At 42.9% G+C, this 112,552-nt stretch overlaps 1 protein-coding gene across 1 annotated transcript; it reads right to left on the reverse strand.

The window, feature by feature from the left end:
- Positions 1–34,571: 34,571 nt before the first annotated feature.
- Positions 34,572–86,231, reverse strand: LOC126204115 (odorant receptor 43a-like). The gene is made up of 5 exons (XM_049938530.1): positions 85,447–86,231; positions 65,002–65,101; positions 46,696–46,797; positions 36,504–36,659; positions 34,572–34,628 (listed from the first exon to the last, which is right to left on the reverse strand). The coding sequence occupies exons 1-5, from the start codon at positions 86,229–86,231 to the stop codon at positions 34,572–34,574; spliced, it is 1,200 nt and encodes a 399-aa protein (XP_049794487.1).
- Positions 86,232–112,552: the final 26,321 nt, after the last annotated feature.

A 112,552-nucleotide genomic window follows, 5' to 3' on the forward strand; every position in this document is an offset into this window, starting at 1 on the left:
AGACTGAAGTGCCTAGAACCGCTCAGCCACAACTGCCGGCTGTGTCCAAGTTCCTGAATGCACAATACAATGCGCCTTCTAAAGGATCTGTGTACGAGATGTTACATAGCCAGTGTCACGGAGTAACATGCGTCTTCGATGCGCCGTTTTAGATCATCTGAGGATGTGGGACCAGTGACGTAAACACGATCCTTTAAATATCCCCACAAAAAGAAATCTAATTTTGTTAAATCGGGCGACCTTGTGGGAAATAATGAGGACCATGGCGTCCCAACTACCATCCTGCAAACGTTGTTTAGTTCCTCGACAGCAGTACGCGAAGAATGGGATGGGTGATCATTGTGCTGCATCCACATATGGACCCTCGTGTATAGACACGCGTAGTCACAAATGTTCAAGGAGACCACCCAAACTGTCGACAATAAACGCGTGATATAACTCACCTGTCAGTGTACCTGGGAAGTAGTGTGGACCGATGATTTCATCCCCAAGGATTCTACACCATACATTAATAGACCACCTACGTCGACGGTAGACAGATCGTACCCACCGAGGATTGTCTGCGGCCCATTAGGGCACGTTATGTCGATTCACTGCACCATAATTTGTGAATGTGGACTCATCAGAGCACATAACACCTTATAAAGAGTCCAGCGCGAAATTACGCATGGGCCGTTCACAGAATGTAACTCTCGCACGGAAATCTTTCCCATGCAGCACCTGGGTCAGTGACAGGTGGTACGGGTGAAACCTGTGACCGTGTACTACACGCCACACAAATGTGAGACTGACACCAGTGACTGCAGCAACGTCTCTTAAGCTGACATGAGGATCGTGGTGTACTGCAGATAAAACAAACACCTCCGTCTCCTCACTTCTTGCAGTTCTTAGTCTTCACTGCGGTGCATTACCTTGTTCGGCACGTAAGAACGTAATGGCTGCCGGAGCTCTTCGCCTAGGATATCCCACCGCGTACCCCATGGCTACTTCAGTGGCATCGTGTCGGCACTCGCCGACCATCAGCAACATGTCAACGTACTCGTTGTTCGTGTATTCCATCTTCATCCTATGTCAGTAACTGTGGTATATTGAGCCCCGTTTGTTTGTGTGGCTGGAACTGTTGGGCATACGGCCGTGTGCAGCGACAGTCGGCAGTCTAACAGCGTATCGAGGAAGCTTCTCGCTCCGTGAAACCGGCGATGTTACTACTCAGCCGCAACACGTTTAGAAGGCGCATTGCGTTACGCGCAGCATGTGTGGTATCTGCCCCAGACACTTTGAAGGGTTGTAGCTCCCAAACTAAAAGTGACAGGAATGTAATGTAAATTGATGTATACACAGCTGGTGTTACTGATTCCAGTGCATGATCGAAACAACCATTGTTCCATTAAAAAATTGTATCTTTTTGCTGTACCTCTTTGGATAATAAAAAACACAATAAACTATGTTCATAGCTCCGCAGACAGTGTAACGTTTCTTATGGTGACCTACCGCAATAAATATTTCCGTCGCTATTACTTCGTAACTTACAGAGGCAAACACATTTCGTGAAACAACCTGTGTACATAGATACTCCGCAAGCCACTGTACGCTGCGCGGCCTTACTAGCCATTTCCTTTCCTGTTCCACTCGCAAATATGTTGTTGTTGTTGTGGTCTTCAACACTGAGACTGGTTTGATGCAGCTCTCCATGCTACTCTATCCTGTGCAAGCTTCTTCATCTCCCAGTACCTACTGCAACCTACATCCTTCCGAATATGCTTAGTGTATTCAACTCTTCGTCTCCTTCTACGATTTTTACCCTCCACGCTGCCCTCCAATACTAAATTGGTGATCCCTTGATGCCTCGACACATGTCCTACCAACCGATCCCTTCTTCTAGTCAAGTTGTGCCACAAACTTCTCTTCTCCCCAGTCCTATTCAATGCTTCCTCATTAGTTATGTGGTCTACCCATCTAATATTCAGCATTCTTCTGTAGCACCACATTTCGAAAGCTTCTATTCTCTTCTTGTCCAAACTATTTATCATCCATGTTTCACTTTCATACATGGCTACACTCCATACAAATACATTCAGAAATGACTTCCTGACACTTAAATCTATACTCGATGTTAACAAATTTCTCTTCTTCAGAAACGCTTTCCTTGCCATTGCCAGTCTACATTTTATATCCTCTCTACTTCGACCATCATCAGTTATTTTGCTCCCCAAATAGCAAAATTCCTTTACTACTTTAAGTGTCTCATTTCCTAATCTAATCCTCTCAGCATCACCCGACTTAATTCGACTACATTCCATTATCCTCGTTTTGCTTTTGTTGATGTTCATCTTATACCCTCCTTTCAAGACACTATCCATTTCATTCACCAGCTCTCTCAAGTCCTTTGCTGTCTCTGACAGAATTACAATGTCATCGGCGAACCTCAAAGTTTTTATTTCTTCTCCATGGATTTTAATACCTACTCCGAAATTTCCTTTTGTTTCCTTCACTGCTTGCTCAATATACAGATTGAATAACATCGGGGAGAGACTACAACCCTGTCTCACTCCCTTCCCAACCACTGCTTCCCTTTCATGTCCCTCGTCTCTTATAACTGCCATTTGGTTTCTGTACATATTGTAAATAGCCTTTCGCTCCCTGTATTTTACCCCTGCCACCTTCAGAATTTGAAAGAGCGTATTTCAGTCAACATTGTCAAAAGCTTTCTCTAAGTCTACGAATGCTAGAAACGTAGGTTTGCCTTCCCTTAATCTATTTTCTAAGATAAGTCGTAGGGTCAGTATTGCCTCACGTGTCCCAACATTTCTACGGAATCCAAACTGATCTTCCCGATGTCGGATTCTACTAGTTTTTCCATTCGTCTGTAAAGAATCCGCGTTAGTATTTTGCAGCCGTGACTCATTAAATTGATAGTTCGGTAATTTTCACATTTGTCAACACCTGCTTTCTTTGGGATTGGAATTATTATATTCTTCTTGAAGTCTGAGGGTATTTCGCCTGTTTCATACATCTTGCTCTCCAGATGGTAGAGTTTCGTCAGGACTGTCTCTTCCAAGACTGTCAGTAGTTCTAATGGATTGTTGTCTACTCCTGGGGCCTTGTATCGACTCAGGTCTTTCAGTGCTCTGTCAAACTCTTCACGCAGTATTATATCTCCCATTTCATCTTCATCTACATCCTCTTACATTTGCATAATATTGTCCTCAAGTACATCGCCCTTGTATAGACCCTGTATAAAATCCTTCCACCTTTCTGCTTTCCCTTCTTTGCTTAGAACTGGGTCTCCATCTGAGCTCTTGATATTCATACAAGTGGTTCTCTTTTCTCTAAAGGTCTCTTTAATTTTGCTGTAGGCTGTATCTATCTGACCCCTAATGAGATAAGCCTCTACATCCTTACATTTGTTCTCTAGCCATGCCTGCTTAGCCATTTTGCACTTCCTGTCGATCTCATTTTTGAAACGTTTGTATTCCTTTTTGCCTGCTTCATTTACTGCATTTTTATATTTTCTCCTTTCATCAATTAAATTCAGTATTTCTTCTGTCACCCAAGGATTTCTACTAGCCCTCGTCTTTTTACCTACTTGATCTTCTGCTGCCTTCACTACTTCATCCCTCAAAGCTACCCATTCTTCTTCTAGTGTATTTCTTTCCCCCATTTCTGTCCATTGTTCCCTTAAGCTTTCCCTGAAACTCTGTACAACTTCTGGCTAAGTCAGTTTATCCAGGTCCCATCTCCTTAAATTCCCACCTTTTTGCAGTTTCTTCAGTTTTAATCTACAGGTCATAACCAATTTATTGTGGTCAGAATCCACGTCTGCCCCTGGAAATGTCTTACAATTTAAAACCTGGTTCCTAAATCTCTGTCTTCCCATTATATGATCTATCTGAGACATGTCAGAATCTCCAGGCTTGTTCTATGTATACAACATTAATTTATGATTCTTGAACCAAGTGTTAGCTATGATTAAGTTGTGCTCTGTGCAAAATTCTACCAGGCGGCTTTCTCTTTCATTTCTTACCCCCAATCCATATTCACCTACTACGTTTCCTTCTCTCCCTTTCCCTACTGCCGAATTCCAGTCACCCATGACTATTAAATTTTCGTCTCACTTCACAATCTGAATTATTTCTTTTACTTCATCATGCATTTCTTCAATTTCTTCGTCATCTGCGGAGCTAGTTGGCATATAAACCAGTACTACTGCAGTAGGCGTGGGCTTCGTATCTATCTTGGCCACAATAATGCGTTCACTATGCTGTTTGTAGTAGCTTACCCGCATTCCTATTTCCCTATCAATTATTAAACCTACTCCTGCATTACCCCGATTTGATTTTGTGTTTATAATCCTGTAGTCTCATGACCAGAAGTCTCGTTCCTCCTTCCACCGAACTTCACTAATTCCCACTATATATAACTTTAACCTATCCATTTCCCTTTTTAAATTTTCTAACCTACCTGCCGATTAAGGGATCTGTCATTCCACGCTCTGATCCGTAGAACGCCAGTTTTCTTTTTCCTCATAACGACATCCTCTTGAGTAGTCCCCGCCCGGACATCCGAATGGGGGACTATTTTACCTCCGGAATATTTTACCAAAGAGGACGCCATCATCATTTAACCATACAGTAAAGCTGCATGCCCTCGGGAAAATTACGGCCGTAGTTTCCCCTTGCTTTCAGCCGTTTGCAGTACCAGCACAGCAAGCCGTTTTGGTTAGTGTTACAAGGCTAGATCAGTCAATCATCCAGACTGTTGCCCTTGCAACTACTGAAAAGGCTGCTGCCCCTCTTCAGGAACCACACGTTTGTCTGGCCTCTCAACAGATACCCCTCCGTTGTGGTTGCACCTACGGTACGGCTATCTGTATCGCTGAGGCACGCAAGCCTGCCCACCAACGTCAAGGTCCATGGTTCATGGGGGGGCTCACAAATATAGCGAGGGAAAATCGAGTCTGTATATGCCTCAGTATGAGCTCTAATTTCTCTTATATTATCTTTGTGACCCTTTCGTTCAATGTACGCTGGCGACAGTAGAATCGTTCGGGATTCATCTTCAAATGCGGGTTCTCTAAATTTTCTCAATAGAATTTCTCGAACAGAACGTCCACTTGCCTCCAGGGATACCCATTCGAGTTCCCGACGCATCTCCGCAACGCTTACATGTTATACGAATGTTCCCATATCAAATCTAGCAGCCAACCTCTGAATTGTTTCAGTGTCTTCCTTTAATCCTACATGGTACGGATCCCGAACACTCGAGCAGTATTCAAGAATAAGTCACACCAGCATCCTATATGCGGTCTTCTTTACAGATGAACCATACTTTCTTAAAACTCACCCAGTAAACCGAATATGACCATTCTCATTCCCTACAACAGTCCTCTTGTGCTCGTTCCATTTTATATTACTTTTCAATGCTACCTCCCAATATTTAAAAGACGCTAATGTGTCAAGCAATACACTACTAGTGCTGCATCCGAACATACAAGTCTGTTTTTCCTAGTCATCCACATTAACGTACTTTTTTTTCACATCGAGAGGTAGCTCCCATTCATCACATAAATTCTGCCTAAGTCATCTTGTATCTTCAGTCACTCAACTTCGACACCTTGCCGTTCACCACAGCATCAGCAGCAAACAGCGGCAGACTGCTCCTCACCCTGTTCGGGAGACCGTCAATGTGTACAGAGAGAAACAGCGGTCGTATAACACTTACCTGTGTCACTCCTGTCGATACCCTCGCCTCTGCTGAATACTAGACGTCAAGAACAGCACCTCAGTGGGATATATTACTTAAGTCTTCGAGCCACTCACATATATGTGAAATTATCCAATATGCTCGTACGTTCGTCAACAGCCAGCAATGCAATCAACAAATATGTAGTCTGCGTGTTGCATTTCATCCGTAGTTCGCAGTATATCACGTGAGAAAAGGTCAAGCTGGGTTTCGCATTAGCGATGCTGTCGAAAACCATGCTGATTCATGGACATCAGCTTCTCAGTGTCAAGAAAACTTATTACATTCAAAATGAGAATAGGTTCAATGGTTCTGTAGTGAACCCAAGTCAGGTGTTATTGTTCTGCAATTTTGCGGGGCCGTTCTTATACTATGTATGACTCCTTATGTAAAGGAATCATCTGCGCTTTTTTCCAATCGCTTAGGACTTTGTGCTGGGTAAGAGTCTCGCGATAATTGCAAGCCACGTAAGGGGCTAACGCCTTAGAGTACGCTTTGTAAACCCGAATTGGGATTCCATCCGAACTTTGTGACTTATTTGCTTTCAAATCTTTCAGTCGTTTCTCTGCGGCAGGAATGCTTATTATTATGTCGTCCATGCGGGATTCAGTCTGATGGTCAAATGGTGGTATGTTCTTGAGATTCTCCGGGGTGAACGATTTCTTTAAAGTGAAATATAAAACTTCGATTGAGCGAATTGAGATAGGACCAGAATTTTCTCGAGTTCTCTGCCAGATATTTTCCTAAAGTATGATGGTGGTAGTTGTTGTATGCTTCGCTCATAGATCTTCTCGGAATTGCACGAATCTCTACTAAACTTTGCTTGTGGTCATTTGTGTATTGTCTTGTGAACCGAGAGTGCAGAGCCTCTTCTTCTTCAGCAACTTCCCAATTTCGTTATTAAACCGCAGTGGGAATTTTCCATCATTACTCCACTTACAGGGCACATAAATCTCCGGACCACGATTTACAATCTGCTTGGATTTTGCCCACATTCAATTTACTGGAACCACGTGACGACATTTCACTCTAAGTGAGATGCTACCAACCGCTAAGCTGCTCTGTCTAGCAGAAAAACTATCCTAGTCTTCTTAAGTGATTTATTACCGTTCGCAACAATAGCTGCTATAATGACAACATAGTCACTAATTCCCGTTTCTATACTGGCATTGTCGATGTGATCTGGCCTATTAGTAGCTACGAGGTCTAACATATTTCCATTGTGTGTCGGCTGCCAAGCTAGCTACTCAAGACAGTTTTCAGAAAACTTATTCAAAAGAATTTCGCACGACTGTCTGTCTGTAGCTATTGCAGTGAATCAATAGACATCCCAGTCTGCACTCGGTAGGTTAGTGTCGCCTCCAATGTTATTGAAAGAAATGGGTATTTACGTGCTAATGACCGTAGACTTCCCTTGAATGACCCTAGAACTGTTACAGCAGAATCGGGTGGCCGGTAAAGTATCCAACAATTATTTTGGTTACACCTACAGAGAAGCGAACAGATAACTTCACTGTCACACACCACTTCGACCTCAATAGAGAAAATATTTTTGTCAACTGCAATGAACATTCCCACTCCTGTGCCCTTTGACCAGTCTTACCGGCATATGTTCCACGACTCTCTCAATATCTTAGAGGTTTAGACTTTGAGTTTCAGCCAGCTCTAGGTCCCAAGAAGAAATTGAGCATCAGAGCTTTCCTGCAAGGCAGTAATTTCGGGAACTTTGTACAGAATACTTCGACAGTTTACTGATAACATGTTGACAGTCGAAGCGTCTGCACTATCAACACGGTCAGACTTCCCTTGCTACCTACCGACTGACGAATGTTCATCAGAGTACTTCAAACTACTGTCTAGCCGAAAAAACGCTCACATCCACTCCACAAGTACTCTGCTACACGAGCAGCTGCTTCCTTTTGGCAGTGCACCTCTGACCTATCAAGGGGAGTCCTACAAAACCCCACCCGATAATTTGCTGTCTTTCTTGTTACTTCTGGTACTTTAACAGTATATTTTTCGGGGAAAGGGTCTTAAATCTTCTACAACCATACCCTGAAAGCTACTGGGAAGTGGATGGCAGACGATACGTGCCACTGTAACAGTTATTTGGGCCTACTCCTGTTCCATTCACGTGTAGAGCGTGGGAAGAATGACTGTTTAAACGGCTCTGTGAACGCTGTAAATAGCCTGATTTTGCACTTGCGAAGGGTAGGAGGTTGTAATATATTCCTGAACTATCTTAGCCTCCTGCTTCGCTCGCACAAACTGTATGGTCTGCATAGATTATTTGCTTTTTCTATCGAACTTTTACGCTGTTCACAAATATCTTGTAAATTTTACACCCTAATTAAGACCATAGGAGCATGTCCTTTCCTAATTTACTTCTGACCACAATGCGATTCTAGTAGCTAGAGTCGGAGGTCTTTGTTAATCCTGCCCTTTGACTTCTTGGGGTGGTATTTCCATAGATACTTTCATCCCCTAACTTAGAAGTCAAATACCAGTTTCCTTAGATGTAGTTTTAAAAGTGCTTTATTAGTATTTTAATAACCATTTATTTTCAAAAGAAACTTCACACAGCGTTTTAAGCCCTTAGTGGTTGAATTTACCAACACGCTGAAGCAAGTATTTTTTTACTCCCAACCAAGAAACCAAACACAGATTTTCGTAGTTATTGCTCCAAATTACCTTAATAACAACATATTTAAAAAAAAATCTTTCACCCCCTACTCACCCGCTTGAGAATGGAACTTCGAACCATCCCTTGCTAAACAAAATTTACAGCATAAGATTAATTCTCGTTACAAATTTCAAGTATTATTCCTAGCGGCTTAGGCCGGGTCAAAAATGCTTTCATAATGAAATATTTCCATAACACTTTAATCCTCTATTTTACTTCCTTAGATTTGAATTTTCCAAAAACTGTGAATCACGTATTCTTTTATTTCTAACCGAGAACACAAATACAATTTTTCATCGATGTCGCTTGGAATGATTTAGCTGTTCTTTAACAATGATTCGTTTAAAAACAGAATAACTTAAAAACTGTCACCTACTATTTCACCCCCACACATGTTAAATTTCCAAACATGCTGTAAGGTGTACACCTTTATTTTCGCAGTTCTAGTTTTAAAATTGCATAAATTGTGAGCTATTTTTAAAAATATTTCTTCCCTTATTTCATACCATGAGGGGCAGAATTTCGGACAAATGCCAATTTTTGTAGTTTTAGCTTCGAAATTGGGTAAATGGCGACCTATTTTCAAAAACGTTTCATCCCTTATTTCACACAGGTGTGTGGAGATGGAATTTAGGAAAATCAATGGAAAAAAGACGCCTATAGCATAAGGTCAACACCTTCGTGAACCTCAAGTTTCTATCCCTCAAGTTTCTATCCATAGGGGTTTGGTCTGGGCAATGATGAGTCAGTTATGCATTCAGGTCATTGCCTTTTATATACAAAGATTCATTATTTGAAGCTTTTTCTCGAAAGTTTGTACGTAGGCTTTCTCGTGGTAGTTTGCATCTGCCAGTTCAATATCATAAGCATTTGCGCTAACTCTCCCATGGTCAAACAACCCTGTTGCCATTTGTTCAGTGTTCCCCGTACCCGTTCAATATCCCCAATTATTCCTCTTTGGTATGGGTAACACGCACTTGAACAGTATTCCAAAAGGAGTAGCACCAGTGTTTTGCAACCAGTCTTCTTTGTAGACGGATCGCATTTTCTTAGTATTCTCCCACTTTGCCTACAACTAAGCCTATACGATCGTCACATTTCATATCACTGAAAAACTGTTGCACCCAGGTACGTGTGTCTTCTGACCGATTCTATTTGTGAATAGCTAACAATTCGTTCATAGGATACAAAGTGTTTTCGCTTTTGTGAGAGGCACACTTTAGCATTTTAGAACATTTAAAAGATGTTCCCAGTGTCTGCAGCACTTTGAAGTATTATCAACATCAGATGAATATTTGTGCAGTTTTTTCCTAACAGTACATCAATACACGAGTAGATATATGCAGCATAGGCGAAAAGTTTGAGATTATTATTTTCGCCAAGGTCATTAATGTACAACATGAACAGGAAGTGTGTAAACACACTTCGTTGGAGCACACCTGACGTTACTTCCATATCTGTTGATATGATAACACGCTGGAAATACATCTACCTGATTGCCCTGAGCCACAGTTTTCAAGATGTCACGCGACAAAAGTACAACTGAGTTTTACATGATGTTTCCTGAAAGCTTGTTGGCATGGAGATGGTTGTTCTGTCCGAATTGTCTCACTACGTTTGAGCTCAGAATACGTTATTAGATCTGCAGCAAATGGGTGTTAAGGATGTGTCATGGTGTTTTTTTGGGTCGCTTCACCAACGGACGTCAAGGACATGTGTCGTTGGTTTTGTAGATCACTTCTGATACCATTCTTGTAGATGGGTGTTATCTGTTTTTCCTTCCAACTACTGGGCACTGTTTTTTTCGAGGGTTCTACGTCAGTGTACCTTAAAATGAGGGGCTACCTGAGACGAAAAATCGGTATAGAACCCGATAGGGATTTCTCTGCGCCCTAAGGGTTTGTTCAGTTACAGCTGTTTCCCAACACTTTTCTTTTTTTGAGTAATCCCATGGGTGCTTTTGATGCGGCCAGCCACGAATGCCTCTCCTGTGTCGACCTTTACATCTTAGAGAAGAAACTGTATACTCCAGTTTCTGTCTTCCTCTACAGTTTTACACTCTACACCTCCCTCTAGCACCGAGGAAGTTATTCTCTGATCTCTTAACACTTGTCCTGTCATCCTGTCCCTTCGTCTTGTCTGTTTTCCATAAATTCCTTTCCTCGCCGATTCCGCGAAGAGTTTACTTATTTCTTACCTTCATCAGTTTATCTAATTTTCAACTTTCATTTATAGCACCACATCTCAAACGCTTCGATTCTCTTCTGCTCCGTTTTTCCCATATTTCCAAGTTTCACTAGCATACAATGCTGTACTCGAAACGTACATTCTAAGACATTTCTTTCTCATGTTAAAGGAATGCCCCTCCTGCTATTGCTATTCTGCTTCTGATGTCCTCCATGCTCCTTCCAACATGGTTTATTTTGCTGTAGGAGAATTTGTTAACTTCGTCTGCTCCATGATCCACAATTATGATGTTAAGTTTTTCAGTGTTCTCATTTCTGCTACTTCTCAATACTTTTGTATATTTTTCGATAAACTTTCAATACATATTCAGCACTCAGTAGGCTGCTCATTCCATTCAAGAGATCCTGTAATTCTTCTTCACTTTCACTGAGGACAGCAATTTCATTGATATTCTTTCACCGTGAATTGTAATCCTACTCTTGAACCCTTGTTTTATTTCCCTCATTTCTTTTTCGATGAACAGATTGAACAGTAGTTTCGAACTATTGTATCTCGGTCTTATAGCCTCTTTAATTTGAGCACTTCTTTCTTCCAGGTCGACGAAAACTTTGAAGGTGCCTTGATTTTTTTTAAGTTTTTCATAATCAAACACAACCTCACACACTGGACTCCCATTCGGGAGGACGACGGTTCAGTCCTGCGTCCGGCCATCCTGATTTATGTTTTCCGTGATTTCCCTAAATCGTTCCAGGTAAATGCCGGGATGGTTCCTTTGAAAGGGCATGGCCGACATCCTTTCCCGTCCTTCCCTAAACCGGTGAAACCGATGACCTCGCAGTTTGGTCTCTTCCCTCAGAACAATCCAATCCACAACCTCATTATTGCTTCTCTGCTGCCTTCACCCCTCCTAAAGCCAAATTAATCGTCACCTTAGCGACACTCAGTTTTCATTCCCATTCTTTTGTACATTATACCTGTCAGCATCTTGGATTCATAAGCTGTTAAGCTGATTTTGAGATAATGCGAGCGCTTGTCGGCTCTTGCTATCTTCGGAATGGTATGGATGATGTTTTCCCAAAGTCTGATGGTATATCGCCAGACTCATAGATTATAAACACACCAATCTGAATAGTCTTTGTCTCCACTTCCCTCTATGATTTTAGAAATTCTGATCATATGCCATTAATCTCTTCTGCTTTATTTTATCTCAAGTCATCCAAAGCTCTTTTAAAATGTGACCCCAATACTGTATCCATATCTCATTGCATTCGACTCCTTCCTCTATTACATCACCAGACCTCCCCTAACATAGGCCACCAACGTACTCTTTCCAACTATCAGTGGAATTACTTTACATTCGTATTGTTATCGTCTTTGCTTTTATTTTCACCGAAAGTTACTTCCCCTTTTCTATATGCTGAGCTAGTCTGTCCGAAAATCTTTTTCGATTTCTTCACTGTTTTTGCAGCCTTTTTGCCTGAGCTTCCCCATACTTCCTGTTTATTTCCTTCCAAGTAACTTGTGTTTGTGTATTCCTGAATTTCCGTGAACATTTTTGTCCTTCCTTCTTTCGTCAATCAACTGAAGTATTTCTTCCGTTGTCCTTGGCTTCTTCACAGTTACGTAACTTGTAACCACGTTTTTCTTTCCAACGTCTATGCTTGCCCTTTCTAGAGATGTCCTTTCTTCTTCTACAGAAGTTCCTACTGGGCTATTCGTTATCCAGTATCCATGGCCTCAGAGAATTTCAAGCGGATCTCTTCATTCCTTAGAATTTCCGTACCCCATTTCTTTCCGCATTGATTCTTCGTGCTTAGTCTCTTCAGTTTCTGTCTGCTCTTCTCTATGACTGTATTCTGATCTGAGTCTATGTCTGCAACTGGGTATGCTTTACAGTTCACTATCTGATTTCGGAATCCCTGCCTCACCATGACGTGTTCTAACTAGAGTCTTCCCGTATCTCCTGGCCTTTTCCGGAAATAACTTCCTCTTCTGGTTCTAGAGTAGAGAATTCATAATTACTAACTGATATTTAATACAGAACTCAAATAGTCTTTCACCTCCCTCATTCTTGTGACGAAGCCTGTATTCTCCTGTAACCTTTCTTACACTCTCTTTCACACAACCGCATTCCATTCTCCAGTGACTATCAGAATCTCCTCTTCCTTTACATACTAAATTACCTGTTCAGTTTCCTCATCTACTTTCCCTATACCTTCACCCTCTGCTAGCGACGTCATCATGTATAACTGAAATATTGTTTTCGATGTTGATTTCCTTTTGATTCTTATGAGAACAACCGTATCACTGTACTATTTACAGTAGCTAGCTCACTGTCTGTCCCAACTTCTTATTTATAACGAATAGCACTCCCGGTATACCATTTTCCCTGCCTTTGTTATTACCATATACTCGTCTGTTCAGAAATTAGGAATGTTTGTCTTCTGCGCATTTCACTTCACTGACCACCACTATACCTAGATTGAGCCTTTGCACCTCCTTTTTTAGATTTTCTCGTTTCCCTATCACGTTCAAACTTCTGACATTCCACGCCTCAACTCGTATAACGTTAACCTGTCATTGATTAATCAATCTTTTTGCCATGATCAACTCCCCCTTGGGAGTCCCCTCCTGGTGATCCGTATGGAGGACAATTCCGGAATGGAGAGATGGGCATGACACTTTTTAAATTTCGGCCTTTGTGTAATGTTGATACTCATTACGTGTCTTTAATTGCAGTGGTTTGCGTTGCCCTCCGCATCCTCATATCGTTGACCATTGAAGACTCTTCCGCCTGTTAGGGGCGGCTTACCACTTCGAGGGCAAAAAAGTGCCCTGGACCTCTGTTCGCTCCTCCACCCCCTTTGACAAGGCGGTTGGAAGAACGAGGGTGACCTGCTGTTGTTGTGGTCTTCAGTCCCGAGACAGGTTTGATGCAGCTCTCCATGCTACTCTATCCTGTGCAAGCTGCTTCATCTCCCAGTACCTACTGCAACCTACATCCCTATGAATCTGCTTAGTGTATTCATCTCTTGGTCTCCCTCTACGATTTTTACCCTCCACGCTGCCCTCCAATGCTAAATTTGTGATCCCTTGATGCCTCAAAACATGTCCTACCAACCGATCCCTTCTTCTAGTCAAGTTGTGCCACAAACTTCTCTTCTCCCCAATCCTATTCAATACCTCCTCATTAGTTACGTGATCTACCCACCTTATCTTCAGCATTCTTCTGTAGCACCACATTTCGAAAGCTTCTATTCTCTTCTTCTCCAAACTGGTTATCGTCCATGTTTCACTTCCATACATGGCTACACTCCATACAAATACTTTCAGAAACGACTTCCTGACACTTAAATCTATACTCGATGTTAACAAATTTCTCTTCTTCAGAAACGCTTTCCTTGCCATTGCCAGTCTACATTTTATATCCTCTCTACTTCGACCATCATCAGTTATTTTACTCCCTAAATAGCAAAACTCCTTTACTACTTTAAGTATCTCAATTCCTAATCTAATCCCCTCAGCATCACCCGATTTCATTTGACTACTTTCCATTATCCTCGTTTTGCTTTTGTTGATGTTCATCTTATATCCTCCCTTCAAGACACTATCCATTCCGTTCAACTGCTCTTCCAATTCCTTTGCTGTCTCTGACAGAATTACAATGTCATCGGCGAACCTCAAAGTTTTTACTTCTTCTCCATGAATTTTAATACCTACTCCGAATGTTTATTTTGTTTCCTTTACTGCTTGCTCAATACACAGATTGAATAACATCGGGGAGAGGCTACAACCCTGTCTCACTCCTTTCCCAACCACTGCTTCCCTTTCATGCCCCTCGACTCTTATAACTGCCATCTGGTTTCTGTACAAATTGTAAATAGCCTTTCGCTCCCTGTATTTTACCCCTGCCACCTTCAGAATTTGAAAGAGAGTATTCCAGTTAACGTTGTCATAAGCTTTCTCTAAGTCTACAAATGCTAGAAACGTAGGTTTGCCTTTTCTTAATCTTTCTTCTAAGATAAGTCGTAAGGTTAGTATTGCCTCACGTGTTCCAACATTTCTACGGAATCCAAACTGATCTTCCCCGAGGTCCGCTTCTACCAGTTTTTCCATTCGTCTGTAAAGAATTCGCGTTAGTATTTTGCAGCTGTGACTTATTAAACTGATAGTTCGGTAATTTTCACATCTGTCAACACCTGCTTTCTTTGGTATTGGAATTATTATATTCTTCTTGAAGTCTGAGGGTATTTCGCCTGTCTCATACATCTTGCTCACCAGATGGTAGAGTTTTGTCATGACTGGCTCTCCCAAGGCCATCAGTAGTTCTAATGGAATGTTGTCTACTCCCGGGGCTATGCGGGAAGTATTCGGCAACCATTGCTCGTGACTTTCATTCGAATTTTAAGCAGTGGGGAGTTCCGGACAGGGACTGACGACGTTTCATTTATAAGTCAAAGACACTACCCCTGGACCATTGGCATTGTCCCTGAAAAGTTCTGACGAGCTGTAGAGGGTTGACGTCAGAATCAAATCAAGGATAGGGACCGCTGTCCGGATACGTTGTCCAACAACGCTACAGAGCGTCGAAATCACAAGCGCCGGCTGCTTCTTCTGGGAGATGCCTTCGGCAGTAAAAGTGACTTACCACGCCGACGACGAGAGTAAATCGGAGAAAGACGAAGGTAATGAGAAGCAGTAGAAATGAGAACAGCGAGAAACTTAACATCAGGATTGATGGTCATGAAGTCAATGAAGTTAAGGAATTCTGCTACCTAGGCAGTAAAATAACCAATGACGGACGGAGGAAGGAGGACATCAAAAGCAGACTCGCTATGGCAAAAAAGGCATTTCTGGCCAAGAGAAATCTACTAATATCAAATACCGGCCTTAATTTGAGGAAGAAATTTCTGAGGATGTACGTCTGGAGTACAGCATTGTATGGCAGTGAAACATGGACTGTGGGAAAACCGGAACAGAAGAGAATCGAAGAATTTGAGATGTGGTGCTATAGACGAATGTTGAAAATTAGGTGGACTGATAAGGTAAGGAATGAGGAGGTTCTAGGCAGAATCGGAGAGGAAAGGAATATGTGGAAAACACTGATAAGGAGAAGGGACAGGATGATAGGACATCTGCTAAGACATGAGGGAACGACTTCCATGGAACTAGAGGGAGTTGTAGAGGGCAAAAATTGTAGAGGAAGACAGAGATTGGAATACGTCAAGCAAATAATTGAGGACGTAGGTTGCAAGTGCTCCTCTGAGATGAAGAGGTTAGCACAGGATAGGAATTTGTGGCGGGCCGCATCAAACCAGTCAGTAGACTGATGACCAAAATTAAAAAAAGGACAACAGAGTGCCCTGAACCTCTATCCGCTCCTCCGCCCTCTTTGGCAAGGCCGTTGGCAGAATGAGGCTGACTTCTTATGCCGCAGGTCTTCGGCCGCCAATGCTGATTATTTATCAAAATTTTGGCAGTGATGGGGATCGAACCCGGGACCCCAGACGTTTATATTATGAATCAAAGACGCTACCCCTTTTTTTTTTAATCTCATTTTGTTCGATATTGATCGTTCTATTTGTTCGGGGCGGACGTCCAATGACACTTATTGAAGTTCGTCGTTGATATACTAACTCAGTTTTTTTTATTACAGAGGGCAGTTTAACCCTCTGACCGAACACGCTGAGCTACCGTGCCGGCATTCCTAGACCACGGGTGCCATAGTGTTAAAGTATTGAACATGTTCTAAAATTCTACAACAGACGACATCAGACATGTACATCTTTCGGTTTTTAGGTAAGTTCGATAATCACTTTAGAAGATTATAATGGCTTCTATTTTTGTCCACTCATTAGCTTAGCTTCGCTCCTCTTGTGACCTACGATACAATGCTGCCAAAAGAAGAGGCAGCACTTTCGAAAACACTGTGTAGAATGGTACGTGTATCCCGTCAGATCCAGTGGCCTTCCGTCTGTTGAGAAATTTCGTTTGCTTTTCTGTCCCGTTGTCACTTATTTCGATGGGTGTCTTTTTACACTAGTGCGACGATACAAAGGAGCAAGTGCGATCTTCCTCAATGAAACAGTTTTAGAAACAGTTTCGATGCCGTTGTGGTCATAGAGTGTCCGGTTGGATGGCTTCCGTCCTTTTACTGATTTAGCAGAAGATCAGAGTTTCCATCGAGGCGAGAGATAGAAGTTTACCTTCGAATTCACCGAGCACTTCACGCCTGGCTCTGTCACTGAGGCGTTGCAGTGAAGCCTCCTTTGCCTTGGTACAAGCATTCTAGCACGGCTGTCGAACCATGGCTGGTCTTTGCCATTTCTCGCAATTTTGCAAGGCACAAACATGTCTAAAGCGTATCGTGTAACACAGTTCAGCTTCGGCTATTGCTGTTCCTCTTTGTCAGTGCTCGGAATGACATTTTCTGCTTGACCAGTCAGGAAATCTGTTTTACGTCGCTCTTGCTAAGCAAAAATGTCTTCCTGCCTTTCTTTACAGGCGTATTCAATGATACGGTAAGGACTTTATGATTACTGAGTCCCTCCTCTACGCCAGCTCGATCGAAATTTTGTGGCTTTTGGTGATCAGGTGATCAAGTACCTTATTTCACGAATCGATTCTCTGATTAACTTCTGAAGGTAATATTCGGATAAGACATTTAGAACTATTTCTCGTGATTCCCTTCCCTTACTACCAATCTTAATCAGATGAGTCTCCCAGTCTCGAACTGGTAAGTAAAAATCTCCACCTGATGCTATAACACGACCAGGTAAAGAACGGAAATATTCTCAAATTTCCGCTGGAATGTTCCACCACTACTGCTCCAGCATCTGATGACCATTTTTGACACATCTTTAACACTTATCTTCAACCAAATTATTTCAGATCCAGAATCTTTACTAAACCTACTATATATTGTCGTATTTTTACGCCTGTAAAAAGGCCACCACCGCAGGCATTCAATCAAATTTTGCCAATTAGATTCCAATCTAAATGTAGAGTTCTGTTGCTATTAATATCTCGTTTCTCTCCCTAGTGCAATGTGGGCGTTATTATCATTGATAATCGACACTACTTCCGTGAGACAGTACTACAGTAACATCCTCTTTCTCCGATCTGTCATAACTATTGCTACTGTCTTTACTTCATAAGGACAGTATTCTTACACATTTGAAATCTAAACGTATTTTATCTGGTCTATGGAGATATTTCTCTGCCCTAAAAAGCCCACATGCGCACGTTCCACATACTCCGCTACCATAGTTGTCCGTGCCAGCTTGCTGTGCTTGGCTGACCTACAAGAAGGGGAGGTGAGTGCGACAATTCGCGCAGAGAAATTCGCATCCAAGATCGTCAGAGAATCGTCTCAGCTCCAAAACAGAAGAGCGAGATTGGTTATCGAAATAAATCTGCATCCACCCTCTGAGCATCAGAAGTGTTTTCAGCAAAGCTGCCACAGATCTTCAAGAACCGACTGTGGCCTCTGTACGAAAGTGGCAAGCGTCATTCATGTCAACAAGAACCACGATTTGCAGATGGATGCATCCAGTGCAGTGGCCTCAGTTGCTGCCGACAGAACCTCCTCCATATCTTGGACGAGATCTCTCATCAAGCAAACATAGTGGAAACTGGCCTTTCCTTCAGTCGCCTAACGCTGAAGGTTCCAGTGACACTCAATTCCACCCTCCTAGGTTGCTCACGTCTTTCGGGAGAACAGAGAAGTTGTCGCGTGCTGGCTCGGAGATACTTTCAGCAGTGAGCGACATTTCAAACGTTTTCAAAGCGTGGGGAGACAGCTATGCGTGCGCTTCACGCTTTCGCCTTCCGTCCAGAGATTCACGATCCCGTTACCGTTCCCCATTTACTGTCAGGGAGGCACTGGCAGACCGAGACATGCGAAACGGAAGGCGCTCCGACGTAAGAGATCCCAGGTATTACTATAGCCTCCAGAGCAGCCAAAGCATCTGTTTCAGGTACCACAACGTCACCTCAACCCAGGGCAGTTGACTGGTCGACTGTGGCTGACAGAGCTTCCAGTTTTTTACCGACAGTGGCTAGTATGTTCTGCATCTGTACGTAACAGACGCAGATCATATACGTCTTAAATCATGTTCCCTCAATACACAAGACAAAGGCATTAAACTTTACCCAAAAACTTTGTTAGTTATAAACTAAAAGTAAACTAAACGCCATCCGAACAGATTGCGGAACGCCTAGCGTACCAACCGACCGCCGTGCCATCCCAAAAAGTTATTCGTCATAGGTTGCGGTTATGGAGGGACTCGTGGTCAGCGCACTGCTCTCCCGTCAGTTGTTTGATTTCGTTAACGGAGCCGCTACTTCTCAGTCAAGTAGCTGCTCAAATGGCCTCACACGGGCTGAGTGCACCCCACTTACCAGCAGTGGTTGGGATACTCGGACGCTTACCCATCCAAGTGCTAGCCAAGCGCGACGATAGTTAGCTTAGATGAGCTGATGGAAACCAATGTTACCACTGAGGCAAGGCCGTTGGCTGTTAGATGTAAGAAAGTTCATACTAATCGACTCACTAAGATATTCAAGAACAATTGACTTGTTCTCAGAAGCCCGTGAGACAAATATTAAACTAAAGCCAGCGTAGCAACCTGAAACGTCTGCTGCTGGAGCTGCCAGCACATTTGCAGCTGCCATTACATGATGAACTATCCTTCTAAAACTGAACCATTGTTCGGCCGGTGAGGCCGAGCGGTTCTAGGCGCTTCAGTTTGGAGCCGCGTGACAGCTACGGTCGCAGGTTCGAATCCTGCCTCGGGCATGGATGTATGGTATGTCCTTAGGTTAGTTAGGCTTAAGTAGTTCTAAGTTCTAGGGGACTGATGACCTCAGATGTTAGGTCCCATAGAACTCAGAGCCATTGGAACCATTTGAACCATTGTTCTTTTGTGAGCTCTTGTCCATAACTAAATACTGGTGTTCCTTATTGGGAACTGCCTCTTTACATAGTTTGCTGAACAAGTAAATCCCTCTACGTCTTTTAGTTGCGTTTTGTATTTTCGTAGTCATTCTTGGAGCAGCTGCCTCATGGTTGCGGACACTGCTTTCAAAGTGGTCAGGCGTCTTCGTTGCTATTAGATCCTACACATTGCCATCACGACTAGGCTTCCGAACAATCTACTCTTTGAAACTTCCTGGCAGATTAAAACTGTGAGTCGAACTGGGACGTGACACTGGGACCGTTTGCCATACGCTGGCATGTGCTCTACCAACTAAGCTACCCAAGCACAACTGAGGATCTGTTGTCACTGATATACTTCCGCCTGTTTCCTGTATCTCACATGTCAAGTCCTCCTACGGAACTTGCAAGACTAGCATTTCTGGAAGACATGCCTTCGTCACAGCCTAGAGGATGTTATCAGAACGAATTTTGCACTCTGCGTAGTAGAGTGCACTGATATGATACTTCTCGGCAGACTGAAACACGTGAATCGGGTGTAGGTAGTTCAGTGAAAGGACGGAGGAAAAAGTCCTGGGACCAAGTCCTAGTCTGGCATACTCTTTAAATCTGCCAGGAAGTTTCATATTAGTGTACACTCCACTGAAGACTGAGAACACAATTGTGGTATGTGTTCCAGGTAGTTGTCAGAGAAGTAATGCGGTAATGTTTCACAGGATGTCTTGACACGCACAAATTTGGTAAAAGTTTAGTTTTTCCAATCAGTGTTGGAAGATAAAAGTCTCCTCTGATGACTTCAGTATGACTGAACAATTTAAGCCGGTGTGTATTTGGGATTTCTGTACAGTTTCAGGTAACATCTGGTGGTCAGTAGAAGGAACTAATATAAGTTTATGCCCATTCTTGATACTGGATCTTGTCCAGACAGTCTTGCATACAGTTTCTGTTTCTATCGTCTTCGATTTGAGTTTCCTTTCTACTGCGACAAAAACAGCACCTCCATTTACTATTAGTCTATCCTTTTGATAGATTTTAGGCAAAATATCTCGCAGAACCTTAGAAGACGCAGTTTCAATCCTTCGACTCAGAGGAGAACCAGTGGTGCCACATTCAGTTCTCGGGACAGTGCTGCAAATCGAGAACTTTGCTTTAACTCCGTGAGCAAGACTGGCATTCTCAAACTTCTCTGCCAGTCACTGGAATTATCCAATTATTACTTCTGGAGCCAGATGATATCGTCGCTTGCTCCAGTGTCCTGCAAAGTCTCCACTTGGTTTCACTCTATTCCCTCAATGGCTGATCAAATGTATCTTCAACAAGCTGAATGAGGAGCCTGGCTTACACATTGAGTGTACCTCTTCACATAGGACACTGTCCGTCTCACGACAGGAGAAGTGAGTCACTGATGGCATTTCGCTTTCAGTGGTAGCTGCACCTCGAACTTGTTGGTTAGATGGATCGGTAAACCACAATGAGTTTTCATAGGTCCCTGGATCTTCTATACAGGACGTCTAAATTAAATCCAACATCTTCATAAAATCCTTAAAATAATTATAAAATCAAGTTTTAAAATAGTGAACTGAGCATTAGCAGTGAAGTGCTCCAGTAGTCACTGAACTCACTCTTACTCTAGAAGATACAGAGCCCACAGGACTGGAAAGTAATTGAAGTAGATTTGATATCTTTGGTACATGACTCTCGAAGCCCTCTCAACACAATGACAGCAGGTTCCGAATGCCTCACAGTAGCCGTGGTGAATTCAGGCTGCATATGGACGTCAACTAATTCATACCGTATATGAGGACAGAATTCACAGTAGATTTGCATTATAGCTGGTGGAATGTTCTACAGAACTCTAAACAAATTACTTTTAAATAAGCTCCGTCAAATGAAAACTCTTACTAATTTGTTTAAGAACACAAGAATGTACTATTCAAAACGAGATTTCTATTAAGACCACAATAAATCTGGGATAAAAGTTAATGATATTCGGCAAGTTGACGTTACAGCCGCTAAAAAACAAGAAAATAGTGTTAATTTACGATTAATGCTGGTAATATGCACACCTGCTGAAAGAAAAAACTGAATGTACCACGATATATTAATTATAGTTAATCTAAATCACAGAGGCCAAGTTACTATAAAATTGTTATACACACCAGTTTTCCTTCAAAAAAGCTTGCAAAATGTACGTTTATTTGCGATTATGTACACTGAAATCCACAATGAACACTATTGCTGAAATTGTATAAAACACGAATGTTGATCACAGTTGATTCTCTAGTAGAAATTAGTTTTTACTGCCCTTTAAGCACTGTTTATATGACGACACATGTGAGACCTTTCATATAATCAACACGGAAAGCGCGTTTAAATCCTTTATTTTATGTTGTAGGACCTAGGTTTTCGGGACGAATTTACCTGACACACTTTATTTTAAAAAATGGTTCAAATGGCTCTGACCACTAGAGATGGGCAAAACTGTTCTTTTCAGAGATTGGATCAGAACTGTTCACTCCCTGAAATGAATTAGCTGTTTTTCATGACTCACCACTCATTTACAAAAGAAAATAAATGAAAGGCACATTGCCCTTTAAACTTGGTTTATTCCAGTACTATACCTGTATTTTGATCTTATTTGATCCTATTTTGAAGTAACATAGATAATGAGTAAGAATTTTGTATTGTTTATTGAAATTTCCACGCTATGACAAAGTTTTTGATTATTGATTTATTTTGCACTAGCGTGGTTTTTTGGGTGATCGGAAAATGTTGTAACTTGAGATTTACATTAACAATATATTTGGCTATAATGTATTAAAATTTCATTAACCTCATACAAATACATCGCAAGCCATATATTTTTCCTTTCGAAGACGCCTAAAATCGCAAAATCTGTACCAGAATAAGAAAAAAAAATATAAATTTGACTGTAAAACGAAAGTGCTGCATATAGCCTTACGCAGAATAAAACAAGGAAAATATTGGTGTATCACATTTTGCGATACGTTTATCGGTTCGCTCGTAATTAAAGCGTAAATTCGAGTGTCCATAATAAAAATCCTATAGTAAGAGTAGTCATCAGGAACCTAATCTAATCAGTTTAAACAAAAAAAATAAAATAAAAACAATTGATGGAAACATAACATAATAATGTAATATACATAGCGGTATTACTATGAAGAACAATATCCAGTGGGGACAAACTCCGATGCAGAGGCGCTGAGTCGAGCAGGTCGAGCCGCGAGCTGTATTACTGCGTGAGCTGAGACCGCAGAGACCAGAGTGACACCAGAGTCGCTTTGCTCGACGCTCTGGCTAGAGTCGAGACGGTGGGGTGAGCGTTGAGCGGGCGAGTTCCGAGGGTGGGGGGAGCTCACCCGCTCCGAGACAAATCGTCCGCTCCCTTGCGAGCAGGTTTTTGCAAGTAGTTCCTGTGTTATCCGCTAGGTGGCTCTCTGTCATGTTGCTGGCATCAACTGCCCAGAGGGCAGGACGTGCGACTGAAACGATCGCCGACAGAGTGCGATGCGAAGTTAAGCTGCGCCAGACACTGCACAGTGCACACGGCAGACGACGCACAGAGACGGCCCGGCATATGTGAAACACAAAATCCAATGGGGCACTGCACAATGCAGGCAGCCAAGGTAGAAGCAGGGCAGAGGCCGGCGCTGGCTGTGTTGTGTGGCGTGCACTGTGCTCTGACCAGCAGAGGCGCTGCTGATATGCTCCGTCTCTCACTCTCTCTCTCTCTCTCTCTCTCTCTCTCTGCCTGGGAAACGTTTGGAGCTACCGTTCTTTTTTTCTGAATCACTGATTGTTCACTCCTTTGAAAGATTGAACTCTATGAATTAGTTCAAGACCGGATCCCCCATCTCTACTGACCACTATGTGACTTATCACTTGAGGCCAACAGTCGCCTAGAACTTAGAACTACTTAAACGTAACTAACCTAAGGGCGTCACACACATCCATGTCCGAGGCAGAATTCGAACCTGCGATAGTAGCAGTCGCGCGGTTCCCGGTTGAAGTGCCTAGAACCGCTCGTCCACAGCGGCAGGCCACTATATTTTACTCGGACACAAATGGAATACCTGAAGTCACATTTTTTAGGTAAATACAAGTAAAACAACTTGCTAATTCCATGGGTTGTGCACTTAACTTGTTTCTTGGGACCTTTCACACTGGAATGACAAAGATGAACGCTGCAGCTTCCGGAAACTTCACAAAAACGAGGTACGATCTGGAGAAAGCATGTCTTCCGCTGTGGGCGGCTATCAACGGCCAGTAGGTGCTCCTTCGATAACCTCTGTCTTTCAGAACAGCACTGAACACCTGACGCCCTCAGTTCTCGATTCGACACACTTCCGTCTCCGTTCTCCCCTTAATTTTTGCTCTGCATGACTCCCACATTACCAGTGAACCCATTCCCTGATATATTGAAACATGCGTTATCTTGTCCCTTTTTCTACTTGGACTTGTTGATATATTCCTTTCTTCCTTGACTTTGATAAGGAGCACCCAATTTCACACCAAATCGGTCCAACTCATTTGCAGCTTTGTTTCGTTGCAGATGTCAAATACTTCGCTCATTCGTGTTTTTTTTTTTTTTTTTTTGCAGTGTATATAATGCACTGTATATCTATTACCTGAGTGTGTCTGTCATGATTTTATCAAGACTAATAGGGTTGCCAACGTTCCCTGTGCCGAAATATATGCCATTCAGGTACTGTTTGTTCTATGGGTGTATAAGTAAGTGTGTAGACAAGAGATGTCGATATAAGAGCGTCAAAGGAGCAGATTAGGATGCTATTAGTTTTCATCTTAATTCCGTTGTGCTTTGTGTATATCGTAGCATGTCAAGGGATCACGTCTAATTACGACGTGTGAAAGAATGTGCGCGCCATCTGTGGCCGGAAAAATGTAGGCAGATCTTCAGGTATGTGTGAGAGCGAGTGACAGACGCACTAATAACAGAATGGAAACTATACAATTGAGAATTTGTATGCTTGTAGCCGTGGCTAAGAGACAGTATGCATCACGAGTAATAACACGAAACATTCCATTCGAAAGAAATATATATATATACTCCTGGAAATTGAAATAAGAACACCGTGAATTCATTGTCCCAGGAAGGGGAAACTTTATTCACACATTCCTGGGGTCAGATACATCACATGATCACACTGACAGAACCACAGGCACATAGACACAGGCAACAGAGCATGCACAATGTCGGCACTATTACAGTGTATATCCACCTTTCGCAGAAATGCAGGCTGCTATTCTCCCATGGAGACGATCGTAGAGATGCTGGATGTAGTCCTGTGTAACGGCTTGCCATGCCATTTCCACCTGGCGCCTCAGTTGGACCAGCGTTCGTGCTGGACGTGCAGACCGCGTGAGACGACGCTTCATCCAGTCCCAAACATGCTCAATGGGGGACAGATCCGGAGATCTTGCTGGCCAGGGTAGTTGACTTACACCTTCTAGAGCACGTTGGGTGGCACGGGATACATGCGGACGTGCATTGTCCTGTTGGAACAGCAAGTTCCCTTGCCGGTCTAGGAATGGTAGAACGATGGGTTCGATGACGGTTTGGATGTACCGTGCACTATTCAGTGTCCCCTCGACGATCACCAGTGGTGTACGGCCAGTGTAGGAGATCGCTCCCCACACCATGATGCCGGGTGTTGGCCCTGTGTGCCTCGGTCGTATGCAGTCCTGATTGTGGCGCTCACCTGCACGGCGCCAAACACGCATACGACCATCATTGGCACCAAGGCAGAAGCGACTCTCATCGCTGAAGACGACACGTCTCCATTCGTCCTTCCATTCACGCCTGTCGCGACACCACTGGAGGCGGGCTGCACGATGTTGGGGCGTGAGTGGAAGACGGCCTAACGGTGTGCGGGACCGTAGCCCAGCTTCATGGAGACGGTTGCGAATGGTCCTCGCCGATACCCCAGGAGCAACAGTGTCCCTAATTTGCTGGGAAGTGGCGGTGCGGTCCCCTACGGCACTGCGTAGGATCCTACGGTCTTGGCGTGCATCCGTGCGTCGCTGCGGTCCGGTCCCAGGTCGATGGGCACGTGCACCTTCCGCCGACCACTGGCGACAACATCGATGTACTGTGGAGACCTCACGCCCCACGTGTTGAGCAATTCGGCGGTACGTCCACCCGGCCTCCCGCATGCCCACTATACGCCCTCGCTCAAAGTCCGTCAACTGCACATACGGTTCACGTCCACGCTGTCGCGGCATGCTATCAGTGTTAAAGACTGCGATGGAGCTCCGTATGCCACGGCAAACTGGCTGACACTGACGGCGGCGGTGCACAAATGCTGCGCAGCTAGCGCCATTCGACGGCCAACACCGCGGTTCCTGGTGTGTCCGCTGTGCCGTGCGTGTGATCATTGCTTGTACAGCCCTCTCGCAGTGTCCGGAGCAAGTATGGTGGGTCTGACACACCGGTGTCAATGTGTTCTTTTTTCCATTTCCAGGAGTGTATATATATATATATATATATATATATATATATATATATATATATATATATATATATATAACATTTTGTTAACTTGGTGTTCTGTAAACCCGTATTTGGGAAAATCATACTATTTATTATCCAAGTATTGGTATAATCTATTTGTAGTACGAGGGAGAGTTTTCGTTAAGAGATTAATTTACGTAAACTTTTTAGTGGTTCAGACATACACAGCTGGCAAGAAAACGGAGTGTAACTGGGCAAATTAACGAAGAACTCACAAGAACAATGTGGAGCGATGCAATACAGCACTCTCTCTGAAGAAAATGTATCTAGAAGATGAGACTGAAATTCTTGTTGTAAAGAACTCTGTTTTGTTTTGTCTGGGAAGACGATGTGATGTAAACAGAAAGTGCATTGTGTTTTATTTGTTGTATAGTACTGTTGTTGAAGACTATTCTGCGTGAATTAAAACTGAAAAGCACACTATGTTACGACGTGTGGTCAAATTGAAGCAAGCCAGATGATATTCTTGAAATAGCATTAGGCCACACATCAAGCTATTGGCCATAATAAGCCTTGGGAATGGAGTATTTTGCCACCTGAGGAAAGATACATGTATGTGGTACGCAAATCTCTACTGTAAGGCCGGCCGAAGTGGCCGTGCGGTTAAAGGCGCTGCAGTCTGGAAACGCAAGACCGCTACGGTCGCAGGTTCGAATCCTGCATCGGGCATGGATGTTTGTGATGTCCTTAGGTTAGTTAGGTTTAACTAGTTCTAAGTTCTAGGAGACTAATGACCTCAGCAGTTGAGTCCCATAGTGCTCAGAGCCATTTGAACCATTTTCTACTGTAAGTGAAATATTTCTCAGTTATTCACGAGTTATTCACGAGTGGAACACTGTTAGCTGGTTGTACATGAATTTATATAGCTCTACTTTCTCAATACTCTAACGCAAAACTGTGTAATTAATGGAATTCGTGAAAAAATTGATATCAGTCATTGTAGTGAAAATCTGTTTGTAGCACTAGAAAGAACTTTTGTGAGGAGATTAATTTATGTAAATTTTTTAGCGGTTCATACGTATACAGTAGGCCAAGCAGCCGAGTGTAACTGGATAAATTAAGACTTCCAAGTTAGGTTTTCAGCAATATAACATAGAACTCACGATGACAACGTTGTGCGATATACCATAGCACACACTGAGAGGAAAATACATCGCGAAGGCGAGACTGATATTTTTGTTGTAATAAGTACTGTTTTGTTTTGTCTGTGGAGATGATGTGATGTAAACTTAAAGTGCACTGTGTCTTTTGTTCTGGGGTACTGCTGTGTGGAGACTATGCATCGTGAATTAAAACTGAAAAGCACACTTTGCTACGACGTGCGGCAAATTGAAGCAATCTGGATGATATTCCTGAAGTAGCGTTATGACAAACATCAAGGTATTAGCCTTAAAAAGCCTTGGGAATGGAGTATTTGGCCACCTGAGGAAAGATACATATATGTGTTGCGCAAATCTGTACTATAAGTGAAATAATTCTCACTTATTCACGATTCGATAAACGTTAGCTGGTTGTATAACAGTTTATGTACTTCTGCTCTCTCAAGACTCAACTGCAAAACTGTGTCAAAAAATGGAGTTCATAAAAAAGTAGATGTAGGTCATTGTAGTGGAAATGCAGTAATACAAACCTTTTTCAGCTTTCCTGTGTAATAAAAAGAGAGCATATCACAATGTTCCCAGAAAGGCAAGATATTCGGAACACTCGATGTAAAGCTTCTGATTATTTAATGAGTTTAGGCCAGAAACGATGTTCAGAAAGCATAGTTATTATTACCGTAAATCGAAGCAACCACAAAACATTAGGTTATAAGTGGTTTAATGTCGCTGTACTGGTTTCAGGAATCAAATACTGGGTAAAGTGAATGTAATGGTGAAACTCAAGCACCTGTACCAAAATTTCTGATATTAATGCTGCTTGTTACATTCATAGAGTTAACACTTGTATCCCATTTGAATTGAACTGCATTCCTATGATGTGTTTATAGCGATAGGTGGAACGTTGCTATTTTTAATTTTGTGAACTGTGACTGGACTGGAGAGGATTGCTATTATTTATACTTATGTACGTCTGTGATGTAATCCTGAACACTAAAAGTGGTGTAATTATAGAAACACTATTTGATAAAACGAGCTGACACAGCAGAAACTGTTTAACTGTGTTTCATTTAACCTCAACAAATCAATTAAAAAGTACCCCTGTAAATTAAAGCTATCGTGTGGAATTTTACGTTGTGTAATGCAGTGTCACAATATGTGGCATCACAATATGTGCCTTTCAGTTCCACCAGAACAGAATAAAAATGCTACATAAAATTAATAATCAAATTTGAAAGTATAAATCATCGTAATGTTTTTATAAAAATGTCCTGTATACTTATGTATCCATTCTGTCTAAACAAAGTTCCAAACGCTGAATAATGTACACGTAATTGTAATACTGCACTGTGAAAGTAAAGCTGTCTGCATAAGAAATTAAATCTGACCTGAACTTTGCTTAGACTGACCTGATAATGAATTTTGAATAACAACACATAATTAAGAATGCTAATGTTATAGTCTGACTGTACTATAACTGGCCCTAACGAATTCGGGTGGCTTACCTGTGGCAACAAGCATCTCATACTGGTCATAGTGACGAACATTAAATATGAAACTTACCAGCAAGCATGCTAAATAAAAGTCTTCTGCAAGTGAAACGCAAGGACATGCTTGTTATAAGGAAATCATGTCTCAGCTATAGTGACTTTGTTCCGCAGGGTGCAATGCGGCGACACATATAATCTGATTCGAACTTGTGAAACGAATGGAGAAAAAATTGCTCCTAAAAACCGTACTGCAAAAACCAAAACTCACTATCCGATTGTTGCTATCATCTTTAAAAATTTGTGTTTTGTAACTAATTTTACTGTGTCAAGGGATTAATTACTGAAACACATTACTAAAACTATAGCCCCTGATTGTAAGCCATGTGAACAGGAAACATCAGCTATTCTCGTCTGAACAATGAAATCAACTAACCCAAGCCAATAAAGAAAAAAAATATTGTACAAATTATAAAGAGCCTATCATTTTGTCGAAAATGGAAGGTTTATTTAAAACCCTTAACATGGTTTCAACGTTTACGAAAAGTTGTTCAAAAGGCAACAGTGACAACTTAATTACATGCTGTGACATAGTGACATTAAAATATAGCAGGTGCATCAGCTGTAAATTGATGATGTAATATCTACTGACAACAACCATGCTTTGCATGTTTTAATTATTATGGAGGTGAAATTTTATATGTGACTGACGCTTTTCGGTTGTATGTTAACATACCTCTGCACAACATGTAACCCAGTTGTCCTTGTTATCCTTCGATGAAAACTTTTTTTAAATTTTGAATCCATGGCAAGAAGCTTTAAATAAACCTTCCAACATGTATCTGACTGGAAGTTTATAATTTCCACAAAAAGATTTCATCGTACATTTTCTGCTTCCCCCATCTACACAATTCTAAAAAAGAAAAAAATCCACTAAAACTTCGCATTTTTTTAACTTATCACAATTACACGCCAGCAATCAATGCAGCAACACTTTACCTCAAGAAAATATTGACTTGTCCAATTAATATTTACAAAATAAGAATTCACTATTCATCATCTTCTGCAATTTCCTCTCTCTGCCTTCAAAACAGTTTCCATCTGTTGATAACATAGCCAACAAGCAACTCTCTCACTAACTTCTTTTAGAATGCCCACTACAATGACAGTACTCTTGCCAACCTTGGATGACACTGCTTGTATTTAGTACCTCTGTGGCATATCAACTATAGAAAGCATCTGGCTGTTAAATATTCAATATAAACATGTGAAATATGATGCATAAAATGAAAAAAATAGGTTGCATCACTTTCCCTGAATATCAAAAACAAACTGGAAACTTACTATAGGATATGTGTAAAATGCTAGAATTAAACGAACACTGTTATCTGTTGTTTATGATCAGCCATTCTAATTGATAATGTAATTTTTTCCTGTCTTGTTACATCACTCACTGTGGGTTACTGTGGAAGGCTATTGGATTTCTATGGTTATTTGAGTGTGATTATGTTGGTGATTAGAATATAACTTACTTTGCTTAGTCATGTATTGCTTCTCTTTTAGATCCATGGGCTCTTTCGATGAAGTAGTTCTGTCATAACGGCATGAACATTCTCACGTCCTTCTTGATCCTCATGATCCTCATATCTTCTTTAGATTTAGCTGAATCGAATGTTATTTTGTGGAATAACTTACAAAGATTGAATTAAGGAACTTCGTATGAATTCATTGTATTCTATTTCCAAATGCCTTGCAGTCTTCATTAGAGGCAGTGTTATCAGTCTACATGATGTATGATTCCTCCTTCATTCCTCTGAGTTTTATGTTTATTTGTGAATGCATGTTATGATTTGTGTATGCTATGTGTATATATTGTACCTCAGTACATTTGTCATCTGCTCGTTCCTGTCGCTATTAGTGTTGCTTTTGCTTCTTTTGTTTAGAGTTTATCTTATCTGCATAAGCTTTTTATGTTGGTTTTTAGTACTGGAGATTTATTTCCACTGCTCTGTAGTGATGTCTTGGTGCTAATACGATATCTCTGCAAAACCTGCAGTGTCCTTCAATGATCGTTAGAAATATTATTTTCTCTCATTTTAGAAATAACCTTAATATATAAATATGTAAATAAATTAATCATATCAGTCTCGAGATCTGGAAGACAAGAATCACCGAAAAAAGTCGTTTATTTTAGTAGCCAATCAAAATTGAATCTAAAAGTGTCTCTATATAATAATGTTGAATGTATTTGGAAGAGGTTAATAAATAATACAGTTACTTTAGTTGGAGTTTATAAAAGAGCTGGTTTGGTAAAATGCACTCTTATGTGTTCTAAATACAAGTGATGTCAGTGTGGATATGAGAAAGTCTATATTTGTAATTATATTACTGTTTCTGAAGAATTAGGAGATCACATATTTAGGAATAAATAGCAACAAATGAAATCAAGATATCAATGAAACAACCGAATTTTGTACCTCTTAGGAAATAATAAACTGTTTGAAAACTGTCAGGCACATTGCAGTGGGTAATAAACTTGAACATGGTCTGTAGTAGGTTGTTATGTGATTTTTATTTAATCGTGTGATTAACTAATGTCGATTACTTGTCATTTTCAAGCACATGCAGAAACCAACATGGAAAAGCACTACATTATCTGCATACATCGCTATGTATAACGAACATTTTACACACCTCACATTATGATAAAATATTACTGCACAGATTCCTTACAACCGCATTACGTGGGACCACAACTATGGCAGCAGGTTTGTCAATGCTTGGAAACTGAACAGCTATAATACATCAAAATAAGGATGTATGATTGTACTGAAGTCAATTATGAATATGGTTGCCTGAAATTCCGCACATTAAATGTGAACAGTGAAGCAGCAAATTATAATACTTCGAGTATTTCAGTTTACTCTCACTGAACTGAAATAAAAGTATCAGTCTACCTCCTCATATGTAGTGATTATATTTGAAAATGTAACACGTTTCAGTAATTTTATATTGCCTAATAAAATAAGTATAGTAAAATTCAGTCCCATAGCATCAAAAAAAGCTCTGGCTCTGTTGAAATAACAAAAATTTAGCCAGTGTGTCTGTATCTTTCCATCATAAAAGAAATTTAAAAAAAGTTTGAAATTAGGGCATTTCTTTGTAAACATATCTCATTAAGCATTACTTTAGGGATGAATAAGTGAAGCATTTCCATAAATTTAAGAAGTGCTGCACCTTGAAAATAAAAGTAAGTTTTGTAACAACTTTATGTTTCCTGACACTGTTATAGAGGATTGCTAAGGATGTGAAAAATAGAAGATGATACAAATACAAAGAAACAATTTTTTGAGCAGTATTTTGATATTCAGAAATTTATTCAGGGTGTACTAGAAGGAATATATAGCAGAATTACACAAGATTTTTACGAAAAGTTACTATATTTATTTTAGCAGTCCACACATTTTACTGATGGTACCTGGTACTGTGTGTTTTGTAACAACAGAATAAGCATTAACTGTCTCCCACCCAAAAATTCACATGTTATGCTATTGTGTATGATACTTTTCTAGGAATAATGTTTTATTCAAGAGGCAAAAATAAATACTGGGTATTATTTTAATATAATATAAACAGCAGCACCCTTATTTCTTTCAGATGATATTTGTATTGTGGTTTTGTTCCTCTCTCCAAACTACAAAACAATTTTTATATGGTTTTAGAATTTTATTGCACTAATTTCATATCGTACTCTACTCTCTTGCTATCTGTACCGAATGGTTCAAAAGTGAACTTATCTTTGTACAATATAGATTGTATGACAGTAACTAATATATCACTGCTGCAAATGGCAATATAATTTGCATTTTACATTTTAACATTAAATTCTGAGGAAACTTTTTAGTCACTTAAACTTTCAAATGAAGAACATTACTCATGCACATTTTTATCTTAGTAGGTTAAAACTCTCTACAGAAATCATAACTTTACTAATGCTGTAGACGGCAACAACTTATAATAAGAAACAGAAAGGAAAATCTAACTGTATCTCTAACCCTTGACTGTCTGTATTTCAACATTTCCTTGCGTATTGGCAAGATAAAATTAATTAACATGAGTGATAAAAGATGATACATATCTTCTTTGCTAAGGATCCTGAAAGTCGACCTTATTCTGTTTTAAGTACTTCTACTTTTTAAACGCAGTTGTAGTACAGGGCTATTACAAATGATTGTAGCTCCATTTATTGACATATGTTCACGACACACTACAGATACGTAGAAAATCTCATAAAGTTTTGTCCGGCTGAAGCCGCACTTGAGGTTTCTGCCGCCAGAGCGCTCGAGAGCGCAGCGAGACAAAATGGCGACAGGAGCCGAGAAAGCGTATGTCGTGCTTGAAATGCACTCACATCAGTCAGTCATAACAGTGCAACGACACTTCAGGACGAAGTTCAACAAAGATCCACCAACTGCTAACTCCATTCGGCGATGGTATGCGCAGTTTAAAGCTTCTGGATGCCTCTGTAAGAGAAAATCAACGGGTCGGCCTGCAGTGAGCGAAGAAACGGTTGAACGCGTGCGGGCAAGTTTCACGCGTAGCCCGCGGAAGTCGACGAATAAAGCAAGCAGGGAGATAAACGTACCACAGCCGACGGTTTAGAAAATCTTACGGAAAAGGCTAAAGCAGAAGCCTTACCGTTTACAATTGCTATAAGCCCTGACACCCGATGACGATGTCAAGCACTTAGAATTTTCGGCGCGGTTGCAACAGCTCATGGAAGAGGATGCGTTCAGTGCGAAACTTGTTTTCAGTGATGAAGCAACATTTTTTCTTAATGGTGAAGTGAACAGACACAATGTGCGAATCTGGGCGGTAGAGAATCCTCACGAATTCGTGCAGCAAATTCGCAATTCACCAAAAGTTACGTGTTTTGTGCAATCTCACGGTTTAAAGTTTACGGGCCCTTTTTCTTATGCGAAAAAAAACGTTACAGGATACGTGTATCTGGACATGCTGGAAAATTGGCTCTTGCCACAACTGGAGACCGACAGCGCCGACTTCATCTTTCAACAGGATGGTGCTCCACCGCACTTCCATCATGATGTTCGGCATTTCTTAAACAGGAGATTGGAAAACCGATGGATCGGTCGTGGTGGGGATCATGATCAGCAACTCATGTCATGGCCTCCACGCTCTCCCGACTTAACCTTAGGCTTAGGCTCAGAGCACTATGGGACTCAACTGCTGAGGTCATTAGTCCCCTAGAACTTAGAACTAGTTAAACCTAACTAACCTAAGGACATCACAAACATCCATGCCCGAGGCAGGATTCGAACCTGCGACCGTAGCGGTCTTGCGGTTCCAGACTGCAGCGCCTTTAACCGCACGGCCACTTCGGCCGGCGCCCCGACTTAACCCCATGCGATTCCTTTCTGTGGGGTTATGTGAAAGATTCAGTGTTTAAACCTCCTCTACCAAGAAACGTGCCAGAACTGCGAGCTCGCATCAACGATGCTTTCGAACTCATTGATGGGGACATGCTGCGCCGAGTGTGGGAGGAACTTGATTATCGGCTCGATGTCTGCCGAATCACTAAAGGGGCACATATCGAACATTTGTGAATGCCTAAAAAAACTTTTTCAGTTTTTGTATGTGTGTGCAAAGCATTGCGAAAATATCTCAAATAATAAAGTTATTGTAGAGCTGTGAAATCGCTTCAATCATTTGTAATAACCATGTACCTGTTGGAAAAAAAGTCCTTCACCAGAAGAAGCAATATACGCACTGGAACCCAATGCAGTTGTAAAATTATAGTGAAAAGGCAGATGTAAAATAGTTGTAGGAGTTCCCTGCAGATTGTAGACAGTGAAGAGTTCAGGCACTAGCGTCCATTCATTTGGCCCAGGAGAGCATAGTAGGAGTATGATGCATTAACCAACTGAAATCAAATGGAACAATGGCAATATAAAAGGAATGTTTTATATGAAGAGCAAATTCTGTTTGTATTTCACTTTCCAACTTGACTCGTTATTAGTTGAAACTAATCACCACTATGGATTGTATTTCTATATGGAATAAGGATATTTTTGGAAATCCATATTCCTGTTCAAGTTTCTAAACTCACCGAATTTTTTGCTGTTTTGAAGCACAACAAAACTCATACGAAAAGGCTATCAGGTCCTGAATGTTACCTCATATCCTAATTATAACTATCTTGGAACTTTGTAAGAAAGCTTAACAATATATCTAGAAACAATAATAAAATGGTGAAGAAGGTATATTACCACAGAGAAAAATCATGTCAAATATAGTACTGGTTCTTACACTGTGTGGTGGGTGTCAAACAAATACTCTTTACAAGGGTATTTATTATAAAACTGCATTACATAGTGTAAGTTTATGGGCCAGAAATATTCTGAGTATGATACCAACCTTTTAGTGACAGACTTTGCTATCTATAAATGCTGCAGAAGTACTACACAACAAAGAATAACCTCAGATGTAACAAGAAGTTAATGACATTTTTCTAATCAGCCTATCACTCCTGTGTTTAATTACTTCCAAACTTCATCCACTTTGCACTGAACCATAAATTGATTACTCAGAAGCATTGTTGTGTGGGAGTGGATAATATTATGTATTAGTTTTCCCAATATATCTGTCTTTCTCCATGATTTTTTAGAATGTCATTGTCTTTACAAATATCAGTACCATATCTAAAGCAGTTTGTGAGTAGTACAGACAGTACCTGTCGAGATTTTATATGCAAGTTGAGACAGGACGTGAGTCACGTGCTTTGAGTGGTTATAGTGTTGGTAATGCTGGACAAAAAAACTTCAAATGAATGCATGCCCTTTTCGTAACTGTATCCGACTTACAACTGCTTCAAAATCATGGGCGTTAGTCACATGTCCTCCTTCACCAGCACTCACATGCAAATACAACAAATGTGACCTTAAGCAACACAGTGCTCTCTTTACTGACCATTTAAATGTACATTTAACTTGTGATCTGGTATTATTGATGACGAACTCATTGGTCTAGTTTGTTTTGGATAACCGTCTTAATGGAGCAGGTTATCGTGATTTCCTTCAGAATGTGTTACCAGATTACTTGAGAGATATTCCTTTGCCAAAACGGTGCCTTGTGTACTTTCAGCACAGCGGTACTCCTGCACTTCCCATATGGCAGCTGACACAGTACCCAACTGTAATATATCTTGGGCGTTGGATCGCACGCCTTGAGTCGTTTCTTGGCCATCGAGATCACCCAATCATACTCCATTACATTGCTGTTTGTGGGGTTGGTTTAAGAGCAAAGTCTATTTGAACAGAATGGATACAAAGGAGGAATTTTTAACACGTATTTGACATGTGAAACCTGAAGGACAGTAGGAAATAGTTCAGATCAGCAACACAGCAGCTGTCTACGAGAGCTGCAAAATGCATTGAAGTTGAAGGTGGACTTTTTGAACATTTTTTGTGAAGAAATATACGAGGTTAAACAAAACGTTTATCCTGGTCTCCCTTTTTTGAAATGATGCAGGTGAACTATTTTGGATTTTTTCACTAGTTTTGAAATAGCTCATTTGTTCTTCCCTGCAAATGCGGAAAGTACAGTCTAGCGGACTCACATGGTCGGAGCATCAGAGGGGATTCTCCTTTGTATTGCAGTCACTCTTTGTGGCAGTCATACTGCAGCTAGGCAATAAATGTTCTATGGATATCCTTTGCTGGTACGCACAGATCCCAGCAGTTCGACATCGCATATAGGTAGGGATCACTGGTTAAACAGTAGCTGAGCTGAGACTGACCGAGAGGAACGCGGCCCTGTCGATGGGGTAGCAGTAGCCGGCAGTGAGGACGAGGCGCTTCTGGGCGCGGCACAGCAGCAGGCGGAGGGCGCGCTTGAAGGCCGCGCTCGACCCCACCCAGGAGCAGCTGTACCCTGCCGTCGATACCGCTTCTGCCTGTTGACACCCATACGTGACGTCTCACTCCCTCTGTGGATCGTACTGCGTTGATTAACTTAGAAAGAGCTATAGATTAGTTGTTAGATTCATACTGGTCTAACTGAAAACCATGGAAAAGCTTGTAAACCCCATTACAAAGGAGCTGTAGGAGAGTGCATATTGCACCTGTATTAAGTGATCTTCGTAATCGTCATATTGGGATTACATTAAGACTCAGACGTTAGCCATTGTTCATCTTGGGACTTGGAGATGAAATGTAACCTCGTGGAGGCCACAGGCTATTTGTGGATGATATGGTTGTGTCAGGTAACACTGGAGACATGTAGGCTAGCGAATTAAACCATGGTGAGACAATGAACTTCTATGGAATTAAGATGAGAAGACAAGTAGTGTGGAACATAACAGCCGGCCACGGTGGCCGAGCAGTTCTGGGCCCTTCCGTCCAGAAACACGCGACTGCTACAGTCGCAGGTTCGAATCCTGCCTCGGGTAGGATTCTAATGTGTAATGTCCTTAGGTTTAATAAGTTCGGCTTATAGGGGGACTGATGACCTCAGATGTTAAGTCCCACAGTGCTCAGAGCCATTTGATCCATTCTTGAACATAAGAGAAGGGAACGACCTCTTGTATCGGCCGTGGAATCGCTACCGGACCATCTGAGACAGATGCTCGCACACGGATGGTCAGCATAATGACAGGAGGAAGGACTCACACACGGCCAGCCCATTCCGCTTGTATTTGGCGGGTCGCTTGTGTACAACCTAATGTGAAAGACTATGAGATAATTTGGTTCAACAACCCACCGTCTGTGCATAATCTAATGTGAAAGACTGAGATAATTTGACTCAACAACCCAAGGTTTTGCGAAAACTACCCTAAAGTTAATGACGTGCAGTCGACTGAGAATTGATGAGCTCGATAAATAAATGAAAACTGAGGATTTAGCATCAACGTATGCAGTTCACAAATTTTATTAGAAATTGATAAATGAAACTTCCAATTATGTGCCCATAAGTTAAGGGCTGGTCATCAAAATCACCGATGGCGTAACGATCAAGCTACCTGTCTGCGCGCTGAAGAAACTGTCTCTGATTCCCAGTTGAATTCTGCAGGGTGTTCAAACTATTTTCCGTTTTGATACTAGTGTGTATGGGAGGAGTCATAAGATAAGTAAATCAATAAGGAAAATAAGAAGTTGAAAATTTGTTTTTTCAAATGTCTGTGATCAACACTGCTGGAAATAAAGTAGTCCACCCTTTCAGAGATTTCCTGTTGACTCAAGATTTATTATTTCAACAGTGCATTTGGAGTACATAAAATGTTCACAGATCAATAGCACAAGAGGTTCTGAAGTTCTAAAGATGGAAATTATTCGGAAATGTATCATGCGTAATTTGTGATAAATAAAGTCCTTCTTCACCTGCTGTATGACTTTCTATGTTACCTAGCCGTGTTAACTACAAATAGCCCATTTACTAAAATGGTCGCTATTCTCCTGCATGACGTAATGTCACACCTTTATTATCTTAATATGGGTTTTGTGTGATTAACATGTCACTGCAGCTTAGTTCTGCTACGTCCTGTATTTGTATGTTCCCAAACTCGCTTTGAGTCGAGCTCAAGCTCACTGTCCATTAAGTGTGATAAGCTGATCTTCCACAAGCTCGTGCCTCTAAAATTCCTTTGCCTTGGGATGTTAATAACAGCAACAGTGGCCTAATGGTCGGAAAAACTGATTGGACATGTTTCAGCACCGAGTAATGCTTTGGTCGCAGGGCCAGCGGCAATTTCCTTGAGCAACTCTTTCCTTACGGGTACATAAGCGACAGTCGAAATGTTTGTGGCCTCAATCTCTAGGAAAATATGCGTTTGCGGACGCCACATAATTCGATGAAAACTCCTCATTATCTATCGATGAACTTCAGGGGCAGTTTTCTCTAAAACGGGGTAAGGGAGACGCGGTGGAATGACCAAATATCTTATAGCCATTCATTTTAGTTTATACATTAGTGACTTGCTAAATATGAACCAAATCGATTGGCTGTATTTGAGGCCTACCCCTGTGAGGACGTTGTGGTCTTCTCAGGGTTTATTCAACAGCACCTAACGTAGCCTCTGTTTCTGATTAACACTCGTCATCCAATATCACCTTCGCAATAATTTTTTAAGTGGCTAATTTTCTGGTGGATGATTTTATCAAAATGTTGTTGCCAGAGAAGTATAATTAGTACATGAGTTAGGGTAGTTGCAGAAAGAGACGATATGGGGGGAACGATATAGGAAGAGGGGTTATGCAGAAAGGGCTTTTAGCCAAGGGACCAATGGGCTACGAACAAATGGAGGTACAATTTATTCGTATATCGTACCACAGCCATGAAGTCTTCAAAAAACGGTGTCATGATTCCACCCTGCTGCTGCGTAATTAACACGCGTTTACGTCATCACGTTTCGCATGCTTGACCAGTTTTGGTCTTTCAGGCCATTCTCATGTTGTCAGTACCAACAGCATTCGACAATGGCCTGCAAGGCTGAAATTTTCCAATTATGCCAAAAGCAAAAAGTTAACACTTGTTAGTTAAACAACACCCTAGGAGCAATCAGGACATTGTCCTTTAAAACATCTAACTATTTTAATACGAAAAAATAAATACATAGGTAATGTTATTTAGAGAAATAAGATGAATAAAACGAAGAGAAGGAAATAGATTTACACATAAGATACATATCAGTGAGGTATTCGAGAGATACAGTAAAAGAGCGGAACGGTAGAGGTGGATAACTGAATGAGGAGTAGGAGAGAAAAATTGGACGGATATGCGGTTTTCGGTCACAAATGAGTTATTTGAAATACTCGCGACGTCCTTGAAATATGAACAGAAAAGGAGAAAAATTATGAAACGAATTGGAGGCATAGGAAGGCACTTGAAACATCGCGCCACTATTAGCCACAGATTTACAGAACACCTTTGTATTATAAGATTAATTTAACTGAAGATTAAAGATGGTAATGAATAACATTAAGCTGAAAAATAATTTAGGTTAAATGAGAAAAGTAATACTTAAGGAATTGGCAAAATAACGCTACCTGACAATATAAAATTGAACAACTACGACACATGGCTGGATGTCGATGTACCTAAGTACATGTACACTGCGCCAAAGATCATTAGGTGGCTTCTGCGTAATGACCATGAGAAAATTCGAGAAATTAGATGCAATAAAGAGGCTTACTGACAATCATTCTTCACAAGTTGGAGCGCTCAGTTAGTGATACATAAAGTGCACTCCGCCAAACACCATTAGGTGGCTTTTGGAGAATGATGCGGACGTAGATAGCACTGATGCTCAAATCATTATAGGCATTGAAAGCTGGGTAAAGCCGGATATAAGCTCAGCCGAAATTTCTGCGAAGAACGTGTTTGTTGCCGTCAGAAGGTGTTCATTCTTTCCGCACGCTATACGAGATTGGAATAATAGAGAATTGTGAAGGTGGTTCGATAAACCCTCTGCCAGGCACATAAATGTGATTTGCAGAGTATCCATGTAGAGGTAGACATTTAGGACATCTAGCGCTTCCTACGTACCTCTCATGCGACAGTACTGGGGTGTAACATTTAGTAGGATAATACTCGTTCACACATGGCAGTTGTCTCAGCGGTCTGTGTGATGTTAAGGTACTCCCATCGCCAAGAAGATCACCAGAGTTTCCGTAGGCAGAACACGTATGGGACCAGTTCGTAGGTCAACTGTATCCCAATGTCAGCATCCAGAAAATCAAGGAGAAGTTGCAACAGTTATTCTCCAGGAGAGGACACAACGACTTTATGACTTCCATCCCAAGTCAGTCAGTGCATGAATCCAGGCTAGAGAAAGTGCAATGTCATACTGATAAACAGGCCTATATTGCCTAGTTCTTTGTAAATTTGACTCGAATTCACATCAATTACCCTCTGAAACGTTTAAGTATCATTTCGGTTCCTCTTCCCCACCTAGGTCCCTGAGCCGGCCGGGGTGGCCGAGCGGTTCTAGGCGCTACAGTCTGGAACTGCGCGACCACTACGGTCGCAGGTTCGACTCCTGCGTCGGGCATGGATGTGTGTGATGTCCTCAGGTTAGTTAGGTTTAAGTAGTTCTAAGTTCTAGGGGAGTGATGACCTCAGAAGTTAAGTCCCATAGTGCTCAGAGCCATTTGAACCAATTTTAGGTCCATCACTATGAGGATGCATATCATGTGTACTTTAAATACACTCTGTAATGGCCCTGAGCGTAACGTATCTTTGGCACTGGACGAGGTTAGTTTGCGTTAGCCAAAAATGCCTTTGGAGTGACAGAGGCAGCATTACCAACACCTCACTGACCCTGAACAACGTCAGGTAATAGGATTACGAAAATCAGGATGATCATTCTGGCATACTGCAGGAAGATTTGGCAGGTATGTAGCTAGTGTACGTGATTTCTGACAGCGGTAGTTATGAGAATATACAGTCGCAACAGGACTGGGCTGTGGGCGGCCGCGTGGCGCTGCCGAGACGGACGACCTTCGTGATGGCAGGGATATTTCGCATCTGCAGCATCTGCAGCAGCAGTTTGATCAGCAGTTGGCATCACAGTGACACAACGAACAGTTACAAATTGGTTACTTCAAGAACAGCTCCGAGATATACGCCCTGTAGCGTGCATTCCACTGAGCCCAAAACCACCGCTATTCACGACTTCAGTGGTGTCAAACGAGACCTTATTGGGGGCGCGGTGGGGGTTTGTTTTGTTGTCTGATGAACGGTGGTCCTGCTTCAGCGCCAGTAATGGCTGTGTGTTGGTTACAAGGACGCCAGCTGAGGGCCTACGTTTCTTAAAACTTTACCTTTGGATTTAATAAAGAATATCCACTCTGCAATCTTAAAACAGCATCTTTGGATTTAATGAAGTTCCTCAGCTTTATCTCAAATTGCTTTTTTCGATCTACGTTTTTAAAATAAATTTCAGACCCTCTCAATGATCCGCCACTTGAGCTAATCGCACACCCAGACGTACGAGGAATGGCCGGATTAGTGACAATCTAGTGTGCTGAATTCCAAAAGCGAATAGAGAGAGAGAGAGAGAGAGGGGGGGGGGGGTGGGGGGGAGGCAGGGAGAGCGAGAGAAATATATATACTGAGAAACAGTATACAGAGAAATGCAGAAACAGAAGGAAGTTTATTCTTTCATCCTAAAAATTGTAACTTAATAAAATCTTTATATGTTTTATATTAAAAGAAAGAATGGGCCAGAAAACCAAATACAAGGTTAAGAAAACATGATACAAGATTAAATTGAAATTAGGTCATGTGCAGGATATCAACATGCTAAATTTCTCTGAATTGTTATCGTAATACTGTGTCATTCCCAGTAAAGCAAACCCATAACTTACTCAAGTTAAAGAAAAATGTTAATAAGTAACAAATCAAATTCATTAAAGAATCCCACAATAAAATCTTTAAGTACATAAAGAGCTTCATTGGTAAAAGAAATTAGAATCAATCAGATTGAGAGGTCATCAACATTTAGAGTTCTCCGTGTAGTGAACTGACTTCACCGCCTTCGCTTTGATTGGAAGTTTGGCCCTGTGCCTGTAACGCACACTGTGGAAGAAATTAGTCACCCATAGATGAGGTCACACTAATACCACGTAACGCCACTTGTAGCCGTCATAGTGGCCTATTTTCGGCGAATGAGAGAGCCCACAAGATTTGCAGACATGTTTTATCCACCTGAAGTCATTCATTGCTGATTAGACCCCGTAGAGGTACCAAAATTGCAATAACTGTGACTGCTACGTTTCGTCCACTGTTCCACATTTCATATGAAATTATGCGAGGGGCGTTCATTCAGAAACACAACACCTTTTTTTCTCAACCAGTTGGTTTAAAAGTTCGAGATTTGTTGTGGGACAACGTGGAATATTCCTGCTCAAGACGCCATAGTCTCATGAAATTCCGATACGTGAGGGCGCCTTCAAAATGGTGCCTGTAACGGAGGTGCGTTCCAAGCAGAGATCTATCATTTAGTTCCTTTGACGAAAAAGCAGAGCATGGAAGATACTCACAGGCGCTTACACAATATCTACGAAGGCCTGACAGTGAACAAAAGCACGGCGAGCCGTTGTGACAGGCGTCTGTCATCATCGCAAAAGAGATGGCGCAAATCTGTCAGATCTCCCGCGTGCCGACCGGCAGCACGCAGCTGCGACTCCTGCAGTGTTGGAACGTGCGGACACTCTCATTTCATGTGATCGACGGATCACAATCAAACACTTCGCTACTTAGGTGACGTCTCCGTTAGTAGTACTGACACACTCTGTAACGACAACTGTACATATAATAATTTCTTTTATTTATGAATTTAGATAAATTAATGTAAGCAATGTTTTGAACTTCTTTTTCGGTTCGTATCGTGAAGTTAAAGAAACTGTGAGTAACTTTTGAAATGAATATTATTATTTATGTTGGATGTCAAATAATGTGGTAATCAAAAGGAAGTGTATTTAATGTTAAAACTATTGTAAGATGTGAAAATTGTAATTTATACACTTGGTCCATACGTAGGTAATGCATTAGGATATGTGTAGTAGAAAACCTGTGGTGAATACCCTACCTGTAGGGGAGCGGGAAAAGGTGGAGGCAGGCGAGCGCGGGAAAACGCACACTGGGCGCGGTTCGGCACAACGGGCTCAGTATAACAGTCGGAGTGCTGAATCGGTCAGAGGAACATGTACTGTACCGAGGCGGCTACCCAGGAAAAGTGGATTCCATTGAGCCTGGGATGCACCGATTCCGACGACTACTTGGCATGGCTATATTCTGAGGCACAAAATTGGAAAAATTACGACGCTAAGAAGATGGAAAGTGCCGATGTAGTGTGAGCCTTAGCCGTGCTTGTATGTGTGCCGTGCTGCCCGCTATCTCGCTGCCCGCCAACCGCCGCACCGACTTGCACAGGTCAAACATTTATTTCATCTTTAGAAGTGTATCTGTGTGGACCAGTGTCGAAAATGTTTCTAACTGTTCAATAATAACGTGACTTTTACCAGAATTGCTTTAGCCATGACTTATCCTGATCACTGACCTAGACAGGATCCTTACCTCGTATGGTGCAACCCGAGTATCCATGAACTGAAAGTTTAAAAATTAGTGTTAATAAGAATTATCAGTAGATCAATCTATGCAATAAAGAAGTTTAAAAGTTCTGTGTGTTATTGCAAATGTTGGTAAAGAACGAAAGTATGACTAAATTGGAAGAGAGTTTTTTGCATTGAGTTAGCGATGCTATTTAATTAATTTGAGACAGAACTAATGACAGTTAAATTATTCAGAAGTAAGACAAAAGAGTAGTTATCCATAGATTGATAATTTTGAGTGTTAATTTGCCTTTTAGTACTTAACAGTTTCAGTATAACGACCATAACTGTTTCAGGCCCCCCCCCCCCTTTTCTCTTGTCCATTCTTTCAAACCTTGAAATGTGCTGATCAGATTTGACCAGTAAAGTTAAGTTCTATATTGAACCTAAGGTTATTAGTGTTGTTTTCCAATTTTAATAGTGACATTGTATGTGTGCTTTCAAAACTGCTCATCCTAGGACAATCTATGCCCGATTTCAGTCTGATCAATATACAAAATGCAGTTCGTAGTAATCATTGCTGTGTGGTGTTGTGTGAATTTATCTCGTCCAAATTAGTACAAAAAGAGAAAACTTTAGTTCAGTGGATTTTTCTGGTTCCAAACTTCGCCATATAACGCATCATTACTACGTGTTACTATGCTTGTACATGCACCCACTTGTACAAGGAAAAACTCACTCATTGCCTAAGTAGGCTGGCGACCGAATTATTAATTATAGGTAGCATCTACTGTGTATACTTCTTGCCCATGCGAACGAGCAATTATACTTTACATTTGCTTGATGCATCACTGTAGTTATTGACTGAGTACAAGTCCGATCTTGCTTCTATTAGGTACACGCGGCCAACTTATGTACTAAAATCCTTGTTTATAAGGTGAAGCCCGTGAACTTATTACAGTACAGGTTTTATAGAGCTAACGTACGTCCTCACAGCTCCATTCCGCCAGTACCTCGTCTCCTACCTTCCAGACTTCACAGAAGCTCTCCTGCGAAACTTGCAAAACTAGCACTCCTGGAAGAAAGGATATTGTGGAGACATGGATTAGCCACAGCCTGAGGGGATGTTTCCAGAATGAGATTTTCATTCTGCAGCGGAGTTCTGGAAATATCCCCCAGGCTGTGGCTAAGCCATGTCTCCGCAATATCCTTTCTTGCTGGAGTGCTAGTTCTGCAAGGTTTCAGAACAGCTTCTGTGAAGTTTGGGAACTGGGAGACAAGGTACTGGCGGAATTGGAGCTGTAAGGACAGGTCGGTAGTCGTGCTAGTGTTGCTCAGTTGGCAGAGCCCCTGACCGTGAAAGGCAAATGTCCTGAGTTCGAGTCTCAGTCGGCCATTCATTTTCAATCTGCCAGGATGTTTCATATTAGCGCACACTCCACTGCAGAGTGTAAATCTCATTCTGGGAACTCCGAAGTGTATTGTGCTACCCTCACTCAAGTGTACGCAAGCAAGATAAGCTCACAGAATTCCATTGGACTGTTCTTCCTCACCCACCTCACAGCCCGAGTCTTGCACCTTCTGACTATCATCTGTCTGGCCCAGTGAATGATGCACTCCACGGGAAGCAGAACGTGGATGATGGGGGACTGTTTGGTGCAGCAAGACGCTGGTTCCTTTATCGACAAGTGAAATGGTACTCTTCTGGCATTAGGGCCTCCCCGTAAGGTGGCTCAAGGCCGTCGCGTTGAACGGAGATCATGTTGATAAATTGGGTTTGGTAGCCGAAAGAATGGGGAGTAATAATATGTTGCATAGGAATCCTGAATAAAATCAACCTGATTTCAGAAAAAAAATGCATTGCGTTACTTATTGAACCTCCCTCGAAAATATATAACGGATCAGTCTAGATGCAACGGGGCGTCTGACTGTTCGTGAAAGCTATAACTAACGCTTTCAGCCGTATGAACACAGTGGCTCTCATGGAAGACGTGAGTGTCCACAGATATCATGAGGAGTATAAGAAAATACAATAACTGTCACCAAGAATGTCGAAACAAACATCCTGGTTCACGTTCCTAGTATCCTGAAAGAGAGTTCCCACGTCATGGTTCGAAAAACATCCAAAAAACATCGCAGAACCACTTCCTGTATGAACTACAAATTACACACTCTACAAGTATTGGACTGTTCCTGCACTCGAACTTTGCAACATTTAAAAGAGGCCTAAACGCGATTTTTCGGACCACAATGAATGCCACCAATCAGCTAATGAAAACTCGTAGCTTTACGTGCTGCTGTGATCAATCTCCTTGTGCAAGGTACCCGACTGTATGTGTCCAATGCACTCAGATCCCTTATGAACGGACCTGAAGTCGCTCACGACAGCAGTTTCTCTCATTGACCAGGCATGAAACTCGTATACGGTTCCAACCCGTTAGGGATTTCCACGACCAGTGTGCTCACTCCATGTTACGTGACTGTGGGTTTAAAATTCCTCGTAGAGTCCGTGTTTATTTACCAATAAATCGGGAAACTTCGTTCACGTTGTGGTCTTTGCCATGTTCCGGCACGATAGCTCTTTACTGGCATTGTGTCTAGTCTCTATGTCGACCTCGTCTGTTTCCATACAATGAACTGACGCCTTTTCAAAGCCACGATCTACGACAGAGGTAGAGAGTCACTTGAACGCCTGGCACTACAGTACTACATCCCCTATAGTGCTCAAGAGCAACTAGTGTGCTCATTTCAGGGTTGCCATATTTCGTTCGGTCAGCTTGTGAGCTCCACCGCTTCACACTACAGTGTTCGATGTGAGTTAAATCATAGTAGCCATCCCACATTATTCCAGCTAATACATGTTACGTGGAATTCACAGGCACACGTCTGAATCCACACGAAACTCATCATCACACAGCTATCTACTTGGAGTGAACTCACCTCTTCGGTCACGCTGTGAGCTGCCCAGCAGTACAGGAAGACTTGGCCTCCAGGCACCGGAAGGAAGGCCACGCACTGGAACACTGCGGCGAGCTCTGTACTCTGAGGGACAGAAAACGATGAGAATGGGTGTGGACTGTACGCAGGAGCGGCGAGGCACGGAATAGATGTATATTACAGATATAGTTGTGTGTGTGTGTGTGTGTGTGTGTGTGTGTGTGTGTGTGTGTATGTGTGTGTGTGTGTGTGTGTCCAACGTCTGCTCCTGAACCACGTGAGTCATTTAAACCAAACTTGGAACACATATCCTTTACTATCAGCAAATATCGCTGTGGGGATAAGAACCGTCTATCTAATGTAGTTCAGGAGATATGTAGTCATAAACAAGGAGAATATTGAAAAAATGTCGAATCTTTTCTGACGGAGAAATGTCTTACTCGTACTTCTGTGCTACTAACTGTATTCGCAATCATTTTCGCGGACAGTATCCAGGTATGCCGCTAAATGCATCTGCTAGGTATATCATGGTATCACATCTAGTTTTAGGAGACGACGTCTTAAACACATAAATGCGTGAGCCACATTGTGTACGACATTTTAACTTGTTAATTCTGTTCTGTTAACTCTCTCCCAACAGATTTTGCAGACAGTATCCACGTATGGCGCTGAACGCGCCTACAAAATTGTGTTGTTGTGTATATATAGATCAGGAGGTATGATGTCATAAGCACTTAGATGCGTGAAGAATTTATGTATGATGCATGAATTTTCAATACATTTACTCTTTACTAATGAGACTCTCATACAGCCGAGTCGGTTTTTAGGTAATTCCTAACGCGTGGTAGAGCTTTTGACAGATTTCAACTCCGAAGTGCTAACAGCTGTAGGACAAAATATTAGCCAGCTATACAGCTATGAAGAGGTATTGAAATAGAGAGGTTTACAAAACCGCGTTGTGGACACGTGAGGCAGCTGCTCCTGGCGTTCAGAAATTGTCGCGATCATGCTTCTTATTTAGGTTACTGCACTTATACATTGGTACATTACGCATATTTCTTTATACGACTATTTCATAATTTCAAAGGTGCTTTCATGAATATGTGGAAGTGAATTTCTTTCGGAATGTCATTACAAATAGAGCTCATATTTGTTTCAGTTTCTTATAGAAAATTGGCAGAATGAATACTTAGACAATTTCGGCAATCAGACAGTATAAAAGTAAAAGAAAATGAAGATCCACGACTTTCAAAATTAACTTAATTTGTCCGTAACGGGGCAACGTGTCGACAGGTGAATATTTTTTCCATTTCATTTGGTACGGAATACTGCAAACAAATGACAGTTACACAAACTGTGATACTACAAATACATAGTGGCAGCTACCACATAAACTGGTTAAAATAAGTTTTGTGGCCTCTATATATCTGTGAAAGTGCAAGGACGTTGACTGAGGGTTGGTTGATTGCTTGATTTGGGGGAGGAGACAAAACAGTGAGGTCATCTGTCCCATCACATAAGGTAAGTATGGGGTAGGAAATCGGCAGTGCCCTTTCAAAGGAACCGTCCCGGCAATTGCCTGGAGCAAATTAGGGAGATCATGACAAACGTAACTCTGGATGGCGGGACGGGGGTATGAACTGTCGTCCTCCCGAACGGGACTCCAGTGTGCTAACTGTTGCGCCACATTGCTTGGTGTCGATTGAAGGAAGGTCAGGATGCTAAAGGAGAAGCCTAAAGGAAAAACAAATAACTTTACTGCTTTATAAACATAAAATAAAACCCAAACTAATGGCCGTCTGACCGAAAGGCTCCATCTCAGCACATCTATGAATTAAATATCTTCTTCTGGGGAGAATTCAGTATCATGTTGCTCCACCTCTTGGTTTGTAGCAAGCAGAAGCCCTCCTTGGCCTTGTGCCCACAAGGTGATAGAGAAATTGGTGTTCGAGCTTGTCACATGATACGGTCATCGATCACCTGAGGTACGTTCCTGCCACGATACAGAAGTCTCTAATGGTCCCAGGCATTCTCATCTTGCTCGATATAAGTAGTTAAAGCAGACCATTCTAGTCGGTTTACTTGAGTAAGATCTTCATAGGGATGTGGGCCATTCCTTCATAGAGATTAGTGCCAGCAGTTGTAGGAAGTGTTGGGGAGTGAATACCTGGTCACCAGCACTGTGAAGACTAGTGCAGGGTTGGCTCAGGTGACTGTCAGCGTAGGGAAGTTATGTAGAAATTTTACGAACAAGGATCAGGTAGTGACAGTGGGTGGAGCAGGGAACATTCTTTAGAGGGACGGGGAATATGATGTAGGTGGTGACCTGGTAAAAGTAGCCACTCAAACTGGTAGCTCTAATGTACATTTCGCGCAACTGTTTCAGCGTCATGATCGGCCTAAATCTACATCTACATACATACTCCGCAATTCACCATACGGTGCGTGGCGGAGGGTACCTCATATCACACCTAGCATCTTCTCTCCCTGTTCCACTCCCAAACAGAACGAGGGAAAAATGACTGGCTATATGCCTCTGTACGAGCCCTAATGTCTCTTATCTTATCTTTGTGCTCTTTCCGCAAAATATAAGTTGGCGGCAGTAAAATTGTACTACAGTCAACCTCAAATGCTGGTTCTCTAAATTTCCTCAGTAGCGATTCACGAAAAGAACGCCTCCTTTCCTCCAGAGACTCCCACCCGAGTTCCTGAAGCCTTTCCGTAACACTCGCGTGATGATCAAACCTACCAGTAACAAATCTAGCAGCCCGCCTCTGAATTTCTTCTATGTCCTCCCTCAATTACACCTGATAGGGATCCCAAACGCTCGAGCAGTACTCAAGAATAGGTCATATTAGTGTTTTATAAGCGGTCTCCTTTACAGATGAACCACATCTTCCCAAAATTCTACCAATGAACCGAAGACGACTATCCGCCTTCCCCACAACTGCCATTACATGCCTGTCCCACTTCATATCGATCTGCAATGTTACGCCCAAATATTTAATAGACGTGACTGGAGGGTTTCTTTACCATGATATATATCAATTGTTTCTTAAGGAGTTTCTTGTGAGGGGGGGGGGGGGGGGGAGTGACTATGGGCGTCAAAACACTATTTCATTTGAGTCCATAGAAGTATCATGCCACTGCACTGAACAGATATTTGAATGTTGTGTAGGGTCAGTTGAATTTTCTGAAACTAAACTTTTAATTGTTGTTGTTTATAGAACTCTGACTTTAGAGCATTTTTGTTCAAGCTAGAGAGGGTTCTTAATTCACTTTGTAGGAAGTACCAAAAATTAGTTATATATGGCGACTTCAATATAAATTTTGTATATGATTGTGCAAGAAATAGGATGTTGTTAGGTTTCCTAAATTCATATGCTCTGATGCAGACAGTATTTTTTCCAGCTAGGGTTCAGGGGACAGTAGCGCAGCCATAGACAATATTTTTATTCATTCTTCATTACTAGTTGGTATTCATTTAGTAAAAGGGTGAGTGGCCTTTCAGACCATAATGCACACATTTTAACAGTAAAAGGCTATTGTACTCAAACGAATGTCACATATAATTACAAACTACAAAGAAAAGTGAATCCAACAGCGATTGAGAGTTTTTTAAACCTTGTCAAGGAACAAGAGTGGCAGGATGTTTATAGTGCCAATAACATAGATGACAAATATAGTACTTTCCTCAAAACATTTCTCATGCTCTTTGAGAGTTGCTTCCCATTAGAACGTTGTAAACGGGGTACTAGCAGTAATAGGCATGCTGGGTGGCTGACTGGTGGGATAAGGATATCATGTAGAACAAAGCGGGAATTACATAAAAATGTTAGAAGCAGTCACAATCAAGCTGCTGTAGCCCATGACAAACCGTATTGTAAGGTGCTTAAAAATGTTATCAGGAGGGCAAAGTGTTTGTGGTATGCAAATAGAATAGCTAATTCACAAGATAAAATTAAAAACATATGGCCAGTTGTGAGGGAAGTGTCTAGCCAGCAGCACAAGATCGATGACATAAAGTCAGTTGGTAGTAAAAATATTTCTGTTACTGATAAATCAGATATAAGTACAGTAACTGAGAATCACTTTCTGAGCATTTGCTGGTGAATTAAATAAAAATTCAGTGTCTACAGGGTACTATATAACTTCTTTGGCAAATGTCTTTCCGAGATTGAAGTCTGAAATACTCCCCTGTGATACTGACAAGGGGGAGATTGAGTCTATAACTAAATCACTGAAGACTAAGGACTCTCATGGATATGATGGAGTGCCTAACAGAAAATTGAAGTACTATGTTGCATATGTTAGCCCCGTATTTAGCCATATTTGTAATGTTTCCTTTAGGTGTAGTCAGTTTCCTGAACGATTGAAGTACTCAGTAGTAAAGCCGCTTTATAGAAAAGGAGAAAGGGATAATGTAGACAATTTTAGACCTATTTCTATGCCCTCAGTGTTTCCTAAAGTTATTGAAAAGGCTGTGAATGTAAGGATATTTTATCATTTTATATCCCACGATTAGCTATCAAATGTACTGTTTGGCTTCAAAAGTGGTTTATATAACTGTATATGCTACATTCTCTTTTCTCTGTGAGGTACTGGATGGATTGAACAAAAAGTTTCGAGCGCTAGGCGTATTTTTTATTTAAGTTAAGTGTTCGATAATGTTGATCACAAAATAATGCTCCAGAAGTTGGACCATTACAGAATACAGGGATTAGCTCACAATTGGTTCACCTCTTACTTTAGCAAATGATCATTATTCACAATGTTGAGAATGGCTGTGATGTGGGGTCTGAGTAGGATTTGGTCAAGTGGGGGATGCTCCAGGGATCAGTGTTGGGGCCACTCTTGTTCCTTATTTATATAAATGATATACCCTCTGGTACTGTTGGTAAGTCTACAATATATCTGTTTGCTGAAGACACTTGCTTGATAGTAAAGGATATTGTGTGCAACAATGGCTCGGTTTCATGACCTAAGATCAAGGCTTGTAGAAAATAAAGTAACATTAAATCACAGTAAGACTCAATTTTTAGAGTTTCTAACACAGTTCTACAAAACCTGACGTTTTAATTCCATAGACTGGGCAAATGATGAGTGAAACTGAACAGTTCTAATTTCTATGTGTTCAGAGAGTAAATTGTCGTGGAACCCCTACATTCATGGTCTTGTTCAAAGACTTAATGCTGCCATTTTTACTATTCGAAAGGTATCTGACATGAGTGGTCATTCGACACGAATATTAATCTACTTTGGTTTTTCATTCACTTATGTTGTATGGTATTATAGTTGAGGGTAACTTTTCCCATTCTAAAAGGATATTTTTGGCTCAGGAACAGGTGGTTCAGGCAATAAATGGTGTAACTTCACGAACCTCTTTTCGACACCTGTTCACGAATCTGGGTATTTTGACATTGGCCTGTCAACATATATATATTCCTTACTGTCATTTCTTGTTAACAGTATTAGCTTATTCCCAAGAATAAGCAACTTTCACTCAGTTAATACCCGGCAGAAATAAAACCCGCATTTGAATCGGACTTCCTTAAATCTTGTGCAGAAAGGTGTGCAGTATACTGCTGCATCCATTTTCAGTAAGCTACCACTAGAATTCAGAAGTCTTAGCAGCAATCCACACGCTTTCAAATCGAAACTGAAGAGTTTCCTTAAGGTAACTCCTTCTTTTCTGTCGAGTAGTTCCTTGAAAAATTAAGCTGATTCTTGTTGTATAACTGCTTGCATTTACTTAAAGTTATGGATTGACACTTTTCGCATCAGAAATATATTACTTTTATCTGTTATTACTTTTATGTTGTAATTTAATGTACTGACACGTTCCATGACCTTGGAGATTTGCTTCTCAATTTTGTCCTACGGAACTTGACGTGTAAATAAATCAAATAAATGAAATACACGTTATGTAAACGTTTATAATATGTTTTCACGTTTCTACACACGATTAACTGGAGACGCACACAGTTGGGACAGACAGATTCTGTACAGTTAGGTGAATAAGACAGTGATGAGCTTAGACGTCTAGTCTGTTCAAATCCTTTATCAGCAGCAGCATTACTTGTACTCCGTGATTTCCTGTTAGATCAACAAACTGCTTATATTACTGCATTTATCTCACCGATATCTGTTTTTGTGACGTCAAAAGTGACCAAGCTCTATTACAAAACAAATTTGATACCTATATCTCGATTATTGATGAATGTGCAAGAAAGTATTGCTGTTGGTTTTATGAGCCCATGACCACCTTTCCGTCTATGTGGAGACATATTACAAATATCTGAATGTCCATCCTTGTAATATATCCTTACAAGGACTTCGCCTATTCAGTAGACAGGAAAGTTAAAGCACCTGCAGCTGCATCTTTCCATTTACTGTATTTACCCAACCAGTTTCGGTGTCCCATTACACCATCTTCAGAGGTCTGTGTAAAAAACAACAACGATAACACATTCAGGTTAACAAAAATACTGTTAAAAGGTTGGTGTAAACATTCAGAGGTCAACAATATATCCAAGGGAATATATTAAATACAGGTTAGACCTTATATATACACTCCTGGAAATGGAAAAAAGAACACATTGACACCGGTGTGTCAGACCCACCATACTTGCTCCGGACACTGCGAGAGGGCTGTACAAGCAATGATCACACGCACGGCACAGCGGACACACCAGGAACCGCGGTGTGGGCCGTCGAATGGCGCTAGCTGCGCAGCATTTGTGCACCGCCGCCGTCAGTGTCAGCCAGTTTGCCGTGGCATACGGAGCTCCATCGCAGGCTTTAACACTGGTAGCATGCCGCGACAGCGTGGACGTGAACCGTATGTGCAGTTGACGGACTTTGAGCGAGGGCGTATAGTGGGCATGCGGGAGGCCGGGTGGACGTACCGCCGAATTGCTCAACACGTGGGGCGTGAGGTCTCCACAGTACATCGATGTTGTCGCCAGTGGTCGGCGGAAGGTGCACGTGCCCGTCGACCTGGGACCGGACCGCAGCGACGCACGGATGCACGCCAAGACCGTAGGATCCTACGCAGTGCCGTAGGGGACCGCACCGCCACTTCCCAGCAAATTAGGGAGACTGTTGCTCCTGGGGTATCGGCGAGGACCATTCGCAACCGTCTCCATGAAGCTGGGCTACGGTCCCGCACACCGTTAGGCCGTCTTCCGCTCACGCCCCAACATCGTGCAGCCCGCCTCCAGTGGTGTCGCGACAGGCGTGAATGGAGGGACGAATGGAGACGTGTCGTCTTCAGCGATGAGAGTCGCTTCTGCCTTGGTGCCAATGATGGTCGTATGCGTGTTTGGCGCCGTGCAGGTGAGCGCCACAATCAGGACTGCATACGACCGAGGCACACAGGGCCAACACCCGGCATCATGGTGTGGGGAGCGATCTCCTACACTGGCCGTACACCACTGGTGATCGTCGAGGGGACACTGAATAGTGCACGGTACATCCAAACCGTCATCGAACCCATCGTTCTACCATTCCTAGACCGGCAAGGGAACTTGCTGTTCCAACAGGACAATGCACGTCCGCATGTATCCCGTGCCACCCAACGTGCTCTAGAAGGTGTAAGTCAACTACCCTGGCCAGCAAGATCTCCGGATCTGTCCCACATTGAGCATGTTTGGGACTGGATGAAGCGTCGTCTCACGCGGTCTGCACGTCCAGCACGAACGCTGGTCCAACTGAGGCGCCAGGTGGAAATGGCATGGCAAGCCGTTCCACAGGACTACATCCAGCATCTCTACGATCGTCTCCATGGGAGAATAGCAGCCTGCATTGCTGCGAAAGGTGGATATACACTGTACTAGTGCCGACATTGTGCATGCTCTGTTGCCTGTGTCTATGTGCCTGTGGTTCTGTCAGTGTGATCATGTGATGTATCTGACCCCAGGAATGTGTCAATAAAGTTTCCCCTTCCTGGGACAATGAATTCACGGTGTTCTTATTTCAATTTCCAGGAGTGTATATTAGTTCAAATCTGAATTGAAATGAAAAAAAAAATGAGAATGTTAGGAGCCTGAGATTGCCTATTTAGCTTGTAACAATGTCCTGGGGAAACTAAGTTCGATTCGTGGGACATACTGTCATTACGATAACGATACTGATGTACCACATTGCATCATTCATTATGAATGCCATCACATGTTAATGGTACTCGGTTGATTAAATTTCATTACTTGAAGATAACTTCCAAACTTTTATTTGACCATAGAGCTAATTCGCTGGTTACATGTAACCCTAATCTTCATTCTTCTCTTTGTGGTGGGCACTGAGCTTAGCCTCAGTCACGACAAGTTGCGGACGCCTGTTGGTACTTATGTTGTTAGGTCAGCATCTTAAGCTGTGTCTGGAATCTATTTTCATAGGTAGTGAGATCTTTAATTAGGGGTGGCATAGGCATTTGAAAGAAAAGTCACAAGTCACCACGGTGGAAATGAACTGGAAGGCGGGTAGGTATGGGCCTTTACCATGCCACCAACTCACATGCGACCGTTTCATGGATGTACTGTGAGTTCCGCAAACTGTAGAAAATTGCCGCCGAAAGTGTTTGTATAGTTGGTAGAGTTCGTAAAAGGACGTTATTTTGTTTCTTCGATCTGTGAGAACAACATATGAGCTTTGTGCATCACAGGCGAAAGACCTGACAATAAAATCGCTAATCATAGACTTCCGAACATGCAGCTGTCGGGAAAGCTCTGACAGTATTCCTCCATTTTTGGGTTTCTAAAGTCATAAACCACTGGAATAAACTCAGTTCTTCTCTCTGAGGCTGTTAGCTGATGGTGCTATGGTGAGCGTGAAGGTATCGTCGTTGAGGGACTGTAGGAGGATACAAGATGACTCAGATAAAATTTCTAGTTAATATGATGAGTGGCAGCTTGCTCTAAATGTAGAAAATATACGTTGATGCAGATGAGTAAGAAAAACACAACCGTAATATTCGAATGTAACATTGGTAGTGAGCTGTTTCTCACTGTAGCGTGGATTAAACATATGGACGTAATGTTACAGATGATATGAAATGGAACGAGCACTTACGGACGATGGTAGGAATGGTGAATAGTGGACTTCGGTTTATTGGGAGAATTTTAGGAAAGTGTGGTTTATTTGGATGAGAGACCTCTTATAAAAGACTAGTTTATGACCCGCTCTTGAGTATGGCTCAAGTGTGTGGGATCCCTACCAGATCGGATTAAAGGAAGATATCGAATCAATTCAAAGGTGTGCTGCTAGATTTGTTACTAAGAGCTTCTATCAGTACGGAAAATATTGCGGCGACGCTTCCCTGAACTCAAATGGGATTCCTTAGAAGGAAGATTATATTCTTCCGATAGTTTGAGAACCGATATTTGAGGCTGATTACAGATCAGTTGTACTGCTGCCGAAGTACATTCCGCATAAGGGCCGCGAAGATGGCGTATGGGAAATTAGGGCTGGTACGGAGGCATATAGACTGTCGTTTTTCCCTCGCAACATTTGCGAGTGGAATAGGAAATATGATGACTAATAGGACTATGGCTTGCATAGTATGTATGTAGACGTAGATGAATATATTTACATTCGTGTGTTGATGACAGCTAATGCTGTTCTTCACTTCTCAACCTTCATAGTTTACAGTCTTCCCTGTTCCCTCGATTCCCGATTCATAGGTCCTATAGGTCGTCAGTATCTGTCAACCATCTTCTGGGGCAGGCAGTACACTGAACTCGCATTCGGGAGGAAGGTTGTTCAAACCCGTACGGCTTTGCAGTTTTATGTTTCCCGTTATTGCCCTACTTCGTTTCAGGTAAATGCCGGAAGTGTTCCTTTGAAAGGGCACGGCTGACTTCCTTCCACATTCTTCCTTAATTCGAGCTTTGGCTCCGATTCTAATTGTCTAATGGCCGATGGGATGCTGCTGAACGCTGATCACCCTTCCTTTCTTTTCTAGGCTGCCATATTCTAGGTCATGTGCCAGCCGGCAACGAGCACCACGGGCAGAGGCAGTAAGCACTCGTACCCAAACACCCATTCGTTCTACAGGGTGTCTCAAACCATTTGGGTCAAATTGAAACAAATGTAGTGGATTAAAATTGAGATACGGAGCCAATGGTTGGAAATGACTATTTTTTGTGCTACGGACATACACAGCGTACACTGCATAACAACAAAAGTCAAAGTAACTGCTCAAAGCGACGACCGTCAATCTAAATGCATGTTTGCAAAGGCTCATGCAGTTCTGTCCCAGTCTGTCAAGGATCCCGAATGTCTGTTGTACACTGGAACAGACATTAGGTGATAAACAGCGTATACTCCTGATCAAACAGCCCCTGTTTGCTGTCTCCCCGTTTCACCAGTCCACGTTACAAGATGGGCTACCATAGTTATTGGTGACCGTACCCCTAGTTGTTCATGAAACGAAGTTATTTCAACACGATGGTGCAGCATCCCATATCGGTATTAATGTCAGCAAGCACCTGAACAGCATGTACCCTCATTCTTGGATTGGAAGCGGAGATCCTGTCTCATGGCCAGTGCGATCACCGTTTCTCACATCTCTGTATTTGTTCTTCTGGGTTTAAGTCAAGTCGTTGGTCTATGAAACGAATAAAGGCCTGCTTGCTAGGGTCGGAGTTGCCTGTCTGCTGGTACAACAGACACCGGAGATATTGCGAAGAGTGTGGGAAAACTGCATGCGCCGTTGTCTTACGTGCACCGAGGCTGGCGTTCGCCACTTTAAAAATTACAGTGAGCTACGCTGTTGTTACGTGGTGTACGATGTGTATGTCAACACAATAAATATTCATTTCCGAATATGGCTGCCTATCTGAATATAATCGGTTGCAGACCCCCTATGATATGTTTCAATTGGCCCCAAAAGATTTGAGACACCTCGTATACGGACATACCGTAGCAGTTTGTTCCTTCTAATACCTTCTTGGTGCTCCATTCGATATCCATAACTTTTCTGTTTTCTTCGTTACTGAATTGTTCCAATCTTGGTGACCTAATCTTGGTGACTCCAGCATTTCGTTCCAGTAATCAATTTTCCATGGATAGTAAGTGTAGTATTTATCCTCTTATTTATCAGATTTCTTACCCACGTGGCTTCCATCATTGTTTATTATATAATCTTATTAATTTTGTCGGTACTCTTGTATCTCCAAATTATGCAGGTTACACTGTCCGGTAATGTATCCCTTGTCCAATCTTATTTTTAATATCTCATACACCGTTTCCATTGTCAGGTGTAATCATAAGTAGACATAACAATAATATTTACGATAGCGTTTATTTTTAAACACGTCATGTTCTAGGAACAGCTTCCATAGCACATAGACCGCGTCGTCACATGCCTTTCGTGCCAAATTTCTTTCCTACGTCTGTTGCTTTGACAGCATATCACAATGAAGTGAAGTAATGAAATTTGCATTTCTTTTAACTGAGGAAGTAAAGAACGTCGGGCAGCTAAATACGAAACATAAGATTTGTTATGACTGATACAGCCTTATGATGGATGTCTTTTCGGACGAAGTTGAATCTGATATGAGCATGTATTTCGTCATTGTTTTATTTACGGGTTAAACATAAAAACCGTGCATGACACATAGATACTATATATTTAGCTTTTTACTGAAGCTCCAGTGTTTGGTACCACTTTCTGAGACCATAAGCTTTTAATCTAAAGTCTTTCAGTGAGCTTCTCTGCATAGATTTTGTTCTCCTCATCGGGGAGAATCGTTGCTCACACAAATATGTAGGTCCAGACATCGTCATAATCGAATCTTCAAACTTCTGACGTTGTGAAAATTTATGTTGAATAACATTTTTATACGAGCCTACAAGAATTATTTTATTATGAATCTTATGACACAACTGTCTGTCATACTGAATATCTATACGTTCTACACGTAGCTAGTCAACCTGCACTGACGTGTTGTAAATTGATAATGGTGTGTTTGACCTGCTCTTTGAAGTCCCTAACCCAACAATCTACCTGTTTCTAATCAACTTTGAACGAGCTACTCCTCACTTCAGGCACTGTGATATTAAGTAGACATTCTCGCGATCGAAACTACCCCATACCTAACATATTGTCATTCCTCTGAAGACAGTGCACAGTCCGCAGCTCCCCTGCGGTAAATGACGACGTCTGACAGCCACATTTTACCGTGAGCGCTCTTTACTCAGGCTGCGAGTGGGAGTAAAAACTGCCACGGTCATTCCAATGGGGCAACATTTACTTCTTTAACGCTTTCATACAAATTTTAAACATCAGTGAAGCCAGTGAACAGCCTTGTCAAAGCCCTTTCCTAATCTGTAATTTTTCTAATAACAAATTCCGCACTTTCACTTACCTGGTGCATCCCTAACGTAAGACTGTGACTGTAGCGCACAGAGATACCAACGCTTCTCGTCATCAGCCAGAATTTATTTACCGCCGCTGCGTTACAGGCCTTCTCTAGGTCAGCGAATGTTAAATGCACTGTTCGACATCTTGAACACACCTTTTTGTTACTCGTTAAAGTATACACATAAGGTCAAGAAAATACCGACCGACCTTGAACCAATTTTGCTATGATTTTCTGAATGTTCTTCAATTCTGTTTATTAACAATAGTGCGTAGGACCCTGCCATAGAATTAATTACACTTGTATATTCATAACTCTACAATCCTTACTGAATTCTTTCTTAAACACTTGTATAGGTACCGTCTCCTATTTAAGACGCGGATTTTAAACATTTAAGAATTTTGTACATATAATTGCAAGGAATTCCCCTAAAATATTCGTTGCTACCTTTAGCAGTTCATTGTTCCCATTTCTAACCGAGAAGATTTTTTCATCTCTCAATCCGTTAACACTTCTCGTTACCTATTCTGGTGTTATCATTTCTTCTTTGTCTTGTTAGGTTACACCGTGTGTGTTCTCCTTGGATGTCTGCAGCATTCTGAGAGAAAAGATTCTGGTAATAATTTCTTTATCCTGGACCCTAATTAGACCTGCTCTAACGGTCTCCTTATTGTGAGCCATAAGATTTTTAATGCATTTCCAAGCTTTATTCGCTCATAAACTCCCTATACAATTATCTACCTCTACAAAAATACCTTCCCAGTATTTATTATTGCTGTATTCGACTCGCTGTTGACCTATCTTTCTCTTGCTACATACACTTCTTTGTCGGTTTCTTGAGCATTGCACATATCATGGGTGTTCTCGTTCTGTAATCAGATTTGATATAGAAAAACATACATTTTCAAATCACGAAAGCACACAATGAAGAAAATAGGTCTCAAAAGCAGCGAAAATAATTGAACAAGATCTATTTCAACACCTAATAAACTGAAAGTAGAAGCAGTTGTGGTGAGAATATGGAATAAGGAAGTACTGACAGTAATGCGTCGAATATGTCATTCTTAAATAAAACTCTCACTCGTTCTATAAAAATCAAACGAACCAAAAATATTACCCACTAAAATTAGCACCCAGATTCATAATCTGAAAACATCTTCGGTCCTGGGTTCGAATCTCGCCGCTGCTTAAATTTTGATTAATAATCAACATTGGCGGCCGAAGACTTCCGGCATAAGAGCAGACTCATAAGGAGAAGGGACAAGTTGATAGGACATCTGTTAAGACATCAGGGAATGACTTCCACGGTACTAGAGAGGGCAAAAACTGTAGAGGAAGACAGAGATTGGAATACGTCAAGCAAATAATAGAGGACGTTAGTTGCATGTGCTACTCTGAGATGAAGATATTAGCACAGGAGAGGAATTCGTGGCGGGCCGCTTCAAACCAGTTAAAAGACTGATGATTTAAAAAAAAAAAAAACTTTGTCAAAAGAGAGGCTACTTTGCCCAAAGAGAGATAAGTGTCTGAAGACTGTGAGCTTCTCAATTTGAGCTAAGACAGAGAGGAACCAAAGTAACTAGGAGAGATTACCCTAGGTGAGCGTGGGCCCGAATTTCTATGCAGTATCTCGCAACTGGGGCGTTTTGCTAATAATTTTATTCCTCATTGTTTCTCATCAACGGCACTCTAAGATATCACTGCGTCGCTGTGAATATAATCGATGTGTAATTACGAAAAGAGACTGCTATTTTAGTTCTTGTGAACAGATCTGACTTAATGTACAACACTAACTGCATTTTCGTTTCACCCTGGTGACTACTGGAACGGGTTAATAACGCTTTAAAGACAGATGCTGCACTCGTCAACTGGTCTCCTGAAACAACTGCTCATCTTCTCTTGCTTACCCAAAAAAGATAAGGGTCGCATAAGGGGATACATTCAGAAGGACGAAAAGGTAAGGAAAGTAGGCGCCCCGCTCTTCGTATAGCAGTGAAATGACTCAAAAAGTTCAACATTTGGTAATACAACGATTGTAGATGAAAAACTGTAGACGAACTAAACTAAATATTTAAGGTTGAAACGTAGTGCATTTCTTCCGTAAGTATTTCCGTTTAGCAATAGAACAGTTTCAAGAAGACCGTACAAAGGAGAGAATAGAAAAAGTCCATAAATTGCAGGAAATTAAACATTTCGGATCACACGGAATACATGTGATTTAATCATAGTAGTCCCAAAATGGGCAGCACGTGAAGATTTATTTCGCTAGTGTATTACACTGTCCTGAGTAGCTACCTTTTGCAGCTAGAACTGCGGCTAGATGTGCCGGAAGAGAGTGAGTGCGGTTCTGGAACGTACCGACAGGGATCCGGAGTCATGCTAACTCCAGTGCGATGGTCGGCTGTTCCAGGTTTCTTGTTTGTAGGTCCTTGGCGGGAGTAGCCAGATCGAGTTGCACCCACGGATTCTCGATTGGGCTTAAATCCGGAGAGTTTGGTGGTCATGGTAGTACAGTAAACTCATCGTGCTGCTCTTCCGATCAAGCATGTACACTATGGGCTGTGTGACACATTGCATTGTCCTGCTGTGTCAACTAGAAACGAATTGTGTGTAGGGTGAACATCGTTCCCGAGAAAGGATGCGTGACTGTATTGATCCCTGACTGACGATATCACACAGCGAATGCTACGACAACGTTCCCCAAACTACAACCCTCCGACATGGACACTTTACTTTCAGACGTTTCATGCAGTACGAGGCAGCAGCCATCTGTCCGATGGAACATAAAACGTGGTTCATCTTTAAAGGCCACCTGTCGCCAATACGAGGACGTACAATTGTAATACTGGCTGGCAAATTCCAGCCTATATCACCGATGAATAGCAGTCGGCATGGAGGCTTGAACAGGAGCCTGCTGCAGAGCCCATACCCGGCAACGTTTGCTGAACAGTAATTGAGGCGACAGTGTCTGTAGTCCCTTGTTTCATCTGGGTGGTCACTTGCTCAACAGTTGCAAGTCTGTTCGCACGTACGGATCTCTGCTGCCGTCGTTCACCTCTGTCATCTATAGCCCATTATCATTCACAGTGGCAACGGCGCCAGTTTTGGATAGCGCCATTTCACCACCCACAGCATACTTTAACCACGGTGGCATGCTAACTGTTTACAAACTTCACCGTATTCGAAATGCTTTCACTCTTATCCCAAAAGCCAGTGCTCATGTCATTTTGAAGTCAGATAAATTTCGTAAGGCAAGCTCTTTCCGAATAGATGATAACAAAAGATTTTTATGTACCCATAAACATTAATAATATCTTACGACGCTAATCAGCAAATCACTCCCGGTGAACGAGTGCAGTTCGCTAAAAGCAGAAAAACGAAAATACCGACGACAGCCACTGAGTTGGAGAACCACTACAGTAATTTCCCCTGCACTTTATTATGATGTTCGAGTCGCTGTCGGTGCAGCTGGATATTATTCGTAACTACGCTTTACACTCAAATCATAGTTATAGAAATGCGAATAAAAATCGACACCCGGTCTGGTACAAATTTTCTGTTTTCGCCATCTAATTATTTCGAGGTGCGATTGCAGCTGGAGTGAATCTCTCCTCTGCAGTTTGACATTTACGATAGCTGTATCGAAGCAACAGTGTGGTGTCTGTTTGTGGGACATTTTCGACAGAACAGACTATACACATCAGTGTGGTACGAATGTATTCTGTGTATCTAATGGAGAATTTGCGGCATTGTACACTCCTGGAAATTGAAATAAGAACACCGTGAATTCATTGTCCCAGGAAGGGGAAACTTTATTGACACATTCCTGGGGTCAGATACATCACATGATCACACTGACAGAACCACAGGCACATAGACACAGGCAACAGAGCATGCACAATGTCGGCACTAGTACAGTGTATATCCACCTTTCGCAGCAATGCAGGCTGCTATTCTCCCATGGAGACGATCGTAGAGATGCTGGATGTAGTCCTGTGGAACGGCTTGCCATGCCATTTCCACCTGGCGCCTCAGTTGGACCAGCGTTCGTGCTGGACGTGCAGACCGCGTGAGACGACGCTTCATCCAGTCCCAAACATGCTCAATGGGGGACAGATCCGGAGATCTGGCGGGCCAGGGTAGTTGACTTACACCTTCTAGAGCACGTTGGGTGGCACGGGATACATGCGGACGTGCATTGTCCTGTTGGAACAGCACGTTCCCTTGCCGGTCTAGGAATGGTAGAACGATGGGTTCGATGACGGTTTGGATGTACCGTGCACTATTCAGTGTCCCCTCGACGATCACCAGTGGTGTACGGCCAGTGTAGGAGATCGCTCCCCACACCATGATGCCGGGTGTTGGCCCTGTGTGCCTCGGTCGTATGCAGTCCTGATTGTGGCGCTCACCTGCACGGCGCCAAACACGCATACGACCATCATTGGCACCAAGGCAGAAGCGACTCTCATCGCTGAAGACGACACGTCTCCATTCGTCCCTCCATTCACGCCTGTCGCGACACCACTGGAGGCGGGCTGCACGATGTTGGGGCGTGAGAGGAAGACGGCCTAACGGTGTGCGAGACCGTAGCCCAGCTTCATGGAGACGGTTGCGAATGGTCCTCGCCGATTATCCAGGAGCAACAGTGTCCATAATTTGCTGGGAAGTGGCGGTGCGGTCCCCTACGGCACTGCGTAGGATCCTACGGTCTTGGCGTGCATCCGTGCGTCGCTGCGGTCCGGTCCCAGGTCGACGGGCACGTGCACCTTCCGCCGACCACTGGCGACAACATCGATGTACTGTGGAGACCTCACGCCCCACGTGTTGAGCAATTCGGCGGTACGTCCACCCGGCCTCCCGCATGCCCACTATACGCCCTCGCTCAAAGTCCGTCAACTGCACATACGGTTCACGTCGACGCTGTCGCGGCATGCTACCAGTGTTAAAAACTGCGATGGAGCTCCGTATGCCACGGCAAACTGGCTGAAACTGACGGCGGCGGTGCACAAATGCTGCGCAGCTAGCGCCATTCGACGGCCAACACCGCGGTTCCTGGTGTGTCCGCTGTGCCGTGCGTGTGATCATTGCTTGTACAGCCCTCTCGCAGTGTCCAGAGCAAGTATGGTGGGTCTGACACACCGGTGTCAATGTGTTCTTTTTTCCATTTCCAGGAGTGTAGATTACATTTACCTACTAAGTGATAGTCGATTTGCTACCTGGACTGGTATAGATTCTCCTGGTAAGTTTACTCGATATTTTATTGTCATTTAAATCAAATATTATAATTTATTCGCGCTTAAGGGATGACACTCAGGTAGAAATTAGTGTTTTGAAACCTGGAAGATCGTTCCAACGGACACTGGAGTTTACTTCGCCGTTTACGTTGCCAATTCTGTATTAGCAGTTGTACGCTAGTTTAGCGGTAAAGTTTTCGGCATTCAAGCGGAAATCTACTTTAGTTTTCGGTTCTAATCTCGATGAAGACAAGATTTTTAATCACGTTACCTTCCATTAGGAAAGTGGGTGCACCCAGCGACTGTGATGTGATTTATAAATTATTGAGCCCAGCAATCAGTCGTCATTTCTTTGTAGATTTTATTTGGCTAGTCCAGATTTTGGCTAGTGCCTAGCTATTATCAATGCACTAGTTTCGATGCATCGAGACTAGAAAATAGTGGAACAATAGTGCAATAGTGCCCTCCAAAATCCTGAAAACAGTGTCCTACTGAGCACACCTATCTGGACGAGTCTTTGTCGTTATTGACCTAAATGCAAAGAAACTGAGATATTAGAGACCATGTGCTTCTTAAAAATTCGTCTTCAACTTTCCTGTAACGTGTTCTATTAAGAAACTGTGTATCACTGTATCTGCTACCAAACTGATAATGAGTACAGAAACACGTACCTGATAAAGTTGTTAATACACGATCATAATAAATTATCTTACGTATGTTGCCTGAAAGAGCGCCACGCACGCAGCGAGGACACTGAAGACGAACTGAGTCATTGCAATGGGATCCATTAGTCGTTGCAGATCTTTGACGAACCTAGAACAGAAAGAAAATCTTGTTTAATAAAACCATGAGAATTTCAACGAATAAATTACTCTAAGGGAATGGGTCCTAGCAGCAAGGATTGAAGACTTCTGGGAAAGATCGTCTGAATTTCAGGACGACTCTTTGAATGTTGTAGTTGCTGATTTTATAGTTCACTATGTGAAGCAGCATAGTCATAAGGCAGTAGACAGGAATAGAAGAATCGTCTACTCATCCTCAAGTAAGAAGTACATTGTTTGTCTGTATAGTTTAATGTTAATTTCAGAGCTGTTCAATTTGAAAGTATGAGGCCGATTTTAGTTTGACTTAGATTGGATCGTAGCCAGAAGGATTTTCTCAGTTGTAATCTGCCAGCAACTGTTCGCTACTCGATGGACAGTGCTTCTTAGCCACTCCCTATCCTGATCTCATTCTAATATTGGGGAGAGGAAAATGATTGTACGTCTCTGCAGATTGAACAGTGATCTGCCTTACGTCTATCGCAGGATCCCCCTCTTCGAAAATTGTTTCTCAGTGATTTTTCTCAGGTTATCAGTAGAACATGATGATCACATTGTCTGCAGACCGTTTCACATGGCATGTTTGCTATGAAAATCACGTCGAATGTGTGGTGTCGCCGCCAGACACCACACTTGCTAGGCTGTAGCCTTTAAATCGGCCGCGGTCCGTTAGTATACGTCGGAACCGCGTGTCGCCACTATCAGTGATTGCAGACCGAGCGCCACCACACGGCAGGTCTAGAGAGACTTCCTAGCATTCGCCCCAGTTGTACAGCCGACTTTGCTAGCGATGGTTCACTGACAAATTACGCTCTCATTTGCCGAGACGATAGTTAGCATAGCCTTCAGCTACGTCATTTGCTACGACCTAGCAAGGCGCCATTATCATTTGCTATTTATCTTGTGATGCATGTACTGTCAGACCGATGTTCACCAATTATGGATTAAAGTTAAGTATTCCCGAAGCTACGTACTTTTTTTACTAGACTCAACTCCTTTAACTGTTCCAGACCTCATGCCAGCCTGCGTGAGCTTAAACGCGTGCCTTTCGGCTACCTCCTAGTGGCTTGGCTGTCCTGCCAAGTCACAACAGTTTGACGACGAGGATTTTGCGTTCGTGTTGATACAGACTGATTTACTTGTGTAATGGCTTCGCCACCATCTCCCGATGTACTGTCCGAATTTTATCGCTTACAGAACCAGCAGACGCAGGCCTTACTGGATGCCCTTGGACAGCTGGTCCAGGGTCAACGTGCAATGCACAACGATGTGGCAGCCGCCGCTCCACCGCTCGCGCAGCCGCAACACGCAGTTGCACCACCTTTTTGTCCTTTTTATGCGGCACTGGAAAGCTGGACAGAGTGGTCACGCCAATTTGGATTCCATCTCGCCGCCTACAGAATTCAAGGTAACGAGTGGCAGCCTTTCTTATTATCTTGCGTCGGCGTGTCCACGTACCGTGTGATAGTCAAATTGTTTCCCCGACGCGACGTAGCAACTCTGTGATACGACGAAATTTTGTCTGCATTAGATGCATATTTCAAAGAATCAGTCAATGTAGTTGCAAAAAGGTATACCTTCTTTCGTACCAAACGTACGGCAGGACAGACTAATAGGGAGTGGGTTGCAACCTTGCAAGGCCTTACTAGGGATTGTGCTTTTGAGTGTCAATGTGGACTCCCTTGTTCAGATACTATGATACGTGATGCAATTGCACAGAACGTTTCTGATGTTCGTATAAGGGAACAGATTTTGAAACTAGTCAATCCCTCCCTTCAACAAGTGATGGACATATTGGATCGGCAGGACACACTTGACTTTGCTCAGGAATCATTTGTAACTTCGCCACCCGTGTTTCAGGTTAACCGGCCCGCCAGACGAGCTGCACGGAACAGAAAACCGTCCTCGCGCGCTGGCCGCGCCAAAGCCGCCTGGCTCTCAGCCACGTGTACCGCGCCAGCAAGCAAATGCAGTGAAATCATGCCCGCGGTGTGCCACTAGACATTCGCGTGAGAATTGCCCGTCACGCCAGGCTATTTGCTTTTTCTGTAATAAAAAAGGACATGTTCAAAGTGTTTGCCAGACAAAGCTCCGATCGGAAGCTCAAAACCATTCCAGGCCCTTTGCTTCGCGCTGGAATCGGAATCGAACCAAGGATACTCAGGCTCGCGACATTTCGCCTATGGAAATTCATGCAGTTCATGCCACTCCGCCCAGTGCTACTCTCTCTAACAGTGACTGTGTTCGTCCCACCAATAGTGTGCATCGACGTCGCCGGAAATCACGTCAAGTCGCAAGTGATTCTGTACCAGTGTCAGTTCACATTGCACGAGACAGTCGCTCTTGTCGTCAGCAGGACAATAAACTTTTTGTAGATTTGGACACAAACGGCAAAGTGATAGCATTCTAGCTTGATACCGGAGCTGCAGTTTCACTGATCAATCAAGACACGTACAAACAGCTGGGCACACCTCCGTTGCGTGCCGCCAATGTTAAGCTCAGTAGTTATTCAGGACAAGCAATCCCTGTGTTAGGACAGTGCAGCCTTCTTGCAACATATACAGGACAAACAAAACTTGTGTCATTGTACGTCCTTCGTTCTTCTTCTGCATTGAACTTGTTTGGTTTCGATTTGTTTCAATTGTTTAACTTGTCTATAGTCAATCAGGTCCTGTCAGTGAACCAGACTGTGCCATCAGACAGTGTTTCTCGTCTGTGTGAAGAATTTGCAGACATTTTTGCTCCGGGCCTTGGTTGCGCTAAGAAATACAAAGCACATTTGGAACTGAAAGTAAACGCGCAACCGAAATTTTTCAGAGCGCGCAATGTTCCCCACGCATTGCGTGATGAGGTCGCAAGTACGTTAACGATTTGGAACCACAAGGTGTAATTGAACGTGTGCAGGCTTCTCTCTGGGCATCACCCTTAGTAATTTTGCAAAAACCTTCCGGAAAATTGAGACTTTGCGTGGACTTCAAGGCAACAGTGAATCCACAACTAGCGACTGCAACTTTTCCTTTACCCCACCCGGAAGATCTTTTTGACAAACTGTGCCCGGGTAAATATTTTTCGAAGTTGGACCTAGCAGATGCGTACTTGCAAATACCGGTGGACGAAGAATCCCAGCGCGTCTTGGTGGTTAACACGCATCTTGGTTTGTACCGCTTCAAACGACTGCCATTCGGGTGTGCATCCGCCCCTGCATTGTTTCAGCAATATCTAAAAACCGTTTGTGCGTCGGTCCCTACTGCAGCTAACTATCTGGACGATATTGTGATCTCCGGAAGGACGGAAGACGAACATTTCGCCAATCTCAGAACATTATTTCAGGTCTTGCGACAAAATGGTCTTCGCTTGCGGAAGGACAAATGTGTGTTTTTTGCTCGTGACTTACCCTATCTGGGCCATGTACTCAATGCCCAAGGCATACATCCGAGTCCAGAGCACCTCCGTGCCATACAAGACTTGCCTTCACCGCAGAATTTCAAGCAGCTACAGAGTGTGCTGGGAAAAATAAATTATTATCATCGCTATGTGCACCACGCCTCTTCCATTTCAGCTCCGCTTCATCGCTTACGCCATAAAGGTGTTCCGTTTGTCTGGACGACGGCATGCGAACGCGCCTTTCGCCCGTTGAAATCGGCGTTGCTTTCCAATACTTGCCTTACGCCATTCGATCCCAAGAAACCCCTTTTGTTGATGGTGGATGCATCGGATTTCGGGATCGGTGCTGTGCTTGCGCACAAAGATGGTTTGCACGATCGCCCAATCGCCTTTGCGTCCAAATTGCTCTCGTCTGCGCAAAGAAATTATTCACAGATCGAGAAAGAAGCATGGGCTCTCGTATTTGGTGTTACAAAGTTTCATGATTTCTTGTATGGTCGTCACTTTACCATCATCACAGGCCACAAACCTTTGACATCGCTTTGTCATCCGAACAAGCCTGTACCTCCACGTACAGCGCAGAAATTCATTCGCTGGTCTATTTTCCTCTTGCAGTACTGCTACGATATCTTGTATCGGTCCACTGCTATGCACGGAAACGCCGATGCCTTGTCCCGTTTGCCTGTTGCTGAGGATAGAGCATTCGATTCCTCCGAACTTGCTTGCATGTTCATTGATTCGGAAACCGATGACGTGGTCGAATCGCTTCCGATTGATTTTCGTCGTGTAGCTACAGCCACAGCTGCAGACCCTGTCCTTGCTACCGTTCTGCGTTTTGTTGCTACGCAGTGGCCCTTGTCAAAGTCACGGATCGGGGATCCGTTGGTTCGCCGATTTTTTGCTCACAAGGAGAGACTTTTTGTACGACGTGGTGTTTTGCTGTTGCGTTCTGATAATGATCAGTCCAGGGTCGTGGTCCCACGTTCGTTACAGTCCTCTGTCTTACGGCTTCTCCACCAAGGACATTCGGGTATAGTGCGAACGAAACAACTTGCTCGTCAGCACTGTACTTGGTTCGTAATCGATGCTGCGATTACGAATATGTGCTCTTCTTGCATGGCGTGTGCCGAACAACAGTCCGCACCACCGCGGAAATTCTTTGCATGGCCAAACGCCTCTTCCCCTTGGCAACGCTTACACATTGATTTTGCTGGTCCATTCTGGAATGCTCGATGGTTGGTTGTGGTAGATTCATTCAGTAATTTTCCTTTTGTTGCCCGGATGTCTTCCACGATGTCAGCTGCCACCATCCAAGCGTTATCCGCTATCTTTTGCATTGAAGGACTCCCACAGACTATTGTTTCCGACAATGGCCCACAATTCATGTCCGCAGGATTTCAGTCATGCTGCACGGCTAATGGTATTCAACATCTGACGTCCGCGCCGTTTTTGCCACAGTCAAACGGTGCCGCTGAACGTTTGGTCCGGACTTTCAAGTCACAGATGTTAAAGCTGAAAGAGTCGCATTCTCGGGAGGACGCGTTATTGTTCTTTTTGTCCTCGTATCGCTCTCAGCCCAGCGATGGTCGCTCGCCGGCTGAGTTGCTCCACGGTCGCCCTCATCGAACCTTGATGTCTTTGCTACATCCGCCGCATCAGGTTCCTGTGCAGCGGCAGACACCTGCTTTAGCTCCAGGCGACGTTGTCTACTATCGCAACTATCGAGATTCACGGCGTTGGCTCGCAGGGCGCATTCTTCGCTGCCTCGGCCGCGCTATGTATCTGGTTTTGGGGGCCTCTGGTGAGGTGCGTCGGCATCTCAATCAGCTGCGCCTCTGTCGTCGCACGTGATCTGCCGCTCCCCGTCTGCTTTCAGCGACGGTGCCGTCCGGTCAGCGCCTTGGGGACCCATCTACTGGCTCGCCTCAGCCCCAGGTGTTACCGACGCTGCCTTCCATTTTGCCCCATGGCGACGCGCCGCCGCCACCGCCGCCTCCTGTTTTCCCGCCGGCGACGCCCGCAGTGGACGCGTCGCTGCACCCGCCGTTCGCCTCCATGGGTCACGCGCTGCCGATCGCTTCCCGTGACCAGTTGTCCTCCGCCATGGAATTCTTGCCCACTCCGGACCATCTGTCGTCTTCGCCTATCGGGAGCCCCTGCTCGATGGAGGTCGACCCTTCGGCCCCTCCTGTCTCTCTAAGGGCGCATACACCGCATGTTGGCGTGCACCCTGGACTAGGTTTTCAGGCGTTTCCTAGCTCCCCTCGGACCGAATGGCAGGGTGCGGGTGGCACAGCCTCGCCTGTTGTTAGGCTCCCCACCTCGTCGCATACGTCAACATGGGGTCCTCTCCACGGTGGGCGGAAGCCTTATACCACAACCGTCCGCCAATTTGCGGGGGAGGAATGTGGTGTCACCGCCAGACACCACGCTTGCTAGGTGGTAGCCTTTAAATCGGCCGCGGTCCGTTAGTATACGTCGGACCCGCGTGTCGCCACTGTCAGTGATTGCTGACCGAGCGCCGCCACACGGCGGGTCTAGAAAGACTTCCTAGCACTCGCCCCAGTTGTACAGCCGACTTTGCTAGCGATGGTTCACTGACAAATTACGCTCTCATTTGCCGAGACGATAGTTAGCATAGCCTTCAGCTACGTCATTTGCTACGACCTAGCAAGGCGCCATTATCATTTGCTATTTATCTTGTGATGCATGTACCGTCAGACCGATGTTCACCAATTATGGATTAAAGTTAAGTACTTTTTTTAGTAGACTCAACTCCTTTAACTGTTCCAGACCTCACGCCAGCCTGCGTGAGCTTAAACGCGTGCCTTTCAGCTACCTCACAGTGGCTTGGCTGTCTTGCCAAGTCACAACAGAATGAATGTCTACATGATATGTAAGTAGTATAACTTTTAATGATCGAAAATGCTTAAAATGTTTTTTTTTTTTTTTTTTTTTAATTTTTGACATCAGATGAGAGTGTCATTACCCTATCCATGATGCACAAACAACGCTTCCTTTAACTGTGACACCATTCTCAACCCAAGAATCCATATATTATATCTTGGAACTTTTGATGGTCACTGAAAGGAAACAGCCAATAACATACCAGTACTTTACCAGCCACCACTATGACACGTCCAGTCACAATGTAGCCCCGAAGCTATCTTCTTTGTCATACATCGTCAGTACAGTATCTGAACGATCTGAATTTTCTGCCCCTTGTTCAAGAGTATTTATCAAAAGTGTTGCATAAAAGGGTGTCACTGGAATTATTTTCACGTTTAAAATAAGTAAGCTTCGTCAGCAAAACACACACACACACACACAAGGAGCGCGGGAGAGAGAGCCAGAGAGAGAGAGAGAGAGAGAAACATTTTCATCAAATTTGGTGCCTCTGACATGACTGTCAACTGACAAGTAAAGTATTCCAATGCTCTTTCCATGTCGATTATATCGGTCAAGGAAACAAAACAACTCATAATGGTACAGTATTTTAGCAGCCACTTAAGTAAATGCCACCGTGATGGCTCAGATTCTGCCTTAACGGAGTGTGACATGGTGTGGACATGACGAGTAACCTGTATGTGATTTCATGATGATGTCATTGTAAAGGTGGGGTGGCTAGTGACTTCGTGAATAGGGTGGTGACTACACAGGTTACAGAAGGAATTTAAGCATTTTGCACGTTGCGAAAAGTCATAACTTACTTGAAGAACTCTCAGTTTGTATTGAGACATGTGGGATAGTTTGTTACATGTCTAACAGTGGTGACGTATGCGGCAGTTTGCCTGTAACATAGCTAGGTATAATGTAAATTGTTATAATTTTAGCTATAATGTGGGATATTTGTTGCAGTTTTGTGTGACAACATGACAACATGCTGCCCATATACTTCGTATTCCCCCGCCCCTTCCGTGAACCATGGACCTAGCCATTCGTGGGGTGGCTTGTGGGCCTCAGTGATACAGTTAGCCGTACTGTACGTGCAACCACAACGGAGGGGTATGTCTTGAGAAGCCTGACAAACGTGTGGTAACTGATGAGAGACAGCAGCCTTTTCAGTAGTTGCAGGGACCACAGTCTGGATGATTGGATGATCTGGCGTTGTAACATCAACCAAAAGGGCATTGCTGTGCTGGTACTGCGAATGGCTGAAAGCAAGAGGAAACTACAGCTGTAACTTTTCCCGAGAGCATGCAGCTCTACTGTATGGTTCAATTATGTTGGTGTCCTCTTGGGTAAAATATTCTGGAGCTAAAATGGTCCCCCATCTGGATCTCCGGAATGGGACTACTCAGGAGGACATCGTTATCAAGGGAAACAGAACTGGCGTTCTACGGATCAGAGCGTGGAATGTCAGATCACTTAACCAGGCAAGTAGGTTATAAATCTTAAAAGGGAAATGGATAGGTTAAAGTTAGATATGGTGGTAATTAGTGAGGTTCGGTGGCAGGAGGAACAAGACTACTGGTCAAGTGAATACAGGGCTATATATAAAAAATCAAATATGGGTAATGCAGGAGTAAGTTTAATATTGAATAAAGAAATAAGAGCATGGATATGCTACTATGAACAGCTTAGTGAACGCATACTTGTAGCCAAGATACGAAGCCCATGTCTACCACAGTAGGACAAGTTTATATGCTAACTAGCTTCGCAGACGATGATGTATGATGCGATAAAAGAAATTATTCAGATAGTTAAGGGAAACGAAAATTTAATAGTCATTGAGGACTGGAATTCGATAGTAGGAAAAGGAAGTTAAGAAAAAGTCGTAGGTGAATATGGACAGGGGGTTAGGAATGAAAGAGGACGCTGCCTATGAGAATTAGGGACAGAGCATAACTTTATCACAGATAACACTTGGTTTAAGACTCATGAAAGAAGGTTGTATACGTGGAAGAAGACTGGAGACACCGGAAGATTTCTGACTGATTATATAAGGGTAAGACAGAGATTTAGGAACAAGATTCTAAATTGTAAGAAATTTCTAGTAACAGATGTGGACTCTGACCACAAGTTATTGCTTACGAACTCTAATTAAAACTGAAGAAACTGCTAAAAGGTAGGAATTTAAGGAAATGGGACCTGGATAAACTGAAAGAACCAGACGTTGCAGAGAGTTTCAGAGAGAGCATTATGGAACGATTTAAAAGAACAGAGGAAAGAAATACAATAGAAGAAGAATGGGTAGTGTAGTGTTGGCAGAAGAGCCGACACCGTGTTGCTAGAGGAGGCCGAAATGCACGCGTTTAATTACACGCAGACTGGCGTGAGGTCTGGAACAGGTCAGAGAAATAAGACCAGCAAAACAGGAGGTACTGGTAGAATACTTAACTTTAATCCACAATCGGTGTACATCTCTCTTGACTGTACATAATTTCCATTTCAATATACACTGGTAATGGCGCCTTGCTAGGTCGTAGCAAATGACGTAGCTAAAGGCTATGCTAACTATCGTCTCGGAAAATGAGAGCGTAATTTCTCAGTGAACCATTGCTATGAACGTCGGCTGTACAACTGGGGCGAGTGCTAGTAAGTCTCTCTAGACCTGCCGTGTGGCGGCGCTCGGTCTGCGATCACTGACCGCGGCCGATTTAAAGGCTACCACCTAGCAAGTGTGGTGTCTGGCGGTGACACCACAGGTAACTTTGAGACATGAAATAAAGAATGCAGCAGAGGATCAAGTAGGTAAAGGAGCGAGGGCTAGTAGAAATCCTTCGATAACACAGGAGATATTGAATTTAATTGATGTAAGGTTGGTTCAAATGGCTCTGAGCACTATGGGACTCAACATCTTAGGTCATAAGTCCCCTAGACATCACACACACCCATGCCCGAGGCAGGATTCGAACCTGCGACCGTAGCAGTCCCGCGGTTCCGGACTGCAGCGCCAGAACCGCTAGACCACCGCGGCCGGCATTGATGTAAGGAGAAAATATAAAAAATACAGCAAATAAGGGTGGCGAAAATGAATACAAATGTCCCAAAAATGAGGAAGCGAAAATGGCTAACCAGCGATTTCTAGAAGACAAACGTAAGGAAGTAGAAGCACATATCCCTACAGGTAAGCTAGATACTGACAACAGAAAAATTAAAGAGACCTTTGGACCAAAGAGAACCCCTATATGAACACCAAGAGCTCAGATGGAACACCAGTTCTAAGCAAAGAAGGGAAAGTAGGAAGGTGGAAGGAATATATAGAGGGTCTATACATGGCCGATGTACTAGAGGGCAACGTTATGGAATTGGAAGAGGACGTAGATAAAAGTGGAATAGGAGATACAATACTGCATGATGAATTTGACGGAACACTGAAAGACTTAAGTCGAAACAAGGCCCCTGGAGTAGACAACATTCCCTTAGAACTAGTAACAGTATTGGAACAGCCACGACAAAACTCTCGCATCTGATCGGTAGGATGTATGAGACAGGCGAAATAATTTCTCACTTCGAGAAGAATATGAAAGAACAATCCCAAATAAAGCACGTGTTGACAGGTATGAAAATTACCGAACTATCAGTTTAATAAATCACGGTCGTAAAATATTAACACGAATTCTTTACAGGCGAATGGAAAAGCTGATAGAAGCTGATCTCGCGGAAGATCAGTATGGATTATGTAGAAATGTCGGAACACACGAGACAATGCTGAGTCTACGACTTCTCATAGAAGATAGGTTAAGGAAAGATTATCGCAAGTTTATAGCATTTGTAGAAGTAGAGAAAGCTTTTGACAATGTTCACAGAAATACTTTCTTTCAAATTCTGAAGGTGGCAAGCGTAAAATACAGGGAGCGAAAGGCTATTTACAATTTGTACAGAACCAGATGGCAGTTTTAAGAGTCGAGGGGCACGGAAGGCAGGCAGTGACTGAGAGGGGAATGAGACAGCAAAGAACCTACAAGAGCCGTTGAACTGAATTGACAGTGTCTTGAAAGAGAATGTACGATGAACATCAACAAAAGCAAAACGAGGATAATGGAATGTAGTCGAATGAAATCAAGTGATCCTGACGGAATTAGGTTAGGAAATGAGACATTTAAAGTATTAGAAAAGTTTTGCTATTTAACTAAACTCCTCCCGAACAGGCCATGAAGACTCAACGGTACTGACGGGCCGCCTTCTCATCCTCAACCCATAGGCGTTACTGGATGCGGATATGGAGGGGCATGTAGTCAGCACACCGCTCTCCCGACCGTAAGTCAGTTTCCTAGACCGGAGCCGCTACTTCTCAATCAAATAGCTCCTCAGTTTGACTCACAAGGGCTATTTGGGAAGCACAATAATTGATGATGGTCGAAGTAGAGATAATATAAAATGTGGACTGGCTATGGCAAGAAAAACGTATCTGAAGAAGATAAATTCGTTAACATAGCGTACAGATCTAATTGACAGGAAGTCATTTCTGAAAGTATTTGTATGGAGTGTAGCCATGTATGGAAATGAAACATAGACGACAAATAGTTCAGAGAAGACGAGAATAGAAGCTTTCGAAATGTGGTGCAACAGAAGAATGTTGAAGATCAGATGGGTAGATGAAGTAACTATTGTAGAGGTACTGAACAGAATTGGGGAGAATGGGAATTTGTGCCACAACTTGGCTAAAAAAAGGAGTCTACTGGTAGGACACGTTCTGAGGTGTCAAGGGATCACCAATATAGTATTGGTGGGAAGCATGGAGGGTTAAAATCAGAGAGCGATTGCAAGAGATGAATACACTGAACACAATCAGAAGGATGTAGGTTGCAGTAGTTACTCGGAGATGAAGAGGCTTGCAAAGAGCCATCAGTCCTGCAAGAAAGGATTTGCGGAGACATGGCTTTGCCACAGCCTAGAGGGTTGTTTCCAGAATGAGATTTTCACTCTGCAGCGGAGTATGAGCTGATATGAAACTTACTGGCGGATTAAAACTGTGTGCCGGACCGAGACTCTAACTCGAGACCTTTGCCTTTCACGGGCAAGTGCTCTACCATCTGAGCTAACCAAGCACGACTGCAGGTTCGCAGCAGAGCATCTATGAAGTTTGGAAGGTAGGAGGCGAGGTAGTGGCGGACTTGAAGTTGTGAGGACCGGTCGTAAGTCGTGCTTGAGTAGCTCAGATGGTAAAGCACTTGTTCGCGAAATGTAAAGGTCCCGAGTTCGACTCTCGGTCCGGCACACAGTTTTAATCTGTCAGGAATTTCGTATCAGCACATACTCCGCTGCAGAGTGAAAATCTCGTTCTGGATATATGATAATATGCTACAATTTTTGTGCTATGGTGCAGTAAGTTATTACATTTCCTTCTGTAACATAATGGTGTGGGGGGAATTTGTTACAATTTTGTTTGAAACTTATCTGAAACTCAGTGTAAGATGAGGGAGATCCAGGAGCTGACACCCACTGCAGAGTTATGCCACGAACACTAGCAGCCACTGGCGGTGCAATACTGTTTGAAAACTAGTAAGCTGCCACCTGCTGACACATAATAGTACATATATTGTCAGCTTTTGGTGTTATAGTTCAGTGTTACGATCCAGTAGCTGATACCTGCTATCATGTTATGGTACATATACTTTGATTAAGTATTCAGAGTAGTGATAGTCTCCCTGTAACCTGATTATCATTGCCCCACCCAATAGTACGTGAGGTAATGGCAGTCATCATATGTCAACTAACCATCATAGCCTATAATAACAATTACTGCAGATACACACAGTCAGCTTCTGACATTGCAACAACCTTTTAAGATCCAATAGCTGACACAGCACACACAATGTCAGGCAGTGATGGTAGAATACAGTTTTGAGATTCAGTAGCTGACATACCAGTCCGTGACACCCGCTGCATTTATAAAATCCGGTTTCTGGTGCTATAATATTATTTAAGATCTGTTAGCTTGCACCCCTGTCACTTTACATTATTATTTCAATTGTGAATGCGTATGTTTGTATCGACTATCACTGCATTGTCTGATTAGCATAGTATTTTTAGTAGCTGAGCTGGGAAACAAAAGAAAGGGAATATTCCGAACATCAGATGCATGGAACTTTGGAAGCTGAAAAAAATGGGATACCCATTGCATATTCGAAGTTACCAAACCAACTCATGTACAGACATTCTCGAAAACGTCCATTTCTAAGACAGATGGGCTCATTTTTTACTAGATGCAAAATACGAAGCTGGAAAAGTAAGGCATAATGTCCGACAGTCAGCAAAATGGATTCCTTATTAGTAGGTGTCCACAACCAAGTTGTAGAGTTGAGGCTCGACACTCCGCTCACAGATGGAATACGTGTCAAGAAGTGAATACATATACATTACGCAAAGAATTCTAGATACAATAACGGCATCAGGGTACAGTGTTACCGACAAGAGCCAGAAATGGAAGTCTTTACAGTATATTGTGACACCAAGAGCTTACAAAGGGTGTCATAACAGAGAGATATACTATTGGTAGCATGTCTACTAAAATGTAGACTGTACTAAAATAAATTGAAAAATAACGTTATTTTTCATTTGTGCACTTGTGCATGCATATCTCAATAAGGCGCGCGGGGTAGCCGCGCCATTTGAGGCGTCTTGCCACGGTTCGCGAGAATCCCCCTGTCGGAGGTTCGAGTCCTCCCTCGGGCAATGGTGTGTGCGTTGTCCTTAGCGTAAGTTAGTTTAAGTTAGATTAGGTATTGTGGAAGTCTAGGGCAGTTTGGTCCCACAGAAACGTATCACAAAAATATCAATAGGCCTATAATATTTTTTCAATGAAATGTTTGCTTTTTACTTGCTTCCTTCTTCCCCAATGGAAAGGAAGTACAGGCCAGTCGTACACACTATATCAAATGCAGTATATTGCACCAACTTCTGTTTTGCAATCATACCACTGTATGCAGTATTTTGTAAAAAAAAAAAAAAGAAATGAAATGTTCGTATGGCTTTGTTGGCCGGGAGGATGTCATCGATCATGTACATTTTTTTTGTTACAATTTCGCTGTAACACAATGATATACAGAGAAGCGAAGTGTCATGGATCCTCCACCAAATGACAATGACGTAGTTGGTAACCTCAGCAGAAGATGACAAGTGTTTTGACTGCAAGAGAAAGTTGAAACTCTATCACAAGGCGACTATAATCTAATCGAAACTTTGAAAATCAGTTGTAGGCGTAGTAACACTTGTATCTTGCTGATACGAATGTGTATTAACACTGTTCAGTATGCTATTTCATCAAATATCATGTAGCTTACACTGTGTGCCAGCATGATTTAATGTTATCAGCAAATGACAACATGTGTTTTGTAGTTTAAGATAAATACCTTAGCTTGGCGGTCACTATAATGTTTGGCTGACCCTGATATCGGTTTCAATTGAGATGAGACCAGTTTTTAACAAAATTAGATTTGGGAATAATTTATTTTTACTTTGGTATAAAAGTAAACAATCGATAAGTACACTTTAAGAGGTAAGCTAGATCTGCAGTAGTATCCCAGTGTACTCTGTAGTTTTATAGAACAAATTTTTGTGAATTTTGTTTTTTAATGTGTGGTAAAAAGATGTAATTAAGTTCGATGAGTAATCTGTCAGTTATATTGTTATTGCTGATAACCAAGTTACATGTATTTTTATAAGTAATACAAGGAACGTAGATGTGGAAATATTTAATTTCAAGGTCAATTATGCCTTGAATAGCGGAATACCGATATCGAACGTCAGTCATCGACAAGTGTGGCTTATGCTGTAAGTGTTATCAGTAGTGCTATTATACAGGCCATGTTTATTTCTCTAATCTTATAGACTAATTAGGGAGCAACAGTAGAGAAACACGTTTCTGTAGTTGAAATTATTACGTATTTTGATAAATAATTTTATTTTAGTGCAAAACCACATCTTCACGATGTTGAAGTTTCCTCTCTTTATGATAAATATTGTCCATTGTTGTCTTTGGTCTTGCTTACATCTACTATTTGGAGGATTATGCTGTTATATATGCATAATAGGAAAATATTCAGTTTCAGTGATACAATGCAATAGTAAAAACGCCTTCTTCCCCCTAAAGTGGTGCTTCGTTACTTCATCCTTCTTTGGGTAAGCTGTGTCTTTACATCTCTAACTTTTTCACTTAATGATTAGATCTTAGTATTGTTTAGTACTTGGTTATGGAAAGGTAAGGAAATACAGTCTGTAAACGTTTCAGTATGTGTTGGCACCATAGTTCCTATCCATATACAAGAGGAATCACCTCAAAACTTAATTTTTGAAAATTGCCTGATTTAGTGACAAAATAGACTGTCTTTAGTGTCTTATGTTTAGTCAGCAGTGTTTTGTACATTTATAGAACATTTAAACGGTGCACATTGCATTGTGACACTTGACAAGTTTTCATAGAGAAATTTAGATATGGAAATGTGTGTTTTGGTACTAACTGAGATACAGGGAACGAACCATGGCCATACAAAGTGCTGCTTATTGGAAAATCCTATCACACACATGTTGTGTGAATGCGTGTGTGTGTGTGTGTTTGTGTGTGTGTGTGTGTGTGTGTGTGTGTGTGTGTGTGTGTGTGTGGGAAGGGGCGGGGGTGGGTACCTCTTTTTCGTTTTAATGGTCGCCAGTAGTGCAAAAAATGAGATGTAGCTTCTTGGAGTGTGAATGATGTCATAGAAAAGAGGGGAAAATCTAGACAGGTGATGACGATTATTTCATAGGTAACTGAGGTGTAGTTTGTGATATCATGGGTAAAGTAATGATACGATCATCTGATATAATAAATGTAAACTAAGTGTGATGCATACACTACTTAAAGATAAATGGTTTGTATCTTCGAATGTCTGTATATTGGTCATTTAATGATCAGTAAATAGTAAACTAGTGTGTGTGTAGTCTGTGTCCTAAAAATGAAAACGTACACAGCCTACAATATTATGAAATCGATTTGTTTACGGTTGACATTTGGGAAATTGCGAGAACCTTGAACGATAGTCATGCAAGTAGGGTGTCAATGTATATTTATTCGTGTTAAGAGCTCACCTTCCTTGTGTTAACCATACTGACATACACTGAACCACACATCCACCTGTCTAATAGGGTGTTGGTCCACCTTTTGATTGCAATGCAGCAGAGATTCTCAGTGGCATTGTTTCGGTAAGTCCTTGGTTTTTGAAGACATCTGTCTACCCACAGGTGATGAAATTCCCATAAATTGTTGGCTGGTGGGTTATGGGTTTGGAGCTGCACCTGTTACAGCACCAGATGTATTTCTTCAGGCTCATATTCAGTGTTTGTTAATGCCAGTAGCCACAGCCTGGATAGTCATCAAACTTAAACGTTTTGTCGGGTGAACATCGTACAAGACGCGAGTTTCTTAGGGTCAACAATATTAGATACCGGAAAGTAACTATCTGCGAGTCAGCGACAAACCAAATCCCAAGAAATGGTATGTGGTCAACATATTAAGTCACAGGATAAGTGTAGCATTTAATCATAAATTGTACTTGCGGTATACACAAGGAACATGCTTCGCTGATTTGGAGTTCCATATCTGAATTATATTTAAATAACCAATAAACTTTCTTCAGACCAGAAGCACTTGCAGTTTACACGTGAAAAATAGAGGCGTCGAGCACACTAATGCCACCCAGTGACAACTTTGAATAACACAACACACATTTGCCTGATAAGACCGTTACATCAGGAAAGGCTAGGGATTAGGTAATACATATTACACAAAGCGAGCGGCCTTGCCACAGTGGTAACACAGGTTGTCGTCAGACCAGCGAAGTTAAACGCTGTCGGCTTCGTTACCACTTTGATGGGTGACTGACTGGGTGTGCCGAATGCTGCTGTCTAGTGAGGTAGACTGAGTCCTTGTGAGGCCAGTTCAGGAGCTACTCGACTGAAGAGCTACTTGACTGAGAAGAAGAAGCTACTTGACTGAGAAGTTCTCGTAACTTTGCAGCGGCCGAGAGTGCGGTGAACTGACCACGTGACTCTCCACATCCATATCTGATGATACCTAGGGGCTGAGGATGACACGGCGGTCGGTCGGAACTGTTAGGCACTGAAGGCCTGTCCGGACGAAGCTTTTGTGTTGCATACAACAAGAAATGAAGAAGAGAAGTGCTGGGATTACCAAGAGCGATGATGCAGTCTGTCTCCCCCACTGTTGAACCTGTACAACGGAGCAGCAAAGGCGGAAACAATAGAAAAATTCTTAAGAAGGATTAAAATTCAATATGGAAAGGTGTAAATTATAAGGTTCAATGAATATATTGCTATCCTCAGTAAAAGTGAAGAAAGTGCACTACCGTCTTAATGGAAGCAACAGATTGATGAATGCAGAATATGGTTCAGGAGTCATATGGAAAATCGCCAAGCGGGTCTAAGGCTTCCCTTCAGTACTTTGTTGACCAGCCTGATATGGCAGTTGAAGACAGCAAAAGGGAAGAAGATGTATCAAATTTCACATTCGAGAAAAGCGCAGGTGTCTCTAGTGTATAGGAAGGGTAAAAGAACGGACCAGAATAATTACAGACCAAAATCCCTAAACATATATATCCCTTGAACATATTACAAGTTCGAAAGTAACGAACGTACTTGAGACTGAGATGCTTATGCCCACCAATCAGCAAGGGTTTAGGAAGTATCGCTCAATCGAAACTCAGCTTACTCTTTTCACACATGATATACTGCGAGCTATGGGTGAATGGCAAGAAGCAGAATTCTTCTTTCTGCTACACACCTGTGCCCATTCGCCGCAGATTAAAATAAAGCGGTAGTAAGGTTACAATAGGTCGCCCGACTAGCCGTGCAGTCTAACGCGCTGTTTCCCAATCGGGAAGGTGTGACGGTCCCCGGCACGAATCCGCCAGACGGATTAGTGTGGAGGTCCGGTGTGCCGGCCAGCCTGTAGATGGTTTTAAGGCGGTTTTCCATCTGCCTTGGCAAATGCGGGCTGGTTCCCCTTATTCCGCCTTATTTACACTATGTTGGCGATTTTTGCGCAAACACTCTCTCCACTTACACGTACACCATAATTACTCTACCATGCAAACATTTGGGGCTACACTTGTCTGGCATGAGCCGTTCGCGTGAGAGAGAGAGAGAGAGAGAGAGAGTGGGGGGGAGGGGGGCGCTCCACTGGGGGCCGAACCGCTCAATAGCTCTGGGTTCGTTGTGGGGCGGCGGTGGGGTGGGTGGACAACTGTGGTCTGCTGTGGGGTTGAGAACCACTGAAGGCTATGATGGCGGGACGAATCCTCTCCATCGTTCCTAGGTCCTTGGTTCAATACACAATACACAAGGTTACTATCGTCTGGAAGAGAAGCATGGATTGTGCGAAAACGGCAAAAGAAGAGGAGCGAAGTATGCGTGAAGTGGTGTTAGTAGCAGGTGGACCGGTAAGATAAGACGTGACGGTGAGGAAAGAGATACGTGGAAAATACTATAAAAGGAACAGACTAGTAAGATGTGCTAGGCCAACAGGTAACGGTAAAGATTGAAAATTGGCGTTGAAGACTAAGTTTGGAATATACCTAACTAATAACTGCGTGCAATTGCTGCTCTGAGATGAAGTAATTGCCACAGGAGAAGCACTCGTGGCGGACTCCTACAAACCATTCATAGGAATAGTATCACAAAAAATTTTACAGTGTCCGTGTCTGATTCTGAATTTGTAATACAGTAAATACAGCGAGGACTCTTTAGTTTGTCATTATTTCATTTTGTCAAACTGACTTCGATCGGGAAATCCATACTCAGTGCTTAACAGAGTTTATAGCAGACATATATAGCGCTGAAACGTTTTTGAGTGCACTGTTCGCGTGTTGCTGCGATAAACCACAAAATAAAATCACGACATCAAGAAGTATTATGTTGCATCTACGTAAAAGTATACTGCTTTGAGGTAAATGTTGAATATTCTTGCTTCCATTGCATACTTCACATTTCAAATTCACTGGAAACAACGGTTTGACAAGTAAAATCAGCTTTAATAAGGAAGTCGATACTATCTTTACTGTGTTACAATGTCAGATCTAATTATTTTGAAGGAGGTATCTTGGCGTTCACCAATAGTGCTTCAGACAAACCACGGAAAAACTACGACTGGATGGACAGAATGGTTTTGAACTCCTTGTGAATACGAGTTCTTGGTGTACACTTTGTTCCTAGTGCCCTAGATATATTCAGTACCCGAATTTCTTACGGTGTACTGCGCTAGCTCTCTCGTGAGCGTATCTAGAAACGCTGATTTTAGAGGTACCTCCAGTTATAAGAACTAAAGTATACCGTGCGTATGGAATGAAGGTCGCCCTCACTACAATGTTTTTCCGACATGGGGATCGAGATCGAGGTACATCCTCCGTGGACTGCAGCGTAGACAACGATTCGCTGGTAAATCCACAAATCTTACAGTACCTACGTTCCCAGAGCAAGAAAGCAATTTGGATGAACAGACGTGCGGTTACTTACATAAATAGCAATCAACTACCACTTTCAAAAAAGTGCAGAAATTTCATTCACGTGATGGAAGAAATCCCAGACACAGGGCAAAGAAACATTTCTGTGTTATAGTTCTAAGTAATAAAATTTTCATAGTAATTTTAATAAACAGTCATTATTATATTTAGAAGCAATGTCACATTTGATTTGTGATTTAGACTTCGCGATTTACTGACAACAGTGTTCGTATGAATAAGCGGCAGTCATGGTGATGGTTGCCTAAGGTAGGATACGGTCAACTGTGCTCCGTACGAAATCAATCATGATGTAAAACTGAGTTTAAGTGCACAAAAGAGTGCAAAATATTAAAAATAAGCCGGCCAGAGTGGCCAAGCGGTTCTAGGCGCTACAGTCCGGAACCGCGCGACCGCTACGGTCGCAGGTTCGAATCCTGCCTCGGGCATGGATGTGTGTGATGTCCTTAGGTCAGTTAGGTTTTAGTAGTTCTAAGTTCTAGGGGACTGATGACCTCAGAAGTTAAGTCTCATAGTGCTCAGAGCCATTTGAACCATTACAAAATAAACACTGGTGTACAATCTATGACAGAAGATGACTGACCGAACGAGAAATGACGGTAGTCATGGCACTACGCTAGGTTTTAGGAAGGGGTGAAATTTCGTCCCACCCTGATATGATTACTTAACATTTCTTACCAACAAATTCGCCTATGAACACATTAAGGTTAAGTACATTTTTCAATTATTTTCTAGTTGAGTATCCCAGCAACAGAACAAAAGAATTACGGACTGCAATTATGCAGCAACCCTTTAAGGTTACGACTTGTAGTAAGTTTTGTAGCAATATCGTTAGCAATATTGAAAAATATTGTCCGCAGCTCGTGGTCGTGCGGTTGCGTTCTCGCTTCCCACGCCCGGGTTCCCGGGTTCGATTCCCGGCGGGGTCATTGATTTTCTCTGCCTCATGATGACTGGGTGTTGTGTGATGTCCTTAGGTCAGTTAGGTTTAAGTAGTTCTAAGTTCTAGGGGACTGATGTCCATAGATGTTAAGTCCCATAGTGCTCAGAGCCATTTTTTGAAAAATATTTGAATTTCACTTTTCAAGTCTCACGTCTCGCTAGGTTTGTCTACTTTATGGGACACAGTAAGAACATGAGGAACACAATTCACTCATAACCATTATGAAAACTGTTCACCATGTTCAGTGCATAGCCTGCAACAAATCACAAAATTTTTTAGCTCCGTACTAGAAAAACCAATGGGGTCTGTGAGGAAGCATGCGAGGCACAAATACGATTATTGGGGATGTTGGGGAAAAGTAGATAAGCAGAAATGGAAAAATTAGGACAATATAGGAAAAGTTGGAGGAGGCCAGTAGAATGAAAGTCGATAAAAAATGATCTAGTCGAGCATTAGCGAGACTTAGAAAAAGTCTGTTCTCACTCCGCGTCACTTCTCAGTGTTAATTGTCCTAATTTTGTCTATTAAATGTCAATATAATGATCTGGTACGTACCGGAGAGTTTGTTGATGGCTTTCAATGCAAAGGCACAAATCTCTGTACAGCCTGTCCTGAGACGAAGCGTGTGAACCCTCGAAACGGTATTTGACTCCCAGTTCCGCGTCAGCCTGCTCTGAGCTCAGGGCGGCTATACGAATTGTGACGACCTTCAACTGCGCGGCCACCAAAATCATTACTGTTGCTAGAAGACAGTCCATGCCGAAGCTAATGTGGCACAGATGGTTGGCTGCGCAACACTGCACGATGTACGACAGTGCGTAGTAGCTATTGTTGCCGGCCCAATAGTGCTGGACGAGCGGAAGGCGACGTTCGCCCGGGTGCACGATCAACGGCATTGGGAACCACACGATCGACTGCACGACCAAGGAAAGGAAAATGGCCAGTGAAACGCGGCTCGCACGTTTGCGCGAGTTCTGCAGGATGTCGGCCATGGTGGTGTCCTTGGAGCAGGCCTCACTTTGTTTCGACACCAACGCGTTGAGACGATGCGCCATGGCGTAATACTGCTGCCTGTCCCACACGAACAGTATGCCCTTGACGAGTCCACTGCAGGTCGTGAAAGAGTTAATCAGGACCAGCGTCGTCTCTTCAAGATCAGCTCCGCTGTAGCCCACGGCCAGAGCGCCTTCCATGCAGTTCCAAACGCCCAGCGTCAAGACGAGGGCGCTGTAGAAGTTATACAGCGGCGAATCGCCCAGTGGCCACATCCCGAACAGGCACAGTAGACGGATGTTCAGCTTGAGAACGGAGTGGCCACTGGTTGACCAGGAGAATGCCATCTCTGGGTGAACACGCTCTTTACCGTGCATTCAACGACTCGCAGTGAGACACTATAGCAGTACTCTCTCTGCAATCTAGCAAATTTCTCCGATGTGACTTAGCAATAGGCAACGAATGAGGTTGCACAAGCGATAACTCCTGCTACAGCCATGAGCCAATCTGTTATTGTGTGACCTATATATATATATATATATATATATATATATATATATATATATATATATATATATATATATATATATATAAAACGGCAAGTATTAAAAAATCAATACCAAATTATAGAGGTCGAGATACGTTCTCAATTATCAATCAACTGCTATTGCATATTTTATTAGACTTTCTTAATAGGTTCTCATATATTCATTCACCTCCAAGGCAGCAATACAATATAGATTAGAGTAAAACGTCAATCGAAATTAATAATCAAATCCCCGTACTTCAAACTGCTACGCTGAACACGCCAACCGACGATGTAATTGTATAATATTTTAAAATATAGTCTTCTGCATACATGCATTTTACTATACAATTTGCAAAAGATGTCTGGAACTCATTTGTAAGTCAGTTTCCTCGGTTTGTGGGTTAATTTTCAGATCAAAAGTATTTTAAGAGCGCATGTGATATAACATACGAACAAAGCCAGTTCCTCATTTGCATGTTGTTTAGAGAGCTCTTAGGGTGATAATAATTCTTCTCACCAAAAATTTTAGCTAACATCTTGAAAGAGACCGTCTGTTACACTAAAACTCCTGCAGTTATTCGAAAAGCTGTATGTGTTGTTTGTACTTTGGTTTCCTGTTTAGGAAATTTTGCTATTTTCCCTGAGCTTCTCCTTCTGTAGAATTCGAAGCACTCCTGGGTGAACTTTGTATAGAGCCCTATAGAAGTAAGCGTTATAAACATCTGAAGTCGATATACGATAAGACCGTTCAAATAAACCTCCCATTGCTGTCCAAGAAAGGACTGTAACCAGCGATCCTTAACATTCTACTGAGTAGCTTAAGAAGCCTCAATTAATGGAAGGGAGAGTTAGAACTGTGTTGCGGTTGTGCAACCGAAGGCGCTCTCACACTCTGGTAGCAGTCTGGAGGTCACACTAAGTTCCATCTCCAGAATATGGCAAAAGAATACCAGTGGATAGTGAGAACTTCAAGGTCACCAGATTAACAGCCAATGTACTGGGCTAAATCCGGTATCTCACGCATCTCATCATATGAAATGTACTACAGCTTTCATGACGATCGTTTCGTAGGAAGAGGAACATTAATTAGTGATACATCACTAATTCTATTGAAAAATAGTAATCTTTGCGTTAGCGTCGTACATCACTCTATTCCGTAATTTTATTTCTTGTCATTCCAAAAAATATCAACCCTACTCAAGCACTTGCGATAGTCCTCCAAAAAACAAATGGGACGCATTTGAATTACTATGTCTAGCTATGAAAAGAGATCGTATCACAGTATTTTAGCATTTCTCTTGGAAACCATGACAATTCGTCATAATGGTCGAGGTGGAAATACTGATTGGGCCCAAGAATAAGAGTAGTAATGGTGTAGACATACGTTTATCTCGCTTCACGTATTCATTAGTAATATCTGCTGATACCACTTTAATTTCCTTCCACAATCTCCTGAGGGCCCTCTGGATATTTTTTCCACTGTCAAATTTCAGATTATGACCAATTCAGTCAATTTTTTGGGGTATCTTATCTCCTTGTAGTAGGGGAGGCAACCAGTGTACGTTAAAAAAAACAAAGGAAAAGAGAAAAAGAAACACTCGGATGAATATTCTTAAGCTGGATCGGAGTATACACTACTTTGATATTCCTGAAAAAGTAATTTCGTTTGTTGCCTATTCTTGCTAACAGGAGGCCCTGCCATTCACAGGCCACGCTGTCACTGACTTAGTTATTGATGCGTGACTCCCGAACGCATGCAACGTTTCAGGATGCTACAGTTTCTCCCGCATAACTAGCTGTCCAAATTTGACCAAGAAAGGCAAGACTCTGCATTTTTTTTATGTTCACAAGATTCACCTGTGAGGAAGTAAGAACTTGCTAAAAGAATAACCAGAGATTTCTATTATTTTTAATATTGACCATTAACATTTACAATTATCTGTAGTCTATGACTTGCGTCATGGAGGTTCCTGAAAACGTAATAAATCTGTGTATAATTCATAAAAACTTTTCAATTAACACGGTTTCTTCAGTTAACAAATGTGTTTCTCAAGACATAATCTGCGGAATACCGGAAGCATTTGTTAAAGCCGTGTACTCGCTGTCTAGAGAAATAATGTTGATGTATCTGTCCAGCCGTTAAAAATAGGATATAATAAAGACACAACGGATTTCCTTCTCTGCCATTTGTGGCCACGTCGTCGACATGAAGTTAAATCTTGCTTCCTCTCTTTGTACCGTGAAATTAACTCAGATTGAGCACGCAAAGAAAAACAAGAATTTGTAAGAATAAAAATATAACACAACATTCAGAGAGGCAGGCGAGGTGGAATTTTGTAATATTTTTTATCGTTCCATATTAAATTCTGACGTCTACCAGAACTTATATCCACTTATATGTCTAATAACTCAAGTAAACTAACGATGTTCCTCGTCTCTAGAGACCGGTATTTGCATAAAAACTAATTAAAGTGAGATGATGCAGCATTTAATCATCAGTCATTTCACGAACTCTACTTGATAAAGGCCTCCTCTAGACTTAAGTACGTTTTACGATCTTAACAACACTGGTGATCTAACTTACAGCTTAAGATGCACTTGCCGATAAGAATTACGAAAATAAACATCGTTATTCCTAAGTCTAAATTTGCCAATAACTGACCTCTGAAACTGATATCAAAGTAAGCCAAACATTCTAGTGACCCATGGTGTAACAAAGCAGATGAATCTCATAGGCAGATTAAAACTGTGAGTCGCAACGGGACTCGAAACTGGGACCTTTACATTAAGAATACAGTAGATATTAGCGTGGAGTGGGCAACGATTTGCGATCCATTTTCGCAACACAATTAGGTTAATCTATGAATCCGGAATACCTCCATAATGACTGGTGACTGGTATAGGTACGACAATTTATAACATATACTCGTAGTTTGTGAGATTAGGGATGCTATGCACCCTTTGATACACTTGGACTTTTGTGCAATGGGTTGCTTACACGCAGCGCAGGTGCTAGCCTACATGAAATAGGCAATGATGACATCAGTGACCTTAAATGGAAATTACAGGATTTCCATATATAAAACTTTTTGTGTAACATTGAAATTAAACGAGTCACAATATGGCCATCTTGACTGTGATGAGAAGTATTCAAATGATCAGAATTTTATGTTGTATATTCAGAAGTATTTATCAAAAGACAACGAAAGGTAGCACTTGTATACATGGAAAGTTCCTTTTCTAGACCATACAATGTGTAAGGCAAAACGGATTCTCAAATTAATTATTTTCCACATCTGGATTATTGAATGACACTTGTCCTTTGTCACAGGGCAGGCTTCAGGGAGACTGAATTTGCTGACTGAGTATTTTGTTTGTTCAGAAAGGGCTTGTGTCACTGATGTACAATATATTTGACTTTCCGCCAACGTAATATGATACGTATGCTGCATTGCAAAACACACATGGACCCTACTGCTGATCTAGCTTACACCTTAAGATGCACTATCAACAAGAATTACAAAAATAAACAACGTTATTCCTAATTCTAAATCTGCCAATAACTGATCTATGAAACTGATATCAAAGTAAGCTAAACATTCTAGTGGCCCATGATAGTATATTAGGTCCATCTTGCAGTTCAAAACTTTTGTCACCTGCTACTGACAATGCTAAATTTAACTATCACATAGACAAAGCTACTGTCTTTGAACTGGATATTCTCCATGACTTTTACACATCAAAGTAGGCCTCAGAACTTTCTTCAGTTTACTAGCACTTGCTATGGAGTGTCAACTACTTTTTGGGGTGGGGTGTTTCAAGCTTTTGGGGGGAGGGGGAAGGGATTTCAGCTGCTGGGATGTCAGCTATTGGGTGAGAAAACTACTGAGGGTGTCAGCTACTGGATGCATCTTTCCAAGGTTACCAGCAAACAGGAAATGGCAAACAGTAAACAATAATATCTGCGTAACAAGTAACAGTAAATGGTAAATGTGCAGTTGGTAATTGGTAGTTGGTAATGGGTAACTGCTGATGGTTGATGGTAAGTGAGTAAGAGTAAACGGTTTAACTGTTAAAGAGTAAGTGGTAAACAGTTAGTTGGGTAAAAGGTAACTGTAGTAGACCATAAAATGTTAACGTTAATGAGTATTGGTAAATGGTGGCAGGATAACAGGTAAGGGTAAATAGAAAACAGGTAACAGCTAATGGGTAATGGGTAATGAGTAGGGAATGGTAGTGGTGTGAATAGCTGCAGGTTAGAGGTTCCCAGCAAGAAGTGAGATAGCCAGCCACAGTGGCCGAGCGGTTCTAGGTGCTTTAGTCCAGAAGCACGCTGCTGCTATAGTCGCACATTCGAATCCTGCCTCGAGCATGGATACACATCCATGGTGTCCTTAGGTTAGTTAGGTTTAAGCAGTTCTGAGTCTAGGGACTGATGACCTCAGATGTTAAGTCCCATAGTGCTCAGACCCATTTGAACCACTTGAATTTTTTTAAGAAGTGAGATATCTACAGAATCAGTGAGCTCATGATTTACTGTTTACTGTTTACCATTATCTGTTACCCGCTTACCATTTACTGCTTACAACTAAACAATTAACTTTTTACCATTATCTGTTACCCAAAACACATCACAATTATCAGTGCACTGTTTGCAACTATCCATATAATGTATACCACCTAGCATTCACCATTATCCATAACCTGTTACCGATTTCCCATTACCCATTTACCTTTCGTCATCTGCCATTACCTATTTACCACTACCTGTTATATACACTCCTGGAAATTGAAATAAGAACACCGTGAATTCATTGTCCCAGGAAGGGGAAACTTTATTGACACATTCCTGGGGTCAGATACATCACATGATCACACTGACAGAACCACAGGCACATAGACACAGGCAACAGAGCATGCACAATGTCGGCACTAGTACAGTGTATATCCACATTTCGCAGCAATGCAAGCTGCTATTCTCCCATGGAGACGATCGTAGAGATGCTGGATGTAGTCCTGTGGAACGGCTTGCCATGCCATTTCCACCTGGCGCCTCAGTTGGACCAGCGTTCGTGCTGGACGTGCAGACCGCGTGAGACGACGCTTCATCCAGTCCCAAACATGCTCAATGGGGGACAGATCCGGAGATCTTGCTGGCCAGGGTAGTTGACTTACACCTTCTAGAGCACGTTGGGTGGCACGGGATACATGCGGACGTGCATTGTTCTGTTGGAACAGCAAGTTCCCTTGCCGGTCTAGGAATGGTAGAACGATGGGTTCGATGACGGTTTGGATGTACCGTGCACTATTCAGTGTCCCCTCGACGATCACCAGTGGTGTACGGCCAGTGTAGGAGATCGCTCCCCACACCATGATGCCGGGTGTTGGCCCTGTGTGCCTCGGTCGTATGCAGTCCTGATTGTGGCGCTCACCTGCACGGCGCCAAACACGAATACGACCATCATTGGCACCAAGGCAGAAGCGACTCTCATCGCTGAAGACGACACGTCTCCATTCGTCCCTCCATTCACGCCTGTCGCGACACCACTGGAGGCGGGCTGCACGATGTTGGGGCGTGAGCGGAAGACGGCCTAACGGTGTGCGGGACCGTAGCTCAGCTTCATGGAGACGGTTGCGAATGGTCCTCGCCGATACCCCAGGAGCAACAGTGTCCCTAATTTGCTGGGAAGTGGCGGTGTGGTCCCTTAGGCACTGCGTAGGATCCTACGGTCTTGGCGTGCATCCGTGCGTCGCTGCGGTCCGGTCCCAGGTCGACGGGCACGTGCACCTTCCGCCGACCACTGGCGACAACATCGATGTACTGTGGAGACCTCACGCCCCACGTGTTGAGCAATTCGGCGGTACGTCCACCCGGCCTCCCGCATGCCCACTATACGCCCTCGCTCAAAGTCCGTCAACTGCACATACGGTTCACGTCCACGCTGTCGCGGCATGCTACCAGTGTTAACGACTGCGATGGAGCTCCGTATGCCACGGCAAACTGGCTGACACTGACGGCGGCGGTGCACAAATGCTGCGCAGCTAGCGCCATTCGACGGCCAACACCGCGGTTCCTGGTGTGTCCGCTGTGCCGTGCGTGTGATCATTGCTTGTACAGCCCTCTCGCAGTGTCCGGAGCAAGTATGGTGGGTCTGACACACCGGTGTCAATGTGTTCTTTTTTCCATTTCCAGGAGTGTATTACTCATTACCTGTATAGTGTTAAGTGTTAGCCACTCCCATAACCCATTACCTGTTTGCTGTTTATTACTTACTGTTTCCAATTACAAATTTATTATATACTGTTTTACCATTAGCTTTAACTTTTTAATCATTGTCCATTACGTGTTTACCTTTTACGGTTATTAATTTCGTGTTGCCCTTTACCTATTAATTACTTACCATCTACCATCAGCCACTTACCATTTATGATTACCTGTTGCCTATTATCCATCATTCATTTACATTACCCATTACCTGTTTACAATTTACCATTACCGATTTGTCATTTACTATGTACCATATGCTGTTACCCACTACCCTTACATCAGTTACTGCTTACCTGATGACCATTTGACCATTTACTGTTAACTGTTTATCACTCATCATTTCCCTCATAATCATTTATCCAGTTATAATTTACTGTAACCTATTTACCATATAGGAATCGGACATGTCGAACCTGCCCCAGACTTTGTTATACAGGAAGAATACACCGAAAGAAATACAGTTCCAGAATTTTAGCTGCTAAGACAACCAGCAAGTATTATCTAAAATTTGTGGAATTTTTCCAACTTCATAGCTCGCCATGTGGCTGGAGGATTTTACACCTTTGTTATACCTGTAGCAAACAGCCCATGCACAACACGGCAGGCACATATCCCTGATGGTGGCACATTGGTAAACAGATAATGCGGCATAAGGCGATCGTAATTTGTAAAACGAATTTCAGTGACATAATAGTTCACAGCTGCTATTTGCTCGAATTTTCCGCTCATTTAATTGTCCGTAATAATTAGTAGGTCCGCTTGTAGTATCGCTAAGTGTTAAGAATGGAGGTAACTCTAAAAGCACCTGTCTTTGTTTGGGTTCGAGAGTTTCAGAATGATGTTGAATTCGTTTTATGTGTCAACCATCCAAGGAAAATATGGAGAACGTGGTATGCAATCGAAATCTCCTATTTCTCCAGAAGACCTACATTTGTCTTATTTAGCAGTTAATTTCTTGGACTTTCCTCCCAATGATGTCGACATTCTGTTAGAAATTTTGGAAACATTAGGAGGGTTAGGAAATTAATCGGTAATCTGCGTGAATTGTAGTTAGAATGATGAAAGTTGTGCTACTTAAGGTTCAGAACAAAAATTGATACTTTCCAAGCCCAATGTAAACAGGTACAGTAACAGCTTTCAACAAAAAAGAAATGGCTGTAAATTTTTTTGGTTCAACGAAGCAGGGAGAAAACGCTTAAACTTGAGCACTGCGAAAAACCGGTTTTGTTTCAGAAAATATGAACATGGACTGTATAAATGAAGGAAAGATTTACAAAAAGTACTAAATATGCACCAAAATGAAACTCAAAAAATGAAACTCGCAAAACTGTTTGTTTGTAAGATGTAGAACTCCTCGTGAGAGTCGGTGCACCATTTCCAAGGGAGACCTACAAGACTGGGCGCTCTGAATTGCAGGTGAGATGAACGTTACTGATATCCAGGTTCCTTGGAACTGGCTAAATGCATTCAGGAAATATTATGGAAAAGGAAGATTACTGAGTAGACCCAGAAGAAGGCTGCTGTAACCGTGGCCGAAACGCTGGTTTCCCCAGTAAAGTCTTCTACGTATGACCCAGTACGATACTCAAAAACTTTTATGTCAATATTGTTAAATATCTGTCATTTCTGCATTGTCAGTTTGCTTAATCATTTCTTTACGAATCTGACGTAATATGCCAAGTTTGAAGCACAATACACAGAACCACGGCCACGACAGTTTCTTAGTCCAGACGAATTCTATCTAAAGATAACTAGTACTTACTGTGAACTGCACGAACGAATTAATTTTTCTTTTCTTAGGTGTGCCTGCTGTAAGGAAAATTTTTGCATAACTGCTTAGTCAGCGTGGCCAGAGTCAGTCGACATTAATGTTATCTGGGTACGGTACTGCGTCATATTGTATATAACTAGTGCTGGAGACAACCAACGTTTCAGCCATGGTTGCAGCGGCCAGCAGTAGTTTTATACAATATGACGCAGTACCGTACCCAGAAAACTTTAATGTCGACTGACTCTGGCCTCGATGACTAAGCAATTATGTTGATATTTTCCTTACACCAGACACACCTCATAAAAGAAGAAATACGTAATTCGTTCGTGCAGTTCACAGTGAGTACTAGTTTTCTTTAAAAAACAGTAGTTTTCTACAATATGACGCGTTATCATACCCAGAAAACGTTTATGTCGTAAAAGTTTGTGTTGTCATCCGATAGACATTTCGCATTTTTATGACGTCTATGAGGAATGAACAATGAAATGTTTCATTGAAGGTAAAATATATATTATTCAAAAACTGTGGTAGGAACTGTGCTACAGGAATTGTTGCGAATTATTTAAGGTGAAGAAATTTAAATCTTGGCTCTGAGCACTATGGGACTTAACATCTATGGTCATCAGTCCCCTAGAACTTAGAACTACTTAAACCTAACTAACCTAAGGACATCACACAACACCCAGGCATCACGAGGCAGAGAAAATCCCTGACCCCACCGGGAATCGAACCCGGGAACCCGGGCGTGGGAAGCGAGAACGCTACCGCACGACCACGAGATGCGGGCAAATTTAAATCTCAACTGTTGGAGGTCGTCTGTGAGGTACCATAGTACTCGCCCTCGCTTTTCTTTGCTCTGCCGTTGAATTGTCTAACTATTGCATCTCAACAGTTTATCTGCCCTTATGGACAGTACGTTCTTCAAAAAATAAACGGTGTGAGGCATTTTTGGAAAGGTTTAAGTGCTTCAAATTCACGTGCGCACTCCATGCAACGTGGCGCTGTTTCCTCTTGTTACGGGCACGTGTCTTATTCGCCGATTCGAAGCTATGGAGGGACTACTGTACAAAACACTGTTATTATCGGTTCTTCGTGTAGCAAAAATAAGTAACTTTAACATATTTTTGAGAACCCTTGGACTCTCCCTTAGCCGTTAAAATTTTCACAGTACGTTCTTTCGGTGTCCTCTAACAACGTGGAAAATTTCAGGGTTGATTTTGAGATTGAGGGCTGGACCATTCCCATGTTAGATGTGGAACTGAATTAATCAGAGCCTCTTTTCGGGCTTACATAATTTACAGTAAAGAAATAGAACTTTTCACATATGTAACTGTAGTTTCACATAACTTTTTTTGTTAATTGTTTTTGAATGTACTGCAGGAAAGTAAGCTCCTTAGGATACTTTCGAGCACAAAACAGTGAAGATGGCTGCATTACTATTTGCTGTTTTATTTTCATAACCTGAAAAGCAGTTTTAGTTCTGGAACTAATGTAAGCTACACCCTGTTGCTGCCGGTCCAGTCACCTGTCCACTGCTGCCGCCAGCACATACACCCATGGTCGGCGGATTGCCACTCCTGGCGTTGTCTGCTGAATCCACCAACGCGCGGCCGAACATACCGTGTGGATTCTAACATTGATGGACCTGTCAACCTCTGTACACATGGTGATGTTACTCTGTGTACTCGCCTCATTCCGGGGCTCTAAACTAGAGGCATCAGCATAGCCCACAAGCAATGCCAACATCCAACCACAGTGTTGCACGTATGATACTACTTTGCTGCTGCGGATGCTGGTTCGTTTTTGCACGATATTTTGTCTGCAAAAATAAACTGAGCCACTATGTTATCATAGAGGGTGTGACGATGGCATAATGGAATGCCGAAACCGGTTACCTCTGGAATAAAACATATATGAAACTGCAGATACTGGTTTATTTAGCGCTGGTTGTATACACTGAAGAGCCAAAGAAACTGTTACAGGCATACGTGTTCAAACACAGAGATATGTGAACAGGCTGAATACGGCGCTGCGGTCGGCGACGCCTATATAAGACCAAAATTTTCTGCTACAATGGCAAGTTATCAAGATTAAAGTGAGTTTGAACGTGGTGATATAGTCGGCGCACGAGCGACGGGACGCAGTATCTCCGAGGTAAAGATGAAGTGGGGATATTCCCGTACAACCATTTCGCAAGTGCACCGTGAATATCAGGAATCCGGTAAAATATCAAACCCCGACATCGCTGCGGCCGGAAAAAGATCCTGCAAGAACTGGACCAACGATGACTGAAGAGAATCATTCTACGTGACAAGTGCAAGCCTTCCGCAAATCGCTGCAAATTTTATACTGGGCATTCAACAAATGTCAGCCCGCGAACCATTCTAGAAACATCATCGATATGGGTTTTCGGAGCCGAAGGCCCACTCTTGTACCCTTGATGACTAGACATTACAAAGCTTTACGCCTCGCCTGGGCCCGTAAACACCGGCATTGGACAGTTGATGACTGTAAACATATTGCCTGATCGGACGAGTCTTGTTTGAAATTCTGTCGAGCGCATGGACATGTACGGGAATGGAGACAATCTCATGAATCCATGGAACCTGCATGTCAGCAGGAGCTGCTCAAGCTGGTGGAGCCTCTATAATCGTATGGGGGTGTGCAGTTGTAGTGATATGGGCCCCCTGATGTATCGAGATACGTACGTAAGCATCCTGTTTGATCACCTCCATCCATTCATGTCCGTTGTGCATTCCGACGGCCTTGGACAATTCCAGCAGGACAATGCGACAACCAACACGTTCAGAATTGCTACAGAGTGGCTCCAGGAACACTGTTCTGAGTTTAAACACTTCCGCCGGCCACCAAACTCCCAGACATGAACATTATTGATCATATCTGGGATGCTTAGTAACGTGATGTTTAGAAGAGGTCTCCAGCCCGTCGTACTTATACGGATTTATTGATGCCATGTAGTGTTTCGGCACTTCTGCGTGCTCGCGAGGGCCCTACACGATAATAGGCAGATGTACCAGTTTCTCTGGCTCTTCAGCGTATATACAGATGCTGTGGTCCTATCGTCCCTCTTAGCAATGATGTATGAAGTGAATTACATATTTTTCAGTCTTTAATTTTTTGTATTTCATCAGACTGTGGAGAAATTGGAAAAGAAGAGAATCGAAGCGTTTGAGATGTGATGCTACAGACGAGTGTTGAAAATTAGGTGGTCTTATAATGTAAGGAATAAGGAGGTTCTGCACAGAATCGGAGAGGAAAGGTGTATGTGGAAAATACTAACAAGAAGACGGAACAGGTTGATACGACACCTGTTAAAACAACAGGGAATGACCTCCATGGTACTAGAGGGAGGTGTAGAAGGCAGAATCTTCGTAGGAAGACAGGGATTGGTATACACCCAGCATATAATTGAGGACGTAGGTTGCAAGAGCAACCCGAATAGGTTGGCACAGGAGAGAAATTCGGGGCGGGCCGCATCAACCCAGTCAGACGACTGATGACTCAAAAAAAAAAAAAAATCGACCATAGTGTGTTTCTTATCGTGACTCTGGGAACACTATAAATACAGCTTGCAGTTCAGCCCCGCTGTTGGGCTGGTCTCTTCATCATAGGGCTGGTCCCATCGCCTGGTGTAAACGTCATCGCCTTGTCACAGTTTCACGTGTACATGGCGGTACATGTCTACAAGAATTCTTCGTAAATTTCAGAAACACTACGCATCATAAAATCGTTTTGTTCTGTCAGCAATATTTCTGGCTCAATGATAAACGAAAATTTCAAATTCTTCCAATATAATAAGGATACGTCTCTTTGTGTTTTTGTTGTGGCACTTTTTATTTGTGTGTCAATCGCAGTTAAATAGTCTTCTAATTGAGACTGCATCACGTCTCTGCTACGTAAAACGTAAAAAATCAGCACACTTCATTTTATATGCTCCTCATATGCTGAGTTTTATTGGTTTTTTTTCCTTTATTGAGTTTCGATTCCACCCGAAGTGGGCAGGCTGGTGCAGCTTAGTATGCCGTTCTTATGCCTTCAGAATTTGTTTTTAAAAAATGAGGTGAATAAATAATAAAAGTAGGCGATAAAACCGGTGACTTAAATGGTAAAATGGCGGAAAATTGTGGAACTTAAAACATAAAACAAAGGGTTGGTGATGCTAGTACAATACACAGGATGCAGACAGTTAAAATAATAGACACACAGTTAAAAAACACGGCGGCATTACGGTTTCCTTTCGCGAGAGATATAAAAATCACACCCAGCGGCAGCATGATTTCTGTTTGCAACACTTTGGAAAGACGCACAACACTGAACACTCACTTGAATACTGCACTAAGAAGTTGGCACAAATATGACACACCACAGCCAAGGGTAGACGGGGGGGAACCTGGACAGATGATGAGAAAGATAAAGGACGAAGGAGAGGAAAAACGAAGTAGGGGGGAAAGGAGCCAACAGAGGACTTATAAGAGGGGGGGGGGGGGCTGGGAAGATGCGAGAGGGAGTGGTGAAAGGCAGAGGAGGGGAATACAAAAGGACTCCGAGGGGGGGGGGGAGAAGGGAGGCACAAGGAGGGTAGGGGGGAAAAACTGGATGGAAGGGGGGAAGAGGCAGCCGGAGGAAAGGACACAGGAAAGGAGGGGGAGATGAGGATCAGAGTCGATAGGAGGGATAAATGGATGGAGAGAGGGCATCATCCAAGAGCGGGAGTTAATGGAAACCACCTTGGGAAAGGAGATGAAGGGTGTCGAGATTTAGGGTCGGGGGGACACAACAGTGAAATTGCGGCAGAGGGCAGAGGTTGAGAGGAGCAACCATGGGATGAGGGGGATCTAGGCGGTGGGAGGTGTAGAGTATGCGAATATGTTCAAGGAATAGGAGCAGATGGGGGAAAGGAATCAGGTCAAAGAGGATCCGCATGGGGGACGGGAGGTGTATACAGAAGGCGAGGTGGAGTGCATGGCGCTTGAGGATCTGGGTGACTTATAGAATTTGAGGGGAGGGCAGATATCAAGTCGGGACTTGCATAAGAGAGGATGGGATGGATTAAGGATTTGTAGGTGTGGAGGATGGTAGGTGGGTTCAATACCCATGTCTGGCCAGAGAGGAGTTTAGGAGTCAGAGGCAGTTGTGGGCTTTGGGTTGGATGGAGCAGAGACAAGGGATCCAGGTGAGGTGAAAGTCAATAGTGAGGCCAATGCAGGTGATGGTGTGGGACAGGTGGACAGGAGTGGTTCGACCTATGATGATTGCCTGGAGTCACTGGTTACACCACGCCGCAGAAAGGTCAATGTGATTCTGGAGAAGGCATTGGGACCATTGGAGGGTAGGAGCAAGGGCAGGGAATGTGGAGTCATCGGCATACCACAGGTGTACTGGAGGGTTGGGGTTGTGTAGTATCTGCCGTGTACAGGATGTAGAGGAGAGGGGAGAGGACAGAGCCCTGGGGCACACCTGCAGAGGGGTAGGAGGTGGGAATCAGCATTATGGATGGTAGCATAGGAGGGGCGGCAGGAGAGGAAGGAGGCAAAAAATGGTTCAAATGGCTCTGAGCACTATGGGACTTAACATCTATGGTCATCAGTCCCCTAGAACTTAGAACTACTTAAACCTAACTAACCTAAGGACAGCACACAACACCCAGTCATCACGAGGCAGAGAAAATCCCTGACCCCGCCGGGAATCAAACCCGGGAACCCGGGCGTGGGAAGCGAGAACGCTTCCGCACGACCACGAGCTGCGGACAGGAAGGAGGCAATCAGACAGCCATAGTCGACAGGAAGGGCATAGGTCTGGAGGTTAAAGAAGAGACTGTGATGCCAGACATGGGTGTAGGCCTTTTTGAGGTCAAGGGAGAGCGACGGGAGTTAAGCTGGATGGAGAGGAGATGAGTGAGGTGGTCATCAGCAGGGAAGGAAGGTCGAAAGCCACGTTGGGTGTTGGGGAGGAGGTGGTTTCAGTGGAGATGGTGATGGATGCTCTGGGTAAGGATGGATTCCAAGAGCTTGCTGAACACTGAGGTGATAAATATAGGGCGATAGGAAGAGCCATCAGATGGAGACCTTTTGGGTTTGGAGAACATCAGGGTATGGGAGGTTTTCCACAGGTCAGGGTAGAAGATGGTGGCAAGGATGATACTATAGAGGGTGGCCAGGATTGCAAGGAAGGAGGCAGGGTAGTGTTTGAGGTGGCAGTAGGTAATGCGGTCGTGCCGGGAGCAGTGTTGTGTTTAGTGCGGAGTGTGAGGCTGATGTCCTGTGTAGTGATGGGCGTGTCAAGTTCAGATGGTGGTGTGTGGCCCAAGTACTGGAAGCTAGGAGCAAGAGGAGGAACAGAGGTATTTTTATGGTCGATGACGTCAGGTAAGAAGGAATAATGAAATTGGGGATCATCTATGATGGAAAAAACATTATAGAGGTGAGAGGCAAAGTGGTGGGCCTTACTGAGGTTGTCAGGAAAGGGATGGTCATCAAGGAGGAGAGGGCACTGAGGGGGGGGGGGTGCGGTTCCCAGCAAGGCAGTGGAAATCAGACCAATACTTGGAATAGTTTATTGGCAGCAAGGTGTTGAGTTGTGTACAGGTCTGGCACCATGCGCAGCATTTTTTCACACTAAGCAGGTTGTGGATGTGTCGTTGTAATTGCCGGTGGCGGGTGAGTGCGGAGAAAAGAGCGGTAGAGGCGGCGGGATTCACGAAGGGGGACGGCCTGTGGGGGCAGTGCTGAGTGGTGAGGGTGGATGGCTTTGGTGGGGATATGGGTGGTGATGGCGTCAGACAAGGTCTGGTGCAGGAAGGCAGCAATGTGGGAGATGTCATCAGGGTAAGGTCGCGACCTTCGACCTGGGTGTGAATGGAGTCCTGGTAGGCATCCCAGTTGGCATGGGAGTAATCATGGAAAAGTTTAGGAGGGATGTCAGAGAGAGGAGAGGGGCAGGGATGGCGACCATTAGAGATAGTGAGGAGAATAGGAGCATGGTCACTGCCAGTGAGGTCAAGGACATCTGTAGTGATGCGCCCAAGGAGGTTGGGAGATGAAAGGATCACATCGGGAGTGGTGTTGGATTTTGGGATGGGTGTGATGGGGGAGGGGAACCAGGTCTCCCTGGAGGGTTACAATAAACCGATGCCACCGTTGGAGGTCGACAGGAGCACGGCTTTGGATATTTAAGTCGGTGGCGATCATGTAGGTGGAGAAAGTGCAGTCAATGTGGACCCGGAAATCGTATTGGAAGGAGGTGGGAGGGCGGACATAAATGGTGGCAAAAGTGACAGTAATGGTGGGGAAGAGGAGGCTGAGGGTGAGATGCTTGGCAGGATTGTTAAGTATAGGTTGGGACTGAACAGGGAGGTGCTTGAAGTGGCCTATTGCAACCCCGCCACACTGCAGAGGGTACAGGTTATCGGTGCTGCGAAGGGTGTAAGGAGCTGTGGAGATGGAGATACGGGGTTGACGGAAGGTTTCATTTAGAATGAAGGCATCCATGCAGTGCTGATGGAGGGTGTGGAGGAAGATGAGTTTGTGGATGGGCAGGGAGCAGATATTTAGGTACAGGTTACTGTAGTGGAGACGCTCATTTCCCAAAAATTCTTGAGCACAAAACATGTTCCATAATTCTGCAACAAATTGAAGTCAACGATATAGGTCTATAATTGTGTGGATCAGTTTTACGGCCTTTCTTTAAAACGGGAAAGACCTGCGCTTTTTTCCGGTTTTTTTGTATGTTTCGTTGCTTAGGCGATCTACGATAAATTACTGCTAGAAGGGGAGCAAGTGCTTTCGCATAATCGGATTGGTATCTTATCTGGTCCTGAAGTCTTTCCGCTACTAAGCATTGTAGCTGATTTTCCACTTCACGATCGGCTATTCTCTAATTCGTAAACGATCCTACGATTCCATTCAACATTATTTTCTGTCTTCTGGACGTACCTATTTACGTAGTGATCGAGATTTTGGCACAACAGAAAAAAAAACTCCGAAAGACAGAACATAGTTACACACCTGACCAATGACATTACATTATGGAAAATGGCAGAGTCAAAGACCCGTTTAAGGTCATTCGAATGAAAACAGAAGATTTCAGGAATTTTAAACAGTTCAATTGTAGGAGAGTAAAGAGTGAAATTTCAGTAACTGATGCTAGCTCTAATAGCAGAAAAAGAACCACTGTGATATTTGGTAGACAACAAGGCATACTATTTTCAAATACAGCTATTCTGAACTAGAACAGTGGTATGGAGTGCGATTCTTCAAGAACATACAAGTTCTTCGTTCAAAAACCAGAATAGGACCCAAACTTGACCATCCCTAGAAGACTGGACTTCTTGAAGAAATGAAATTACTCTTTCAACTCACGCAGCCGGTATCGTCTATGAAGTTAAAAGACCTCATGGCATTAATTCTGTTATTCCCCCAGTTATCATGTGTCTACCAAAAATTGAAATTCACATACACCTTGGACAGTGATGACACCAGAGGAGGTATAGCTTTATTTTAGGTACTTCATATGTAAACCTCCTAACATGTTTAACATTGAGAAAACGGTATGTAAGCCAGGAGAAAACTCTTTGACAAGCCAGTATAAAATGTTTAGTTTTCAGTAAAAATAACTAAAACATAAACAAGGATTCGCAATAAACGTTTTTTAACATTGACTCTCATATTTTTTTGTTTTGCGTAAACAAGGAACAATCACAAGCCTTTTTATAGTATTCTTAAAGAAACCTCAGCGTGGCGCATTTTTTTTTCATTTGATCTGAAGCAATGAAAATGCTTCCAATATATTTAATGAAAAGCAATCTGGAATCTTTCCGGTACTGATGGTTTCTAAAGGACGTTGTGTTCAAAGTAAATGCATGAATACCTGAATGAGCACACGTTGATGACGATAGACAGTCTCCGAGATTATTTCGAAATAAAGCGCTGAATGCGAATATCATGGCCTCAGCACTGTTAGGTGTAAATTTTATAGCGAAGACATAGGGATGTGTACAGTGTGACATGTGGAAGTTTGGGTCTGTCCGGGAGACGTGTCTTAGCGTGTCTTAGTTCCACCTCTGTACCGAATTGAAAGGTTGCATGTTTTCCTCCTCACCGCAGCGTCGCAAAGGCCTGCACAACTCTTTCTTAGTCTTCTTTGTGTCTTCGTGACTTTCACATCTTGGTCCAGACCGCATGTTGTTGTATGTGTCTGTTGGTAGAGCTGTAGTCCACTCCACAATGACAACCAAAGTTTCCAACTGTGTTCCGAGTACAGGTTCAGTAAGCTTCGGTTTTGACAAATCCATGTGTTCTGTGCAGCCCAGATCTTCAGAAATTCAAACCTGCCTTATCAATACCATTCATGTGGTGTGTCATCAGGTCCATATTTTCGGATTTTACTCTGGTAACTAAGTATTTTTCGTTAAGGTGTTGGGGTCACTTGCAGGTTGATGGACTGGTTTTGTGTCATGGTGCTCAAGTTCCCTTTGAGCATCGTGATGGTTCCGCAAGTATGATATTTCTTGCGAATAATTAAATTAATTACATAAATGTATGAGTCTTAAATCTCCCGCAGGAGTCGACGACAGTTTTGCTCAATTACAGTGACGTGCAGGGTATATGAGGCGAATCCCGGTCCACACCGCACTGGTTGCAGTGTTTTGACCATATCCGTTCAGCCGAGATAGTAGTCAAACGTAACATTCCTTTACATCTACAGGTCATGTAATGTATAGTGGGCAAGTGGGGACGTGCTTTCTCTGTAATGAAGGTTATGTTCTTAGGTCTAAATGCCCACAGCGGGCAATTATATCGAAGACGCTAGCTGATCTCGTTTCTACTGCTCAGAAAATTCGAGACACGTCTTCCCTGGCTGAAACAGAACAAAGGAAGGACGCACAGCTTACTGCTCCTGAGTTTCCGCCATTACCCCCGCAACACGGTTCTGAAACTCTTGATGCCAACCCGGCAGTGTCAGCGTTGCAACGTAAAAGACATCATAAATAGTGTGTTGACGAGTCGGATGCGTCTTCTCCTCACCCACTTCTCAATGAGTTAAGTTTCTCATGTGATGCATCGTGTAGTGCTGTAACCTGCGCCTCTTTTAGGGTCGATGGTGCGAAAAGAGCTGCTAATGTCATGAGTGTTCCTCCTCGTGTTCTTACTGCGTTTGAAATAACCCCTCCGGAACCACGCAGGGATGGGGATGTTGAGTGGCCTCCTTGTATATCAGTTATTCAACAGTGGTAATCCGAGGCGTCAGTAAACCCACCTGTTGCTATGACACGGCCATTTCAGCAGAGGTAAGAACGACCTATTGTTTCTACTTCCGTGGTGCCAGATGTCCCAGATGTGTTGCCTGTTCGTGCGTCGATCTCAATTGCGAAGATCCCATTCTCCACTCTTCGTCGATTATCAGCTACTTTGGATAATAACCGACGTCCTTGACTGCAGATGTTGATTAACTCGTAGTCGCTATGTAAAAAAAAAAAAAATAAAAGACAAGTTTTATACTGCAAAAGTTTAAAATACATAGATGTACGGTACGTGTACAGTTGCGTTCTGTGGTTTACTTCCTTAGCGCAGAACGTGAAACGGCAAATGGCATTAATGAAAAGCTCAGGAAGGTGTATGGAGATGCTGTGATGGCCGTCAAAATCGTCAGACGATGAACTCGTCGATGTGTACGTAGAAGCTAAACGGCAAACACTGCTGGGCTGATGCAACGCGCAGCGGCCGGGAAACGGCTGTGGTGACTTCGAACAGCATTCAGCGTATCGACCTAATCATCCGTGACGACTTCCATGTAACAACAGGCCAATTCGGTCTCCAGATAACAAAAGAAAAAGACAGTATGATGAACCTTAATGAAAAACTGGGCTACTCATACATTTGTGCACGCTGTACATTGAAAATGTTGACCGACTGAAACGAAGAAGCATGTAACGCAAGTGTATCCGCTATGTTGCAACGCTTCATCTCGTCCCATTCATAGAAGCTCATCGGAGACATTACGTTCAACGTATAGAGAATCTGAAAACATCTATGCCCCAATGATTGAGGAGGCAAGACCATGATTTTTACCGTACAGGGATATACTTTGTTGTTTCAAGACGGGAAAAAGGTGTGGACAAAGATGGCTATTTGTATTGAAAAGTGACAAGTCAGTTGTCATGTTGTAACTCTTATTCTAAGTTTATTACATTCACCTTTCTTGTGAAATAAAAATAAAAAAAGTGAGACGCATTTAATTCTGGTTGACTCAGTATGTGCTCAGAGGCCTCGAGCTGAGGCTTGACTTGTAATTTCCAAGTTTGGAATCGTTCTTGTTGCGACCTGTGAGCCGCGTGTGCATAAGTATCGGTACCTGCCACTCTTTAAACTTCCCTGTTCTTCGTATCATAGCGATGGTATCCCTGGGCATCCCACTGGAGGCAGCACAGCCGCTCACCGAACGGATTTAACCGCGCGCACACTCTCTGCTACAGAGGTTTTTGCTTGTGGTTCCGCAAGGTAACTAGATATATTCTTCGAGGACGGAGGTCAGATCCATCACGTTATGGATGGTAATTCGTAACGGTGAGAAGTGTGCCTATGACATTCGAAAAATTTCCGTTTCCTACGGCCTTCACTGTCTCGAGTTTCTTCAGAGTCAGCACGTTTATCATTTCTACTGCCTCAGTTTGTGGATTCTTCGCTGACATATATATTAACTATACAACCAAAGATCAACGTAAAAGGAAAGCAGTGAGCGTCTCTTGTTTGTGTGACTAAGTGACTGGTCGTGATTGACAAAAAGCCCTGTTGCCTGAGCGAAGCTTGCTTATAGAAATTTAATTTGGATTCTTGCTTATAACTCTATCTAGATTTGATTAGTGACTACTATATTTGTGTTAGTCCTCCGTGTGGATCAGCATTCCGAGTTCCTAGAGCAAGTGCCAGCTATTCCTCAGCCCACTTGTAAAAAGCAATATATCCTCAGAATTATTTTATTATTCTGTGCAGTTGTGGCTATGTATAAAACGATTAATCATTTTAATTCGTATGTTTCTGCTTTAAAGGCCCCTTGTGTTGAAATTGTCATGACAGATTAAGCATTTTGAATTGCTTGTTTGCTTTTAAAATCTCATAAGTTAAATCACCAACATTTTCTTCAATTCAAAATTACTGAACCGAAGTATAAAAACTTAAAATCTTCACAGATAAGGCCTGAAAAGATCCTATAACTGTAGCTATGTGGTTTTAACTTCCACTTTTCTGTTTTAGAGTACCAAATCAGAGTGATGTCTGGGATAAGCTAAAACTGATCAACTTATGTCAATGTCTGGGTGTTTTCAGCTCTTTGAACTGAGAATTAATGCTGTTAATACATTCACTGCTTAAGTATTATTAAAAGTTTTATCAAAACGTTTTTTGAATAACGCAAAATTTTTGTGAAACTTAAAAATGCTGCTGATGCTGATTCTGCCAGCCAGAGTTGCCGAGCGGTTCTAGGCGCTACAATCTGGAACCGCGCGACCGCTACGGTCGCAGGTTCGAATCCTGCCTCGGGCATGGATGTGTGTGATGTCCTTAGGTTAGTTATGTTTAAGTAGTTCTAGGGGACTGATGACCTCAGAAGTTAAGTCCCATAGTGCTCAGAACCATTTGAACCATTTTTTCTTATGCTAATTCTCTCTTTGTGTATGAGATTTAAACTCATATGTGAAAGTCTTTAAAATTTTCCTAAAATATTGGGTTGGCTCATCAGTTCGTAGCGTTTCTCCACAAGTTTAATAAACACAACAGATACCCAAAACAGTGACTTTAGCCATCAATAACATATTGTCCTTCACTATTTACAATAGTCTGCCAATGCTGGGGTAACTTTTCGATGCAGCGACTGTAGAAATCAGGTGGTTTTGAGGCAAACTTGTAGAACCATGTTCAGAGATCATTCTCATCCGGAAACGGTTCCTTCAAGACTGTTGGATAGAGAGCGAAAAAGGTCAAAATCTGGGGGTGCAAGATCAGGTGAATAAGGTGGCTGTGGTATAGTTTCCCAACCCAACTCCTCTGTAGCTTTTTTTGTTATAGTAGAATGTGGGCGTGCGTTGTCGAGTAGTACCATCACTTCACGCAGTTTTCCTGGTTGTTGTTGTTCTTGGACTGCGGATGCAAGACATCTTAGTTGTTGACAACAGTCATCAGCAGTGATGGTCATACATCGGGGAAGCGATTCGCAGTACACCACATTGTTGCTGTTCCATTACATGCATAACATTATCTTTTGTGAATGCGAGCATGTCTTTGTATGGGGAGTTGCTGCTTTGTTCGGTCTTAGCTATTTCTTTCTTTTTCTTATGTTACCAAGAGACAGCGTTACTCGTCACCAGTAACGACACGGGATAAGAATGGTGGATGATGTTCACGAGCCAACAGATGACGACCAAGCAGAGATGCACTATGACCACCCGCTGGTTTTTGTGGTTTTGGCGTAGAGCATGCGCAACAAATTCACCCGGTTTGTGAACCTTCCCCATTGCAGGCAAACGTCGCATGATGGTGGAATGATCACAGTTCACGACGCTTACGTGGACCATTGTTGATTAATGCGTTTAAACGATCTTCATCTATCCCAAAGGTCTTCGTGAACGTAGGGAGTTACTAAAGCAAAAACGATCTCCCTTAAAGCGAGAAAACCATGTTCTTACGGTGATCTTTCCAATGCCGTTATCCCCATATACGGCTCAAATGCTTCTGGCTGCCTCCGCTTCTGCCACACCTCTAACTCAAAGAGAATAATAGGTGCGAAATGTTTCGATTTCTCCACTTTATAGTCAATTTTCTAGACTACAAAGCTCAACTCACTATCTCCAAATGACAGAATGGCAATATGTAAATTCAAATAGACACAGAGAAGTGCGAATAAAAATTTTACCATCTATAAATAAACCCATGGAACAGGAATACGAACATGGAAAATGGGAACGCTACGAACATTTGCACCGACCTAATATTTAAAAGGATAACTTTAAGTGAAATCATAATTAAATCAAGACCACAAGCTGTCGACAGGCGTTGATATACATCCACGGGGACAGTTGAAAAGTGTTCCCCGACCGGGACTCTAACTCGAGAACTCTTACTTACATGAAAGATGGTATATACATCTTTTTTTTTCTATTAATCTCATTTTGTTCGTTCTTGTTAGTTGCATTTGTTCGCTGCGGGCATCCCATGACACCCGGCCAAGTTCGTTGTTGATTCATAAACTCAGTTTCTTGTTTTGTTACAGAGGGCAACTAGGACTCGCGCGCGGGATTAGCTGAGCGGTCTAGGGCGCTGCAGTCATGGACTGTGCGGCTGATCCCGGCGGAGGTTCGAGTCCTCGCCGGCCGGAGTGGCCTAGCGGTTCTAGGCGCTACAGTCTGGAACCGCGCGACCGCTACCGCCGCAGGTTCGAATCCTGCCTCGGGCATGGATGTGTGTGGTGTCCTTAGGTTAGTTAGGTTTAAGTAGTTCTAAGTTCTAGGGGGCTGATGACCTCAGATGTTAAGTCCCATAGTGCTTAGAGCCATTTTTCGAGTCCTCCGTTGGGCATGGGTGTGTGTGTTTGTCCTTAGGATAATTTAGATTAAGTAGTGCGTACGCTTCGGGACTGATGACCTTATCAGATAAGTCCCATAAGATTTCACACACATTTGAACATTTTTGAGCTAAACCTCTGGCCGAACACGCTGAATTACCGTGCCGGAAAATCTGAGTCACCGAGGGCTCAGAGGATAGTGCGACTGCAGGGATTTGTCCCTTGCACGGTCCCCGTGAGACCCACATTCCCAACTTAATGCCCACAGGCTACATTCGTAGTGCCCCTGCCCACTAATTACTCACGGCAGACAATCTGACCGAGTCCCGTAAGAGTTCGGGCAATGCGTATGCATCCGCGCAGAAGAAGAAGGTCAATGGCCGGTTAGACTTAACTACATATGAAGATGGTGCGTGTTCTTTCTGACTTGTCCGAATACTATCATCATATATAGTTAAGGCTAACCGGAAATTGACCTTCTTCTCCTTTGCAGATGTACACGCATTGCCCGAACTCTTACGGGACCCGCTCATATTGTCTGCCTTGAGTAATTAGTGGGCAGGTGCACTACGAATGTAGTGTGTGGACATTAAGTTGGGAATGTGGGTCTCACGGGGAGCTTGCAAGGGATAAATCCCTGCAGTTGCACTGTCCTCTCTGCCCTCGGTGGCTCAGATGGATTTTTTTCCCGTTATTTTGTTCGGTGTTGCTCGTTGCATTTGGTCTGGGTGGACGTCACATGACATCCGTTCAAGCTGATCTTTGCTTTCTTTACTCAGTTTCTTTATTACAGTGGGCCATCGCCTCTCTGACGGAACACGCTGAGCTACCGTGCCGGCTACAAAGAAAAAAAAAATGATGGATGGAGCGTCTGCCATGTAAGCAGGATATCCCGGGTTCGAGTCCCAGTCAGGGCACTCATTTTCAACTGTCCCCGTTGATGATAACAACGCCAGTCGACAGCTGTATGGTCACCGATGGTATTTGTTCTTTCGGACATGTCCGAAAGAACAGATACCATCTCCATATGAAACTTTAAGTGTCACTCTACTTGTATGATTCGTTAACACCCTTATAGCGGGCCTTATAATGTCTGGTTTGCAAGAGGGCACAATAATAGCGTACAAATTAAAACATTACGTTTGTCAAGAATCAGTTGTTTCATTGTTGTAAGTATCTTTTGACTGGCGCAAGGACGAATGAATGCTGTAAAAAATATTTCTTCTTCCTGGGTAAGTTTAGTGCAGCATGTTATCACTTCCATCTCCATACTACCTGTCAGTTCAATTATATTTGCCGGCCATCGTGGCCGAGCGGGTCTAGGCGCTACAGTTTAGAAACCGCGCGACCGCTACGGTCGCAGGTTCGAATCCTGCCTCGGGCATGGATGTGTGTGATGTCCTTAGGTTGGTTAGGTTTAAGTAGTTCTAAGTTCTATGGGACTGATGACCTCAGATGTTAAGTCCCATAGTGCTCAGAGCCATTTGAACAATTTTTTTTTTCAGTTATATTTATAAGAGTGTAACAACGCTGTGTTGTGTGTAAGTTGTGTTGGACGAAGGCTCATGTTACTAGAATCTGACAATCTTGTTTAGGTTTATTGTGGTGGAAGTGTCTATGTTCATGTCTGCCAGTGCGACGACATCTTAGTATTGACCCTAAAGTGATTATAATTTCGACGGAAAGCAGTCACAGTGCTGCTTCTTGAAGGCTTATCGATAACACCCATTAAGGACTTCTGGCTCAGTAGTCTTATTTCGCTGAACGTACATCCACCTTTCACTCCTTTGGGTTTCATTTACTCTAGCAATTGGATATACTAAATTGCTGGCATGCTCTTTCATATTTACACTCCTGATATTTGTTTCACTCTTTAGTAAATCTTCAAATTAACATTTGAAGGCGAAACATTAGGCAGAGAATAATGTCTTGGATCACTGTCTTGTGCCCATAAAACAAAAATCAGTGATAAGATAAGAGTTGGTGCGTGAAAGGCTGCATTGTGTGATCTGAAAATAATATTCAATTACTGCAAAATGCTGTCGTGGTGCAGTAGCCAGTACAGTACTAGACTCCGTGGTTTCGGTCAAAGATACGGACGCGGAATTTTAGTCGTCGCAGACCCTCCAGGAAGGCGTCAGGTCGACTCAGCATACCATGTAAAAAGTAATATGGATGTTTCCCGAGCGTATAATGTGGTCGGGGCGACGGGCCCGCCAACCTCCACCTGTTAGGGCAGCACAGAAGAAAGGCTGTACTCTGCCTACACTGTGTCCAACAGACTTGTCAAGGGTTTGAACTGCACAGTAGCTTTACAGGGTGAGGGAGAAGTCCCTGTACCCCTGCATACTCTGTTTAGTGTGAGATATTATTGTGCATGTTGGTTGCAACGTAATGTCTTATCAGTTGTTGTAATAAGTTATTGGAATTCGGGTTGACATGTTTTTGCAGTCGAGTTGTAAATTGTAGCCATGCTGGATGTGAGATGTCGTAGTAGCACTATTGAGGAGAGCTTAGTGATAAGTGTGTGGGTGCACGAACAGCAACACATGGTGCAGATAACGAGACAGCCCAAGGGAGCATTCTAGGAATGATTTAATAAGTGTCTATCACGAAAGGCAACACTTATCGATCGGGAACGACACACGAGGGTCACTCCAAAAGAAATTCACACTATTTTTGTAAAAATACAGTTTTCATTCTGCACTTGTGAAAGTTTTACAGTGTATAGATACATCCTTCCCGCTTGTTTTCAAACTTAGTTCAACCTGTTCCCGTGAGTGGCGCCGTCACAGCATGTCTTCAAGTTGGCTGCTACACTTGACGTTCGTCAGAAGCAACGTGCTGCCATAGAATTCCTGTGCTGTGAAAACGAGACAGTGGGAAACATCCACAAGAGGTTGAAAAAGGTGTATGGAAATGCTCATGTCGATCGCAGTACAGTTAGTCGGTGGGCAAGCAGGTTACGTGATGAAAGCGGGCACGGCAATATTGAGGATTGTCCTCGCAGCGGCAGGCCTTGTATTGCACACGCTACAAACAATGTGCAGAGAGTTAACGAATTGGTGACTGTTGACAGACGCACCACAGTGAACGAATTGTCACGATACGTTGGGATAGGGGAAGGAAGTGTTTGAAGAATACTGAAAGCGTTAGCGTTAAAAAAGGTTTGTGCCAGGTGGGTTCCCAGGATGTCGACAGTGGCTCACAAAGAAACAAGGAAAACGGTATGCAGCGAACTTTTGGAACAGTACAAGAATGGTGGATATGAATTTCTTGGAAGAATTGCGACAGGTGATGAAACATGGCCCCATCGTTTTTCACCAGAGACGAAGAGGCAATCAATGGAGTGGCATCATGCAAATTCACCCAAGACAAAAAAATCAATACCACACCTTATGGCTACGGTGTTTTTCGATTCCGAAGGACTCTTGCTTGTGAACATCATGCCATGTGGAAATTCTGATGCATATGTGACGGCACTGAAGAAACTTCAGCTCGACTGAGTCGTGTTCGATCACATCGGCAA

This window comes from Schistocerca nitens, chromosome 9, assembly GCF_023898315.1.
Source record: "Schistocerca nitens isolate TAMUIC-IGC-003100 chromosome 9, iqSchNite1.1, whole genome shotgun sequence".
Taxonomy (NCBI): Eukaryota; Metazoa; Arthropoda; class Insecta; order Orthoptera; family Acrididae; genus Schistocerca; species Schistocerca nitens.

Excerpts from the sequence above, each read along its gene's own strand:
- LOC126204115 (XM_049938530.1), bottom strand. The coding sequence starts at position 86,231 with ATGGCATTCTCCTGGTCAACCAGTGGCCACTCCGTTCTCAAGCTGAAC. Across the intron at positions 65,102-85,446 it reads AGCCATCAACAAACTCTCCG|GTTCGTCAAAGATCTGCAAC; the intron begins GTACGTACCAGA and ends TTTCTGTTCTAG. Across the intron at positions 34,629-36,503 it reads ACAGGGCCGCGTTCCTCTCG|TTGGTTAATGCATCATACTC; the intron begins GTCAGTCTCAGC and ends ATTTGATTTCAG.